The sequence below is a fragment of the Populus trichocarpa genome, chromosome 4 (genome assembly GCF_000002775.5).
Source record: "Populus trichocarpa isolate Nisqually-1 chromosome 4, P.trichocarpa_v4.1, whole genome shotgun sequence".
Taxonomy (NCBI): Eukaryota; Viridiplantae; Streptophyta; class Magnoliopsida; order Malpighiales; family Salicaceae; genus Populus; species Populus trichocarpa.
This window is the reverse complement of record NC_037288.2, coordinates 23,522,336-23,666,514: the sequence shown is the minus strand read 5'-3', so window position 1 is coordinate 23,666,514 and position 144,179 is coordinate 23,522,336. Positions and strand designations below refer to the sequence as shown.

Genomic DNA, 144,179 nt, shown 5'->3' with positions numbered 1-144,179 from the left:
CTAGAAAGAGTTGCAGGTCATGAATTTTATTGTTTTCTAGATGGCTATTCAGGTTATAACCAAATTGAAATTGCATTTGAAGATCAAAAGAAAACTACTTTCACATGTCCATTTGGTACATTTGCATACCGTAGGATGCCGTTTGGATTATGTAATGCACCAGCCACATTTCAAAGATGCATGCTCAGCATATTCAGTGATATGGTTGAACGTTTTCTTGAGATTTTTATGGATGATTTTTCTGTTTTTGGTGATTCATTTGATGATTGTTTAACTAACTTGGAAAAGGTTTTGAACAGGTGTGAAGAGAAGAATCTTGTGCTGAATTGGGAAAAATGTCATTTTATGGTAACAAATGACATTGTACTTGGTGACATTGCTTCATCAATAGGAATTGAGGTTGACAAATCTAAAATCGAGTTAATTGCCAACTTGCCAACACCAAAATCTGTTAAAAATGTTAGATCATTCTTAGGACATGCTGGTTTTTATAGAAGGTTCATCAAAGATTTTAGTGTAATATCTAAGTCATTGTGTAACCTTTTAACAAAAGATAATGTTTTTGAATGGACTGAACATTGTGAAGAAGCCTTTGTTAAACTTAAAAACTTGCTTACTTCTGCTCCTGTCATTCAACCTCCTGATTGGTCATTACCTTTTGAAATAATGTGTGATGCTAGTGATTATGCCGTGGGTGCTGTTTTAGGACAAAGAAAAGATAAGAAACCCTATGTGATTTACTATGCAAGTAAAACTTTAAATAGTGCTCAAATGAATTACACTACCACTGAAAAGGAATTACTTGCAGTAGAATTTGCATGTGAAAAATTCAGATCTTATCTTGTTGGCTCACCTGTTATTGTTTTTAGCGATCATGCAGCGTTGAAATATCTTCTTTCTAAGAAGGATTCTAAGGCTAGATTGGTACGGTGGATTTTGTTACTTCAAGAATTCGATATCCCAATCAAGGATAAGAAAGGCATCGAAAATATTATCGCGGATCATTTGTCAAGATTGAGAACTGATTCGAGATCTGACATCACACCAATCAATGACTACTTTCCTGATGAATCTTTACTTTCTGTCTCTACGATGCCTTGGTTTGCTAATATTGTTAATTTTCTTGTTTCAGGATATTTGCCAGCTCATTGGAGTACCCAAGATAAAAGAAAGTTCTTGAACGAAGTGAAGAACTTTTATTGGGATGACCCTTACTTATTCAAATATTGTCCTGATCAAATATTTCAAAGATGCATTCCCGATAATGAGGTAAGTAGTGTCATTAAATTTTGTCATTCTGAGGCATGTGGGGTCATTTCTCATCAAGAAAGACAACTGCAAAAATCTTACAATGTGGATTTTATTGGCCCACCATGTTCAAAGACACGCATGCATTCTGCAAAACTTGTGAAAATTGTCAAAAGCTAGGATCTATTTCAAAACGTCACATGATGCCTTTAAATACTATTCTTGTCATTGAAATCTTTGACTGTTGGGGTATAGATTTTATGGGTCCATTTCCTCCATCATTTGGTTTTGTGTACATATTAGTTGCAATAGACTATGTTTCAAAATGGATAGAGGCAATTCCAAGTTGTAACAATGATCATAAAACAATGATCAAGTTTTTGAAAGAAAATATTTTGAGTCAATTTGGAATCCCTCGGGTCATGATAAGTGATGGTGGAACACATTTCTGTAACAAGCCATTTGAGTCTTTAATGAAGAAATATGGAATCACACATAAAGTTGCCACCCCTTATCACCCTCAGATAAATGAACAAGTAGAACTTGCTAATAGGGAGATCAAACAAATCTTGGAAAAAACAGTGAACCCTAATCGGAAGGACTGGTCTTTAAGACTTAATGATGCACTTTGGGCTTATCGCACTGCTTTGAAAACATCATTAGGTATGTCACCTTATAGGTTGGTTTATGGAAAACCTTGTCATTTGCCTGTGGAACTTGAACACAAAGCTTATTGGGCTATTAAAGCTTTCAATTCAAACCTGGATGATGCTAGCCATCTGCATAAGTTGCAAATAAATGAGCTTGAGGAAATAAGAAATGATGCATATGAAAATTCAAAAATTCATAAAGCAAGAATCAAAGAGTTTCATGATAAGAGAATCTTGAGAAAAACATTTGATGTTGGTCAAAAAGTTTTGCTTTATAATTCTCGACTCTATTTAATTCCTGGAAAGCTAAGATCAAGATGGAGCGGTCCATTTATTGTGAAACATGTGTATCCTTGTGGGGCCTTTGATATTGAGAATCCAAAGAATGAAAATGTTTTTAAGGTAAATGGACATCGTTTGAAAGCTTACTTTGATAATTTTCCTAGTGAAAATGAATCCATTGGTTTGAATGATCCTGTATATAAAGGTTGATTATTTTGTTTTTCTCACATTGTTTTTGTATTTCTTTTTGGTGTGACTCTTGTTTTGCTAGTCTTTCTCCAACCCCGGTCAAATTGCGGATAACAGTACTCCGTGACTCTTAAGTCGGTTCTTTCAGTTTCCCATGATAACTGATATCTATGTATATATTTGTTCAATTCCTTGTTCCTTCTCTTTTCTTTGCATCTCTTCTACACTTCTCTTTTGAAAAATGGACACCACTCTTGAAACATTAAAAAAGTATTTTCCCGCTTTGCCTCAAAATGCGATTATAAAAATTTACCATGCTAGGTGTGAAAGATTGAGGTTGTTAATGAACCATGGAATTCCTGAAGATATTCGCTGTCTAATTGAAGCAAAGGTCCGATTATCAGGTGAGTCTTCCAATACGTTTATTTCATACATGCCTGGGACAGGTAAAAGCACTTTTGCAAAGAAACATCGTGCAAAACAACTGAAAGTCTGTCACCGATGTGCCAGATGGACTTGTAATGCAAAATGTCGTTCTTTAGGAATGATATCTATAAACCGTGAAGATAAAATACAATTCATTAAGGATTGTCTGAGTAAGGAGTCTTTAGATAATCTTCTATTAACTCTTGAGACGCATCCTAGTGGAGATGTGCATCGTGTAATTCATGATTTATGGCCTCATTTTCATAAAGAACATGATCGACTTAGTCTTGGGAATTTGACTAAAAAAGACTTGTTTGTCAGTTTTTAAGAAAACTGGATGGGAAGCCTATCCCCGACCCATAGAGGGCGTTTAAGTCGTTCTTGGACGTAAAACCAAGGGAAGATGTGAGCCACAATCACAACTGTTTGTACATACACATGTTTTAAAAAACAAAAAAAAACAAAAGAGAGAGAGAGAGAGAGAGAGAGAGAGAGACTCCAGCTAGCCTATATATAGGTGGTATGATTGCATTTTTAATTTCTCATCTATAAAATCTTCTCTTCCTTCCCATCATTTCTACTCAACCCATTCATTCAACAAATATAGAAGTGTGTAGACATGGCAGGTTCCTATGTTTCTAAAATAAAAAATATTTGTGTTTTTGGTGGATCCAGTCCTGGGAAAGAAAAAGAGTTTTTAGAATCAACATATCATCTTGGTCGGGTAATAGCTGAGCGAAAGATTCATTTAGTGTATGGGGGAGGCAGCCTTGGGTTAATGAGGGGTGTTTCAATTGCTGCATTTTTAGGAGGCAGTCAAGTTTTGGGGGTCATCCCCACAGCTTTAGCCGAAGGGGACATCATTGGAAAAACAATCGAAGAGGAACTACAGGTCTCCACAATGTCTGAACGACTGTCTGTAATGTTTAACTATGCTGATGCCTTTATCGCTTTACCAGGTGGTCTGGGCACTTTAGAAGAGATATTTCATATTTCCTCTTGGGCTCAGCTGAACATTCACCAGAAACCTATAGGTTTGCTAAATGTTAATGGTTTTTATAATACTTTACTGTCTTTTCTTGATCATGCTGTGGAGCAACAATTTCTAACATTTTCAGCGTGACAAATCCTCATCTCTGCTGCTACTGCTGAACAATTGATTGATGAACTTCAATCTTTCATCCCTGTAGTTGATTCCTCTATGAGTCGACTCAATTGGTCAATCACGGAACGTCGTAAAAAGCTTAGATTGGATTTGAGCCTTAGTTTGTGAAAACTTGTGTCTTTTGGTTTTATTAATCACATAATATTTGTGTTTTGTTCTTTCTTATATTTGTTTAAGTGTGTTTCAGGTTTGTCAATAGTCGCTGTTTCAGGTGATGTCTTCTATACTCTATCTTTCTGCCTTAGAACATTGAGGACAATGTCTCGTTTTGGTTGGGGGGAGAGGGTAATAGTTGATATTAAAAAAAAAATTAACTAACTGTGTTTTCTATTATTACAACCATTTGCAAACCTGTTGTTACTAGGATGGCAGAGTAAAGGATGAACTTTAGTGACTCTTGAGACGCATCTTAGTAAACATTCTTAACAAGGTCTATCATAATACTTCTTGAAATATTTAGGTTCACAAACTCTCGCATTGCTATCACTTGATTCTGCTGATATACTCATTTAACAAGTATTCCTAAACCTTCATTTTCACACACACACTTTAACATATGATTGTGGGTTGCATATTGGATTATTACATTATTCATGTTCTTTTGTTAAAGGTAACAACTAAGGGAAATGGATAGTATATAATTTGCAAAAAAAAACAAAAAAAAAAAAACAAAAACAAATTGAATAAATAAAAAAGTAGATAAGTTTGGTTTTGTAGCCTCCTTGACTTAAGCAATTAAGCCCGAAGGGGTGTTTTAACACCTAGTACCCTAAAGTCAACTAACTTGGGAGCTATTGGCCCAGTGCTTGTTACATGGGTTACAGAGAAATTTTTAAGGGAATCAAACATTGCACTATCTACGTATCAGTATCTGCAACCCGAGTTACTAAGCTCGTAGGGGTGTCTCAACACCTGATGCCCTAAGACCAACTGGTCTGGGAGTTATTAGCTAAAAGCTCGTTACATGGGTTCAAGATACATTGTGTTATAAATTCTTGCTTTTTTTATAAAAAAAAAAGAGAGATAATAATCCCAACCCAAGGAAGTTAACCTTAAACATTGGAACAAAATTTTGTTTTCTTCCATGAAAAGCTCCATAGCTATGTTTTGATATATTGAGCACAAAAAGAAGGTTTATTAATATCTTGTTTAAGAAGCATGAAGCAGATATATAAATTTAATGAGAGTTTATTTATTTGGATAGATTAATGGAAGTTAAATGATGAATACCTTGCTTTGTAGAACTTGCAAATTGTTTTTATATTTTAACGCTTTGATTACTAGGGACTAGTAATAAGCTGGTTGAGGGGTGTGATTAGTACTTAAAAGTGCATTCTCATTAAGGCTTTATATCATCATATTGCACTAAAGTATCGTTAAATTCCCTAACTAAAGCATGTTTTGTAATAACAAGTCTAATAATATAATATATCTTTAATTTATGGTAAATGCTTGTTTTGAATGCAGGTATATCTCACAATTCAAAGGATTGATTGATGTGATTAACTATTGAAAGTGAAGAGACAAAAGAGGACTAGGCTAAGAGAAGAGATGCTGGTTCAATTCCAAACTGGAACACCATTTGGTTATTTGATCATAACTGGAGTTGTAAACTCGGATTTAGGTCCACTTTATATGGATGGAAAGATAAGACATAGACCTAAAACTTGCATGGGATTTCAAGACTCAATTCTGCCGTTTGCAAGTTCAAATCTTAGCAACAATGGAGAAGTAGGAACCTGTCCTGCAGCTCAAACACTGTTCGGTTTTCAGCTCATATCTTGAGTTCTAGAAGTCCAAATGATCTCTGGTTTTTTTTGTTAGAAAGCTGAGACAATTGCCCACAGCTTTCATGGAACAAAGGGCTCAAATTATGATGTTAGCAATGACGTTTTGGCCAACCAACAATATCAAAAATCTGCCAACAATATCAAGAACCAGCAGCCAACAATGTCAAAAACCAGCCACCAAATCAATAGTTGCTTGCCAATCAATAGTTCTGAATCTTAGCCTATAAAAGGAGGCATTTGCCATGTATTTAGTCATATTATTTTTCAGATCAAAATCATGTTCTTGCTTTCTCTCTTTATATCTTTGTAATGTTCAAGTTTTCTTTCATGCTATATTAATCTTTTGTTTATGCTTTTTCATTTCCTTTCCTATACTTAGTTAACTTATATCATGTTTATGTTCTTGTATTGTTTATTTATGTTTTTCTTCTTCATTATGTTTAGCTAAGTTAATTATGTCAAGGTGAAAAGGTTTCACTAATGGTGTTAGAATAGGTATAATATTAACTCAACATGGACTTTAATGTTTATATCCAAGAAAAATTGTTATTAGCATGTCTTATCTTTTTATCTTACTAATTCTTAATACCTTGCTTGTTAAATGGTTAATCTAGATTTGTGTTGTATAACACTTGGTACATCAAATGCTTGATCCTTCATAGTTTTCGGCCGACATCGTTGTTATGATAGGAACTTGATTTGTTGTTAACATAAGCTAGCAACATGAATGCCTGATGATATTTATAAGTATGGTGTTATTTAGATAAGATGATTAATATGATCATGTTAATAATTTATAATGAGCTAATAACGATAAATCATCCGATTGGAACCTCCGTTGTGTGTGGTTTCCAATTGAGTAATAAAAAGAGTTTATATTATATTTATTTGAAATACCATTAGTGAATCCTCTAACTTTGACATCTGTTTTATCATTGTTTAATCCTTACACCAATATCACATCCCAAAACTCTCTTCAACTCCTTTTCTGTTATTATTCTCTTCAAATCTTTCTCTTTATTTGTAATTTATATAATTGACCTCTCTGTGGTTCGACCCTGGTCTTGCCGAGTTATTTATTACTTCGACACTCCTGCACTTGAGATAAGACATCAACTCTTTGATTGTGTCACACTCAAAAGCAGATACCGATGGAAATCCTACTGATGACCCGCCGGTAGAATATCAGGATTATCTGAATACAAATGAGACATATTCAAGAATGACCCAAAAGAACATATAACCTATTTAATACACTTATCTAAGGGTGTATTTCATAACCCTATATGTTTTTAAACTAACTAGTCAATTTTCCAAAAAATCCAAAATTTAACGGTTTTCCCGAAATCTAATCCATAATAAACGAAAATAATAAAATTAGTAATAATTCACTAAATAACCCTCAATTATTCATCAAACCAATATGCAAAAGGTAATATTACAGTTAGGGACCAATATGAATTTATCATATTTTTAAGGGTCAAATTGTAACTTTGTCCAATTGAAGGACCAAACTAAAAATATCATAAATCCATGACTATACTGAAATTATGACCATAATTAATCCTCAATTCTGTCCAAAATATCTCATTATGCTCCAGGGACCATTCTGGAATTTTTTCAATTTTTTAGTGTCAAATTGTAATTTTTGTCAAATTGAAGGACCAAACTAAAAATATCATAAATCCTTGACTATACTGAAATTATTACCATAATTAATCCTCAATTCTGTCCAGAATATCTCATTATACTCCAGGGACCATTCTAGAATTTTTCCAAATTTTTAGGGTCAAATGGTAATTTTTGTCAAATTGGAGGACCAAATTGAAAGTGTTAAAAATTCATAACTATACTGGAATTCTGTCCATAATTCATCTTTTATTCTGTCCAGAATCTCGGAATATACTCCAGGGACCAATCTATAATTTTCCAAAGTTTGGGGACTAAACTGTAATTTTCCAAAATTGAGGGACCAAACCGAAATTTTGTGATCTTCAACCTCCAACCCAAAATTTCAACAGAAAACCCACTGTTATTTCCTGATTTCTAACACAAATTCACCATTCAAACAAAATCATAACTCAAAATCATCATTTTTATCTACAATCTTCCATAATCAACTAAATAATCAATTATCCATAATAATCAACCCATAACATTCAATTTAATTCATCAATAAACCCAAAAACATAAATTTTCAAAACCCTAACATTCATCAAAACTGAAATTAAAGTTCAATTAACATACATTTATACATTTAACAACCTAAATCTTACCTTTAAACTTATTTCTTCAATTCCTTTCTATTTCCCTTCTAATTTCCCTCTTTTCTCTTCTTCTTCTTCCCCTTTTCTTCTCCCTTCACTCCTGCCGGTTCTCTCTCAAAATATTCAGATCTCTTTTTTTTTCTTTCTATTTATATTTATCAACTATTGTTCAATTACCACACTACCCCTCATTTAATTATACTTACTCTTTAAGCCTCCAAGGGCTTTGTTGTCATTTCCTATCTTTTTAATACAAAACATCACATAAAGAATATCATTGGCCGATGAATGAACAAATAGGCCGGAATCTGATTTGCAACAACTAAAACCAATAGTGAGTAAGAATGTGGTGAATCGATGAAACCATGCTATTGGGGCTTGCTTCAAGCCATAGATTGCCTTTTTGAGACAACAAACATGATGTGGGTAAGTGTTATATATATTGAAGAGAGAACAAAAGTTTCTTATTGTAGTTGCAGAAGAACACATATTTTATTGAATTCAATATGATTATTTATACAATAAGGAAAAACAGAATTGCAAGATATTCTCCAAACATATCTGATTTTCTGTTACATAGAATAAAAGATAGCCATTAAAATAGCAACAAACTCTGATACTGTAAACAAACTCAATTCTACTGAGATTTTATTTTGCTTCTAGAGTCATTATTGATCAACAATTCTCCTCATTGACTCTGAAGCTGCAAACTCCTAACTTCTGTCTCAAATACTCAAACTTGAGCTTGGGAAGTGCTTTTGTTAAGATGTTTGCATGTTGTTCCTCCGTTTTGCAGTAAAGCAGCTTCAGTTCCCCTTCTTGTTGAACTTCTCTTAGAAAGAAAATTTTAATCTTGAAATGTTTTGTTCTACCATGAAATACTGGATTATTTGAGATTGATATTGCAGCTTGGTTGTCCACAAACAGTTGTGTGCTTTCATTTTGCTTCAGATTCAAATCTTTTAGTAGTTTCCTAATCCAAACTGCTTGGTTTGTGGAGGCAGTAACAACAACGTATTCAACTTCTGCTGTAGATTGAGCAACAATTTCTTGTTTCTTTGAGCTCCATGAAAAAACACCTGAACTGAAGCTAAAGTAATAACCAGAGGTGCTTCTCATGTCATTAATGTTTCCTGCCCAGTCACTGTTAGAGTAGCCATGAAGATTGAATTTTTCAACTTGACTGAATTTGATCCCATAATTAGCTATGCCTTTTATGTACCTGAGGATTCTCTTTGCTGCTTCAAAATGAATTTCACTTGCACAATGCATATATCTAGATAATAGACTTACAACATGTATGATGTCTGGTTTTGTTATTGTCAAATACATTAGGCAACCTATTAGGCTTTTGTATAGCTTTTCATCCACTTTTCCAGCTCCATCTTCTTTGTAGAACTTCTCCTTTTGATTAATTGGTGTTGTAGTAGGCTTGATTTTTCCATGTTAAACTTCTTGAGAATTTCCTTTGCATATTTGTGCTAACACAAGAATATTTCATTTTGTTTTTGAAATATTTGCATGCCAAGAAAGAATGTCATCCCTCCAAGGTCTATCATTTAAAAAACATACTTCATCTCTTCTTTGAACTTGTCAATTTGCTCTCTACAGCTTTCTATTATTAGTAAATCATCAACATAAAGAGATACAACAAGTATCTGTCCTTCAGCTCCTTTAATGTAAAGAATAGATTCACTTAGACTTCTTATAAAGCCTAAGTTCTGCAAGTAAGCATCAATCCTGCTGTACCAACTTCTTGGAGCCTACTTTAAGCCATATAAGGCTTTTTTTAGTTGATATACCTGATTCTCTTGTCCTGCAATAGAAATACCTTCAGGTCATTCAACAAAGATTTCTTCCTCTAAGTAACCATTCAAAAAAGTTGACTTGACATCCATTTGATGTAAAGTCCAGCCTTTTTGTGCAGCAAGTGCCAACAACATTCTTATTATATCTATCCTTGCAACTGGAGCGAATGTTTCAGAAAATTCCACCCCAAACATCTGAGCATATCCCTTGACAACCAGCCTTGCCTTGCATTTATTTCACAGAATCATTAGAATTCAATTTGATTATAAAAATCCATTTGACTTCTATGGCTTTTTTTTTGTTGAGCTCTGTCCACCAATTCCCACGTTTGACTCTTTTCAATCATCTTTAGCTCCTCCATTGCATCTAACCATTTTTGCTCAGTTGCAGCTTCTTCATAATTTGCAGGTTCTATTGCAGCAACATTGCATCTTTGATAGATGTAAGCAAGAGTTCTAGTTCCTTTCACAAGTTCATCATCTATTTCATTCTTCTGATTTTGATCTTCAATCTGCTTTTCATCCTTCCAATCCCAGCTGTTAGATTTTAAAAACTGAACATCCCTGCTGATGATTACTTTGTTTCTTTGAGGTATGTAGATTATGTAGGCTTTTGCAACAGCACTGTAGCCTACAAAAATCCCAGCTTCAGCCTTCTTGTCCAGTTTGTCTCTTTTATTTTGAGGAATATAAGAGAAACATAAACAACCAAATATCTTCAGATTAATTAGCTTTGGTTTGTAGCCAAACTAGGCTTCAAATGGAGTCCTTGTCTGCAAGGCTTTTGTTGACAATCTATTCAACAAGAATACTAATGTATTAGTTGCCTCATCCCAGAATTTCTTGGATAGTCCTTTATCATGAAGCAAACATCTAGTCATCTTCATCACTGTCCTGTTTTTTCTTTCCACAACATCGTTTTGTTGTGGAGAATATGGTGCTGTTAGCTGGTGTTCAATGCCTGCATCTTCACAAAATCTGTTTAATTTTTCAGAAGTGTATTCAGTTCCATTATCGGATCTGATTACCTGAATTTTGTAGTTGCTTTGAGTTTCAATCCAAGCTTTGAATTTTCCAAATATATTAGCAACTTCCGCTTTGAATTTCATAAAGTAAATCCAACACATTCAAGAATAATCATCAATGAAGGAAACATAGTACTTATTGCCATTTAGAGATGATGGGTTCATTGGTCCTCCAACATCTATGTGAATTAATTGCAACTTCTGTGTAGATCTCCAGGCTTTGCTTTGTTGAAATGGAAGTCTTGACAGCTTTCCATATTGACAGGCAGCACATATAGGAAAATCTTTTCCTAATTTAGGCAAGCCTTTCACCATGTTGTTCTTTTCCATGAAAAATAATGCTTCATAACAATAATGCCCCATTCTCTTGTGCCAAAGCATTGAATTATTGACTTCTTTATGTTCAACAACCAGCTCTTCTTTAAAATCTAGTACAAAACTTTTGCCTTTCATTTGAATATTGAAGAATTTTATGCCCTCAACATCTTCAATTACACAACTTTTATCTTCAAACAACACTTTATAACCTATGTCTAGCAGTTGAGAAACACTTAACAAGTTTTGATTAATTTCATGAACATATAATACATTTGAAATTAATTTAAAACGTGAGTGTGTTTCAATAGCTACTGTTCCTTTGCCTTCAACTTTCAGGTGAGTTCCATTTCCAATCTTAACTTTGGAAATAACATTTCTATCAAGCTCTGTGAAGAGCTTTCCATCATAAGTCATATGATTTGTATAATTGTTGTTGATGAGCTAGTTTTCTGTGAATTTATTTGTGGCTAAACATGATACCACAAATATATGCTCCTCCTGATGTTGATCATCGACAACCTTGGCTTCAGTTTGTTGTTGTTGAGTCTTGCATATCTTTTCCATGTGCCCTAACTGACCACACTTAAAACAACGTGCATCAGGTCTCTACCAACATTTATTCTGAGGATGATTGTTTTTTTTTCCAGTGAGGGCAGGGTGGAAAGCTTTGAGTATTGCTGGTCTTATTGTTTCTGGTGTTGAATGCAGAGCCTCCAAACTTGTTGTTTTGTTTTTTTCTATTATTACCATCATTGTTATTTTGGGATTTGACAAAGAATGCATCCTCTACAGTTCTTTCTTGCCTCATCAGCCTCCTTTGCTCTTGTGCTTGTAGTGCATTCAACAACTCTGCCAAGGTAATGCTTGACAGATCCTTAGAATTTTCTAAAGATGAGATTGTCGTCTCAAACTTCTCTGGAATTGTTACTAGAATTTTTTGAACAATTCTAGAATCAGAAAAATCAGTGCTAAGGAGTTTTATATTGTTAATAATACTAAGATAGAATATTCCTTGATTGTTTTTGATTCTTTCATCTTTTGTAACTCAAATTCTCGGATTAAGTTGAGCACCTACATCCCTTTAATTCTTTCTTTTCCTTTGTATTCTCCTTTCAGAAAATCCCAAATTTCCTTTGCTGTTTTCAGAGTCATTATTATGTAAAAAATAGTGGGCGAGACTGCTGCAAATAGAGTTGCTTTTGCTTTCGATGTTCTCTGCTTCTTCTCTATGTGATTTTTTATTTATGTGACAGTTGGATTGTCTGATAGAGTTGGCACTTCATATACTTGTTCAACTGCTTCCCATAGATCATTAGCATCAAGATGGGCTTCCATTCTAATAGCCCATACTTGATAATTGATCCCATCAAATACTGGAGGTGCCACTGCAATAAATGGCATTTTTGAGTTCATATTGGTTATGTTGTGTTTAGATGAAAAGTATTTGAAGGTTGTGTTTAGGCTCTCTCAATCTCAAAAGTGTTTGAAGGTTGTGTTTAGGATCTCTCAATCTCATAAGTCCCTCAAGAAAATAAGCTCTGATACCAATTTGTTATATATATTGAAGAGAAAACAAAACTTTCTTATTGTAGCTGCAGCAGAACACATACTTTATTGAATTCAATACGATTATTTATACAATAAGGAAAAACAAAATTGCAAGATATTCTCCAAGCATATCTAATTTTTTGTTACATAGAATAAAAGATAGCCATTAAAATAGTAACAGTAAACAAACTCTAATACTATAAACAAACTCAGATTCTCCTAAGATTTTATTTTACTTCTAGAGTCATTCTTGGTCAATAGTAAAAGGCATCAATATATCCTGGTGGTTGCTCTATATAAACCTTTTCTCGTAGTATACCATGTAAGAAAGCATTTTTAACATCTAGTTGATGTATAATCCAGCCACGAGAAACTGAGATAGAGAGGACGAGTCTGACTGTGGATGTGCGAACTATTAGGCTGAATGTATCATTAAAATGAACACCATCACTTATCATGACCCGAGGGATTCCAAATCGACTCAAAATATTTTCTTTCAAAAACTTGATCACTGTTTTATGATCATTGTTACGACTTGGAATTGCCTCTATCCATTTTGAAACATAGTCTACTGCGACTAATATGTACACAAAACCAAATGATGGAGGAAATGGACCCATAAAATCTATACCCCAACAGTCAAAGATTTCAATGACAAGAATAGTATTTAAAGGCATCATGTGACGTCTTGAAATATATCCTAGCTTTTGACAATTTTCACAAGTTTTGCAGAATGCATGCGTGTCTTTGAACATGGTGGGCCAATAAAATCCACATTGTAAGATTTTTGCAGTTGTCTTTCTTGATGAGAAATGACCCCCACATGCCTCAGAATGACAAAATTTAATGACACTACTTACCTCATTGTCGGGAATGCATCTTCGAAATATTTGATCAGGACAATATTTGAACAAGTAAGGGTCATCCCAATAAAAGTTCTTCACTTCGTTCAAGAACTTTCTTTTGTCTTGGGTACTCCAATGAGCTGGCAAATGTCCTGAAACAAGAAAATTAACTATATTAGCAAACCAAGGCATCGTAGAGACAGAAAGTAAAGATTCATCAGGAAAGTAGTCATTGATTGGTGTGATGTCAGAATTTGAATCAGTTGTCAATCTTGACAAATGATCCGCGACAACATTTTCGGTGCCTTTCTTATCCTTGATTGTGATATCGAATTCTTGAAGTAACAAAATCCACCGCACCAATCTAGCCTTAGAATCCTTCTTAGAAAGAAGATATTTCAACGCTGCATGATCGCTAAACACAATAACAGGTGAGCCAACAAGATAAGATCTGAATTTTTCACATGCAAATACTACTGCAAGTAATTCCTTTTTAGTGGTGGTGTAATTCATTTGAGCACTATTTAAAGTTTTACTTGCATAGTAAATGACATAGGGTTTCTTATCTTTTCTTTGTCCTAAAACAGCACCCACGGCATAATCACTAGCATCACACATTATTTCAAAAGGTAATGACCAATCAGGAGGTTGAATGACAGGAGCAGAAGTAAGCAAGTTTTTAAGTTTAACAAAGGCTTCTTCACAATGTTCAGTCCATTCAAAAACATTATCCTTTGTTAGAAGGTTACACAATGGCTTAGATATTACACTAAAATCTTTGATGAACCTTCTATAAAAACCAGCATGTCCTAAGAATGATCTAACGTTTTTAACAGATTTTGGTGTTGGCAAGTTAGCAATTAACTCAATTTTAGATTTGTCAACCTCAATTCCTATTGATGAAACAATGTGACCAAGTACAATGCCGTTTGTTACCATAAAATGACATTTTTCCCAATTTAGCACAAGATTCTTCTCTTCACACCTGTTCAAAACCTTTTCCAAGTTAGTTAAACAATCATCGAATGAATCACCAAAAACAGAAAAATCATCCATAAAAATCTCAAGAAAACGTTCAACCATATCACTGAATATGCTAAGCATGCATCTTTGAAACGTGGCTGGTGCATTACATAATCCAAAAGGCATCCTTCGGTATGCAAATGTACCAAATGGACATGTGAAAGTAGTTTTCTCTTGATCTTCAAATGCAATTTCAATTTGGTTGTAACCCGAATAACCATCTAGAAAACAATAAAATTCATGACCTGCAACTCTTTCTAGAATTTGATCCATGAAAGGTAAAGGAAAATGATCTTTTCTAGTCATTGAATTAAGTTTTCTATAGTCAATGCACATGCGCCAACCAGTAATAGTCCTAGTTGGAATTAACTCATTCTTCTCATTTGTTATCACAGTAACTCCAGACTTTTTAGGTACAACTTGGGTAGGACTTACCCATTTGCTGTCAGAAATAGGATAAATGATTCCATTATCTAGAAGCTTAATGACTTCATTTCTCACTACTTCTTTCATATTAGGATTAAGCCTTCGTTGCATTTCTCTAGAGGGTTTAGCATTTTCCTCTAAATAAATCTTGTGTGTGCAAATCAAAGGACTAATTCCTTTTATGTCAGCTATGGTCCATCCTAATGCATTTTTGTGCATTTTCAGAGTTTGTAATAGCTTACCTTCTTGATGAACATTAAGTTTGGAAGAAATTATTACCGGAAAAGTTTCATTTTCTCCCAAAAATGAGTATTTGAGATTAAATGGTAATGGTTTCAAATCGGGTTTTGGTGGTTGAACACTTGAAGGTATGGACTCAATTGATCGTGGTGGCAATTCCTCAATTTTTGGTCTCCAACTATTTGCCTTTGATTCTTCCTGATAATAAACCATTTGCAAATCATCAGATTCATTAAACTCAGTTTCACTGGAAGTATTTACAAATTGATCACAAATTAATTTTTCAATAAAATCTACTTCCTGTAAATCATTATCATCTCCAGGTTGCTTGCAAATGTTAAAAACATTCATCTCCAATGTCATGTTTCCAAAAGATAACTTCATCACTCCATTCCTACAATTAATCAATGCATTAGAAGTTGCAAGAAATGGACGTCCTAAAATAACAAGAATTGAATTGCATGCTTCAACAGGTTGTGTATCCAAGACAATAAAATCCACAGGAAAGATGAATTTATCAACTTGTACTAACACATCTTCAACAATTCCTCTAGGCACTTTTACAGATCTATCAGCAAGTAAAAGAGTTACAGAAGTAGGTTTTAACTCACCTAGATTGAGACTTTGAAAAACCGAATATGGAAGTAAATTCACACTAGCTCCAAGATCAAGTAAAGCTCTATCAATTTTATGTTCTCCAATAAAGCAAGAAATTGTAGGACAACCAGGGTCTTTATATTTCAAAGCATTATCATTCTGAAGAATGACACTTACTTGTTCGGCTAAAAAGGCTTTCTTTTTCACATTCAGTTTTCTCTTCACAGTGCACAGATCTTTCAAAAATTTAGCATAAGACGGTACTTGTTTAATAGCATCTAACAAAGGTATATTGATCCTTACCTGTTTGAAAGTTTCAAAGATTTCAGAATTGTGATTGACTTTCCTTTATTTGGTCATGGCATGAGGAAATGGAAGTGCTGGTGGGGAATCAGTCTCCTCCTTGCAGTGTTCAGGTTCAACCCTTTCCTTACCCTCAGAGACTAACTCATCTTCTTTCTCACAAGGTTCAAGAACGGGTTTTTCAATAACCTTACCACTGCGGAGAGTTGTGACTGATTTGACTTGATCCATATGTTGGCTTCCGGAACCACTTGCACTTGAATTGTATTGCCCTTTGGGATTTTGCTGGGGTTGAGATGAAAACTTACCTTTCTCCTGAAAACTAAGAGCAGATGTGAACTTTTCAAGAGTATCTTTTAGATCTGCCATGGTTTGAGCATTTTGAGAGTTGATTGTCTCTTGCTTTTCAATGAATGCATGCAGTGTTTCCTCAAGATTTCTTCTAGGAGGGGGAATATAAGGAGGTGCATATCCATGAGAATTTTGAAAATTATGTTGTGCTTGAAATGGTGGCTGTGAAGTTTGTGCATTATTGTTACTACTCTTCCAACTGAAATTTGGGTGATTTCTCCAACCAGGGTTGTACGTTTGCGAGTATGGGTTATGACTTGGCCTTTGGAAACTATTTAAAGCATTGGCTTGTTCATGGAGACATTCCTTAAAAGAAGGCAAAGTTGGACAATCATTGGTTGAGTGTTCATTAGTTTCACAAATTTGACACACAATTTCTTGAACAGATTTTATTTGACCACTCTTTTTTAATTCTAGTGCCTCAACTTTTCTAGCTAAATATGCGAATTTGGCTTGGAGGTCATGATCTTCCCTAAGTTTGTACATGCCTCCATTAGATGTATGAGGTTGAGTTTTACCTGGTGTCTCACACGTACCTGTGGTGTCCCAATTTTGAGCATTTTCAGCTAGCAAGTCTAGGTACTCCATTGCTTCATCAGGGTCTTTATCTTCAAAAGTTCCATTGCACATCAATTCCACCATTTGTCTATCTTTAGGTGTTAACCCTTCATAAAATTGTGAGACCAATCTCCATGTTTCAAAACCATGATGAGGACAGGTATTAAGCAAGTCTTTATATCTATCCCAACACTTGTAAAATGTTTCTCCTGGTTTTTGAGTGAAAGTGGTGATTTGTCTTTTGAAAGAGTTTGTTCTGTGAGATGGAAAAAACTTCTTTAAAAATTGTTGTTGCATTTCATCCCAAGCACGAATGGATCCTGACCTAATATTTTGTAGCCATGTTTTAGCTTTATCTTTTAATGAAAAAGGAAAAAGCTTTAATCTGATGGTGTTCATGCTACAATTTAAGTCATTATAGGTGTTACAAACTTCTTCAAATTCTCTTAAATGCAAATGTGGATTTTCTAATTCTAAGCCATGAAAAGTGGGTAAAAGTTGAATAATACCTGGCTTAAAATTAAAATGAGAAGCATCAGGAGGAAAAACTATACATGATGGTGCACTTGTTCTTGTTGGATTCATGTGATCTCTAAGTGTTCTCACATGATTATTCTCATTATTCTCATTATGAATTGACTGGTTATCTTCTTCGGCCATGTTTTCTAAAGAAAATGAGGATTTCCTAGAAAGTCTACCACTTAATGTACGTGTCCAAACTCTCATGCAAGTGCAAAAGAAAAGAAAAGAAAAAGAAAAAGAACAAAATTAGAAAAACAAATAAAAGTAAAGACAAAAGAAAATAAAAGAAATATAAAATTGATACAATACTTACCTCCCCGGCAACGGCGCCAAAAACTTGACACGACCAAAAGATTGATGTCTTCTCCCAAGTGTAGGAGTGTCGAAGTAATAAATAACCCGGCAAGACCGGGGTCGAACCACAGAGAGGTTAATTGTATAAATTATAAATAACAATGCAACAACAACAACAACAATAACAACAACAATAATAATAATAATAGTAATAATAATAATAATACTCAGTACATGGCGTTGTTATACCTGAGAATGATCTAAAAGATCGGGTCACAGGTTTCCAGCCTATATACTGATTTTATAAAAAGATCAAAGAGATATATTATATAATATAAACAGATTTTTGATGCGAATGAACAAGGCAAGACCAACAATGTCAGGATCCTTGATCAAACACAGAGCATACTTAACGTACATAACATATAACAAGAATGTAAATAATAATAATAATAATAATAGTAATAGTAATAATAGCAATAATATTAATAGTAGTAGTAGTAGTAGTATTAGTAGTAATAATAATAATAAAAAGAAGAAGAGGAAGAAGTAGTAGTAGTATTAGTAGTAATAATAATAATAAAAAGAAGAAGAGGAAGAAATTAATGAGAACTTTGAGATGGAAGATTAATGTAAGGATTAAACAATGATAAAAACAAATGTCAAGGTTAGAGGATTCACTAATGGTATTTCAAATAAATATAATATAAACTCTTTTTATTACTCAACTAGAAACCACACACAAAGGAGGTTCTAATCGGATGATTTATCATTAATGGCTCATTATAAAGTATTAACATGATCATATTAATTATCTTGTCTAAGTAACACCATACTTATAAATATCATCAGGCATTCATGTTGCTAGCTTATGTTAACAACAAATCAAGTTCCCATCATAACAACGATGTCGGCCGAAAACTATGAAGGATCAAGCATTCGATGTACCAAGTGTTATACAACATAAATCTAGATTAACCATTTAACAAGCAAGGTATTAAGAATTAGTAAGTTAAAAAGATAAGACATGCTAATAACAATTTATCTTGGATATAAACATTAAAGTCCATGTTGAGTTTATATTATACCTATTCTAACACCATTAGTAAAACCTTTTCACCTTGACATAATTAACTTAGCTAAACATAATGAAGAAGAAAAACATAAATAAACAAGATAAGAACATGATTATGATATAAGTTAACTAAGTATATGAAAGGAAATGAAAAAGCATAAACAAGAGATTAATATAACATGAAAGAAAACTTGAACATTACAAAGATATAAAGAGAGAAAACAAGAACATGATTTTGATCTGAAAAATAATATGACTAAATACATGGCAAATGCCTCCTTTTATAGGCTAAGATTCAGAACTATTGATTGGTAGGCTACCATTGATTTGGTGGCTGGTTTTTGACATTGTTGGCTGCTGGTTCTTGATATTGTGGGCAGATTTTTGATATTGTTGGCTGCTGGTTCTTAATATTGTGGGCAGATTTTTGATATTGTTGGCTGGCCAAAACGTCATTGTTAACATCATAATTTGAGCCATTTGTTCCATGAAAGATGTGGGCAATTGTCTCAGCTTTCCAACAAAAAAAACCAGAGCTCATTTGGACTTCTAGAACTCAAGATATGAGCTGAAAACCGAACAGTGTTTGAGCTGCAGGACAGGTTCCGACTTCTCCGTTGTTGCTAATATTTGAACTTGAAAACGACAGAATTGAGTCTTGGACCCTTCATGAAAGTTTTAGGTCTATGTCTTATCTTTCCATCCATATAAAGTGGACCTAAATCCGAGTTCTACAACTCCAGTTATGATCAAATAACCGAATAGTATTCCAGTTTGGAATTGAACCAGCATCTCTTCTCTTAGCCTAGTCCTCTTTTTGTCTCTTCACTTTCAATTGTTAATCACAACAATCAATCCTTTGAATTGTGAGATATACCTGCATTCAAAACAAGCATTTACCATAAATTAAAGATATATTATATTATTAGACTTGTTATTATAAAACATGCTTTAGTTAGGGAATTTAACGATACTTTAGTGCAATACGATGGTATAAAGCCTTAATGAGAATGCACTTTTAAGTACTAATCATCTGTATTTTTTTTTATTATAAAAAAATATATCAATCTCGCATTTAGAATGCCCGGTTTTCAACGCAAAGATGACAAATATATATATATATATATATATATATATATATATATATATATATATATATATATAATGTTTTCATGCATACGGCCAATACCCTAACATGTTTTGAACGTTTTTTTTATATATAAAAAATAAATATTTGAAGTTTTGAAAATGTGTTTTCGCATGGATTTCTTAAACACAATAAAAAATTATTTCTCTTGCATTTCTGGATTTTACAACATGTTTGTAAAACTCCAAAGGGTATTGGCCAATATTCCAAAAAATACAAAAATCTTATTTTTTGGGGGGAAGTCATCTATTATTGGGAATAACTTGTTATTATTCGCTGTTAATGTTTGGATAAAGAAACCCCAAGTGATTAATATCCAAAATATTTTTCTAGGAATAATAAGTCACCACACATCCTTGAAAGAAGCCTTGATTATAATCGAGGACATTTCAATTTTTTTACTCCACGGTTTACGAGCCGTGAGAGTATGAAACACTAAGGCAAAAATATGCTTTTAAAGCGTCATGAATTTCCTTAGATTTTTGTCCCTCCTCCTTGCGATTTACGAGTCGCAAACTCTTGAAATACTAAGGGAAAAATAAGCTTTTAAAGCACATGGAATCCCCTTGGATTTCTATCTTAATAAATTTAGTTTAAATCAAACCTAGGAAAACTGATGTGATTAGAAAACACCAACACCATAGCAATTATAAAGCAAACCAAATACCAAGCAGCTTACCTTAGGTAGGGCGTACTAGGGGTGCTAATACCTTCCCTTTACGCAACCAGTCCCTTGCCTTAGAATCTCTGAAAGACCAGTAAGGGTTCCCAGTGACCAAAATACTAGGTGGCGACTCCTTTACACAAACAACAACAAAGACCCCAAAATCAATTGAGGGTTCGCCGCGACGCCGCGCTCTGCTGCGAGCGTGCGACAGGATGGCGACTCTACTAGGGACTTAGGACTAGGCTTGGTAATTTGTTTGTTTATGCTATGTGTTATTGGTTTTTGTTTTCTTACATGAATGATACTTTGTTTAAAAGCTTTAGCATGCATCTTTACATTCTGTCATACATGGTATAATCATGCATAACTTTATTATTATTATCTTTTTAAGGGCACACACATTTAACTTTAAGTTAAGTGGGGAACTAGCAGCTTGCCTTATGACTTGAGTCAAGGTTTAAGTTTGTGTAAACCCCAACTCTTTGCTGAGTGTTTAGACTGATAGTAATTGGTACATGTGCCATCTCACTATCTGCTGAACCCCCATATTGCCTTTACGAGGGCGATCACTAGGACAACAAGAGACCTTTTTTTAGAGACCAAGTAGTAAACCTACCCTATGTCTCACGTAAAGGAACTAGAACCTATCCTTAGGTTGTATGCTCCATAATATCTTTTGCATCAAAACAAGTCTAACCCCAAAGCATCTTGAATTGCAGGACTTGTGAACGAAATGGCCACCATCACTAAATCTTCCATCATAGAGTATGGGAAAAATTCTGAACTGTCACAATTGACTGAAGGAGACTGCCTTAGAAGCGATGCTAAGAAGATGTCACCAATCAAGAACCTGAATTGCATTATGAATGAGGTGAACAAATTAACGACTCATTTTCAGAATGTGGATAAAGATGCATTTTTTAGGAAATATGGATGTTTGGTGGAAATCGCAAGGGTAGAAGTTTTAAGCCCAGCTGTGCGAGCCTTAGTTCATTTTTAGGATCCAGACTACCAGTGTTTTTCTTTTGGAAGCATAGACCTATGTCCCACTATGGAGGAATATGGGATGTTGATTGAGTTTCCAAACAATCTGTATCGGATATATTTGCCTTTGAGATCTGACAAGATCATCCCCGAACTGTCAAAACTGCTCAGAATCTCCAACTTGGAAAAGTTTTTGGAAAAGAATGCTACCAGTCTGAAATGGAGGATGCTAGAAATTGAACTGGAAAAGAAGTCAGGATTAGAAAAAGAGAGATTGATTGCCTTGGGCATATTTGGCCTTATGTTGTTCCAAAGTCAGACGGGTGCAGTGAGTTTGGAGGTCGCTGCTGCTTATGTAAAGTATGAGAATACACAAATCAATCCAGTGGCTGCTATTTTAGCTGAAACCATCTTGACACTTAATCATTGTAGGAGGACCGGAAAAGGAGCAATGAGATGCTACACGTAGTTGTTGTATATCTGGATGGTTAGCCATATCGAAACAAAAAAGCATGTCTTCAATAATTTTTGGTGGTTCACCCAAAGACCCCTGAAGTTAGTAGAAGAAGAAGAATGGGGAGATCTAGACAACCAAGGTTGGGTTGACAAATTAGAAGGTTTGCCTAATAGTGATTTTAAGTGGAGAGCCCCATGGGTAACGACAGTGGAAGTCCTAATGAGTTGTGGACAAAGACGTTGGGTGCCATTGGTAGGGATTACAGGTTATGTGAGTTATGCTCCTGCCCTAGTGGTAAGGCAACTTGGGGGCATGTAAGGCGGCGCGTGTGGGCTACCTCTTGATCCGATGAAGCTGATTTTTGCACCAGTGAGTTCGTATGGATGAAACCTACGCTGTGGAATGATCAAAATGTGTTTGACAACTTTGAAAATTTAGGTATATTCCAAAACTCTTCTGTTTTTTGACGAACGGGGCTCTGATACCAATTGTTGGTGGGAGAAACCACTAGTGGTGGCTTTGAAACACTCATAGGGGATAAAACACACTGTTTTATTTCAACAACAAGAAGCTTACAATAACTAAACAAAAGCTCAATACACGCCCTCTCTTTCTCTCTAGTGTTTCTCTCTAATCTCTCCACACATGATAACATAAACTTAGCTGCCTATTTATACACAAATTGAAAGTAAGAAAAAATTAAACTTAAAGTGTGAAGGCGGCTGGCGGCATACAGCTGGTGGCTGGCGGCTACAAATGGTGGTTGGGCGGTGACAGCTGGTGGCTGTAAATGATGGTTGCCTTCCTTGACCTTCTAGATTGAGTTTACTTCAACAAAGACGACACTCCTCATTTTCTAATTAGGACAGTACACAAGAAAGGTAAACCCAAGAAACCAGAGATTTAACTGCACTCCTCATTAACAGTATCATAAAAGGCAAAAAAGGTCGTGAAAAAAATGAAAATAGTTGAAAACAGTTGGAGTATGCTACAAAGTGCAAACAACACGAGAGAAATGCAACTCATACTCTGAAGTAAGAAGTATCACTGAAACATTTGCCAAGCCAAGCTCATACCAAGGATTCTGAGCTCACTCATAGTGGCTCTACCTTTGAAACTGGGAAGTCCCCACTGTAATCAAAGGCATCCTTGCTATAAATGTATGGACGTTTATATATATAGTACTTCCCTAGCTTGCATCGTCATAGTTGTTTGCTAGACATTTAAATTGACAGAAATAAATTTTTGTCAGTCAAGAGATTAGAGCCAAAGAAAATTCAACAAAATGTTTAGTACTTCCCTTGCAAGCTCATGTTCTCGGCCTTCACTATCTTTTCATGATCATCAACAAGATTGCTCTTTGCCTTTTGCAACCAATCTATCTTAGTCATCTCAGTCTGCAGCTCCGTTGTCCATTGGTGGTCTTGATGAATCTGGCTTGAACATTTTGCCACTATAGCCCACGTGTAGCCAACGCGCCTCGAGGAAGAAGACGACTGGAGTCCACGCGCGCCATATTCGAGCCGAGCCGAGCCGCCTAAGCCGCCTCTAAAGCCGCGCTGAAGAATATTCCCAAGAATATTCCCAGTTCAACCCCAGCGAACCGCCCGACGTCTAGAATCGGTTTCCTGACCGTTTCAGCCCATTTCTGACCCATTTTCAACAAAGTAAGACCGGTTCCCTATTGTTTTTAGCATTCTGGATCCATCTACGATGTCCGTTTTGCCAAATTCAACTCCCAGAAAGTGATATAGTCATTCAAAGAGCAAAATGGCTACAGAAAATGCACAAACACTTATCCCGAAGTTGACCAAAGACAACTATGATAGTTGGTGTATCAGATTGAAGGCATTTCTTGGTTCACAAGAGTGTATAGAGATTGTGCAATATGGTTATGATGAACCAGAGTCCAAAGAAGTAGAAGATACTCTACAAGAGGCAGAAAAGCAAGTCCTCAAAGCCAATAGAAAGAAAGACAATAAAGCAAAGACCATCATCTATCAAGGTCTTGATGAAGCAATATTTGAGATCATTGCTTCCACAGAAATATCAAAAGCAATATGGGAGGCTCTCCAACAAAAATACAAAGGTGCTGACAGAATCAAGAAGATTCGTCTCCAATCTTTGCGAGGTGAATTTGAATTATTGCAAATGAAGGCCTCAGAATCTATTTCTGACTATCACACAAGAATTATGGTGATAGTTAATCAGATGAGAAGAAATGGAGAACCCCTCACAGATGCTCGAATTACTGAGAAAATTTTGAGATCCCTAGATCCAAAATTTGATTTTGTTGTTGTCGCTATTGAAGAGTCCAAATAAGTGGACAAGTTAATGGTGGATGAGCTTATGAGTTCTTTGCAAGCTCATGAGCAAAAGATTGTGAAAAGAAATGGAGATAAGGTAATTGAGCATGCCTTACAAGCAAAGTTATCTCTCAAAGACAGATATGAGCAAGGGGAGACTTCAACAAGTGGATATACCACTCAAGGAAGAAGTCAACAAACACGAGGAGGATTTCAACGATTTCAAGGAAGAGGATCTTGGAATACAGGATTCAAAGGAAGAGGTGGTAGAAACACCACTAGAGGAGGTCGAGGACAACAAGCATTCACTCCTAGAGGAAGAGGAGGCGGTTACAATAACCATGACAAGAGGAATATCCAGTGTTATAATTGCAATCAATTTGGGCACTATAGCACTGAATGTCAAAGGAAAGCTCCATTAGAGGTACGTGAACAAGCCAACTATGCAGAGGAGGATGCCAACAGCAGAGGAGCAGCTGTATTATTTGTCCAATAAGGACTTGGCGAGAATCAAGACAATATTTGGTATCTAGATACTAGAGCCAGCAATCACATGTGTGGCCAACGAGATCTATTTGATGATCTATATGAGACCATACAAGGTCTAGTCACATTTAAAGATACCTCAAAAGTTCCATGCAAAGGTAAAGGCAACATCCCAATCAAGTTGAAGAATGGCGATCATAGCTACATCGCAGATGTTTACTATGTCCCAGCCATAAAGTAGAACTTGGTGAGTATAGGTCAACTTATGGAGAAAGGTTATAGTCTTTACATGAAGAATTGTCATCTGACAATTATAGACTACAATGGGACAATTGCCTATGTGAAGATGTCAAAGAATAGGATGTTTCCTTTAAACATCCAATATGATGCAACAAAGTGTTTGACTGCCATCACCAACAGTGAAGAGTGGCTTTGGCACCTAAGGCTTGGACATCTGAATTTCACAAGTCTGAAGATGCTAGCAAGCAAGAAGATGGTCAAAGGTATGCCCCACATTGATTATCCAAATGAAGTCTATGAAAGTTGTGTCCTCAGCAAACATCACAGATCCAGTTTTGCCAAAGAAGTCAACTGGAAAGCAAACAAGCCACTGGAGTTAGTGCACACAGATGTGTGTGGTCCCATAAAGCCTATGTCGACTGGACAAAATAGGTACTTCCTTACTTTCATTGATGACTTTAGCATAAAGACATAGATATACTTTCTGAAGAGGAAGTCAGAAGTGTTCAATTGTTTTAAAGATTTTAAAGCAATTGTTGAGAAGCAAAGTGGCTATAAGATCAGAACCGTGAGATCTGATCAAGGTGGAAAATATACAGCAAATGACTTTGAAGCCTTTTGTACACAACAAGACATCAGACATCAGACAACACCAACTTATACACCACAGCTGAATGGTATAGCTGAGAGAAAGAATCAAACGATTCTTGACATGGCAAGAAGTCTACTCAAAGCAAAGAAGTTGCCCAAACAATACTGGGCTGAAGCTGTATCATGTGTAGTGTATCTACTGAATCGCTGCCCAACCAGAAGTTTGCAAGCTGTCACTCCAGAAGAAGCATGGAGTGGTCACAAACCAAGTGTTACTCATCTTCGAGTCTTTGGTTGTGTGGCATATGCAAAGATCCTAGATGTAAGAAGGACCAAACTCGATGATAAAAGTGAGAAATGCATCTTTGTCGGATATGGTGATAGAAGGATGGGATACAAGCTGTATAATCCCATCACAAAGAAGGTAATTATGAGTAGAGATGTTATCTTTGAAGAAGATAAATATTGGCAATGGAATGATGATCAAAAAGCAGTCAAATGGATCAACACTGATTTGATCCTTGAAGACGAAGTGGAAGTACCAACAGTACTTGCAGAAGGTCCAATATTACCAGCAGAGCCACAAAGTCCGGTACACAGATTCTCTGTATTCAACAGGAGAAACACACTAGAATCATCATCAACATCACCATCAACATCCTCATCAGAAGTACCAAGAAGGATGAGAAATCTAGAAGAGTTGTACGATGCCACTCAAGTCATGGAAGATACAACTCTATTTTGTTTCTTTGCAGATAATGACCCACTTAGCTTCAACGAAGCTGTGACAGAAGAGAAGTGGATAGAAGCAATGGAGGAAGAAATGCATGCCATTGAGAAGAATGATACCTGGAAGCTGACTAATCTACCAGAAAACAAGAAAGCAATAGGTGAAGTGCAAAGATACAAAGCAAGATTAGTGGCAAAAGGCTACAAACAAAGAGAAGGCAATGACTATGGAGAGGTATTTGCTCCAGTAGCCCGACTAGAGACAATTAGACTGATAATCTCACTAGCTGTACAACATAGATGGAAGATTATCAACTAAGTGTGAAGTCAGCATTTCTGAATGGCTTCATAGAAGAAGAGATCTATGTTGAACAACCACTTGGATACATCAAACCTGAAAATGACGACAAAGTATACAAGTTGAAGAAAGCCCTCTACGGTTTGAAGCAAGCTCCACGTGCTTGGAATACCAGAATTGACAGGTATTTTCAAGAAAATGGATTTGAAAATGTCCATATGAACACGCAATATATGTGAAGAAAGAAGCAGATGGCAACATATTATTTGCGTGCCTATATGTTGATGATTTGCTATTCACCAGAAACAACCCTACCATGTTTGAAGCCTTCAAGAAAAGCATGGTACAGGAGTTTGAGATGACAGACATTGGTCTGATGGCACATTTTCTTGGCTTAGAAGTGGTGCAGAAAGAAGAAGGGATTTTTGTATCCCAAAGCAGTTATGCCAAAGACATTCTTGAAAGGTTCAAGATGGAAAGCTGCAATCCGGTATCAACTCCAGTTGAGAATGGAGTAGAATTGAGGAAGAGTAAAGTTGGAAATGTTGATCCAACTTACTTTAAAAGCTTAGTAGGAAGCTTAAGGTAGTTGACATGTACCAGACCGGATATACCCTACGGAGTTGGTCTTATCAGCAAATACATGGAGACACCAGACCAGTCTCACTTGAATGCAGCTAAGAGAATTCTTCGCTACATCAAATTAACAATAAATGAAGGTATGTTTTATACCTCAAGTACAAACTTCAATCTTATTGGCTACTCGGATAGTGATTGGGGTAGAGATTTGGATGAAAGGAAAAGCACAACGAGATTTGTCTTTTTCATGGGAAATACATCTTTCACATGGTCATCCAAGAAGCAATCGATAGTAACGTTATCAAGCTGTGAAGCTGAGTATGTTGCTGCCAACTCAGTTGTATGCCATTTAATATGGTTAAGAAATATGCTGAAGCATTTGGGATTTCCTCAAGAAAATCCTACAGAGATTTATATTGATAATCGATCAGCGATTGCATTAGCAAAGAACTCGGTGTATCATGAAAGAAATAAACACATTGATACACGTCATCACTTTATCCAAGAACATGTGAAGAACAAAGAAGTTGAACTGATATCATGCAAGACAAATGATCAAATTGCAGATATCTTTACAAAGCCATTGAAGGGAGAAATATTTATCAGATTGAAGTTCATGCTTGGCATGACATCCCTCAATTGAGTTTAAAGGGGGAATTTGTTGAAGTAAAATCAATCTAGAAGGTCAAGGAAGGCAACCACCACTTGCAGCCACCAGCTGTCACCCCTAACCACCACTTGCAGCCGCCAGCCACCAGCTGTATGCCGCCAGCCGCCTTCACACTTAAAATTTGATTTTTTCTTACTTTCAATTTGTGTATAAATAGGCAGCTAAGTTTATGTTATTATGTGTGGTGAGATTAGAGAGAAACACTAGAAAGAAAGAGAGGGCGTGTATTGAGCTTTTGTTTAGTTATTGTAAGTTTGTTGTTGTTGAAATAAAACAGTGTGTTTTATCCCCTCTGAGTGTTTCAAAGCCACCACTAGTGGTTTCTTCCACCAACAGTCTTCCCCAGGGATCAAGATTAGGTCAGACAATGTCAAGCCGAAGAGAATGATTTGTTGTAAGCATTCATGGAGAGGAGGGGACCCATCCATGTGTTTGCAATTAGAAGGAATGATTCGTTTGGAAGAAATTCTGATATCTTCATGAATCATTTGCTTGTTAATATATAACAATGGCAGCAGCAAGTCAAGTAATAAGCAAATCTGATGATTGGTCAAGCAAATCAGCGCGGGACCGAAGCAAGCATTCTTTCCACGAGTGAGTTCGAATATTTTGTTGAATTTTCTTTGGCTCTATTCTCTTGACTGACCAAAATTTATTTCTGTCAATTTAAATGACTAGCAAACAACTATTTCTTTCCCTTCTTTTACGGTTTCTCTTTTCTTAATTAAGAAGAAAATTATTTGAGATTAGTGAACTTTAATTAATACCCGTATGAGAATCAGAGCTCCTGCGCTATCACCTTGCTAAATCGTATAAAAAAATAATCAAAATCTTAAATCAAATACGATAAAAAAAAAAACATTAAATCCAAATTAAACTGGAAATATAAAACAATAACAAAACTAAATCAAAGAGCATTTCTTTCTACTTGTCTAGTTATTAGAGTTAGTAAAATCATCTACACATCTCATTAACAATTGATGATAACTTTTTGTATTGATCGCTTCAAAAATGACTTTAGCAGACAATCATGACCATTTGGTGGGAAATACTATTCACTCTGCAAGTACCACTCTACAGTACTATATGCAAGAAACCATTTGGTGGGTTCTTCTATTGACTGTAAACTTGAAAATGACTAAAGATGGGGTCAATTGTCTTTGTATTTAGTATGTGATTCATACGAACACAATTGTCCCATTCATGTCCTTCCACGATATAAATCTTGAGATAAGTAAACGATGGGGACATGTAAAGATGTTCCCACTATGTTTTATCATTTTAAGAGCTATTAAAGGGTTTTGGAGTTATGCAACATTCATAACAAAGGGCTTTGAAATTTTGTTGAGAAATGTGTCCCCAAGTTCTCACGTTTTTGCTGGTTGCTGGATGGTCCCCTTTCATTATTAATTCAATGAAGGTGTTTGGTGAGAATTCTATTGTATTGTGTATTTTTTTCTTTAAACTCGTGATCATGATATGAGAAATCGAAAAAATTGTGCAACTCAACTTGAAGACAAATCCTCTTGACATGGTATAATAGAGCGTGTGGAGATGATTCAACTTGAGACAATTTTTTTTTTTTTTGTGAGTTTTGACGTGGTATAATTTGGAAAAATAGAAGACCAAGTTTTCAACAGTTTGAATTGAAGACCTTCATGTGTGAGATTTAACTGCTGATACTAAATGGGATTTCAGTTTTTCGACTTTACCAACTGAAAACAAAGAGCTTCCTGTAGGGTTACTTGAGAAATGGGTTCAAGAATTCTTGTGTTCTTGGTTGTTGCTCTAATTCAAGTTTGTACCACCACACCAGCAGTGACTAACAATGATGATTGTAAGTTCTTTACAGTTAGTTTTTTCTTGTTTTTGGTAAATTACTTGGAACATGCATGTTGTTTTAGCACTCTTTTGATCCAAATTAGTATCAACTGTCTAATGACCTCTTGTCTAACATATACTAAGATGAACTGTAGATTTAGGACTCCAGATTCCACTTGCTTTTGCAATTCCAAGAGTCAGGGAATCATTTCTGGCTTATGATTTACTTGGTTTTGATTCTGTAATTCTGGTTGTAAAGTAGAAGCTGGAGCTGGGAGATACTTTGTCAAACTCAGAAGTGTATCCAGCCTTCATTGGATGCCTTTTCCTGTTCTTATATGATGATTGTTGGAACTGGTGATGCTAGCTAGGCCCCAGAATTGTCCATTAGGCTCGTTCAATCTGGGGAATAAGACTAGTTATTGTAAATTTGTTATTAGCTTTCTATATATAGACCCTCAATATATGTATATTCTTTTGATTCCTGATGCAGTTAATGCACTGAAAGCTCTCAAGGATGTCTGGGATAACGTACCACCAACATGGGTGGGGGCTGACCCTTGTGGTAGCAGGTGGGATGGCATTGTGTGCACCAATTCGCGTGTGACTTCCATGTAAGTCATTGGCTTTATTTCATCTTGTACAGCTTATAGAGGCTTGCAGATCATTCCTTCCTCTACTTTTTTAGATTAACCTGACTATTCTCATCTGCAGAACATTGGCAAGCATGGGATTGAAAGGAACACTGTCTGGAGACATCTCACTCTTGTCAGAATTGCAGATTCTGTATGTCTTCACTCTGTGCACTATTACCTTTTTTTCTTTATGCTATGAAAAGGATCGAAGCATCCAATTTACAACTAATGTTCTTGGATTATTGTTCTAAAGGTTGATGCTATGCGTTAAGTACTGATTAGGCTCATGCCTCCCTCGCGTATAGAGCTTCTTTTTGTATTCGAGAAGCGCATCGCTTAGAATAGCTGTTGCCAAGGGATTGATTTCAGATATAGCGATTAAATGACAGAAAAAAGGGATTGATTTCCTTGGAAAGGATTGCTATGATACATTTCTAATCATTGCATCTTTATACAGGGATTTATCCTACAACACAGAATTGACTGGCTCTCTTCCTCTAGCAATTGGGGATTTGAAGAAGCTAACAAACTTGTAAGGGGATACTCTATTGCGCTATAATGTTATCTGATGCTCAATTTCTTTCCTGGTTTCAGTCCTGATTTTCCCTTCCATTCTAGAATACTGGTTCGCTGTCGTTTCTCTGGTCCTATCCCCGATGCAATAGGATCTTTGTCACAGCTAACCGATCTGTAAGTATTTTTCAACTTGTAATACTTTCCATGCTTTACCGCAACATCAGTGAATCAACTACTGTTCATGATTCATAAACAACCATTTTCCAGTCTATGCCTATTGTAATATTCTTTCATCATTTGAAGTTCAGTTTATGCCCGTGGCATCATTTCTAAAGCTCTTCACTGGTATTACCTGCAGATCTCTCAATTCGAATCGCTTCAGTGGATCAATTCCCCCGTCACTTGGCAATCTAGATAAACTTTTTTGGCTGGATCTTGCTGATAACATGCTTACTGGGACCATCCCAGTTTCTACAGGCACTACTCCTGGCCTTGACCTACTAGTTCATACAAAACACTTGTATGTCAATTCTCCTTGTTCTATCCATCTCATTGCTTCTTTCTACCTATAAATTAACGATTCTGTTTTCTATGTGTTAATGTTCCTCTTAAACCTATTTACAGTCATCTTGGATTTAATCAGCTCTCAGGCCAAATCCCGCCTAAACTTTTTAGCTCAGGGATGAATCTCATACATGTGTAAGTTCCATTCAGTTCAAATGCTGGATGATGCTAAATAACTACTTTATAGATTGGATATGAGATCATTATTCGTTTCTCGAATTTTTAAGATTGCTTCACTTTTGTTTGAATCTTTTGGAATTGCATAATTCATAATCACAGATATCTGCCCGTTTAAGCATTTCTTTGATTGATTCTTTTGGTTTCTTTGTCTTTCTTTCGGCAGACTTCTTGAGAGCAACAATCTGACAGGCAGCATTCCTTCCACCCTTGGCCTTGTGAAGTCTTTGGAGGTTGTGTAAGTATCGATATTGGAGACTCAAGTCATTTTGTACTGAGATTCTTGATGCTTAATGTTGTAATTGAACATGCAATGTTGGTTACAGGCGTCTTGATAATAATTCGCTCACTGGACCTGTTCCAACAAACATCAATAATCTTACCAGTGTCAGTGAGATGTAAGTATGGAGGGGAGAGACCTTCCATTACAACTGGTTTTGTTGAAGTCATTACTATCTCTTCTGGGAGTTTTTTCTATGTTAAGTGTGTTGCTTGGTGACCAATTTTCAGGTTTTTATCCAACAATGGCTTAACTGGGCCACTTCCCAACCTTACTGGCATGGATCATCTCACCTACTTGTAAGATTTTACATGGTTTAGACGTACATATAATCAATTGTTGAGATGAATTCTAGCTCTACTTTTTTCTGTGTGTATTTTGAGGAAAATGTTGTTTGCAGGGACATGAGCAATAATACTTTCGGCGCTACAGATTTTCCTCCATGGTTTTCAACCTTGCAGTCTTTGACAACACTGTATGGTTCTCTGCCTCCTTTCCTAGTCTAAATCTGCTCTCCCTAAACTATGACATATACATTCCTAAGCTCATTCAAAGCACAAACTCTTTCCATCATCTTGCTTTGAATGAGCTTTTATATTAACTTGACAGATTACAGCCATCTGCGTGTTGAATGCTATCGGCATATCAATCATTTGTTTTCTTTTCTCTTAAACTCAAGAAAGTTTCTCTATAAATTATCACTTCTTATTTTCTAATCACCTATCTCCACATGCACCTTTAAGCAGCATAATGTTAATTCGGGCTGTATATTCGTTCTGCCGTTCTGTAACATGTGGCTTTCTGTACTATCTTCTTACTGAATTTTTATTTATATTTTGGTACAAATTCCAGTTGAACTCATAAAAACTTGGGAGTCTTGTTGCGGATTCCGGCACCCCCATACGCGGACCGGGGGTGTACTGATAGTTGCTCATCGGAGGGTAATGCGCACTGACACAATATTTAACGTGGTTCGGCAAATCGCCTACATCCACGGGAGAGAGTCTATATTATTAGAGATTAGAGAAAGGATACAAAAATACATGTAGAGGAGGAGGATTACATCCACTCAACTCAACTCATCAACTCTCTTGCTGCACTTGCAGCTGCTGCAATGGCAGCAAGGCTGCTGCCATTGCAGCTCTCTTTCTCTTCACTCTCTTACACACACTCACGTTCTCTCTCACTTGCAACCATCTCATTTTGCTCTCAACAAATATGCCTCCTTTATAGGCATTTCATGGTGAGCTCCTCCAGCACACAAATGTCAACATGGAGGGGACAATAAAGCCACAAAATAAGGCACAAATGGTGGCACTAAATATTCCACTTGCTTAGTGGTGGGTGGGGCATTTGCCACAATAATGGCAATTTCCTAACAATCACCCCCTTTGCCATTTATGTGGGCAATTGTCCTTTTTGCTTCTTCAGCACAAGCTTGCAATCTGCAGTTCTTCCAAGTTTCCATTTTGAGAGCGTCTTCAACACAACATTCCCCTTCGAGCGTATCAACCATGCTCGGTCCAGAATGATTTTTCAAGCCTTACACCAAGGCTTCCAACACCCCCTCAAACAAATATTTCCAAGTGCGACTGATGTAACCATATTATTCGATAGTTTCACTCACATTTAACTAGTGTTTTGCCTATTGTTTTATGTATAAAATGCCTTGATATTCTTTGTTTTATGTTTTGAAGGCACCTTTAGATGAAAGATGCAAAAAGGAGTAAATTGGAGATAATTGGCAGATTTGATGTTCAGTCGATGTTTTGTGCAGAGCGTGAGTTCTAAAAATCGAAACGAAGTGATTCCAGTGGCATTAGAAAGATAACATCCATACCTTTCTGGAAATCTAAGTGAAGAAAAATAAAATGACAAAGAGTATGGAAATCACATCCTTCAAAGTCAAAACTCGCATTCTGCCAGTGTTGACCTTTGTCCATTCAAAATTCAATATCTGAAGATGTTGATATCCAATTGATGCAAACTCAATTGTTTTGGATTCCTGACTCAAAGTTGTATAAACGCTCCAAATTTCAGCCAAAAACGATGTCATATGAGGGTGATATGATTTTTCAAAGATGACAGCTAAATTCTGCCAGCAATCAGGTTTCGTGAAGAAACAAATCCAAATTACATCCCGAAGCATCAAAACCGACATCCAAGTTTTAATTTCAGCAATTTAGCTCCTCAAGAACATCAATCCAGAAGGTCAAGGAAGGCAGCCACCAACCTCAAGCCACCAACCTCAAACCACCAACCAGCTGCCAGCCACCAGCCACCAGCCGCCAGCCGCCAGCCGCCTTCACACTACCACCATCTCTTGATGTTCACACTTGAACTTTGATTTTTCTTACTTGCAATTTGTGTATAAATAGGCAGCTAAGTTCATGATATTAAGGGAGCCAAGAGAGAGGGAGAGGGAGTGCAGTAGAATCAAAGAAAGAAGGGTGGCAGCCATAAGAGAAGAAACACAAACTCTCCCCTCTACAAATCAGAAATCATGTATTCTTTCATCTTTAGGAGTAGTTTTTCAATAGATATGCAAGGCTAAGCTCGTTTTCTTGGTTGTAAGGACGCAAACACCTTCAGATTTCAAGAACTGTGAGATTTATTCTTCTATTTATTTTTGGTTTGTATTATGAATGAGTATGTTTGTTTTCCTATGCATATTTCATATGATTGTTTATCTTAATTGCTAAGAGCGGACTCTAAGTTATTATTGTGAACAATCTATTGCTAAGTTTGATATCAAAACCGGAGTTGTGATATATAAACTTGTGAAGCAACTAAGCTTGATAATTGTAGCGGAACTACGTTATTAAACTTAGGGAGAACATTCGATCAAAGCAACACAAGCTGACAACTTGGTTGTTAAGATTAATGAATTTATCTAGATCTTAAGGCTGCCATTGGATTAAATCATTAGTGCGGACACTGTGATTATTTGTTGGTTAGGGTTAGTTATACGGCGGATCCGTTAATTAACCAATGTTAAGAAAAGATAAAAATTCAGAATATAAGCTGAAGTTTCGTTTCAAGGATCGGTTCTGATTTCTGTAGGTGGATGTGTGCTTGCAACCAAGGTTTGTTTTCTTGATATATTTCAGTTTTAATTGATTTTGTTTGTTAGTTTAATTTCTACCATAGTTTAAGATCATTGCAAATCAAACCCCCCCAATTACATAACGTATAGCATAAAAATCTGAACTAAACCTTCCTCGTGGGATCGACCCCTTGCTTGCTCTATACTATCTTGTGTGTTTTAAGCTAGGGTAATTAATTTGTGCGACCGCGACATCGCAACAGCGACAGTCATTGAGTATTTCAATGTGATCACAAGCTCACCACTCTTCCAAGAGTCTACTCATCCAGGAGTTGCGCCTGCCCTCTGTTCCACCCTAGGAACCACGCCTTACTTCTCCGTGAGTCTCTCGCTCTTAGTCGTAAGAGTCCAGGTAGCTCTCTACCTTTAACCATGGGGGCAGCCCATTAAAGGTTGATCCATATCTGTCTTCATACTCTGAGTATTACAATGCCATTACCGAGCTCACCACCTTGACAAGAGTCAACTCGTTCTCGGAACCTGCGCATGCCCTTCTGCTTCTTCATAGCAGCCGCGTCTTAATGCTCCACAAGTCACACACTTATTGTCCAAGGCAAATGTCTTCTAGCTCATTGATCTTTAGCATGGGGGCAATATCCATGAAAGTCAATCCTGCATTTGTCTCCATACTCATCATAACCACTTCATTGGCTATCCATACACCTGTCCACTTGTATCTAGCCATCACATCGGCTTTGGGGCGTTCTGACCTGGGCTCATATCATGGCCCACACACCTTTTCCTCAGGTGTCTCCGCTCGTCGTCATGCGGCGGTCTGAATTGGGGCTCCTCTAATGGCCCTCACACATTCTCTAAGGTATCTTCGCCCGTTGTCATGGGGCGGTCGCATCCTCCTTCAGCTGAGATGCTTTAAAGTGGCTCCAAAATTCTCTACCACCATGTGCACTATGGGAGAGATTACTGCCACTGACTACATAGAAAGAGAAAGTTGCGGTATACTTCTCGCAATCCTCCACCTCAATTTCTATGTTTGGAGCTTCTGTGCCTTTCTGCTTGACAGCTCCACCTACACCAATTCTCTTTGGTGTCTTCGCCTTTCATCATAGGCGGTTGCCTTGTATCACAGGCATTTGCACCCCCTCAATTAGGTGCCTCTGCAACAGCTCTCTTTCCATCCTTGCATGCATTGGAAAGGTCTTCGCCTGTTGTCTTTATCAAGAGCATAAGAGACTTCCTGTTATACAAACTTTAACAGTCTCTGCTCTGAGCTTCATCTGGAAACACTTCTTCTCCTTGCACCTGTTGTCTCATTACAGTACCTCGTTGGATCCTATGTGTACTCCTGCACAATCTCCGTGTGCTCTCGTGCAATTTCTGTTCTCCAGATTTTCCCCTATTCCTTGCTTATGTTTGACAGCAGCTCATCCTGTCATAACACCTGTCCAAGTCAAAATAGGGTGCCAATCTTTATCCCCTTGCTGCATTCCTCTTCCATTATCAGGGTCTTCATCAATTCTCCCATCGAGAAATCACAGTCACCGAATCTAACTTCTTTGGAGAAATCACCACTTCATCAGATCCTTGATCATACGGAACCCAACTGTTCCCTTGTGCCGTCGTCCTGCTAGTCTTCAACCGTTTCATTACAAACTGCTATATATACGAAAATAGTACCGTATGGATAATCCTTCCACTAAGCAAGTTCCCAGGAAAGATTGGAGGGGTCACACTGGTCCCGCTTAAAACTCAATCTCCTAGACAGAACTTCTTAGGCCATATCTATCCATCGTACTGTCTTTCCGTATATACAACCATTTGCTAGCTTTGTTGCGGCTTTCCTTTACAAGTGATCTGGAATATACTGGTTTAATACATCATTTCTCAACATCTGGCGAGACTACCAGTGCTTAGATTCGTCAAGATTGGTCTTCATCAGTTTCCACTCTACACCTCAAATTGTCCACATAATCGGGTGTCCAGAGTGTCCCAATTTTGCCTTCCTTCAAGGCAACTGAAAAATTCTCCCCACTTAGCAGTTCAGCACATGTAATTGGGTAAACATGTGCACCTTCTTCTTCTTCATCTCCGTCGACCACCATGATGACCTTCAGATGCCTCCTGATCGGGCAATCTCTTTTGTTAATTCACCACCGCCATTTTTGGTCTCAAATCTCAATGATCGGACCGTACCATTGCATCCGGAATGATCAAATTAGCTGGAAACAAGTCTGAAATCGTCCAAATCGCATTTCAGACGGCTACGATTTGATCAAAACAATTCTGGCCTGATGAACGGCCCAGATTCAATCTCAGATCCGGTTTCACATAGACTCTGCTGCACAGAATCTTATCCCTCGGCTCGCGGCTCGGCTACAAAACGGCTCGGCTCAACTCGGCTCGGCTCCGCTCGGCTCGAGGATGGTGACGTGGCATGTGGGTCCCACTTTGCTGACGTGTCTGCTGACTGGACGCTGGCATGTCATGCTGACTGTGCATACTGACATCTTCATTACATCATGCTGATGTCATTATGGGCCATGCTGCTGTACATGATGATGTCACAGTTACATCATGCTAATGTCATCCCTGGCATGTCTACTATTCACGCTGACGTCACTTTTACGTCATGCTGATGTCATTCATATCCGGGTCAGTCACATGGGTCGAGTCAACTGGTATTCGGGTCGGGTCAACTCATCCGGGCGAAGAAGACGCGTGGGCGCGTCTGCGCGCGTGGGCAGACGCCTTGCCGGAGAGTGATGGAGAGTGCGGCCATGTCCGACGTCCGATTTTGACGCCGTTTTCACCAGTGGCTTCGTCTCGGCCTCCTCTACACAGTGGTATGGTCAAAACACAATTTTGACAACTTTCATTTCTGAGCAAAAATCAAACACCCCTTTAAACCATCAGCTCTGATACCAATTGTTGCGGATTCCGGCACCCCCATACGCGGACCGGGGGTGTACTGATAGTTGCTCATCGGAGGGTAATGCGCACTGACACAATATTTAACGTGGTTCGGCAAATCGCCTACATCCACGGGAGAGAGTCTATATTATTAGAGATTAGAGAAAGGATACAAAAATACATGTAGAGGAGGAGGATTACATCCACTCAACTCAACTCATCAACTCTCTTGCTGCACTTGCAGCTGCTGCAATGGCAGCAAGGCTGCTGCCATTGCAGCTCTCTTTCTCTTCACTCTCTTACACACACTCACGTTCTCTCTCACTTGCAACCATCTCATTTTGCTCTCAACAAATATGCCTCCTTTATAGGCATTTCATGGTGAGCTCCTCCAGCACACAAATGTCAACATGGAGGGGACAATAAAGCCACAAAATAAGGCACAAATGGTGGCACTAAATATTCCACTTGCTTAGTGGTGGGTGGGGCATTTGCCACAATAATGGCAATTTCCTAACAAGTCTAACCTCCAATCTGAGGAAGTAATATCTGCTTGAGTAATCTATATCTGCTTGAGTAATATCTAACTTGTAGATGAATGAATCAGTACATTAAGCTTATCACAGCTTTATACTCTTTCATAACTCCTCTATTTGTATTTAGCTTTGCCCATCCCAAGCTTTATTATCTCTTTGTAGTTTTCATAAAATGTGCTATTTGATTTGTTTGTGTAAACAATACTATTAGCATCCACTTCATGAAACCTCGTATTTCATATATATGCATTTGTTCGTGAAGGCACAAGACATGATTTTTCTCATGCTTTTGCTGACATAATGCAGCCTTCTTACCTTTCTCATCATCCATTCTCTTCATATTGATGTGTGTGCTGGCCTTTACAATGCTGGAAAATCTTGGCAAGTTTCTCTAGCTTCAGTTATAGGGCTTGCCATATTATATCTCCTTGTTTCTTTGTGCATGCATGCATGCAAATATCACAATGATCAAGTGCATGAGTGCCTAGTTGCTGTTTGAACTTTGAAAACGTAAAAAGAGATTAAGACCCCAGTCTTAGTATGATATCATTACCTTCTCATTGCAGGGTGATGGAGACAACACAACTTCAAGGACAGATTCCTTCTGACTTCTTTAGCCTTTCCAATTTGCAGACTCTGTAAGAGTCAGCTTCAAGCTGTTCAACGAAAATTAGCTTATTCCTTTCTTGGATTCATACAAAATGGGTTTAGATAGATATTTCCATGTTATGACATGGCTAGTTGATAGCTGATTTGACTTCTGGTGACAGGGATGCAAGAAATAACAAGTTCAATGGCACATTGGATATTAGAACAAGCTCTATAAACCAACTGTCATTGATTGATTTGCGAGAAAATCAAATTTCTGCCTTCACAGAAAGACCCGGAGTAGAAAAAGTGGGCGTAATGTAAGCCAGATTCCTTGTTTGTATCCATTACACTGCTAGACAAGACCATTTCAGTACTCTTGAGAAAGTCGAATTGCCAGGATATATGCTTGTTTCTAGCTTTATCTTGTTTACCTGTTAAAATTTTGCAGACTTGTAGACAACCCAGTTTGTCAGGAAACAGGAGTGACAGAAAGTTACTGCAGTGTTTCCCAAAACGAATCTTCCTATTCAACGCCTCTAAATAACTGTGTAGCTTCTTCGTGCTTTGCTTATCAGATTTCCAGTCCGAACTGTAAATGTGCATTTCCATACACAGGACTTCTACAGTTCAGAGCTCCTTCATTCTCAACCTGGGAAACGACACTTATTACACTGTTTTAGAACAGTCTCTGATGGACTCATTCAAGTTTCATCAACTTCCTGTGGATTCAGTAAATCTAAGTCATCCAAGAAAAGATTCATCAACATACCTTGTTATGAATCTGCAAGTGTTTCCATTTGGCCAAGATCGTTTCAATTGGACAGGAATTTCAAGAATTGGTTTTGCGCTGAGCAACCAGATTTTCAAGCCTCCATCGCAATTCGGACCTTTCGTGTTTCATGGTGATACGTATCTAAATTTCGCAGGTAGTCTCATAACTGATACAGAACTACAAGAAAAACTTATCCTGCTGTTTCTCCTTTCTTATTGTAACATCTCTCTCCTCCGTCTTTCTACTCATCCAGAAGAAGTTACAGGATCAAACAAATCATCAAACACTGGTGTTATCATTGGAGCTGTGGCGGGTGGCTCTGTCCTCCTGCTGCTATTGCTCGGCGCTGGGCTCTATGCTCATCGCCAAAAGAAGAGAGCAGAAAAGGCAACTGAACAAAACAATCCTTTTGGTATGAAAAGGTTTTGATTATTTACTTGGTATTTACAGTTATGGAATATCTTGGATATGTTTTGTTTCTTTTTCAGCACAGTGGGAATCAAACAAGAGTATCGGAGGTGTTCCTCAATTAAAAGGAGCCAGAAACTTCTCTTTTGAAGAGCTCAGGAAATACAGCAATAACTTCTCAGAGACCAATGACATTGGTTCTGGGGGTTATGGAAACGTAAGTCTGATTCTCTCTGAAAGCCTAGCCACATCTTATGTATCTGCGCATGGATATTTGCATTTGAACTATTCATGTTCCTGATGCACGTAAAGATTTAAATCAAGAAAACCCTTAATCTCAAGCTCTTCGGAACTGGTGCACAACACTTGATTCTTGTCAATCATGATTCTTATATTACAACTTCACTACGTCTGGTCTGGTTTCCTAAAATCTTTACATGGTAAACTATGCCAATTTTGTCCTAAATCCACCCGACAAAAACCTGTGAAAAAGAGGCCTGTTAGTATTCAATTTTACTGGGCTCATTTCTCACACTAGCATGGAAAATGTTTGCTTAATCATAGTATATTTTCAAATTTACAAGAAGAATCCCTCGCATTGATGTTTTTTTGTTCTTTTTTGGTTTCTGAAAAACATGGAATTTAAATATGATAACATCCTTACAGGTTTATAGAGGAGTTCTTCCTACTGGAGAACTAATTGCCATCAAACGAGCTCAACAAGGATCGATGCAGGGTGGGCTAGAATTCAAGACTGAGATTGAACTTTTATCCAGAGTCCACCACAAAAATGTTGTAAGCCTTATAGGCTTTTGCTTCGACAGAGGTGAACAAATGCTCGTATATGAGTTTGTTCCAAATGGCAGTCTCATGGAAAGCCTATCAGGTACTTTCATCGGCACCTATGAGCTATCAATGCTTCGATTTGATACTTGGAATTTGCTACCATACAATCTTTTTTTCATGAAAATTTAGTGTATGCCATCTAACAAAACTCTATTGCTTTAATTCTTGTGCGTAATGAAGCTAAAATATAAGTGTAGATAAAACTACACTAACCCCTCACACTCTCCTATTTGTTCTTTCCAATCCAAGCAGGGAAGACAGGAATCAGGCTTGATTGGGTGAGGAGACTAAAAGTGGCCCTAGGTGCAGCAAGAGGTTTGGCCTATCTGCATGAACTTGCCAACCCTCCCATTATCCACAGGGACATAAAATTAAGCAACATACTATTAGATGAGCGTTTAAATACAAAAGTTGCCGATTTTGGTCTCTCCAAGCCTATGGGAGACAGCGAAACGGGTCATCTGACTCATGTTACAACTCAAGTGAAGGGGACGATGGTCAGTGCCTCCATACCTCCACTCCATCTGCGTCATACCATTATTTCGTACTGTTCTTATGGTATATGGAATTAAAATGAAAAAAATCATCATCTTGGCTCTGTGTCTACATGCAAACAGGCCGCTTCGTTATATGTTATATTACGAGAATACATAAACTACGATTGATTTTACAAAATGAAATGCAGTTTTGGCACGACCGGACTGGATGATAGAACTGATTGTATTAATTATTGCATTTTTTTCCCAGGGTTATATGGATCCAGAATATTACATGACCCAGCAGCTGACAGAGAAGAGTGATGTTTACAGCTTTGGAGTTGTCATGCTGGAACTATTAACCGGAAGAAGGCCGATAGAAAAGGGGAAGTACGTGGTGAGAGAGGTAAAGACGGCATTGGATAGAGCAAAATATTTGTACAACCTCGGCGAACTTCTTGACTCAAGCATTGGTTTAGACACAACATTGAAAGGTCTAGATAAGTTTGTGGACGTTGCATTGAAATGTGTAGAAGAGAACGAAAGTGACAGGCCAACAATGGGTGAAGTGGTGAAAGAGATTGAGAATATCTTGCATCTTGCTGGTCTGAACCCTAATGCGGATTCTGCATCCACTTCGGCAAGTTACGACGATGCAAGCAAGGGAGGCGCTAAACATCCATACATTTTTAGAACGGAAGTGGCTTGGATTTGATCAATGATCGATTATGATATACGAGACCATTGGCTTGTGCTAGCCGCTATTCAGATCTTTTTTTTCAATGCCATGTATTTTTTAGAAGGAAAAAGAAATTTAAATCATGAATTCAAAATCATATACTTATTTAACGATTATTATTTTTTAAATATTAATATTCTAATCAAAGATTAAAAAAGTTTTGGGTTAAGTTTTAAATTGAAATAGAAAAGGGACTGACCTGTAAAACCCAATGGATCTAATTAAAATTTTAGTAATTTGATTAACCTAGCTAAACTCAGTTTAATTAATATAATTTTTTTTAATAAAATTTTTTTTTTTTAATAAAAATAATTTTATCCAGATTAATCTAATGATTTGATATATAATGGGAAGACTTGAACTCCTCAATCTCAATTGTTATTAATAATAAAGATGGTAGAAGAATTACGAAGACTCTCTCTGTCTCATAACATTGATAATGACATGGGCTATCAAATATTAGAGGATAAAATGAACTACTGTAGTGGTCAATAATGTTCTTGTTGACGGTTAATTTCCACTTTTTTTTTTAATTTTTTATTGACAATGTTCTTCATTCTTTTTTTCTTTTTATGTTATAGTTATCATGGAGTGTAAGTATGTTGATGGAGAGCTCTTCTATCAATTTACATGGATATATATATATATATATATATATATATATATATATATATATATATATATATATAAAAGATAATAAATATAGGAATACAAAACTTTTAAAAGATCAGAGAATTTTAATTCATAATTTTATAATTGAATATTTTTTATAAGTAGTATGTTGTAAGTTTATAATTCTTTAAATAAATTCAAAAACTAACATAAACTTGAAAACCTAAAGAAAAAAAACAATAAAGATCCAATTATTAAATATAAGATTTTATTTTTTAAACTAAATAAGAAATAAAAATAACTAATAAAGCAAATAAATTTTACTAAAAATTTGTAAATATATTAGACTAGTGAGCAAATATATTTAGTTTATCATCACAAATACATCCTAAAAAAAAACATCCAACAAAAACCTAGAAGTTTATACATGTTTAAAACTATAAGCAAGCAAAAACATAACTCATGACAAGCGTGTGTTCAACATAAATATAATAAAACGAATTCTAGTATGCATACTTAGCATATAATCTAACCTGCAATTGATATTAATTTAAAATTCTAGCATGCATACTAAAGGGTACTTATTTATTGAAGTAGTTTAAGGTAATGAAATTTTTGTTATTATTAAAGATGAATCATTTGTCCTTAAGATTTTACTGCTTCTCACCTGTGCAATTAGGATATTTGTAATATATCTTTCAAGACTCTAACAATACCACTTTAGTTTAGATGTACTTTTAAACAATGTTTTTGAAAAAAAAAATATGAAACTCAAATGTGTTTTAATAATTAAGATGAATCTAATCTCTAAATTTGAGAGAAAAATCAAAGATTAAAATGAGAATAAAACACTAAAATATGAGGCAAGTAAGAGTACTGTAAGAATCTGAAAAATTCAAGTTGAAAACTCTTTCTTCGCTTCGTTTTTAATAGTGAGTTTTGGAAGGGAAAAGGAAGAAGAATTAATTCCTACCATTATCAACCTCTGATTAATCATTATAAATCAGGAATTAAATATAGAAAAATAAAAAATTATTTAAGTAAAAAACCAAGAAATTTTTTAGATGAATTTTTCATTCATGTTAATTAAATAAATTTCCAGCTAGCACTTCACTGATTGTTTGCATCACATGAGAAACCGCAGTACTGCCGTCAAGGATCAATACATTTCTCGCATGCTGTGCTAGTTGTTTCTCAGGCCAGGTGCTGCAATTCCAAGAGAGAATGGATTCTTGCAAGGATTGATGGAGGGGAGTGGTCGGAGGGGACCCGTGTGTTTGCAATTAGAGGGACAGATTCGTTTGGAAGAAATTCTGATATCTTTATGGGTCAAGCTGGTGACTGACGGAAGCATTCTTTCCACGAGTGAGTTCAAATATTTTTTGGAGTTTTCTTTGCCTCTTATCTCTTGACTGACCAGAATTTATTTATGTGAATTTAAATGACTAGCAAACGACTTTCAGACTTAACAGTTTTAGTGTGATAGAAATTTCTTTTGGTGTTTACATATGTTACTAACAGAGTCTTAGACATAAACAGTCATTTGGAAAAACTCATGTTGGTAATTTATGGACTGTTGTTAAGTCCGTCAACAATAAATATACCAATGGATTTACAAATTGATACAGCACGCCAAAAACAAATTTATCCGCTTTATTCTGTCAGTATATCCATCGGTAAATATAACATATCACCGACAGAATACCTTCTGTAATTTCATCGGTGCGTTAATAGTAGCAGTGATATATGCAGTAATTCTTTTTCACCTCTCTGGAATATATCGACAATCTAGTTCTGTCAGTAACCCCATCAGTAATAGTGGCATTTGTAGTAATTTTTTTTCAACCCTCTAGAATATACTGACAGAGTTGTGTTGTTGGTAACCCCGTCAGTAATATTTTAAAAATATTTTCTTAAAACAAATATTGAAAAAAAGTAGAAAAATAATTAAAATAAAATCAATTAGTATAAAAATAAAATATTTATTACAAATTTAAACATTTGTACATTCAAATACAATAAATCTAAAATAGAGGCGACGCTGGAGGAGAAGGTTGATGGTCGCAGGAACCGTAGGGCCAATTAGGGGTTGCATATGAACCACTCATATATGATCTCATCTCCATTACCAATAAACAGAGTTCTTTATAATCAGTAGCGAGTCGTTCATATTTATCATTAAGATCGGTTGTTCGATCCTGTACCCGTTGGTCTAATATCACTGTGAAATCAAGAGTCTGAATGCTCAGAATCGATTGCATCCAACTGTCAAAGCACTATGGGTTGTCTGCAAGTTTAGCTATAGTGTTAGAGAGTCCGTACACACAATTTCTATCGGGTCCACGATGATCTTGCCTTCAACCACAAATCCAGATCGATATCTAGATGGGTCAAAGGATCGTCCCCGTATCTCTCCTTCAACTGTTGTTATATGTATCATGGAAAGAAAAAATAAATTCATCAAATTCAAGGAAATAATAACTTACACATGGGTTTCAACAAAAAACTCCATTGGGCTTGGCTCGAGTCTAAGAATCATAGCCTACAATAAAAAATGTTTTCAGTTAAGCATATTTATAAAAAAACAACCAATAAAAAATGGATGTTAAAAAAAAATCCTACCATCCACTTCGCATGTGAAACGAATGGAATTGAGCCACCGGTGTGCGTGACAACAAAACCATGAACATGCCGGTTCTGGTTATCCATATCGGACTATGACCGTCGAGTGAAATGCGCGGACATCATGTGCTGAATGTATACCACCCATACAGCCTCTAAGACATATGGCGATTTGAAATCCTTCCAAACCGCCATATTATTCCAACTTAGAAGCTCTCTTTCTTTTGCATATTTTTTGGATTTCTTTTGCGCCTCGTACAAAAAATCACGCAATCTATATGGTACAAATTACTTATCTGTTAGCAAATGAAAAATAAAATTTTAATATTTGAGAAAAAAATTTATCCTGAATTCGATTTTATCTAATTGTAGCGTGATTCTTTGAAACCCTCCTCGCAAAATTATCATCAACTCTCTCCCATTCAAAATTTCCTCTGAAGTAAAAATTTATAAAAGGAAAATTTCAAGAATTTCAATATATGGTTCAAATTAACATTAAAAAATATTTAAACTAATACTAACTTTGAACCTTGAAAACCATACATCAACCTGCGGTTTCTATTCAGGATGTTTGGAAACTTGTCTTCATTGAAATAATTGAATTTCCATCGACGATTTAAAGGCCAATATTATTGTTCTAGCAACCTCAATATTTGTAAACTTGAAATTGCATTCGTTAAATGATATTATTTTTTAAAAAAATTATTAAACATGTCGTTATGAAAGCAAAACAAATTTATATTGAAAGGTCGTCCTTTCTCTAGCCTCGTACTTGCGGGTAAATGGATCCTGCTATGAAGAGACCCCCCTTGATGTTGTGCATCACACTCGAGGAGCCCTCATCATGAGTCGATGTGTGTGCCTCAAGTGCCTGTTCTTGGTCGGCTCCTAATGACTCATGGTCGTCACCATCACTTCTAGAAGAACTACCAGCGATTGTTCTAGCAACCTCAATATTTGTAAACTTGAAATTGCATTCGTTAAATGATATTATTTTTAAAAAAAATTATTAAACATGTCGTTATGAAAGCAAAACAAATTTATATTGAAAGGTCGTCCTTTCTCTAGCCTCGTACTTGCGGGTAAATGGATCCTGCTATGAAGAGACCCCCCTTGATGTTGTGCATCACACTCGAGGAGCCCTCATCATGAGTCGATGTGTGTGCCTCAAGTGCCTGTTCTTGGTCGGCTCCTAATGACTCATGATCGTCACCATCACTTCTAGAGGAACTACCAGCGATTGTGTCCTCTCAACATGTAATAGACTTTCCCCTAGACATCTACACAAATTAATGGATAAATTTTTTTAAAAGATTCCTATTTTTTAAAATTTTTTGGAAACATCTACCCTATATGGGAGACTACCTAAATTTTTTAAACTTGGAAATACATAATATATATGCTACAAATCAGTTGATTTTATTCAATTTCTTCTAACAATTTAGCATAATTCAATTTCATAGAAAATTTTCATTTTCTACGTGATAATATTTTAAATCATAAATTTACAAAAAATTATTTTAAATTTTAAAAAATTCAAAATAATAATTAAAATTAATCCTACACATTTAATTGAAAATGAAAAACAAAATTGAAAAAACAACAACTAAAATTCAAAAAAATAATGCAAAATATATTACAATAACACCTAAAATTAAACACAATTATTTCTAAGTGATAATATTTTTAATCCTAAATTTATAAAAATTTATTCTAAATGGAATAAATACAAAATAGTATTTAAAATAATTTCTACACATTTAATTGAAATTGAACAACAAATTTAAAAAAATAACTAAATTTCAATAAAATAATGCAAAAATTATTTCAATAACAACTAATAGTCATGTCATTTATTAATTAATAAAATTATTAAGAAAACAAAATTGAACAAAAATAATGCTCTATTTCAGCTCTTAATTAAGAACAACAAATTTGAAAAAACATAATGAAAAGAAGCACCAAAAAGAAAGAAAAAGGAATGAAAAATTATTACCTTAATGACGTGCTTTATGTAAGCTCTTAATTAAAAAAAAACAATAAAAAAATACATTGTTAATAAACCAAAAAAAAAAGAAACAAAAGAAGAAAAATGAAGAAATACAACATACTTAGGATGTGAAGAAAAGAGAATGCTTGATCTAAGGTGAGAAGGAGAGAGAGAAGAGAAAGAGAGAAGAAGATGAAGCCCTAATCTATCATGATTCAGGTCTTTTATTTTAGTTTTTACCGACATGAAATTAAATATTAATATTTTTAGAAAGCCCTAATCGATAATATAAAGTCAAATGGAAATTCTCAACTTGTGCGAAAAGTTTTAGAAAGCCCCTCCATATATTATCGATGACTTTTCATTCCGTCGGTGATTCTATTAGGAAAAAAAGTGAACAGTAAAAACATCATTAATTATTTTCGCATTGAGAAGTGAATTAGTTTCCATGGTCCCTGGAATATATCGACAGACACATTCTGTCAGTATACCCATATGTAATGAATACCGTGAATTGTGTCAGGTTGTAGGGGCACAATTCCCATAGTCTCTGAAATATATCGTTGAACACATTTTTTCAGTATACCTGCATGTAATGAACATCATTAACAATGTCAGGGTGAAGGTGAACAATTCCCATGGTCTCTGGAATATACCATCGAACACATTTCGTCGATATACCTGTATGTAATGAACACCGTGAATAGTGTCATGGTGAAGGGGCATAGTTCTCATGGTCTCTGAAATATACCGACAAACACATTCTGTCGCTAAACCTGTATGTAATAAACACCATGAACAGTGCTAGGGTGAAGGGGAACAATTCCTATGGTTTCTAGAATATATCAACAAATACATTCTGTCGATATACCTATATGAAATGTATAGTATGTCAGTATTTTTATCAGTGTAAAACGGTGTCTGATGCTAAATTGCATATGTATTCCTTATTTATCCATCCTACAAATACTTAAATTCATAGCTGCACATACAACACAATAACACTAGTTCACATCACAATAAGAAAATAAATATTTTCTTGTCTTTCAATAATAAATTAACATCATTGTTATTACATTGAAGTGAATCTCGTCCATAAATATTACATTATAGCTTATGACATTACACATTTGTGTTGCGCAAATTCATCAGAGTTCTCTTCTACTTCATCAATTAACAAGTTCCTACTCGAAGGCACATCCCTACCATTGTCATACTTTGAAATACAATTGATTTTTGTTCTCAATTAAGGCTCGAAATAGTACGAGATAAATGTTGAGATCTCTTCAACAATATAGGCCTCACATATCGAAGCCTCAACATATGCCTTGTTTTTTGCTTTTCTCTTAAGGTTGAACAAGTACCTGCATGAAATTAAATGAATGTTTTGAAATAAGCAAAGGAAGATAATAAATTTTTAATTATGATGCATGTGTTAACCCTAACCTCTCAAATGGATACATCCATCTATATTGTACTGGGCGTCCAACTTTTGCCTCAAACAGTAAATGTATGGGTAGATGCTTTATTAAGTCGAAAAATGTTAGAGGGAATATCATCTTAAGTTTGCATATTATTTGGACGATATTCATTTTAAATCTCTTTATGTTTTGTGTCTGCAACTTGTTGGAGCATATATCTCTAAAGAAGTGACTAATCTCCACGAGTGCATCCCATATCCCTTTCAACAATAAATCCCGGTAAGTTAATGAAATGGGTGTTTGCATAAATACATGACAATTATGGCTCTTCATTCCATACAATCTGCAATCCTTCAAATTCACCAACCTTGATATGTTTGAGGCATGTCCATCAGGAAAACGCAGACTTTTAAGCCATTGATAAAACAAGAAACTATGCATTCTTGTCTAAGGTGAAGCTGACTTTGGGCTTTGCGACCCGTGACCCAACATAAACTAACTCCATATTTTTACGGTGACAAAACAAAGCTATATCCATTATAGCCTTGATGTTGTCCTTTGTCTTTCTCTTCACCTCCATAATCGTGTTAAAAATGTTCTCAAACACGTTCTATTCCATGTGCATGACATTAAGGTTATGGCAGAGGAGATTGGTCTTTCAATAAGGAAGCTCCCAGAAAATACTTCGCTTTACCCAATTGTGGGTCAAACAAAAACCAAGAAACTTCTGCTTACCGGATTGAAAACCAAACACAATGTCACCGTACTCTGATACCACATTATACAATTTTTCACTTGAAAGAAGTGGTTGTGCAACATCCCTTTCAACCATACCAACTAAGAAGTCCTTTATGTTCTTTTTGAACTTGCAATCTGTTGGCAAGAACCGACGGTGATAGTAAAAAAAGCACTTTAAGGCCGTTTATTAGTGTGAATGCCTTGTTATTTTCCATATAGTATGGGCATGCTAGTTTTTCATGCGTGCTCTAACTGGAAACTATTCCATAAACTAGAAAATCATTGATAGTCCACATCAAAGTTGCCTTCAACATAAAATTTTGTTTCCTTCATACATTATAAGTCAAAGCCCCGGATGACCACAACTACTTCAACTCATCAATCAACGGTTGAAGACAAACATCTATATTCCGACCTGGACTATTAGGACCAGGTATGATCGTAGATAAAAACATGAACTCCGGCCTTATACACATCCCTAATGGCAAGTTGTAAACTATGAGTATCACCGGTCAACAAGAATAAGGAGCAGGAAATGACCCGAATGGATTGAATTTGTCTATACATAACCCAAGATGCACGTTCCTTATCTCCACTAAAAAATAAGGATGCATATTGTTAAAGTGTTTCCAGGCTTCACCATCGAAAGGGTGCACCATCACTCCATCCACCGCATCATGTGATTGGTGCCATGTCATGTGCTCAGCAGTCTTTGGTGACATGAATAACCTCTGTAATCTAGGTGTGATTGGAAAATATCTAATTCTTTTATGTGTGACAAGAGTCCTTCCCCTGCCAGTCATGAGTTTACAACGAGAATGCCCACATGTCCTACACTCGGCCACCTCTGCATTTTCAAGGTAGTACAACTTGCAAAAGTTTGAATACATGTCAATTTTCTGGTATCCTAGACCAAGGAGTTTCATCATGGACATAACAACATAGAAATTCTCTTTCAGCCTGTTCCCTTCAAGTAAAATGCTTCTCGGCTATTCAAAAATTCTATCATAACCGGCATCACTCAACCTATGATCTCATTTGATGTTGAACACCTGTGCAACGACCAATAATTTACAGTGATTTATGTAGCCATCCCATAATGGTTCGTCAAAATCTTTTAAAACATAAAAAACCTACTCGTATCTGCATTAAGTTCTTCATTTACGATTAGACATTGACTAGCATGATCGTGATTCATTCCCATTGCATCTATAACCATATTCCTATAAAGATTACTATTGTCATCTACAACTCCATGCACGTTGCTAGAAGTAGAAGTTGACCCAATCATCCTTTCTACCATGGTATCGTGTGGAACATATGGTTCTCCGTATGCATACCAATACAAGTATTTCTCCATGAATCCTTTTTGTTAAAGATGCATTGTTACAACATATGAATCGAGAAAAAAATTATTTTTATACCTTTTCCATGAACATTTAATACCCATTTCACTAATATTTCTCAGATTAGATAGTGTATAATTAATAAAACCCTGAATCTCATTACAATAATCCATCATCTGCAACCCTTAGGGTGAATAATGATGACAACATGCAAAGTAATTATTTAAAATAATGATGACAACATGTATTAATTAACTACGTTAGCTAAAAAAATTCATAAGGAAGAAGGAAAAATTGGAGAGAGGGAGAGGAGGGTCGATTGTCAGGTCATAAATTAAATATTATCAATGTCATTACAGATAGAATTATTTCGTCAGTAATTTTATTGGTAAAAATGTCATGTCATCATATGATTTGTTTTTTTGAATCCCACTGCAATACCCTCAATTATTTTCTTGAAATATGCCAAGAAAATCTTTCTGTCAGCGTCTACCAATGGATATAGGGATGGAAAATTCTGCCGGTAAAAATCATCACAATTTATCTATAGAATTTTTCTATAAGTATTTTTATTTGTATTTGTTAATTTTAAATAACTACGATGATGTAAGCAAGGGAACTGCTAAATATCGAGCATTTATATCAAGGATGCATTTGATTACAGTGGGGGCTTCCGAGTTTCAAAGGTACAGCCACTATGAGTTAGCTCAAAATACTTGGTATGAGCTTAGCTTGGAAAATGTTTCAATGATACTTCTTAGTTGAGAGTACGAGTTGCCATTTATCTTGTGTTGTTTGCACTTTGTAGCATATGATGCATCAGAACTGTAATTCTTTTCTTTGTGAATACTTGTGAATTTACAAATTTGATTCTTTCAAAAGAAAAAAAAATGTTCTCCAAACCTTTAAACTATATAATTCCTTGTTCTAAAAAAAAAATCCTTCAAAAAAGCACATCCCATCCAATTCCAACAGGCTCAAAAGCATCTTTTCAAAAGAAACATAGTGGGAGGAAGATGGAATGTGACTTTCGGATTTTTGAGATGTTGTGTGACAAAATTTGGAAACTTTTTAATAAAAATCAATTGTATATATATACACTAAAATCTAATTATTTCAAGAAGTTCAATGTGTATGTACGGCTCCGATTTAACTGAATCAAAAAACATCTTTTGAGTGTAATTTGAAGGCCTTATTATAGAATTAGGCATATAAATCCTTCTAGTCAAATTTGAGTCCAATTCTACATTTAGATAAAAAATTACAAGCTTTTTTGTTCGACTACTTATTCTATGTAATTATATCTCTTTTTAGGCTTAGCTTTATCCTACATCATTTTTTTTTATATTCCATTCATATGAGCATTTGAATCATTAAATGTGCCAAATGCATTTCTTTTCCTTTTTTTTTTAGATTAACGTAGGTGTCCGTGTTAGTTTGCATGCATCTCGATAAATCTCACGGGCCCTGAAGTTAACGATCATGTAAGTCTTAAGTGGCCCTAAGGTTTGTGGGACTCGAACTGGTGATCTCTGGGGAGCAAACTCAGAGCCTGACACTACTAAAAAATGGAGTAATTAGCAACGGACTATTCCGTTGCAAATAATACTAAAATCCGTTGCTAAAACAATTTAGCAACGGAATCAGCAACGGCAAAAATCGGATGCAGATTTGTCATTGCTGATTTTTTAGTAACGGATTTATCCATTGCTGATTTGGCAGCAACAGATAATCCGTTGCTCATTTTAGCAACGGATAAATCCGTTGCTAGTTTTGTGAATCAGCAACGGATTCTCCGTTGCTGATTCATGCATCAGTTGCAATCACCAACGGAGAATCCGTTGGTGATTGCATTTGTTTTTATTAAATTAATTTTTATTTATTTATTAAAATGACTTTTAATTTATTTATTTAATTATTTATGGATATTTTAAAAGTTGTAGAATATATATAACCACCATAAATTAATTAATATTAAAAATAATTATATCATTAATTAAAAAAAAATATTCATATTAAAAAATTTTAGTTAAATTTGCATTAATACAATTAAGTTCAAATACAATAAAAAAAAACAACAAAAGATACAATCATGGTGCTGGTTGCGAAGACGAACCATGATATTGTGGATCAACACAAGATTGATCAGGATATAAAGGTCGAGGTATAGGTCGAAAAATTGGTTGAGATGCGGGACCCATAGGTGTCATTATCTGAGGAGCCATAGGTGGCGGTATTGATGGAGTCAAAGGTGGTGGCATACCTTGATCAATATTTGATGTCCCACCATGGTATCCAAGATTGTTCACAAGATATTCTTTCATGGAATCCATCTGCCGTTTCATTTCAAGAATAAAATCATCTTTTTTCTTTATCTCCTCTTCTTTATCCTTTATCTCCTTTTGCAATGCTCGATACGATGAACTGGGATATGATGACTCCACCGAGTAGGAATGTGATGAAGAGCTTGTACTAACTTTTGATTTTGGCATATGAGGTGCACCATATACCCTACCCTTTGTAACTCCTCCTGAAGCCACACACCAAGCTGCTCCATCAAATGAAGGATGATTTTCCCGATCAGTTCCATACTTTGAAATCATCTCCATTTTATAATTTTCCTACAAATAAAATACATGCAACAATAAATTAATTTGAATGTTGAATAATACTTAAGTTATATTAAGAAATAATCAAATAAAAATACATACAACCACTTTTTTAGACTTGTTGTCGACGAAGCTACCAGATTGCTTAGTACTTTGATGCAAAGCTGAAAAGACATCATCCCATAGAGGTTCTTTTCCACCAGCTTCCTCTTGCTTTCAAGATTAATAAATATTATAAAAGATAAATATATAAATTTTAATTTATTATCTTAAGCATAAAAAAAAAAATCCTTACCATGTTAGCTCGATATGATGCAAATGACACTGTTCCTCCAGAATGAGTGCTTATTTTGCCATCTGTTTTGGTTAATTGATTCCTCCTAGCAGATTCAGATCTCCTTTGAAATTCAGGGGTGGACCAAACATCTTTGATCATTTGATTCCAGTTATCATTGTTTATCCAGGCAGGACCTTTATCAAGACAATCTATAATATTTGTAGTGTTTTCTTTTGACATGGCTTTCTTGCAAGCTCGTGTCAATTGTTGATTCAAAGCTATCCTAGCCTTATCTTCCCAAATATTACAAACAATCGACTCATCTTCCTCAGGAAAGGAATATTTTTTCTACCAAATAATATATATACCAAGTAAAAAGAGTGCACAAAATTTCAAATTATATAAATAATTAATCATATTGTGTTATCTTGTTCAGAATTTGCAAGATGATGTAATAACTAAAGAAATTAAATGATATTAAAGAGTAAACAAGAAATAAGAACAAATTATAACACAAATCAGTTATAGCTATTCAGTTGATAATTTTCATAATTCTACATTAAAGTGATCAAAATTGAAAAGAATATTATGGCAATTAGTGTTGGTTTTTACCTTAAACTCTTTAAAGAGTTCATCCCTGCACATTGGATCAACTTTTTCCCAAGAGTGCCATGCTCCCTTAAAATTGGACCTCAAAATATCTCTGATTGCACGGCCACACGATGCGTTATTGAACCTGAAAATATATAATAACAAACTTATATTAAACAAATAATTACACAATAATAAGTAATTTTTTTCATACTTTAAAATATAACCTTAATAAGTTAGTTATTAAAAGTTTGAACTTACTCTGTTGTTCCATACAAACAAAGCTCTTTTTTTCTTGTTATTGGATCTATTGGCGTGTCAAAACCTTTCCTTTTAACACTTTGATCATAATTGTATGGAGAAGATGTTGAACCGTGATATGATGGAACACCATCTTGATCCTCATCACATACATCTCTCTCATCACATACACCTCTCTCATTACTACCGTCTCCCTCATCTTCATTTCTAATGTTTACATCATCATCATTACCATCAACTCTCCCATAACTCCCATATAAATTATGTCCTCCATAAACAAGTTGGTTATCTCGAGAGAAACCTCCTTGAGTTTGAAGCAAATCTTGAAAACGAAAGCCCTCACAATATTGATATGCATCAACCCTCCCATAATCATGTTGAGGAGGATGTGTACTCCCCAAAGTAGGTATATAATACTCATTTGCGTTCTGATACACAGGTTGATGAAATGTGGATCCTTTGTTATTATGCCTTGATGTAGTTTGAAATGACTTGGATGAAGTGGACCTGTCACTCCTTGATGTGGACCTGTCACTCCTAGAATCTAATATGGATCCTCGTCGAGGCATGCTAAAAACCAGAAAAAAATAACTAACATTTAATATGAATATATACAACATAACAATAAATTAGCTCATAGTTAAACTATCAGGAATAAAAAATTCACAGATATTTTCCCAAGACTGCCATAACTAGAATGAAAACAAACTGTTAAATCTCATTTTTTCCCCAATTCATTACAAAAAATTTCTAGTTTATGATGTTCAAAATCAGTATGGATTGTCCACTTAATAGTCATCACTCCGAAAAATATTATACTTCAAATAAAATAATTACTGTAACAAAACCAAATATATAAATAACATCAAGACAATTTCATTAAGCATTCCTTGCAATGACAAAACTCAGCCATGAAGTTTAAATTGTCAAAAGCCAATTAACACAAACAATAATAAAAATAAAAATCTAAATAATTAATTAAGCAGAAATCAAAATTTATGAGTATGCTTACCTTAATGTTTGGTCCTATAAATCAAAACATTGAGTTGGAAGAACCCTTTCTTTCACGCTTCAGCATCTATAAGCAAGAAAACGAATCACAAAATAAAATATAACATCAGAATCACAATTTAAAGATTGATACTTGAAAGGTTATAAATGGTTTCAAAGGTGAATGAAAATGATTTATGTAATGTGATGCATAACACACACTTGAATAAAATAATAAAAAAAACATTGAAAGCCTAAATATTGTCAAATAATATGAAATCATTCATACATATAATAAAGATAATTCATTACATATACTACAAAATATAATTAACTTGTGCTACTCATTATTATCATCATTCCTAACCATCACCACCATAACATTCATCCTCATCATCATCATCTTCTTCTTCTTCACCATCACCATCACCATCACCATCTTCTTCTTCTTCATCATCTTCATCATCTTTGTTTCCCCAATTCATGTCAAGTTGAATCAATTCATGTTGCTTGATTTCTTCATAATAAGATGATTCAACAAGTATATTTGGATCATCAAGTGTTTGAGTAGGAAGGACACGACATGGTTGAGAAATCTCATCTGATTGATCAACATCAAATGATCTCACATTGTTGGCATCTTCAATAAATTCACCCATGTCAACATTATAATGACTTCTAGCGGTTGTCTTAATAATCGTCCACCATTCAGATGATTTATTACCAGGTGGATATGTATAGTAGACTTGTTGACATTGTTGTGCTAACACAAAATCTTCATTTCCGTGTAGTCGAGATGTATGCTTGATTTCAACCAAACCATTCGAAGGATGCACTCTAATCCCTCGTTTTGTATCATACCAATTACATTTAAACATAAATAACTTGCACTTACTCCCCAAGTATTTTAGCCGAACAACTTCTTTAAGCATTCCATAATAATCACATTCATTATCATCATAGCAACTTCCTTTCACACAAACTCCACTATTCATTGTCTTTTTAAAACGGCAATAACGTTGAGTATGAAATTTAAAATCATTCACATAATACCCATTATAACATTTCACTGAAGTTGAAGGGCCAATAGCAAGTCCAAAGAGTTGATTTTCAATTCCGTTAGATTGGTATTCCACCTAGCATAATAGTTAACTCCATAAGAAATAATGATTTAAAAGAGATTAATAATATTTTTAAAGTAGCTAATTGACATAAAATATAAATTAATTTTATTAAAATACTTACATTATTTTTTAACCAATTTGGAAAGATCGCTTCGCATAATTTTTCAATTTCACCATCACTCGCATGTGGTTGTTGTGACTTTAGCTCTTGTCGACATTGCCTAAAATTTTAAAATGTTAAAGTTAATAATAAATTATTATAAATTTAGTACAAAATAATATTTCATACTTACTCTAAATAAGGCTTCAGTTCTTGACAATTGAATATCACATAGTTATGCGCAATTTGCATTTCAGCATGTGACAACTGCCTTCTATAAAATCTTTTGGATAATTTTTTCCCTGTATAGGAAAAAATAGAGAGACATCCATCTACACTTCTAAGGCCACCATAATCATTCCGTGGAACTCGATTCCAATTTTTTTGCAAGTCATCACCAAAATAATGAGATGCAAAATTGGTAATTTCATCAATCAAGTATGCTTCACATATGGAACCCTCAACTTTAGCTTTATTGGTCACTTTCTTCTTCAAATAAAACATATACCTATATCATTTCTGTCAATTAGTTTATTTTAAAAAAATAAAAAGTGAATAAAATTAACATAGTATGAAAACATATCGTTCAAATGGATACATCCATCGATATTGAACTGGTCCACCAACTTTTGCCTCGTAAGGTAGATGTATCGTCAAGTGTTCCATGGAGTCAAAGAAGGATGGAGGAAAAATCCTTTCAAGTTTGCAAATTATTTCAATTATATTCATCTGTATTAACTCCATGTGCTGGGCATTTAAATTTGTTGAACAAATATCTCGAAAAAATACAGACAGTTCAGTTAATGCCTCCCACAGTGGCCTAGGTAAGTAAGGTCAGAAAGCGGTTGGAAGAAGTCTTTGAATGAAGACATGACAATCATGGATCTTCATCCCCGAAACCTTACATTGTGCCTCTTTCACACATCGTGAAATGCTTGAAGCATAACCATTAGGAAATGATAATTCCTTCATCCATGACAAAACTTCTTGTTGTTGCTTCTTGTGTAGACAATAAGTGCCTTTAGGTTTGTAAAGCCGACCACTCATATCTTGTTGCAAATGTAAATTTGGCTTCTGACAATACAATTGAATATCCAACCTAGCCTTTAAATTGTCCTTGCTTCTATTCGGACAATCCATTACTGTATAAAAAATATTGTCAAAGATATTTTTCTCAATATGCATGACATCAAGATTATGACGAATCAAATTTGTATACCAATATGGAAGCTCCCAGAAAATGCTCTTCTTCACCCAATTGTGCTTAACACCAAAGCCAGGAATTTTATCATTATATGATGAACCTCCATTATGTCCCTCAGTATACTTGGACACTTCGTTTAACATTTCCAAACCAAATGGATGAGGTAAAGGAGGAAGCCTTTCAATTACTCCTTTCAAAAACTTATCAGATTGAAATCTATATGGGTGGTTCATGGGTAGGAATTGTCGATGACAATCAAAAAATGTAGTTTTCTCCCTATTTTTTAATCTAAAAGCCTTGTTATGCTCCATACAATAAGGACAAGACAAATTTCCATGAGTACTCCACCCCGATAACATGCCATATGCTGGAAAGTCACTAATGGTCCACATCAAAGCTGCCCTTAATTGAAAATTTTCCTTTCTGTATACATCATATGTTTCAACACCAAAAAACCACAAATTCTTTAACTCATCAATCAAAGGTCTTAGAAAAACATCAAGCTTTTTACCCGGATTCTTTGGCCTAGGAATCATCATTGTCAAAAACATGAATGGTCTAGTCATGCACTTCCACGGAGGCAAATTATAAACAGTCACAATTACTGGCCAACAAGAGTATGTATTTGAAGACATGTCAAATGGACAAAACCCATCAGTGCACAACCCTAACCGAATATTTCTCGGATCTGATGCAAAGCTTAAGTGGACACGATTAAACTCCTTCCATGCCTCCCCATCAGATGGGTGCACCATAACCCCATTATCAGACTTATGAAAATGATGCCATGTCATATCTTTAGCATGATATGGAGACATGAATAGTCTCTGAAGCCTTGGTGTTAGAGGAAAGTATCGGAGTTGCTTCTCCGCCTTATTGGAACCTTTACTAGTTGGATTTCTAGGTTTGTATCGTGAACTTCCACAAAAATCACAATTTATTTTCATTGCATCTGCCCCATAGTACAACATACAGTAATTAGGACACACATCATATTTCTCATAACCAAGTCCAAGTGGCCGCATAAATTTCTTGGCATCATAAAAATTTGAAACCAAATTTTCATCATTAGGCATGCAACTTTTTGTAAAGTCAATAAAATTGTTGAAGGCATTCTGAGTCAAATTTAAAGTTGACTTCATATTAAGCAATTGTACACAAGCAGATAATTTGGATTGCTTGGTACACCCATCCCACAACGGCTCCTCCGCAGCTTTCAAAAGCTTAAAAAATTTAGTTGCCTCCGGATTTGGAATTTCCCCTGCTACCATAGGACTAGACACATTATCATTATAGAATGCATCACCAACCCCCATTGCATCCATAACCAGATTCCTATATGGATTCTCTAGACAAACATCATTCACATCATGACTCATTATAATCGATGAAGGTCCAGCCAATATTGGTTCTGCGACATAAGGCTCCCCATGTACAGTCCAATTTTCATAACAAGGTAAAAAACCTTTTGTCAATAGATGTTTACAAACATCATCTTCCTTTAAAAACTTTTGATTTTTGCACCTCACACAAGGACATCTAATTTTTCCCCCAGATATATTTTTATCAATTGAAAATGCAAAATTGATAAATCTTCTAACACCAGTAATGTATTCAGGACGAAGGCGACCATCCATAAAACGACGATACATCCACGATCGATCATCCATGTTAATCTAATTAACATGACAACACCAATAAGCATTTTTTGAAATAAGCATACTTCTTTAACTACTAGTACTTAAACAATCCTTTAAAATAAAATATGTACCACATGAATAAACTTTAATTATTTGTCCAGCTCAAACATATATGAAGCTAAAAAATGGATAACTGTTTTTCTTCTACTTTTTCTTATTGAGTTTTTAATTATATGGGCTGTTTAGTGTGACAATATGAGTGTGTGAGGAATTCCCACACACTCATATTGTCATTTATATTTTCTAACTAGTAACAAAAATATACTTTTTAGATTATGTTCGGTTAGTATTTTATACAGAATGAATGGATAAAGAAAAAAAATATATTTAGTTGAACAAATATTAAATAAATTTATCTTTATAATAGTTTTGGAGTTCATTTTTTTTATTCGTCCTTCTAACTTTTGTTACCACCTGAAATAGTTTTTTTTATTTTATTTGGATCCTTTTATTTTTATTGGATCCATCAAACTTTTTATTTTTATTCGGATCTTTTTTTGCTCAACTAAGAAATGGTAAATGAAATCAGAAACATGCGAGGTAATACAAGATTAAAGAATTTTTTTTATTTTTTTAAAAAGATGAAAATGCAATATAAAAAAAAACATAATTTATTATGGGTTATAATAGTTACTCACATTTGTATCTTTGTCTCTTATCATATACATTGTATCTATCTTTTGTGTCGTAGTAAAATAATAATTAGATAATAATTATAATACTGGTGGATGAAAATATAAATACATTTGTTTTATAAATTCTTTAAGCACAATCCAAATTAGTTAATTTCATGTACTAGTAGATTTGTTGCCTTCTTTCTTCTCTTAATATGTATGGAGCATAATATTATTGTTAATTAATTGACATGAGCAGACCGTAAGAGAAATGTTGTCTTCTCAATCTCAACGTCACAATATGTTTCAAGACTTGACAAATAGCACGACATTTAAATTTGCAATTAATTGATATATTATTCAGCCACCTCTAGGTTTCATTTTGGTCTCATAATTTCCATCCAAAATAAACTCAATATCATATTTAATAAAAGAAAATCATTCAATTAGTTTTCTTATACAAACTATCAATATTGTTCCAATAAAAGGCAGAGTTCCAACTACTTGAAAAGATTACAATAGGCATGCCCAATAAAAAAAATTATGCACGATATAATTAAGCAACCATGTAAAAATGGAGCAAAATAGACTTACCTAAGCCCAAATAATCAATGGCACAAGGTGGAGGTTTTCTTATTACAACCCAATCAGATTCAGCCAACTCTATTGGATTATATTATGATCCAATAAGCCATTCATATTGCTGGAAAAATAAAAAACATAAACAATATGTTACACCCATCAAGTTATAACAATTGCTAGTCTTTAAAACAAATCCAAGTTAAATTGATTCCAAGGATGCGCCTGAGAGGGTGGAAAGACATGAAGGGAAATAAAATGCACAGAGGGATCGGATGCTTGCTTTGTGTAAAAAGCTTGAAATGATCCAGAAGACAAGGTCTTTCAGATATGTGCTAGCTAATTGGAATCTGTTGGAATTTAGCATGAGAAAAAAGCAGACATCTCCTTTTCAAATGGGAAATCATTACTTGCAATAAAACTTCACTAGTTAGTAACTCCTGAATGGGGAACTTTTTTTTTTTTCCTTTTTCTTCAGTTTACCCTTTTGATTTTATGTGGAGTACTCAAGTTCAGTTTTACTTTTTATTTGAAGCAGTCCTATACTAGGTCTGATGTGGATGTCTGATATCCATTTGACCAATTAATTTCGCACAGGAGTGTTCATTGATGATTCTACCATTTGGGGTTGCTAATTATAGAGTCTGACCCTGTTATCAATCTGGTTGTTGTTCACATTTTTGTTAGCTAATTTTGTTCTTTTATATTTCTATATTGTTAGACTTGAGTGGTTACAGGTCTGATGCCCAAACAACTTCTGTATGCTTTAGTCTGTCAACAGAAGAAATGGCCGAGACATTCTTTTGGTTACAGGTCTGACGAGACAGATTTTTAACATAGAAAAGAATGTGTACATCAGACTAGGAGTGACACTGAAATGTCTGGCAAAGGGGGGCTTAGTTTTGGTCATCCAATGGATAAAATTGGGAAACTCCCAGTTAAATTTCTTTCCTTTTCCACCAGCAAACAAGATGAAGGTGAGAATATCATATATGAGAAATGAGAATTACTCAATCTTGAGGAAATTATGATGGTGAATATAATTGAAACACTGAATATTCACCCACAGCTAGTGTCATTTGATGGCTCAACAAATAAAGCAAAAGATATTGGTGCTATTAATTGTTGCATGTGCATCAATAAATCAAGAATCTTGTTTGGTCTTATTTCTTCCATCACAAGCATTCAAACTCCTACTTTTTCTTTCAGAAGCAAGAATAATATGTAACCTAGATGCTTGGCAAACTGCTTCACCTCAGGAAAAAGCGTTGTTTTAGGTCTCTTTTATCTTGGAATTATTCAATCCAATTCTTATTTATTACTACATGAAATGGAAGGAAAAACAATTGACGTTTGTGCTTTAATTTACAGCAATACTTTCATTTATGATGATGTCATATGAGGCCCGTGTAACATAAGAGATTTACTTTCCAGTTGATATACAACTTAATTTGAAAATAAATATCTTTACAGTGGAGAATAAATAAATAAATCAATGTAGCATTATGACAGTCCAAAACATCTCCTCATTCCTCCACCATCCATTCACAGCGCAACAGCTTGCTGTCAACCAATAATTTTATTTTCTTTCCCCGTAATTATAAATCCAATTTTACCTCAAAGCTACAAAACACCCCGACTTTACAGACAAATTAAGGAATCCTTAAACAGTCACCACACCCTCCACTAGCAAAAATAAAGTTTCCCCATAAGATTCCGCCCTTAAATATGTCCTTATCACCTCTTACCGCATTCTTTTTACTCTTGTAATGTTCCCCCCCCACAGCTTATTGTAAAAGCATTAATTATTCTTCTTAAGAGAAAAAACACCAAAAACATGAACTTCAGGAAGCAATATGTAAAAGCAGAAATAAAAAAGACAGTACTATGCCCAGAAAAGTTAATTGAATATAATCCCAGCATCATGTTCACATAAACCTCCAAAACTAGGATCTACAAGGACAATAAATTTAAATATGAATAATCTTATCCCAATGAAAAGCAGAGTTCCAATTAATTGAAAAGATTACAATAGGCATGCCCAGCAGACAAATTAAGCATAATCTAATTAAGCAACCATCAAAAAATGGAGCAAAATTGACTTACCAAAGCCCCAATAATCAATGCCCCAAGGTGGAGATTTCCTTGTTGCAACCCAATCAGACTTAGCCAACTCTATTGATTTATATTGTGATCCAATAAGCCATTCATATTGCTGGAAAAATAAAAAACATAAACAGTATGTTAAACCCATCCAGCTTTATCAATTGCTAGTCTTTAAAACAAATCTAAGTTAATCTATGAAAAACAGAAAGAATATCCAAGTTAAAGTACTGTTTAGTTTTCATATTTTCATGGCAATTGTCTTCTCATAACAATTTTTTTCTGAATTGAATAAGGAAAGAAAAAAAAACAGTCCCATGCCTTCACAGGCATAAACGTGACATTCCAGCAGATCGACTAGCTAGCTCCTTGGGATATGATGTGTTCAGCATGCTAATAAGGGGAACTGACTACTCCCATGCCTTCTGTTTGCATATATGTGATGGGTCATCGCAATTTCATGTTTACTCCAAGAAAGGCTGGGTGTCTTTCTGCCCAGATAAAGATGCGTTGATTGTCACAGTTGGAGATCAAACACAGGTATTACAAAAATTGCTTAAAAAAAGCAGAATAATCACCCTAGGCTTTTTGTTCAGTACTACATCAATTTGTTTAACCTAAAAAGATTCATAATATATGATATCAAAAGCATCTATGCCCTCTTTACAATTGTGATAGTAATGATAAGGTATGTGTGGAAATTAAACTCAACATCATGAACATAAACATAAACAACCTCTAATCAAAAATTAATTCTTGTACCTTAACTTATCATTATGTTCCCTTTATATCCAGTGACAGCTATTTTGATGTGGTAAGTGCGTATAAGTTGTGCAACTAAAACTAATAATATCTACACGAATCAGCAACCACCACATCCTAGTAAGTTGGATTGGCTGTGACTAAAAGGCAGCACTAAAACTCTGCAAGCATGCTCAATCAAATCACAGCAAGAAAAAAAGAAAAAAAGAAACACTTGGACTGCTACAGAAGAAGAAAATGCATCACAGGTTAACCAGTTGCTAGACTCTCTAGATTTTAACAGCATCCATACGCTGCTGTAACACTTCAAAATTATAGAAGTAGAGCATTACAATGTAAAAAGTTGAAGCAACAGGGTAACAAGTTACAACAGGGTATAATATTCAGAGCCAATTTCAGTGGGGCAAAGAAGGAGTTATTTAGCCAAAAAGCCTTGCTTTGTTTAAAGACAATTACATGCCTGAGGAGATGAGAAAATGTGGAGATATAACATTGGATCTTACAAAACAGTAGTTTGAAGAGAAAAATGCATCCCACTTACACGATGATATGAAGGTATCTCATGGGGGAAAACAATTATCTACTGGCAAAAAGAAACCAAAGGGAAGCAAAAATGATTATAGCTCAACTGTTGGGACATCAAAAAATTTATGAACCGTAACCCTAAAAATTAAATTGGGGGTTTTGATAAATTTTCAATTACACATGCATAATTAGGTTATAGATCATGGTAAAAACATTTCATAAACCCCTATATTATCGAATTAATAGCCTAAAACCATTATTCAAAGTATTGAAAAAAAAAAGTTACCTGTGTTCTTGAGTTACAGGTGACCGAGATCGTTCTACAGGAAAGAAAGAAACCTGGATTGGGAAAGTTAGGTGAAAAATTTTTAGTGCAGGTTTAATTGCAACAAACAAAAACAAAAACCCTTAATTATTTACCTGAACTATTGAAGAAAACCGTGAAACACCCAACCCGTTTACAAGGAGATACCTTAAATCAACATGTTCGATGGTGATAATGATGGGTCTAGTTCGATTTTGTTCAGATGAAGGAGAAGAAGATGAAGAAAAGAAATTAGGGATGCTGAAGAAGCGAAGAAGATGAAATGTTTGGGATAAAGAAAAATCAAATCGATGAAGAGAGGGTGATTTTTCTACAGTTCTGGTTCGATTTTGTTAGGGACGAAGGAGACTGGAAGAGTGGAAGATCATTAATTTTGATCTGTTGGTTTTGTTCATTTCGTCTCGATCTGTTTGCATTTCGGTGTGGGGGGAGAGCACTGGTGTAGATTTACCAAAGCCAGCGAAAAATAAACGGTTGAGATTTAATCCTTGTAAATGTAATCAACGGTGTTCGTAATTTTGGTTTTATATTAAAATTTAAATAATTATTTTTTTAATTAGCAACAGAAAATCCGTTGCTAAATTCAACGTAAATTTTGCAACGGATTATCCGTTGCTAAAGTCCGTTGCTGATATTAAAAAAATAATATATGTGTAATCCGTTGCAAATCCGTTACTGAATTTAGCAACGGAATTATCCGTTGCTAAATTCAGATGCTAATACCCTATTTTTTTAGTAGTGTGACCAGTTGAGCTACACCCCTCAAGGTTTGCCAAATGCATTTCTTTCTACTAGTCTAATTAGTAGACTTAGTAAAATCATCCACACATCTCATTAACAATTGATAACTCCTTGTATTGATTGCTTAAAAAATGACTTTAGCAGACAATCATGACCACTTGCTGTATGTACTGTAGGAAATGTGGAAATGCTCTCTGTATTCTGAAGTGTATGTGGATGCAATCAGAGTGGATGCTTATTATTAGAATCAACATTTACTACATGCAAGAAACCACTTGGTGGGTTCTTTCTATCACTCTCACAACTCATTCTTATCACGTACAGTATCTCGTAAATTGTTTCTCTACTTGTATTTTTAGGAGTCTTAGAGTTTCATGACTGTAAACTTGAAAATGACTAGAGATGGGAGGTCAATTGTCTTTGTATGTAGTACGTGATTCATACGAACAAAAGTGTCCCATTCATGTCCTTTCACGATATAAATCTTGAGATAAGTAAACGATGGGGATATGTAAAGATCGTCCTTCCATGTTTTATCATATTAAGAGTTGTACTTCTAGATATCAATTCTGCTAACAAAGAGCTTTGCAATTTTGTTGAGAAATGTGTCCCAAAGTTCTCACGTTTTTGCTGGTTGCTTCCTTTCAGATTTATACAGAGACCTATGGTGATGATTGTAAGTTCAATAAATTAATATTCCCCATTTACTGCAAAGAGTTTTCGAGCCATGTCTCATGTAGGATGTAGCTTTTTATGCTAATCAGAATCAAGTGCTTAAGGGTCTTCTTAACTTTATAGATGAACTGCAGAATGAATATTCTGAATTGCCTGCCCTTGGGCCAAAAATCACGCATTAAAGTTCGAGGCTAGATTAGATTTAGTAGAGATCTTTGCTAGCTTTAATGGATCCTCCATACTCCATGTAACTAGACAACTCTGATGGTGATTGAATCATGGAATTTTTTTTATTGTTCTGCCCCATTCCTGATGCAGTTACAGTAATGAGTATTCTCAAGGATGCCTGGCAAAACACACCACGTAATTGGGTGGGTGCAGATCCCTGTGGAGGCAAATGGGAAGGCATTTCATGTTACAATTCACGTGTGACTTCGATGTAAGTTATAGGCAGTTGTTCAGCTTCAAATGTTAATTAAGCCTCGCACCTTCTTCCCTCTCCAAGTTTCGAGATTAGCTGACTATTTTCAACTGCAGAACGTTGGCAGCTGTGGGATTGACGGGTGAGCTGTCTGGAGACATCTCCTCCTTATCAGAATTGGAGGTTCTGTAAGTCTTGAGTTTTCACTTCACATAATAAATGATCCCAACTTACAAGTATTTATAGCCTCAAATTAAGATTTAGTGCTACGATACTCTTTTGCTTTCCAGATGTCTAGACTGGGCTGCTCTAGCGTCCGGATCTCAAGGCATGAGGCACATATTGAGAAAAGGCCTCATTCCCAGAGCTCCTTTCATCCTTTTTCTTGATATATGAACATAGTGATTGTTTTCCATTCCAAGGATTCCTTGCTCATTAACAGTGTCTGGTTATAGGGATCTATCGTACAACACGGGTTTGAGCGGTACACTTCCGGCATCAATTGTGAATTTGAAGAAGCTAAAAAACTTGTAAGGGAATAATATGATGTTAGTATTAACTGACACCAGTCCTCTAATTAACTGACAGAATTTTCTTTTCTTCCATTCTAGAAAGTTGGTTGGTTGTAGTTTCTATGGCCCTATCCCTGAGTTGATAGGGTCTCTTCAGCTGCTGGAGTCTCTGTAAGTGTTTTACTGTTTTCTTGTGGACTAAACCTTTCCTGTGCGAGCCTACATATTTCCACTCTGAAACTGCTATTTCCCGCAGAGACCTGAATTCTAATAGATTCACTGGACCAATTCCACATTCAATTGGAAACCTTTCGAAACTCTTTCTGCTGGATCTATCTAATAATATGCTCGATGGAGCCATCCCTGTCTCCAGTGGAACTACATCTGGTCTTGATATGCTAGTTAATGCAAACCACTTGTATGTCAAATCTCTTTGTGCTGATTAGTGTGCTCTCTTGCTTCGGCGTTATTGACATCTGTTTATGCTGGTCTGAAAATTATTCAGTCATCTAGGAGGGAATCAGCTCTCAGGCACAATCCCGAAAGAGCTTTTCAGATCAAACATGACTCTCATTCATGTGTAAGTTTGTATATGCTTTGGATGTTGAAGTCAAACTACTTCACCAATGGAATAGGGGAGAAAATAGGAAGTGGGATTTTAATTTAATTTAAAAGAAAACAATATTCCTTTTAATTTAATATGCTTCTTTAAAAGGTTTACAATTCTATATACATCATATACATTACTTTTGTGCAGGCTTTTGCATGACAATAATCTCACGGGAAGCATTCCTTCTACCCTTGGACTTGTGCAGACTTTGGAGGCTGTGTAAGCATCTACATGGCAAACTGAAGTGATTAATCTACACTGATCTAGTTTGTATTGAATGCCTTATCTTTGTTGCAGACGTTTTGAAGGGAATTCATTAACTGGACCTGTCCCTCCAAACCTCAACAATCTTACCACTGTGAAGACGTTGTAAGTATACAGAAAACGACATTGCCAGTAAAGATATCACAATGGTTTGGCTAGTTTGTTAAGTCTTTTGTGCGAATTCTCACTCTGTTAAGAGTGTTTTTGCTGATAAATTTCAGGATTTTGTCCAACAATAAATTTACTGGGCCTGTTCCTAATCTCACTGGCATGGCTTATCTCAGCTACTTGTAAGATTTCCAGTCTATTAACGTTAGGTCTCTCAGTATGAAATACAATTCAACTTTTCTCCAAATGCCTACTTTGACCAAAATCTTTTCTGCAGGGACCTGAGCAATAATATTTTTGACGCTTCAGATTTTCCGTCGTCATTCTCAAACTTACGGGCTTTGACAACACTGTATGTCTCCCTTCCTCCCTCCTTTTCTCTCTGTCATCACACACACTCGACCAACTCAATGAAGCCTTAAATCACAAACCCTTTCCACCATCCCACTTTGTAATTAGTCCTTAATATTTTGCTCAGGCATCATGACTTTACATGCTAGATTATAATTGTCTCCATGTTTAGTAAGTGTTATATGAAGCAGTCATTGGTTTTTTGACAGGGACATTTTTGTCCACGGAACCTCTTATTGACTATGCATTCCTGTGTATAAAAGTTTACAATTTATGATTTTTCACGCTGTCAACATAGTGAAGCCTTCTTCCCTTCCTGTGAATAACAGAATGATGGAAAACACTGGACTTGAAGGTCCGATTCCTCCTACCCTCTTCGATCTTCCTAGTTTACAGACTTTGTGAGTATCCTTCCACTTGTTTCTTTAGTACCATAGCAATCAACTTCATGGATATTGATAGATTCTTTCATCTCATGGAAACTGATGGATATCTAAATTCACAAATGGTTACAGGATTCTAAGGAACAACCAGCTCAATGGCACATTGGATATTGCAAGAAGCTCTAGCAGCCAGCGGGAAGCCATTGATATGCGAAACAATCTCATTTCATCCTATTCAGAAACACCAGAACAGAGGAATAACGTGGATGTAATGTAAGAGGCATTCTTCTTCTTCTTATTGTGGGATGAATTATAACAGTCCCTCTCAGATATTGTAAAATTACACAGATCATTCAAAAGTCTGAAGATCTGACTGAAACCTTGTCATGTTAGTAGTGTGAAAAGTTAAATCCTGAGGAGATGTGCTATGCTACTTGCCTGCGTAAGAGTGTTTTATGTGTTAAATTTTGCAGACTTGTGGGTAACCCAGTTTGTGAGCGTACAGAAGCAACAGAACATTACTGCACAGTTCATCAAGCCATTTCTTCGTTTCTCCTCCCCTGCACTTCAGATCAGATTTCCAGTCCCAACAGCAAATTCTCTTATCCGTACACAGGAGTACTCTTCTTCAGACCTCCATTTTTAGAGTCAAGAAACGCAACTTATTATCAACGTCCGGTAGAAGAGTCTCTGATGCGTTCCTTTAAGAACTCTAGCCTTCCTGTGGATTCAGTTTATGTAAATTGTCCAACAAATGATTCGTTGGGGAATCTTGAATCGAACGTATCTGTGTTTCCTTCGGGCCAAAATCACTTTAACACAACTACGATTTCTAAAATTGGATTTGTGCTAAACCGTCAGACTATTGAAAATCCAGATATCTTTGGACCTTCACAATTTAAGGGTGCTGCATACCCATACTTCGATGGTAATTTCACATTTCATGCACAAGTGAGAGAAATTTGTCTACATTGATCTTTCTTTCTTCTGATGACCCATCCCTCTCCCTCCCTCCCGCTTTTTCAAGCAGGAAACCCCACGGAATCAAACAAGTTATCAATCATTGGAAGTATCATTGGGGCTGCGGCTGGAGGAGCCTCTTTCCTGCTAATATTGCTTCTTGCAGGGGTATATGCTTATCGTCAGAAAAAAAGCAGAGAAAGAGCAAGTAAACATAAGAATCATTTTGGTACTTTAAGGTTCTAGTTTTAGACCGATATTTTCCCGTTCATCATCGAAAATTGCGGGTTTATTTCTTTTTCTTTATTTTGCCAAATTGCAGCATACTTGGATTTAAAGAACAGTGACAGAGTTCCTCAGTTGAAGGGAGCCAGATGCTTCTCTTTCGATGAGATTACGAAGAGCACCAATAATTTCTCGGAAGCCAATCATATTGGATCAGGGGGTTACGGAATGGCAAGTCTCTCCCTCTTTTCCTGTCCTGCCATGGTGGTTTCATTTGCATAAACAATGATTGTGGGTGTTGCTGGCTGCAATTTGCCTTCAAACTATCTAACTTCTGAGCTGCCATGGTGTTTTTTCAGCAACACAATACTTGAGTCTTTCAACATTTTTGTGTACAGGTTTATAGAGGGATGCTTCGTACTGGACAACTGATTGCCATCAAACGATGTCGACAAGGATCGGTGCAAGGTGGGCTTGAATTCAACGCAGAGATAGAAGTTTTATCGAGAGTTCATCATAAAAATGTTGTAAACCTTGTTGGGTTTTGCTTTGAGAGAGGTGAACAGATGCTAATTTATGAGTTTGTTCGCAATGGTAGTCTCAGGGACAGCCTATCAGGTATTACACTGGCACCTATAAATGATTCAACAAGATGCTTCATGAATCGCATGGAACCTTTCAATCTTACAAGCATTGAGTTTTCCATGACAACTCTCGCATCCAATGGAGACAACCCTTTGGTGCCTTTGTTCCGAAAATGAGCACACGCATTCTATAGTTGCATTAAATCTACACAATCATATATCCTCTTCTCATGTAAGCAGGTTTGAGCGGGATCTGGCTGGATTGGAGGAGGAGACTTAAAGTGGCTCTTGATGCAGCAAGAGGTCTTGCCTACTTGCACGAGCTTGTCAACCCTCGTATTATCCACAGGGACGTAAAATCAGCTAACATATTACTGGATGAATGCTTAAATGCTAAAGTTGGTGATTTTGGTCTTTCCAAGCCTATGGACAATAGTGAGCTTATTCTTGCTAGCACTCAAGTTAAAGGGACAATGGTCAGTACCTCCAAAACTTCAAGAATTTAAGACTTTCTAGTTTCATTAAATGCAGGGCGGCTGCTGGTGTATGATTAAAGCCAATTAATATATATCAAAGGTTACAATTGACAAGATTACTATATTTTCTGCTTAGGGTTATATAGATCCAGAATATCAGGAGACCCTGCTCTTGACTGAGAAGAGTGATGTCTATGGCTTTGGAGTTGTGTTGCTGGAACTAGTAAGTGGAAGAAAGCCTTTAGAGCGAGGGAAATACCTTGTAGCGGAGGTAAGTAGGTCATTGGATAGAAAAAAAGATCTATATAGCCTTCATGAACTTCTTGACCCAAGCATTGGTTTAGACACGAAGCCGAAAGGTCTAGATAAGATAGTGGATCTGGCAATGAAATGTGTACAAGAGAAAGGAAGTGACAGGCCAACAATGGGTGAAGTGGTGAAAGAGATTGAGAATATCTTGCATCTTGCTGGTTTAAACCCCAATGCTGAAGCAGAATCCACTTCAGCTAGTTTTGAGGAAGCAAGCCAGGACGAGTTTCCACCATCCTTGAAGGAAGAAGAGCTTTCATTATCTTGAGTCTAGAACCATGATGAGCATTGTTTAGCTGGGAAAGCTGAGAAGTTGCTTCAGTACTGGGTGTTACAATATTTTCTTGCAATGTTTGCCGCGTGTGGTGCATCAGATTTTTAAGAGTCAACTACTTGTGAATATATATTTAGCAAAACCTTTGTGTTTTGGGTGAAAGAAATCCTGTGTGCTCTTACATTAATTATGTTAGAAATTAAACTTATGCCAGTTGAACTTATTGATCTATTTCTCTTGATTCGACCTCTCACTTGAATCAAAGGAGAGTAAAATGATGAGCATTTTCTGTGTCCTGTATCCAATCTTTTAAGTTGTGAATATTATAATTATTATTATCATGACGCTGAATAACAGAGTTTATTACAAAGTCGAAACCCTTAAAAACCATGAATATCATAGCTATGGGGAAACATCTAAAATATTTCATTTAGACAACCTTATTTATACTAATAATAGGTATAAACTGAATAAAAAAAATAAAATTTGTAAACTAAATACTTCCTAAACTGCATGCATGTGCATTGCATTGATTTGATGGTGTTAAAAATTGTTGCTCAGGTCATTGGTTTCTCCAACAGGGCAGAGAAATACCACTCGTTTTTGTCAATCCCTCGATCAAGCTTCATGCCAGCGTTCCACCTTAGGTTCCTGAATCCAACACGATCCAACATTGGAACGTATGTTTGATTCAGCTGTGATCCCAGGCAGAAGAAGCGATCAAGCCAGAAGAGTCCCCCTGGCCTCAACACTCTGTACATATCATAGAGTGTGAATTCCAACATCGCATCTGGAATCCAGTTGCTCAGAACATGCATCGAATGAACTATGTCTAGAGTGTTGTCAAAGAATGGAAGCCTCTGAGAAACACTGACGTCGAATGAGATCACTAAGCTTTGGACCATTCTTTGTCGTCATCTAAAAGACCTAATGCCTTGCAAACAAGCTGAAATGTTGGATAAACAATGCCGCCAACGTTTTTAAAATAATCAAGCCCTGTAGGCCCTTTCACATGGTTTAGAAGTATTCTTAAGAAATAAAGTTCCCCAGCAGCAGGATGCACATATGTTATACGTCCAAGGCTAAACCTCCTTGATATGACAACCCACTCTTTCAGCCTGCCATCCCATACATATTTGCTTGGAAATTGTGATTAGTCAAGCTCTCGTGCATGAGCATATTTTTCGTTGCAGTCAAACCATTAAGTAAGCATTGTTTTATTGATACCTGACCTTCTAAGAACAGAACAAAGAGAGTTGTTGCTTGAGAAGATAACATTTTGCTGAGAAGGCAAATATATGACCTTGAAGCCTTTCAATTGTAGGGGTTCTTGAATAAATTGGAAATTGGAAAAGACATCAAACATCTTCATAGGAGCAGATAAATCGACAATTACGATATGCATGTATTTCATCATTAGTTTCATTCTGAAGCACCATTCTACATCTATCAAGCTCCTTGCGCATATTTGAATAGATATTTGATCAACAGTGATTGACAGCATATCTCAACATTTATATGTGCATTGTACTGCATTAAAAGTTTTCTATTATACAGAACAACATAGTCATTGAAAAGCCCAATTCCATCTTTAAATACAAAATTATCATGGTATTCATGTTTTCTGCAATAAACAAAGTTGTTCTCGCAAAAAATAGTCGAGTTTTTTAATTTATTTTGAAATGATTTTGCATATTTACCATCTGACATGCATTATGCATTTGGTTTTGCAGTACCGCATGGACCATGTATCATAAACTTAGAAACAATATCATGACACAAAGGATCAACATTTTTATCAGGTATTTCAGCTGAAATAATTGAGTCAACACTATCAACAGATCGACATTTAAATTCGGAGGCAAGCCAAACCAAAATGTAAGTATGTGGAAGGCCTCTTTTTTTAAATTCAATTGCGCATACATCTGTTGAGATGTACAAAAACAAAAACAAATAAAAATAGTAAAAGAAAGACACGATAAGAATGAAATAAAAATGGACAGAATCATTTCACTAGCTATTTTCTTGCCAAAAGGGATGCTGAACTTGATGAATTTCAACATATCAAGCAGCTTTGTTCTTAAAACACGTGTGATTATATTAGGGTTGTCTTCATGCTTATAAACTCTCACTTTTCTAAGCTCTCTTTGGATTTCAAGCCAGTTTGTGTTGCATGTAAATGTAATGAATAGATCTAGATTTTCATATGTTCTACAAATAGCCATGACATCTTGGTAGTTGTTTATCATGTATCGTGGGCTGCCAGTTAAAGAAGAGGGGACAATAATTTTTCCGGTTGTCGACCCTTGAACATCCCCTCTAAGAACAGCTTCATTAATGCCTTGATAGAGCTCAGTTCGAAGATCATTCTGGTTTGCTCTAATGTAATCAAGCCTGTCTTCTTTAACATTTGCAAACGCATCGACTAAAAACTGTTGGTAAAGACAACCGTCTTTTGTAATAGTGTCTTTGCCGTATTTTCTTTCATGAATAAGATAAGCATAGAAGCTCTCATCAGAACTTCTTGACTTTTTGGTGTTTAAGAAACTTGGTCATCTTGGTTGGCATAACTAATGTTAGTCCGATAACCATCTTGACCAAAGGAAAAATTAAAGAAGAGGATATTGCAATGACATAAATTTTTGATTTAATCTTGAGTTCCTCTGCAAAGTCCCTGCTAAGATTCATCTCATTTTGTTCTTGTTATTTAGCTTTGTTCTTATAAATTAACTATTGTACTCTATCCATCTATTGGGTTGAGATGGTTCTTTAATATAGTATCAGAGCCTTAATGACCAAACGGTCACGAGTTCGAATCTCACCATCCCCATTTATTTGATAAAAATTAAGCACAAGGTAAAGTGGGCCTGTGCAAGTTTCAAGCCCAAAGGGCTTTCACTTGAGGGGGTGTGTTAGAGAATAATATAAATCATATCTTGGGACCTCATCTAACAGCTTAAGCTATTGGGTTGAGATGGTTCTTTGACACTCGGTTTGTTGGTTAATATTTTTTTTTATCGAATTCAAAAGTACTTTCTGAATTCTTAATAAAGCTACATAAAAAGTTGATATATATATATATATATATATATATATATATATATATAAACAAAAGGTATTTAATATTTTTCTTTATGCTGACATATTTGTCGCACCCAGATATCGCATTATTATCTTGATAGAAAAAGAGCAGATATCTGGCATCTTGTTCTTTTATGAAAAAATATCTTATTTAAGGAGTCGTCACCTAGTACTATGATCACTAGGAACCCTAACTGGTCAACAGAGATTTTATGGTACGGGACTGATTGTGACTAGGGAAGGTATTAGCACCCCTAGCGCACTCTACCTCAGGTAAGCTACATTGCTAGTTTTGTCTTAAATTGCTAAAAATTTTGTTGATTTGTGTTATGACGGTTCACCACTAATATTCCTGACTCTAGCGTCAGTGAATATTTAATTACAGATATTTTCAAATCTGGCGTTGGTAAATATTCCACTATGAAATAATTCAAAGTTTGGCGTTGGTAAAAATTCTAATACGAATAATCTCAGCTCTGGCGTTGGTAAATATTCCACTACGAATAATCTCAACTTTGACGTTGGTAAGTATTCGTAGGTAAAAAAAATAATAAAAAAATAAAAATCATTTTCTTTATTCTGGCATTAGTGAATAAAATAAATAAAAACACATTTTATTTTCTTATTTATAATGCATGCACAATTTCTATTTTTATTTATTTTTATTTTTTATTTATATTTATATTTATATTTTTTTTATTTTTTTTTAGATTGGGTCCAACTCAGCCCATGTGAGCTGAACTTGACCCAGCTGACTCGGTCGAGACCAGTGACCCGGCTGGATGGCATGCGTACGTTACGCATGCCTGCCCAATGAATTATAATTCGCTGCTACTGTAGCAGTGAATTAAAATGCAAAAGAAGCGGGGCTTACCTCAACGCAGGAACGGAGATGATAACTGAAGCGTGGTGGTCGGCTGTTCTCCTCTCCTCTGCTTTACTATGTCTCTGATTCTCGTTTTCCTTTACTTTTTGCTGTTTTTTTTTTTGTGTTCCTCTGTCTTTAACTCCTTCCATTTACTGGCTTCCTCTGTCCATGCCCGTCTCTCTCTAGCTCTCGCCTGTTCTGTCCGTTCGGTCCTCTTCCTTCCCCCTCTGTTCTCCCTCTTCTGTTGCTCTGTCCAGTCTTCTCCGTTCAGGATGAAGACGGTTGTGGTAAAAGCACGAGGTGCTGCTGGTTGAATGGACCAAAACTTTGCCCTGGTTCTGTTTCTCCTCCCCTTTCGTTTCTGTTCTGCCTCCTCTCTCTCAGTCTTCCCCCCTCTCGCGAGGTTGCCTTTACCCGGCTTTTTATAGAGTCAGAGATCGATCGGCGCTGGTAACGGCCGGCAGTAATGGCCGTGGGGTGCTGCATTCAATGGAGAAACGTCTCTGCCTTTAATGCCGGAGCCGTTACCGAGGAAGAAGACGACGAGCAGTCGCTTGCCAAAACGACTCCGTTTTCCAATTCCAAAGGCTGCTTTAAATGTGGTCCTTGGAATTCTTGTAATTGTGCAATCAAGCCCCTGGTTAAAATGTAATTGGATACTTGCATTTCGGTGCCTTTTACAAGCTAGTCCTTGGACTTCAATATGTTGCAATTGTAACCCCAATTAACCCCAAACTTTGATATTTCTTCAATTAAGCCCTTGATTTCATTAATTAAATTAATCTTAAGCTTCATTAAGCCTCAAAACTTATCAATTCTCCAATTAAGCCCTTGATTTGATTAATTAAATTAGTCAAGAGTTTAATCAATCTCTAAACTTCCAATCATGTTGCCTTAACCCACATTTTAATTCATTCTTCATTTATTTAACTTTTTATTTGTTTTTCATCAACAATTTTTTAATTTTTTTTTAGGAAATATTGTAAAAATCAATAAATAAATAAATAACACAAAAAAATTAAATAAAAGGGTTAAAAATTAAGTTATAACAAGGTTCTTGGATCCTTTAACTAATGCATAATTTTACTACCAGAAAATCTACAAACACAAACAAAATCACATATATATTTTTTCTATCCGTATTTTGAGGTGATATGTATTTATATCTAACCTTATCTCTTTGGTCTCTAAACATATTTGCAACCAGCTACCCCCATCATTCTAGGATATATTCCTCTGACTAAAATCAGGTAAAAATTCTGATTGGTCAAGCAAATCAGCGCGGGACTGATGCAAGCATTCTTTCCACGAGTGAGTTCAAATATTTTGTTGAATTTTCTTCGGCTCTAATCTCTTGACTGACAAAAATTTATTTCTGTCAATTTAAATGACTAGCAAACAACTATGACGATGCAAGCAAGGGATGCCTTTGATTACAGAGGGGACTTCCCAGTTTCAAAGGTAGAGCCACTATATATGATCGAGTGAGCTCAGAATCCTTGGTATGAGCTTGGCTTGGCAAATGTTTCAGTGATACTTCTTACCTGAGAGTACGAGTTGCCATTTTTCTTGTGTTGTTTGCACTTTGTAGCATACTGTTTTCCTTTTATGATACTGTTAATGAGGAGTGCAGTTAAATCTCTGGTTTCTTGGGTTTACCTTTCTTGTGTACTGTCCTAATTACAAAATGAGGAGTGCCGTCTTCCCCACGGATCAAGATTAGGCCAGGCGCTGTCAAGTCTAAGAGAATGATTTGTTGTAAGCATTCATGGAGAGGAGGGGACCCATGTGTTTGCAATTACAAGGAATGATTCGTTTGGAAGAAATTCTGATATCTTCATGAATCATTTTCAACTGTTGTCAGATAGACGAGTTTTTGTCTCTGTAGCAACCAGCTGCTTGTTAATAACAATGGCAGCAGCAAGTCATAAAGTAATAATCAAATTGGCATTTTTAATACTTCTTTCCCAATATTATTGTTGCATTAGGGTTGAGGTTGACAAATCATATTGCACAGATAAAGATTAAGATTTTCAAACCCCAAGGTTGCAGACTTTAAATTGTAGAGAAATAGATAAAAGCTCTAATATTTTGCTCTAATTTAAAATAAACCTCATTCATCTTTGATACATTTATGATTCTTTAGAACTTCTTTTCCAGCCCGAGCTTATCTGTCTAGTCCATAAACATATTAATTTGCAACACGTTCTCCGTCGATCTGGGATATATTCCTCTAACAAATCAGGTTACAGTGCTGATTGGTCAAGCAAATCAGCACGGGACTGATGCAAGCATTCTTTCCACGAGTGAATTCGAATATTTTGTGGAGTTTTTTTTGTCTCGTATCTCTTGACTGACCAAAATTAGAATCTTAAATCAAATAGGAAAAAAAAAAAAACAATATAAAATCTAAATTAAACTGGAAATATGAAAAAATAACAAAACCGAATCAAAGAATATATTTTGAGCCTAATTTGAACGACTACTTATATAACTAGGCCCGCAAATCCTTCTCGGTACGTAAATTCGAGTCGAATCCAACATTTAAATAAAAAATTATGAGCTTTTCTGTCCTACTAGTTGTTCAGTGTGATTGTATCTTGTATCTCTTCTTGGATTTAACTCTGTCCTCTTAATCCATAAATAGTTTTAAAGTTTAGCAATTGAATCATTAAAAGAGCCAAACTCCAACTGTCAAATGCATTTCTTTCTACTTGTCTAATTAGTAGACTTAGAAAAATCATCTACACATCTCATTAACAATTGATAAGTTTTTGTATTGATCGCTTCAATAATGACTTTAGCAGACAATCATGACCATTTGGTGGGTTCTTCTATCACTCTCACAACTCATTCTTATCACCTACGGTATCTAGTAGAATGAAACTCATAAATTGTAATGTTTTGTATTAAAAGATAGGAAATGGCAACAAGGCCCTTGAATGCTTAGATGTAGGAATAAATTAAATGAGGGGTATAATAGTAATTGTATAAAGAGATGATATATATAAATAGGAAGTAAAAAAAAAAAAAAAGGAAAGAGGGATCTGAATTTTGAGAGAGAACCGGCAGGAGAGAAAGGGAGAAAGAAGAAGAAGAAGAGAAAAGAGGGAAATTATAAGGGAAATAGAAAGGAATTGAAGAGAATAAGTTTAAAGGTAAGATTTAGGTTGTTAAGTGTATAAATGTGTATTATTGAACTTTAATTTCAGTTTTGATGAATGTTAGGGTTTTGAAAATTTGTGTTTTGGGTTTAATTGATGAATTAAATTGAATGTTATAAGGTTGATTGTTATGGGTAATTGATTAATGAGTTGATTATGGAAGATTGTGATGATTTTGAGTTATGAATTGTGTAAATGGTGAATGTTGAGTTAGAAATTTGGCAAGAACAGTAGGTTTCTGTTAAAAATTCTGGGTTGGAGGTTGAAGATGACAAAATTTCGGTTTGGTCCCTCAATTTTGGAAAATTACAGTTTAGTCCCCAAACTTTGGAAAATTTGCAGATTGGTCCCTGGAGCATATTCCGAGATTCTGAACAGAATAACATATGAATTATGGACAGAATTACTGTATAGATAAGAGAATTTAACACTTTCAATTTAGTCCTCCAATTTGGCAAAAATTACAATTTGACCCTAAAAATTTGGTAAAATTCCCGAATGGTCTTTGGAGTATAATGAGATGATCTGGACAGAAATGAGGACTAATTATGGTCAGAATTTCAGTATATTCATGGATTTATGATAAATTTCAGTTTGGTCCTCCAATTAGACAAAAGTTGCAATTTGACCCTTAAAAATAGGATAAATTACAGATTAGTCCCTAGCTGTAATACTAGCTTTTGCAGATTGGTTTGATGAATAATTAAGGGTTATTTAGTAAATTATTATCAATTTTATTAGTTGTTTTTATTATGGATTAGATTTCGGGAAAACCGTTAAATGTTGGGTTTTTAGGAAAAATAACTAGTTAGTTCAAAAACATATAGGGTTATGGAATATACCCTTAGATAAGTGTATTAAATAGGTTATATATTCCTTTGAGTTATTCTTGAATATGCCTTCTTTGTATTCAGATAATCCTGATATTCTACCGGCAGGACGTCAGTAGGATTTTCTTCAGTATTTGCTCTTGGCTTCTGTTTGCTTTTGAGTCAGGTGAGTGGATAATTTTCCATATGCATGAGAAATATTATAAATATTTGATTTGTTAATATGAATTGGATCATGCTTCTTGATAATATATATGCTGATTATTATCCTTATTTTGATAAAGCATGATCAATTATTGAATCTGAATTCTTGATATGAACCAGTATATATTTTGAATTGAATTCTGAATTGATAGCTCCTCATTTGATTGATGTCATGAGTTGAGCCTTGAGATATGAATACGTCTGTTTGATTATGATTATGAACCTATGGTATGTCAGTCAGAATACCCATGCTAACAGGGTAGTGTTAGTCTTTGTGCACATCGTATCTGAACCCTAGTTGGTCGGGGGAGTCACCAACCTGTGTGGACTGATCATCCCACAGTACGGAGCCTCATGCTCATTGCATTTTGATTTTCTGACGAGTTTTACCATATGACATTCTTGTTATGGCCAATTTGAGAACACTTCCATAAGAACCTAAAGCCATACTTGTATATATATTTCTCATTGTTGTATTACCTCGTGTGTGTATATTGAACGTTATCTACTCACTGAGTTGTTGAACTCACCATCTCATTATTTATCCTTTTCAGGCTTATAGCTTGATAGCAGGTCACTTTTGTTGGACTTTCCGAACCTGCTCTTTTGGTTGTAATTTGTACATTTTCCTTTATGTCTAGTTAGTGCTCCAAAACTCCGAATTTATATTAACTCTTGTATTAAGACAATTCAATTATATTATGAAGTTGATTTTGTTATTAATGCTGCGTTGAACTCTGATTGAGTTAGGATAAGTTTGTGTGTAAGTTTGGGTTCGCATAGGTATGGAACCTTGGAGGGGAACCTTGCCTATGTGCCGGTCATGGATCCGGGATTCGGGTCGTGAAAAACTTGGTATCAGAGCTTTAGGTTAAAGAAACAATAATATAATTAAGTTTCGTAATAAGTGGAGCATTAGGATCCGTGTTGTCTTGTTTGTTGTCTTTGAAATTCCGAATTCTCATTAAGCATGTCTTCTTCCCTGTGATAGATATGCTTTCCTATAATTCTGTGGTAATTATCATGCTATTGTTCTAGCATGACTTGAGTGCTCTCATTTTTATTTTAGGAAATGCCGAGGAATAGACGAATAGCTGATACTGTTAGAGTAGAGGATGATCAGGATAATGTCCCTATTGGGCGGTTGAGAACTGCAAGGCAGAGAAGGAGGCGCGGTGCACCCGTGCCTCAACATGTTGAGGAGGTACCTCCACCAGTGGAGGAAGAGCCTCAGGAGATAGAAGAGGAAGATATTGTTGATGAAACAGGTGTGGGGGTAGCTGACCCTGAACCTGTTACAGAGTTTCAGCAACTTAGCCAGGTTGTGCGGACCTGGATAGAGTTTTCTATGGAGAGAGATAGAAGGAGGGATAGAGATGTACCCTCGACATCCCACACTGTTCAGGGAGTTAATGTGCCGTTGAATGACTTCATGAAGTTGGCACCTCCTATTTTTACTGGGATGGATAGTTCAGAGGATCCTCAGAGGTTCCTAGATGATATTTGGCGACGGTGTGAAGCTTTGGGATGTACAGACCACCGAGCTGTGAGTTTGGCATCGTTCAAGTTGGAAGGAGATGTGGCAATCTCTTGGTTTGAGTCTAGGAAAAGAGCAAGACCAGTAGAGGCTCAGTGGACATGGAAGGAGTTTAGCTCCATGTTCTTAGACAGGTTTCTCCCTCAGAGCGTCAGGGATGCTCGACTTTATGAGTTTGAGAGGCTATCTCAGGGGAGCATGACAGTGGATGAGTATGATCTGAAGTTTACTCAGCTGTCTAGGTATGCAGAACATCTTCTACCCACTGAGGAGTGGAGGGTAAAGAGGTTTATTAGAGGACTCAAATCCTCTATGTATAAGGTGATGGTGTCACGGGTGTTTCCATCATACTCTTTAGCTGTTGATAGCGCCAGATTGATAGAGGCGCGAGAATTGGAGGATATGACTGCAGGCCAGTCTAAGAGGCCTAGAGAAGAGGGTCAGTCTTTTAGGCAACAGGGATTAAGTGCAGGTCCGTCTGGGGGACGAAGTGGCCGTCAGGGCTCATGGGTTCAGAGGAGGTTTAGACAGAGACCGTCAGTTAGTGGCTCAGGCGGTCAGAGTGGCAGTAGTGGTACTCAGAGTTTAGTTCAGACTGCACCTCGTAGTTCATTTATTACACCTAGTGATAGTTCTTCATGTCAGCACTGTGGAGGAAGTCATACTAGTGCAGAGTGCAACAGAAGGACCGGGGCTTGTTTTAGTTGTGGCCAGATAGGTCATAAGATCAGAGAGTGCCCGAGGAGACAGTTGTCAGCTTCGGGGTTATCTGCTTCAGTCCAGCATCCTATTCAGGCACCATCGACGAGCCAGTCTGTGGCTCATGGGGGTAGAGGTTTTGGTGGCCGTGGTCAGAGAGGCCGGAGTGCAGGTGATAGAGGTCAGATACAGCAGGGTCATGGGCATGCTAGAGTTTTTGCCTTGACTCAGCAGGATGCTCAGGCATCCAACACAGTTGTTTCAGGTATTCTTCCTGTTTGCTCTTTTGAAGCAAAAGTGTTGTTTGATACGGGTGCAACCCATTCATTTGTTTCCCCATATTTTGCCATGAGGTTAGACAAACAACCAACTTTGTTAAAATCTCCAATTTCAGTCTCCACTCCCTTAGATGAATTAATATTAGTGAAGTATGTGTATCTGGATTGTGAAATAGAGATTGGAGATAAGATCTTTATGGGAGACTTAAATGTCTTAGATATGGTTGATTTTGATGTGATTTTGGGAATGGATTGGTTGGCAAAGCATAGGGCTTCGGTAAATTGTTGGGGTAAGAAAATAATATTTGATCTAGATGAAGAAGTTGGGTTGGTATTTCAAGGAGATAAGATTGGGTCTCCATCAATTATGTTGTCGGCTATCTCGAGGAAAATGGCCAGAAAAGAGGTACAGTGCTACCTAGCATATATAGTGGATGTAGAGAAAGAAGTTTCCCAGTTAGACCAAGTCCCTATAGTTAGGGAGTTTATCGATGTCTTTCCCGATGACTTACCTGGATTGCCTCCATATAGGGAGATTGAGTTTTGTATTGATTTGGTTCCGGGTACCGAACCAATATCAATGGCACTATATAGAATGGCGCCAGCAGAATTGAGGGAGCTAAAGGAGCAACTGTAGGATTTGTTGGATAAAAAGTTCATCCGACCAAGTGTGTCTCCTTGGGGAGCCCAAGTGTTGTTTGTGAAGAAGAAAGATGGGTCATTGAGGTTGTGTATAGATTATAGGCAACTGAATCGAGTGACTGTTCGAAATAGATACCCAGTCCCTCGCATTGATGATTTGTTTGACCAGTTGCAGGGAGCTCAATTCTTTTCTAAGATCGATCTTCGATCTGGGTATCATCAGTTGAGGATTAGGGAGACAGACATTTTGAAGACAGCTTTTAGAACTCGGTATGGTCATTATGAGTTCTTAGTGATGTCTTTTGGGTTGACGAATGCACCAGCAGCTTTTATGGATTTGATGAATAGAGTGTTTGGCCAGTTTATTGATCGATTTGTAATAGTTTTTATTGATGATATTTTGGTGTATTCGAGGTCTAGAGAGGAGCATGAGCAGCACTTGAGAATGGTGCTTCAAACTCTGCGAGAACATCAGTTGTATGGCAAGTTCTCAAAGAGTGAGTTTTGGTTGGAGAGTGTAGCATTTCTTGGGCATGTAGTGTCAAGGAAAGGGATTGAGGTTGATCCTCAAAAGATTGAAGCAGTTAAGCAGTGGCTTAGACCTACTTCGGCGATAGAGATTAGAAGTTTCTTAGGTTTGGCCGGCTATTATCGGAGGTTTGTGGAGAACTTTTCTCGGATTTCTGCACCATTGACTAAGTTAACGCAGAAAAATGTTAAGTTTCAGTGGTCTGAAGCTTGTGAGAAAAGTTTCTTAGAGTTGAAAGAGAGATTGACTACAGCGCCTGTTCTAGCAGTACCATCAGGTTCTGGTGGTTACACAGTGTATTGTGATGCTTCGAGAGTGGGGTTAAGATGTGTTATAATGCAGCATGGCAAGGTTATTGCCTATGCTTCACGGCAGCTGAAGAAGCATGAACAGAACTATCCTACACATGATTTAGAGATGGCGGCTGTAATTTTTGCCTTGAAGATTTGGAGGCACTACTTGTATGGTGAAACTTGTGAGATCTTCACAGATCACAAGAGTTTGAAATACATCTTTCAGCAGAGGGATCTAAACCTGAGGCAGAGGAGATGGATGGAACTGCTGAAGGATTATGATTGTACCATACATTACCACCCGGGTAAGGCAAATGTAGTTGCCGATGCTTTGAGTAGAAAATCATCAGGGAGCTTAGCTCATATTCAGGAGGTACGAAGACCTCTGATTAGGGAGCTGCATGAGTTGGTGGATGAAGGAGTCAGATTTGATCTTAGTGAAGCTCGAACAATGATTGCTTATTTTCAGGTTAAGTCAGATTTGTTTGATAAGATAAAAGCAGCTCAGAAGAAAGATGATTCACTACTCAGGATTAGAAATGAGGTTGAGCAGGGTAAGGCTGCAGGTTTTGTGATAGGTGATGATGATGTGCTGAGATATAGGGATAGGCTTTGTGTACCTGATGTAGATGATCTGAGGAGAGAATTGATGGTAGAGGCACATCAGACAGTTTACACAATGCATCCAGGTTCCACCAAGATGTATAAAGACCTTAAGGTGTGTTATTGGTGGAATAGGATGAAGGCTGATGTAGCAGACTTTGTTTCTAGGTGTTTGACCTGTCAGAGGGTAAAGGGTGAACACCAGAAACCTCCTGGATTGTTGCAACCATTGTTGATTCCAGAATGGAAGTGGGAAAGGATCACAATGGACTTTGTGACAGGATTGCCTAGGAGTCAGGAGGGTTATGATTCAATATGGGTGATTGTTGACAGGTTGACAAAATCAGCCCATTTTCTGCCAGTTAGGATTACTTATGGATATGCAAAGTTGGCAGAATTATTTATTAGTGAGATTGTATGGTTGCATGGAGTGCCAATCTCGATAGTGTCTAATAGAGGTCCACAGTTTACATCGCGGTTTTGGGTGAAATTCCAAGAAGCTATGGGTACTAAAGTGCAGTTGAGTACAGCTTTTCACCCTCAGACAGATGGTCAATCTGAGAGGACTATTCAGATCTTGGAGGATATGCTAAGGGCTTGTGTTATGGATTTTGGAGTTGGTTGGAGTAAGTTCCTACCATTAGTGGAATTTGCTTACAACAACAGTTATCAGGCTAGCATAGAAATGGCACCTTATGAGGCTTTGTATGGTCGGAAGTGTAGATCACCGGTTTGTTGGTTTGAGGTTGGTGAGAAGAGGCTAATGGGACCAGAGTTGATTCAGATTACCTCAGAGAAGATAGAGGTAATTAGAAATAAGCTTCAAACAGCTCAGAGCAGACAAAAGAGTTACGCAGATAAAAGAAGGCGTGACTTAGAGTTTTCAGTGGGTGATTGTGTGTTCTTAAAAGTATCACCGACAAAAGGAGTATTCAGGTTTGGGAAGAAAGGCAAGTTGAGTCCTCTATTCATTGGACCGTATGAGATTCTGGAGAGAGTTGGGGCAGTTGCTTATAGGTTAGCATTACCACCAAACTTGTCCGCTATTCATCCGGTATTTCATGTTTCCATGCTAAGGAAGTATATGTCAGATCCATCGCATGTATTAGAGGTTTATCCCATTGAATTGAGGGATGATATGGTTTATAAGGTGCAACCAGAAGCTATAGTTGACCGACAAGTGAGGAAGCTTAGGTCAAAGGATATAGCTTCAGTAAAAGTGAAATGGAAAGGTCATTCACGTGAGGAAGCGACATGGGAGCTCGAGGATAAGATGCGTGAGGAGTATCCTCATCTTTTCGATAATCTCGGTAAGTATTCAATCTTTTCTATTAAGTTTCGAGGATGAAACTTTTATAAGGTGGGGAGATTGTAATGTTTTGTATTAAAAGATAGGAAATGGCAACAAGGCCCTTGAATGCTTAGATGTAGGAATAAATTAAATGAGGGGTATAATAGTAATTGTATAAAGAGATGATATATATAAATAGGAAGTAAAAAAAAAAAAAGGAAAGAGGGATCTGAATTTTGAGAGAGAACCGGCAGGAGAGAAAGGGAGAAAGAAGAAGAAGAAGAGAAAAGAGGGAAATTATAAGGGAAATAGAAAGGAATTGAAGAGAATAAGTTTAAAGGTAAGATTTAGGTTGTTAAGTGTATAAATGTGTATTATTGAACTTTAATTTCAGTTTTGATGAATGTTAGGGTTTTGAAAATTTGTGTTTTGGGTTTAATTGATGAATTAAATTGAATGTTATAAGGTTGATTGTTATGGGTAATTGATTAATGAGTTGATTATGGAAGATTGTGATGATTTTGAGTTATGAATTGTGTAAATGGTGAATGTTGAGTTAGAAATTTGGCAAGAACAGTAGGTTTCTGTTAAAAATTCTGGGTTGGAGGTTGAAGATGACAAAATTTCGGTTTGGTCCCTCAATTTTGGAAAATTACAGTTTAGTCCCCAAACTTTGGAAAATTTGCAGATTGGTCCCTGGAGCATATTCCGAGATTCTGAACAGAATAACATATGAATTATGGACAGAATTACTGTATAGATAAGAGAATTTAACACTTTCAATTTAGTCCTCCAATTTGGCAAAAATTACAATTTGACCCTAAAAATTTGGTAAAATTCCCGAATGGTCTTTGGAGTATAATGAGATGATCTGGACAGAAATGAGGACTAATTATGGTCAGAATTTCAGTATATTCATGGATTTATGATAAATTTCAGTTTGGTCCTCCAATTAGACAAAAGTTGCAATTTGACCCTTAAAAATAGGATAAATTACAGATTAGTCCCTAGCTGTAATACTAGCTTTTGCAGATTGGTTTGATGAATAATTAAGGGTTATTTAGTAAATTATTATCAATTTTATTAGTTGTTTTTATTATGGATTAGATTTCGGGAAAACCGTTAAATGTTGGGTTTTTAGGAAAAATAACTAGTTAGTTCAAAAACATATAGGGTTATGGAATATACCCTTAGATAAGTGTATTAAATAGGTTATATATTCCTTTGAGTTATTCTTGAATATGCCTTCTTTGTATTCAGATAATCCTGATATTCTACCGGCAGGACGTCAGTAGGATTTTCTTCAGTATTTGCTCTTGGCTTCTGTTTGCTTTTGAGTCAGGTGAGTGGATAATTTTCCATATGCATGAGAAATATTATAAATATTTGATTTGTTAATATGAATTGGATCATGCTTCTTGATAATATATATGCTGATTATTATCCTTATTTTGATAAAGCATGATCAATTATTGAATCTGAATTCTTGATATGAACCAGTATATATTTTGAATTGAATTCTGAATTGATAGCTCCTCATTTGATTGATGTCATGAGTTGAGCCTTGAGATATGAATACGTCTGTTTGATTATGATTATGAACCTATGGTATGTCAGTCAGAATACCCATGCTAACAGGGTAGTGTTAGTCTTTGTGCACATCGTATCTGAACCCTAGTTGGTCGGGGGAGTCACCAACCTGTGTGGACTGATCATCCCACAGTACGGAGCCTCATGCTCATTGCATTTTGATTTTCTGACGAGTTTTACCATATGACATTCTTGTTATGGCCAATTTGAGAACACTTCCATAAGAACCTAAAGCCATACTTGTATATATATTTCTCATTGTTGTATTACCTCGTGTGTGTATATTGAACGTTATCTACTCACTGAGTTGTTGAACTCACCATCTCATTATTTATCCTTTTCAGGCTTATAGCTTGATAGCAGGTCACTTTTGTTGGACTTTCCGAACCTGCTCTTTTGGTTGTAATTTGTACATTTTCCTTTATGTCTAGTTAGTGCTCCAAAACTCCGAATTTATATTAACTCTTGTATTAAGACAATTCAATTATATTATGAAGTTGATTTTGTTATTAATGCTGCGTTGAACTCTGATTGAGTTAGGATAAGTTTGTGTGTAAGTTTGGGTTCGCATAGGTATGGAACCTTGGAGGGGAACCTTGCCTATGTGCCGGTCATGGATCCGGGATTCGGGTCGTGAAAAACTTTTTTCTCTACTTGTATTTTTAGGAGTCTTAGAGTTTCATATTGACTGTAAACTTGAAAATGACTAGAGATGAGAGGTCAATTGTCTTTGTATTTAGTATGTGATTCATACGAACAAAAATGTCCCATTCATGTCCTTTCACGATATAAATCTTGAGATAAGTAAACGATGGGGATATGTAAAGATCTTTCTTCCACGTTTTATCATATTAAGAGTTGTTCTTCTAGATATCATTTCTGATATTAAAGGGTTTTGGAGTTATGCAACACTCATAACAAAGAGCTTCGCAATTCTTTTGAGAAATGTGTCCCAAAGTTCTCACGTTTTTGCTGGTTGCTTCCTTTCAGATTTATACAGAGACCTATGGTGATGATTGTAAGTTCAATAAATTAATATTTACTGCAAAGAGTTTTTGAGCCATGTCTCATGTAGGATGTAGCTTTTTATGCTAATCAGAATCAAGTGCTTAAGGGTCTTCTTAACTTTATAGATGAACTGCAGAATGAATATTCTGAATTGCCTGCACTTGGGCCAAAAATCACTCATTAAAGTTCGAGGCTAGATTAGATTTAGTAGAGATCTTTGCTAGCTTTAATGGATCCTCCATACTCCATGTAACTAGACAACTCTGATGGTGATTGAATCATGGAATTTTTTTATTGTTCTGCCCCATTCCTGATGCAGTTACAGTAATGAGTATTCTCAAGGATGCCTGGCAAAACACACCACGTAATTGGGTGGGTGCAGATCCCTGTGGAGGCAAATGGGAAGGCATTTCATGTTACAATTCACGTGTGACTTCGATGTAAGTTATAGGCAGTTGTTCAGCTTCAAATGTTAATTAAGCCTCGCACCTTCTTCCTTCTCCAAGTTTCGAGATTAGCTGACTATTTTCAACTGCAGAACGTTGGCAGCTGTGGGATTGACGGGTGAGCTGTCTGGAGACATCTCCTCCTTATCAGAATTGGAGGTTCTGTAAGTCTTGAGTTTTCACTTCACATATTAAATGATCCCAACTTACAAGTAGTCATAGCCTCAAATTAAGATGTAGTGCTACGATACTCTTTGGCTTTCTAGATGTCTAGACTGGGCTGCTCTAGCATCCGGATCTCAAGGCATGAGGCACCTATTGAGAAAAGGCCTCATTCCCAGAGCTCCTTTCATCCTTTTTCTTGATATATGAACATAGTGATTGTTTTCCATTCCAAGGATTCCTTGCTCATTAACAGTGTCTGGTTATAGGGATCTATCGTACAACACGGGTTTGAGCGGTACACTTCCGGCATCAATTGTGAATTTGAAGAAGCTAAAAAACTTGTAAGGGAATAATATGATGTTAGTATTAACTGACACCAGTCCTCTAATTAACTGACAGAATTTTCTTTTCTTCCATTCTAGAAAGTTGGTTGGTTGTAGTTTCAATGGCCCTATCCCTGAGTTGATAGGGTCTCTTCAGCTGCTGGAGTCTCTGTAAGTGTTTTATTGTTTTCTTGTGGACTAAACATGTGCTCTATTGGCAACATTTCTGAGACTCTCTATTGCTATTTCCCGCAGAGACCTGAATTCTAATAGATTCACTGGACAAATTCCACATTCAATTGGAAACCTTTCGAAACTCTTTTTGCTGGATCTATCTTATAATCAGCTCGATGGAGCCATCCCTGTCTCCAGTGGAACTACATCGGGTCTTAATATGCTAGTTAATACAAAACACTTGTATGTCAAATTTCCTTGTATTTGTCCAGCTGATTTGTGCTCTCTTGCTTCGGCTTTATTGACATCTGTTTATGCTGGTCTGAAAATTATTCAGTCATCTAGGAAGGAATCGGCTCTCAGGCACAATCCCGAAAGAACTTTTCAGATCAGACATGACTCTCATTCATGTGTAAGTTTGTAAATGCTTTGGATGTTGAAGTCAAACTACTTCACCAATGGAATAGGGGAGAAAATAGGAAGTGGAATTTTAATTTAATTTAAAAGAAAACAATATTTCTTTAAAAGGTTTACAATTTTAATAAATCCATATCTGATCAATTAGAACCACCTATATACATCATATACATTACTTCTGTGCAGGCTTTTGCATGACAATAATCTCACGGAAAGCATTCCTTCTACCCTTGGACTTGTGCAGACTTTGGAGGCTGTGTAAGCATCTACATGGCAAACTGAAGTGATTAATCTACACTGATCTAGTTTGTATTGAATGCCTTGTCTTTGTTGCAGACGTTTTGAAGGGAATTCATTAACTGGACCTGTCCCTCCAAACCTCAACAATCTTACCACTGTGAAGACGTTGTAAGTATACAGAAAACGACATTGCCAGTAAAGATATCACAATGGTTTGGCTTGTTTGTTAAGTCTTTTGTGCGAATTCTCACTCTGTTAAGAATGTTTTTGCTGATAAATTTCAGGATTTTGTCCAACAATAAATTTACTGGGCCTGTTCCTAATCTCACTGGCATGGCTTATCTCAGCTACTTGTAAGATTTCCATTCTGTTAGGTATCTCAGTATGAAATACAATTCGACTTTTCTCCAAATGCCTACTTTGACCAAAATCTTTTCTGCAGGGACCTGAGCAATAATATTTTTGACGCTTCAGATTTTCCGTCGTCATTCTCAAACTTACGGGCTTTGACAACACTGTATGTCTCCCTTCCTCCCTCCTTTTCTCTCTGTCATCACACACACTCGACCAACTCAATGAAGCCTTAACTAGACTGTTTTCTTTCAAGAATCACAAACCCTTTGCAATTAGCCCTTAAAATTTTGCTCAGGCATCATCTTTACATGCTAGATTATAATTGTCTCCATGTTTAGTAAGTGTTATATGAAGCAGTCATTGGTTTTTTGACAGAGACATTTTTGTCCAGGGAACCTCTTATTGACTATGCATTCCTGTGTATAAAAGTTTACAATTTATGATTTTTCACGCTGTCAACATAGTGAAGCCTTCTTCCCTTCCTGTGAATAACAGAATGATGGAAAACACTGGACTTGAAGGTCCGATTCCTCCTACCCTCTTCGATCTTCCTAGTTTACAGACTTTGTGAGTATCCTTCCACTTGTTTCTTTAGTACCATAGCAATCAACTTCATGGATATTGATAGATTCTTTCATCTCATGGAAACTGATGGATATCTAAATTCACAAATGGTTACAGGATTCTAAGGAACAACCAGCTCAATGGCACATTGGATATTGCAAGAAGCTCTAGCAGCCAGCGGGAAGCCATTGATATGCGAAACAATCTCATTTCATCCTATTCAGAAACACCAGAACTGTCACAACCCGAATCCCGGATCCATGACCGGCACATAGGCAAGGTTCCCCTCCAAGGTTCCATACCTATGCGAACCCAAACTTACACACAAACTTATCCTAACTCAATCAGAGTTCAACGCAGCATTAATAACAAAATCAACTTCATAATATAATTGAATTGTCTTAATACAAGAGTTAATATAAATTCGGAGTTTTGGAGCACTAACTAGACATAAAGGAAAATGTACAAATTACAACCAAAAGAGCAGGTTCGGAAAGTCCAACAAAAGTGACCTGCTATCAAGCTATAAGCCTGAAAAGGATAAATAATGAGATGGTGAGTTCAACAACTCAGTGAGTAGATAACGTTCAATATACACACACGAGGTAATACAGCAATGAGAAATATATATACAAGTATGGCTCTAGGTTCTTATAGAAAGGTTTCTCAAATAGGCCATAACAAGAATATCATATGGTAAAACTAGTCAGAAAATCAAAATGCAATGAGCATGAGGCTCCGTACTGTGGGATGATCAGTCCACACAGGTTGGTGACTCCCCCGACCAACTAGGGTTCAGATACGATGTGCACAAAGACTAACACTACCCTGTTAGCATGGGTATTCTGACTGACATACCATAGGTTCATAATCATAATCAAACAGACATATTAATATCTCAAGGCTCAACTCATGACATCAATCAAATGAGGAGCTATCAATTCAGAATTCAATTCAAAATATATACTGGTTCATATCAAGAATTCAGATTCAACAATTGATCATGCTTTATCAAAACAAGGATAATAATCAACATATATATTATCAAGAAGCATGACTCAATTCATATTAACAAATCAAATATTTATACTATTTCTCATGCATATGAAAAATTATCCACTCACCTGACTCAAAAGCAACAAAACTCAAAGCTGATATCGAAGAAAATCCTACTGACGTCCCGCCGGTAGAATATCAGGATTATCTGAATATAAAGGAGACATATTCAAGAACGACTTGAAAGAATATTTAACTTATTTAATACACTTAACTAAGGGTGTATTCCATAACCCTATATGTTTTTGAACTAACTAGTTATCTTTCCTAAAAACCCAACATTTAACGGTTTTCCCGAAATCTAATCCATAATAAAACAACTAATAAAATTGGCAATAATTCACTAAATAACCCTTAATTATTCATCAAACCAATCTGCAAAAGCTAGTATTACAGCTAGGGACTAATCTGTAATTTATCCTATTTTTAAGGGTCAAATTGCAATTTTTGTCTAATTGGAGGACCAAACTGAAATTTATCATAAATCCATGAATATACTGAAATTCTGACCATAATTAGTCCTCATTTCTGTCCAGATCATCTCATTATACTCCAAGGACCATTCTGGAATTTTACCAAATTTTTAGGGTTAAATTGTAATTTTGTCAAATTGAAGGACTAAATTGAAAGTGTTAAATTCTCTTATCTATACAGTAATTCTGTCCATAATTCATATGTTATTCTGTTCAGAATCTCGGAATATGCTCCAGGGACCAATCTGCAAATTTTCCAAAGTTTGGGGACTAAACTGTAATTTTCCAAAATTGAGGGACCAAATTGAATTTTCGTCATCTTCAACCTCCAACCCAGAATTTTTAACAGAAACCTACTGTTCTTGCCAAATTTCTAACTCAACATTCACCATTTACACAATTCATAACTCAAAATCATCACAATCTTCCATAATCAACTCATTAATCAATTACCCATAACAATCAACCTTATAACATTCAATTTAATTCATCAATTAAACCCAAAACACAAATTTTCAAAACCCTAACATTTATCAAAACCAAAATTAAAAGCTCAATAATACAAATTTACACATTTAACAACCTAAATCTTACCTTTTTACTTATTTCCTCCAACTCCTTTCTATTTCCTTTCTAATTTCCCTCTTTTCTCTTCTTCTTCTTCTTTCTCCCTTTCTCTCCTGCCGGTTCTCTCTCAAAATTCAGATCTCTCTTTTGTTTTTTTTTTTTTTTCTCTCTATTTATATATATCAACTATTGTTCAATTACCACACTACCCCTCATTTAATTTATTCCTACATCTAAGCATTCAAGGGCCTTGTTGCCATTTCCTATCTTTTAATACAAAACATTACAATCTCCCCACCTTATAAAAGTTTCGTCCTCGAAACTTAATAGAAAAGATTGAATACTTACCGAGATTATCGAAAAGATGAGGATACTCCTCACGCATCTTATCCTCGAGCTCCCATGTCGCTTCCTCACGTGAATGACCTTTCCATTTCACTTTTACTGAAGCTATATCCTTTGACCTAAGCTTCCTCACTTGTCGGTCGACTATAGCTTCTGGTTGCACCTCATAAACCATATCATCTCTCAATTCAATGGGATAGACCTCTAATACATGCGATGGATCTGACATATACTTCCTTAGCATGGAAACATGAAATACCGGATGAATAGCGGACAAGTTTGGTGGTAATGCTAACCTATAAGCAACTGCCCCAACTCTCTCCAGAATCTCATACGGTCCAATGAATCGAGGACTCAACTTGCCTTTCTTCCCAAACCTGAATACTCCTTTGGTCGGTGATACTTTTAAGAACACACAATCACCCACTGAAAACTCTAAGTCACGCCTTCTTTTATCTGCGTAACTCTTTTGTCTGCTCTGAGCTGTTTGAAGCTTATTTCTAATTACCTCTATCTTCTCTGAGGTAATCTGAATCAACTCTGGTCCCATTAGCCTCTTCTCACCAACCTCAAACCAACAAACCGGTGATCTACACTTCCGACCATACAAAGCCTCATAAGGTGCCATCTCTATGCTAGCCTGATAACTGTTGTTGTAAGCAAATTCCACTAATGGTAGAAACTTACTCCAACCAACTCCAAAATCCATGACACAAGCCCTTAGCATATCCTCCAAGATCTGAATAGTCCTCTCAGATTGACCATCTGTCTGAGGGTGAAAAGCTGTACTCAACTGCACTTTAGTACCCATAGCTTCTTGGAATTTCACCCAAAACCGCGATGTAAACTGTGGACCTCTATCAGACACTATCGAGATTGGCACTCCATGCAACCGTACAATCTCACTAATAAATAATTCTGCCAACTTTGCATATCCATAAGTAATCCTAACTGGCAGAAAATGGGCTGATTTTGTCAACCTGTCAACAATCACCCATATTGAATCATAACCCTCCTGACTCCTAGGCAATCCTGTCACAAAGTCCATTGTGATCCTTTCCCACTTCCATTCTGGAATCAACAATGGTTGCAACAATCCAGGAGGTTTCTGGTGTTCACCCTTTACCCTCTGACAGGTCAAACACCTAGAAACAAAGTCTGCTACATCAGCCTTCATCCTATTCCACCAATAACACACCTTAAGGTCTTTATACATCTTGGTGGAACCTGGATGCACTGTGTAAACTGTCTGATGTGCCTCTACCATCAATTCTCTCCTCAGATCATCTACATCAGGTACACAAAGCCTATCCCTATATCTCAGCACATCATCATCACCTATCACAAAACCTGCAGCCTTACCCTGCTCAACCTCATTTCTAATCCTGAGTAGTGAATCATCTTCCTTCTGAGCTGCTTTTATTTTATCAAACAAATCTGACTTAACCTGAAAATGAGCAATCATTGCTCCAGCTTCACTAAGATCAAATCTGACTCCTTCATCCACCAACTCATGCAGCTCCCTAATCAGAGGTCTTCGTACCTCCTGAATATGAGCTAAGCTCCCTGATGATTTTCTACTCAAAGCATCGGCAACTACATTTGCCTTACCCGGGTGGTAATGTATGGTACAATCATAATCCTTCAGCAGTTCCATCCATCTCCTCTGCCTCAGGTTTAGATCCCTTTGCTGAAAGATGTATTTCAAACTCTTGTGATCTGTGAAGATCTCACAAGTTTCACCATACAAGTAGTGCCTCCAAATCTTCAAGGCAAAAATTACAGCCGCCATCTCTAAATCATGTGTAGGATAGTTCTGTTCATGCTTCTTCAGCTGCCGTGAAGCATAGGCAATAACCTTGCCATGCTGCATTAGAACACATCCTAACCCCACTCTCGAAGCATCACAATACACTGTGTAACCACCAGAACCTGATGGTACTGCTAGAACAGGCGCTGTAGTCAATCTCTCTTTCAACTCTAAGAAACTTTTCTCACAAGCTTCAGACCACTGAAACTTAACATTTTTCTGCGTTAACTTAGTCAATGGTGCAGAAATCCGAGAAAAGTTCTCCACAAACCTCCGATAATAGCCGGCCAAACCTAAGAAACTTCTAATCTCTGTCGCCGAAATAGGTCTAAGCCACTGCTTAACTGCTTCAATCTTTTGAGGATCAACCTCAATCCCATTCCTTGACACTACATGCCCAAGAAATGCTACACTCTCCAACCAAAACTCACTCTTTGAGAACTTGCCATACAACTGATGTTCTCGCAGAGTTTGAAGCACCATTCTCAAGTGCTGCTCATGCTCCTCTTTAGACCTCGAATACACCAAAATATCATCAATAAAAACTATCACAAATTGATCAATAAACTGGCCAAACACTCTATTCATCAAATCCATAAAAGCTGCTGGTGCATTCGTCAACCCAAAAGACATCACTAAGAACTCATAATGACCATACCGAGTTCTAAAAGCTGTCTTCAAAATGTCTGACTCCCTAATCCTCAACTGATGATACCCAGATCGAAGATCGATCTTAGAAAAGAATTGAGCTCCCTGCAACTGGTCAAACAAATCATCAATGCGAGGGAGTGGGTATCTATTTCGAACAGTCACCCGATTCAGTTGCCTATAATCTATACACAACCTCAATGACCCATCTTTCTTCTTCACAAACAACATTGGGGCTCCCCAAGGGGACACACTTGGTCGGATGAACTTTTTATCTAACAAATCCTGCAGTTGCTCCTTTAGCTCCCTCAATTCTGCTGGCGCCATTCTATATGGTGCCATTGATATTGGTTCGGTACCCGGAACCAAATCAATGCAAAACTCAATCTCCCTATATGGAGGCAATCCAGGTAAGTCATCGGGAAAGACATCGATAAACTCCCTAACTATAGGGACTTGGTCTAACTGGGAAACTTCTTTCTCTACATCCACTATATATGCTAGGTAGCACTGTACCCCTTTTCTGGCCATTTTCCTCGAGATAGCCGACAACATAATTGATGGAGACCCAATCTTATCTCCTTGAAATACCAACCCAACTTCTTCATCTAGATCAAATATTATTTTCTTACCCCAACAATTTACCGAAGCCCTATGTTTTGCCAACCAATCCATTCCCAAAATCACATCAAAATCAACCATATCTAAGACATTTAAGTCTCCTATAAAAATCTTATCTCCAATCTCTATTTCACAATCCAGGTACACATACTTCACTAATATTAATTCATCTAAGGGAGTGGAGACTGAAATTGGGGATTTTAACAAGGTTGGCTGTTTATCTAACCTCATGGCAAAATATGGGGACATAAATGAATGGGTTGCACCCGTATCAAACAACACTTTTGCTTCAAAAGAGCAAACAGGAAGAATACCTGAAACAACTGTGTTGGATGCCTGAGCATCCTGCTGAGTCAAGGCAAAAACTCTAGCATGCCCCTGACCCTGCTGTATTTGACCTCTATCACCTGCACCCCGGCCTCTCTGACCACGACCACCAAAACCTCTACCCCCATGAGCCACAGACTGGCTCGTCGATGGTGCCTGAATAGGATGCTGGACTGAAGCAGATAACCCCGAAGCTGACAACTGTCTCCTCGGGCACTCTCTGATCTTATGACCTATCTGGCCACAACTAAAACAAGCCCCAGTCCTTCTGTAGCACTCTGCACTAGTATGACTTCCTCCACAATGCTGACATGAAGAACTATCACTAGGTGAAACAAATGAACTACGAGGTGCAGTCTGAACTAAACTCTGAGTACCACTACTGCCACTCTGACCGCCTGAGCCACTAACTGACGGTCTCTGTCTAAACCTCCTCTGAACCCATGAGCCCTGACGGCCACTTCGTCCCCTAGACGGACCTGCACTTAATCCCTGTTGCCTAAAAGACTGACCCTCTTCTCTAGGCCTCTTAGACTGGCCTGCAGTCATATCCTCCAATTCTCGCGCCTCTATCAATCTGGCGCTATCAACAGCTAAAGAGTATGATGGAAACACCTGTGACACCATCACCTTATACATAGAGGATTTGAGTCCTCTAATAAACCTCTTCACCCTCCACTCCTCAGTGGGTAGAAGATGTTCTGCATACCTAGACAGCTGAGTGAACTTCAGATCATACTCATCCACTGTCATGCTCCCCTGAGATAGCCTCTCAAACTCATAAAGTCGAGCATCCCTGACGCTCTGAGGGAGAAACCTGTCTAAGAACATGGAGCTAAACTCCTTCCATGTCCACTGAGCCTCTACTGGTCTTGCTCTTTTCCTAGACTCAAACCAAGAGATTGCCACATCTCCTTCCAACCTGAACGATGCCAAACTCACAGCTCGGTGGTCTGTACATCCCAAAGCTTCACACCGTCGCCAAATATCATCTAGGAACCTCTGAGGATCCTCTGAACTATCCATCCCAGTAAAAATAGGAGGTGCCAACTTCATGAAGTCATTCAACGGCACATTAACTCCCTGAACAGTGTGGGATGTCGAGGGTACATCTCTATCCCTCCTTCTATCTCTCTCCATAGAAAACTCTATCCAGGTCCGCACAACCTGGCTAAGTTGCTGAAACTCTGTAACAGGTTCAGGGTCAGCTACCCCCACACCTGTTTCATCAACAATATCTTCCTCTTCTATCTCCTGAGGCTCTTCCTCCACTGGTGGAGGTACCTCCTCAACATGTTGAGGCACGGGTGCACCGCGCCTCCTTCTCTGCCTTGCAGTTCTCAACCGCCCAATAGGGACATTATCCTGATCATCCTCTACTCTAACAGTATCAGCTATTCGTCTATTCCTCGGCATTTCCTAAAATAAAAATGAGAGCACTCAAGTCATGCTAGAACAATAGCATGATAATTACCACAGAATTATAGGAAAGCATATCTATCACAAGGAAGAAGACATGCTTAATGAGAATTCAGAATTTCAAAGACAACAAACAAGACAACACGGATCCTAATGCTCCACTTATTACGAATTTAATTATATTATTGTTTCTTTAACCTAAAGCTCTGATACCAAGTTTGTCACAACCCGAATCCCGGATCCATGACCGGCACATAGGCAAGGTTCCCCTCCAAGGTTCCATACCTATGCGAACCCAAACTTACACACAAACTTATCCTAACTCAATCAGAGTTCAACGCAGCATTAATAACAAAATCAACTTCATAATATAATTGAATTGTCTTAATACAAGAGTTAATATAAATTCGGAGTTTTGGAGCACTAACTAGACATAAAGGAAAATGTACAAATTACAACCAAAAGAGCAGGTTCGGAAAGTCCAACAAAAGTGACCTGCTATCAAGCTATAAGCCTGAAAAGGATAAATAATGAGATGGTGAGTTCAACAACTCAGTGAGTAGATAACGTTCAATATACACACACGAGGTAATACAGCAATGAGAAATATATATACAAGTATGGCTCTAGGTTCTTATAGAAAGGTTTCTCAAATAGGCCATAACAAGAATATCATATGGTAAAACTAGTCAGAAAATCAAAATGCAATGAGCATGAGGCTCCGTACTGTGGGATGATCAGTCCACACAGGTTGGTGACTCCCCCGACCAACTAGGGTTCAGATACGATGTGCACAAAGACTAACACTACCCTGTTAGCATGGGTATTCTGACTGACATACCATAGGTTCATAATCATAATCAAACAGACATATTAATATCTCAAGGCTCAACTCATGACATCAATCAAATGAGGAGCTATCAATTCAGAATTCAATTCAAAATATATACTGGTTCATATCAAGAATTCAGATTCAACAATTGATCATGCTTTATCAAAACAAGGATAATAATCAACATATATATTATCAAGAAGCATGACTCAATTCATATTAACAAATCAAATATTTATACTATTTCTCATGCATATGAAAAATTATCCACTCACCTGACTCAAAAGCAACAAAACTCAAAGCTGATATCGAAGAAAATCCTACTGACGTCCCGCCGGTAGAATATCAGGATTATCTGAATATAAAGGAGACATATTCAAGAACGACTTGAAAGAATATTTAACTTATTTAATACACTTAACTAAGGGTGTATTCCATAACCCTATATGTTTTTGAACTAACTAGTTATCTTTCCTAAAAACCCAACATTTAACGGTTTTCCCGAAATCTAATCCATAATAAAACAACTAATAAAATTGGCAATAATTCACTAAATAACCCTTAATTATTCATCAAACCAATCTGCAAAAGCTAGTATTACAGCTAGGGACTAATCTGTAATTTATCCTATTTTTAAGGGTCAAATTGCAATTTTTGTCTAATTGGAGGACCAAACTGAAATTTATCATAAATCCATGAATATACTGAAATTCTGACCATAATTAGTCCTCATTTCTGTCCAGATCATCTCATTATACTCCAAGGACCATTCTGGAATTTTACCAAATTTTTAGGGTTAAATTGTAATTTTGTCAAATTGAAGGACTAAATTGAAAGTGTTAAATTCTCTTATCTATACAGTAATTCTGTCCATAATTCATATGTTATTCTGTTCAGAATCTCGGAATATGCTCCAGGGACCAATCTGCAAATTTTCCAAAGTTTGGGGACTAAACTGTAATTTTCCAAAATTGAGGGACCAAATTGAATTTTCGTCATCTTCAACCTCCAACCCAGAATTTTTAACAGAAACCTACTGTTCTTGCCAAATTTCTAACTCAACATTCACCATTTACACAATTCATAACTCAAAATCATCACAATCTTCCATAATCAACTCATTAATCAATTACCCATAACAATCAACCTTATAACATTCAATTTAATTCATCAATTAAACCCAAAACACAAATTTTCAAAACCCTAACATTTATCAAAACCAAAATTAAAAGCTCAATAATACAAATTTACACATTTAACAACCTAAATCTTACCTTTTTACTTATTTCCTCCAACTCCTTTCTATTTCCTTTCTAATTTCCCTCTTTTCTCTTCTTCTTCTTCTTTCTCCCTTTCTCTCCTGCCGGTTCTCTCTCAAAATTCAGATCTCTCTTTTGTTTTTTTTTTTTTTTTCTCTCTATTTATATATATCAACTATTGTTCAATTACCACACTACCCCTCATTTAATTTATTCCTACATCTAAGCATTCAAGGGCCTTGTTGCCATTTCCTATCTTTTAATACAAAACATTACAAGAACAGAGGAATAACGTGGATGTAATGTAAGAGGCATTCTTCTTCTTCTTATTGTGGGATGAATTATAACAGTCCCTCTCAGATATTGTAAAATTACACAGATCATTCAAAAGTCTTAAGATCTGACTGAAACCTTGTCATGTTAGTAGTGTGACAAGTTAAATCCTGAGGAGATGTGCTATGCTACTTGCCTGCGTAAGAGTGTTTTATGTGTTAAATTTTGCAGACTTGTGGGTAACCCAGTTTGTGAGCGTACAGAAGCAACAGAACATTACTGCACAGTTCATCAAGCCAATTCTTCGTTTCTCCTCCCCTGCATTTCAGATCAGATTTCCAGTCCCAACAGCAAATTCTCTTATCCGTACACAGGAGTACTATTCTTCAGACCTCCATTTTTAGAGTCAAGAAACGCGACTTCTTATCTATGTCTGGTAGAAGTGTCTCTGATGCATTCCTTTAAGAACTCTAGGCTTCCTGTGGATTCAGTTTATGTAAATTGTCCAACAAATGATTCGTTGAGGTATCTTGAATGGAACGTATCTGTGTTTCCTTCGGGCCAAAATCACTTTAACACAACTACGATTTCTGAAATTGGATCTGTGCTAAACCTTCAGACTATTGAAAATCCAGATATCTTTGGACCTTCACATTTTAAGGGTGCTGCATACCCATACTTCGATGGTAATTTCACATTTCATGCACAAGTGAGAGATTTTTGTTTACATTGATCTTTCTTTCTTCTGATGACCCATCCCTCTCCCTCCCTCCCTCTTTTTCATGCAGGAAAACCCACGGTATCAAACAAGTTATGGAGCACTGGAAGTATCATTGGGGCTGCGGCTGGAGGAGCCTCTTTCCTGCTACTATTGCTTCTTGCAGGGGTATACGCTTATCGTCTGAAAAAAAGAAGAGAAAGAGCAAGTGAACAGAAGAATCCTTTTGGTACTTTAAAGTTCTAGTTTTTAGACCTGATATTTTCCCGTTCATCATCGAAAATTGCGGGTTTATTTCTTTTTCTCGGAAGCCAATCATATTGGATCAGGGGGTTACGGAATGGCAAGTCTCTCCCTCTTTTCCTGTCCTGCCATGGTGGTTTCATTTGCATAAACAATGATTGTGGGTGTTGCTGGCTGCAATTTGCCTTCAAACTATCTAACTTCTGAGCTGCCATGGTGTTTTTTCAGCAACACAATACTTGAGTCTTTCAACATTGTTGTGTACAGGTTTATAGAGGGATGCTTCGTACTGGACAACTGATTGCCATCAAACGATGTCGACAAGGATCGGTGCAAGGTGGGCTTGAATTCAACGCAGAGATAGAAGTTTTATCGAGAGTTCATCATAAAAATATTGTAAACCTTGTTGGGTTTTGCTTTGAGAGAGGTGAACAGATGCTAATTTATGAGTTTGTTCGCAATGGTAGTCTCAGGGACAGCCTATCAGGTATTACACTGGCACCTATAAATGATTCAACAAGATGCTTCATGAATCGCATGGAACCTTTCAATCTTACAAGCATTGAGTTTTTCATGACAACTCTCGCATCCAATGGAGACAACCCTTTGGTGCCTTTGTTCCGAAAATAAGCACACGCATTCTATAGTTGTAGTAAGTCTACACAATCATATATCCTCTTCTCATGTAAGCAGGTTTGAGCGGGATCTGGCTGGATTGGAGGAGGAGACTTAATGTGGCTCTTGGTGCAGCAAGAGGTCTTGCCTACTTGCACGAGCTTGTCAACCCTCGTATTATCCACAGGGACGTAAAATCAGCTAACATATTACTGGATGAAAGCTTAAATGCTAAAGTTGCTGATTTTGGTCTTTCCAAGCCCATGGACAATAGTGAGCTTATTCTTGCTACCACTCAAGTTAAAGGGACAAGGGTCAGTACCTCCAAAACATCATTAATTTAAGACTATCTAGTTTCATTAAATGCAGGTCGCCGGCTGGTCTATGATTAAAGCCATTATATATCAAGGGTTACAATTGACAAGATTACTATATTTTCTGCTTAGGGTTATATAGATCCAGAATATCAGAAGACCCTGCTCTTGACTGAGAAGAGTGATGTCTATGGCTTTGGAGTTGTGTTGCTGGAACTAGTAAGTGGAAGAAAGCCTTTAGAGCGAGGGAAATACCTTGTAGCGGAGGTAAGTAGCTCATTGGATAGAAAAAAAGATCTATATAGCCTTCATGAACTTCTTGACCCAAGCATTGGTTTAGACACGAAGCCGAAAGGTCTAGATAAGATAGTGGATCTGGCAATGAAATGTGTACAAGAGAAAGGAAGTGACAGGCCAACAATGGGTGAAGTGGTGAAAGAGATTGAGAATATCTTGCATCTTGCTGGTTTAAACCCCAATGCTGAAGCAGAATCCACTTCAGCTAGTTTTGAGGAAGCAAGCCAGGACGAGTTTCCACCATCCTTGAAGGAAGAAGAGCTTTCATTATCTTGAGTCTAGAACCATGATGAGCATTGTTTAGCTGGGAAAGATGAGAAGTTGTTTCAGTACTGGGTGTTGGAATATTTTCTTGCGATGTTTGCCGCGTGTGGTGCATCAGATTTGTAAGAGTCAACTATTTGTGAATATATAGTTAGCAAAACCTTTGTATGTTGGGTGAAAGAAATCCTGGGTGAATATATAGTTACATTAATTATGTTAGAAATTAAACTTATGCCAGTTGAACTTATTGATCTATTTCTCTTCATTCGACATCTCACTTGAATCAAAGGAGAGTAAAATGATGAGCATTTTCTGTGTCCTGTATCCAATCTTTTAAGTTGTGAATATTATAATTATTATTATCATGACGCTTAATAACGGAGTTTATTACATGATTATCATAGCTATGGGGAAACATCTAAAATATTTCATTTAGACAACCTTATTTATACTAATCATAGGTATAAACTGAATAAAAAAATAAAATTTGTAAACTAAATACTTCCTAAACTGCATGCATGTGCATTGCATTGCATTGATTTGATGGTGTTAAAAATTGTTGCTCAGGTCATTGGTTTCTCCAACAGGGCAGAGAAATACCACTCGTTTTTGTCAATCCCTCGATCAAGCTTCATGCCAGCGTTCCACCTTAGGTTCCTGAATCCAACACGATCCAACATTGGAACGTATGTTTGATTCAGCTGTGATCCCAGGCAGAAGAAGCGATCAAGCCAGAAGAGTCCCCCTGGCCTCAACACTCTGTATATATCATAGAGTGTGAATTCCAACATCGCATCTGGAATCCAGTTGCTCAGAACATGCATCGAATGAACTATGTCTAGAGTGTTGTCAAAGAATGGAAGCCTCTGAGAAACACTGACGTCGAATGAGATCACTAAGCTTTGGACCATTCTTTGTCGTCATCTAAAAGACCCAATGCCTTGCAAACAAGCTGAAATGTTGGACAAACAATGTGATGTTTTGAATAAATGAGTAGGAAAATACAATAAAGTCCTTGGAGGCTTAAAAGTTGGAGTATAAATAAATAAGGGTATTGTAGTAATTAGATAAACATAAGAAATATAAATAGAAAGAAAAAGAAGAAGAAGAGATCTGAATATTTTGAGTGAAAAACCGTGAGAGAGAAGGGAGAAGAGAGAAAGAAGAAGAAGAGAAAAGAGGGAAATTAGAAAGGAAATAGAAAGGAGTTGGAGGAAATAAGTAAAAAGGTAAGATTTAGGTTGTTAAATGTATAAATTTGTATTATTGAGCTTTTAATTTTGGTTTTGATAGATGTTAGGGTTTTGAAAATTTGTGTTTTGGGTTTAATTGATGAATTAAATTGAATGTTATAAGGTTGATTGTTATGGGTAATTGATTAATGAGTTGATTATGGAAGATTGTGATGATTTTGAGTTATGATTTGTGTAAATGGTGAATGTTGAGTTAGAAATTTGGCAAGAACAGTAGGTTTCTGTTAAAAATTCTGGGTTGGAGGTTGAAGATGACAAAATTTCGGTTTGGTCCCTTAATTTTGGAAAATTACAGTTTAGTCCCCAAAGTTTGGAAAATTTACAGATTGGTCCCTGGAGCCTATTCCGAGAATCTGAACAGAATAACATATGAATTATGGACAGAATTATTGTATAGATAAGAGAATTTAACACTTTCAATTTAGTCCTCCAATTAGACAAAAATTACAATTTGGCCCTAAAAATATGATAAATTACAGATTAGTCCCTAGCTGTAATATTAGCTTTTTCAGATTGGTTTGATGAATAATTGAGGGTTATTTAGTGAATTATTATCAAGTTTTATTATTTGCTTTATTATGGATTAGATTTCGGGAAAACCGTTAGATTTTGGGTTTTTAGAAAAATAACTAGTTTAGTCTAAAAACATTTAGGGTTATAAAATATACCCTTAGATAAATGTATTAAATAGGTTATATATTCCTTTGAGTTATTCTTGAATATGTCTCCTTTATATTCAGATAAACCTGATATTCTACCGGTGGGACGTCAGTAGGATTTCCTTCGATATCAGCTTTGAGTTTTGTTGCTTTCGAGTCAGGTGAGTGGATAATTTTTCATATGCATGAGAAATAGTATAAATATTTGATTTGTTAATATGAATTGGATCATGCTTCTTGATAATATATATGTTGATTATTATCCTTGTTATGATAAGCATGATTAATTGTTGAATCCGAATTATTGATATGAACCAGTATATATATTCTGAATTGACTTCTGAACTGATAGCTCCTCATTTGATTGATGTCATGAGTTGAGCCTTGAGATATGAATATGTCTGTTTGATTATGATTATGAACCTATGGTATGTCAGTCAGAATACCCATGCTAACAGGGTAGTGTTAGTCTTTGTGCACATCGTATCTGAACCCTAGTTGGTCGGGGGAGTCACCAACCTGTGTGGACTGATCATCCCACAGTACGGAGCCTCATGCTCATTGCATTTTGATTTTCTGACGAGTTTTACCATATGATCTTCTTGTTATGGCCAATTTGAGAACACTTCCATAAGAACCTAAAGCCATACTTGTATATATATTTCTCATTGTTATATTACCTCGTGTGTGTATATTGAACGTTATCTACTCACTGAGTTGTTGAACTCACCATCTCATTATTTATCCTTTTCAGGCTTATAGCTTGATAGCAGGTCATTTTGTTGGACCTTCAGAACCTGCTCTTTTGGTAGTAATTTGTACCTTCCTTTATGTCTAGTTAGTACTCCAAAACTATGAATTATATCAACTCTTGTATTAAGACAATTCAATTATATTATGAAGTTGATTTTGTTATTAATGCTGCGTTGAACTCTGATTGAGTTAGGATAAGTTTGTGTGTAAGTTTGGGTTCGCATAGGTATGGAACCTTGGAGAGGAACCTTGCCTATGTGCCGGTCATGGATCCGGGATTCGGGTCGTGACAAACTTGGTATCAGAGCTTTAGGTTAAAGAAACAATAATATAATTAAGTTTCGTAATAAGTGGAGCATTAGGATCCGTGTTGTCTTGTTTGTTGTCTTTGAAATTCTGAATTCTCATTAAGCATGTCTTCTTCCTTGTGATAGATATGCTTTCCTATAATTCTGTGGTAATTATCATGCTATTGTTCTAGCATGACTTGAGTGCTCTCATTTTTATTTTAGGAAATGCCGAGGAATAGACGAATAGTTGATACTGTTAGAGTAGAGGATGATCAGGATAATGTCCCTATTGGGCGGTTGAGAACTGCAAGGCAGAGAAGGAGGCGCGGTGCACCCGTGCCTCAACATGTTGAGGAGGTACCTCCACCAGTGGAGGAAGAGCCTCAGGAGATAGAAGAGGAAGATATTGTTGATGAAACAGGTGTGGGGGTAGCTGACCCTGAACCTGTTACAGAGTTTCAGCAACTTAGCCAGGTTGTGCGAACCTGGATAGAGTTTTCTATGGAGAGAGATAGAAGGAGGGATAGAGATGTACCTTCGACATCCCACACTGTTCAGGGAGTTAATGTGCCGTTGAATGACTTTATGAAGTTGGCACCTCCTATTTTTACTGGGATGGACAGTTCAGAGGATCCTCAGAGGTTCCTAGATGATATTTGGCGACGGTGTGAAGCTTTGGGATGTACAGACCACCGAGCTGTGAGTTTGGCATCGTTCAAGTTGGAAGGAGATGTGGCAATCTCTTGGTTTGAGTCTAGGAAAAGAGCAAGACCAGTAGAGGCTCAGTGGACATGGAAGGAGTTTAGCTCCATGTTCTTAGACAGGTTTCTCCCTCAGAGCGTCAGAGATGCTCGACTTTATGAGTTTGAGAGGCTATCTTAGGGGAGCATGACAGTGGATGAGTATGATTTAAAGTTCACTCAGCTGTCTAGGTATGCAGAACATCTTCTACCCACTGAGGAGTTGAGGGTGAAGAGGTTTATTAGAGGACTCAAATCCTCTATGTATAAGGTGATGGTGTCACAGGTGTTTCCATCATACTCTTTAGCTGTTGATAGCGCCAGATTGATAGAGGCGCGAGAATTGGAGGATATGACTGCAGGCCAGTCTAAGAGGCCTAGAGAAGAGGGTCAGTCTTTTAGGCAACAGGGATTAAGTGCAGGTCCGTCTAGGGGACGAAGTGGCCGTCAGGGCTCATGGGTTCAGAGGAGGTTTAGACAGAGACCGTCAGTTAGTGGCTCAGGCGGTCAGAGTGGCAGTAGTGATACTCAGAGTTTAGTTCAGACTGCACCTCGTAGTTCATTTATTACACCTAGTGATAGTTCTTCATGTCAGCACTGTGGAGGAAGTCATACTAGTGCAGAGTGCTACAGAAGGACCGGGGCTTGTTTTAGTTGTGGCCAGATAGGTCATAAGATCAGAGAGTGCCCGAGGAGACAGTTGTCAGCTTCGGGGTTATCTGCTTCAGTCCAGCATCCTATTCAGGCACCATCGACGAGCCAGTCTGTGGCTCATGGGGGTAGAGGTTTTGGTGGCCGTGGTTAGAGAGGCCGGGGTGCAGGTGATAGAGGTCAAATACAGCAGGGTCAGGGGCATGCTAGAGTTTTTGCCTTGACTCAGCAGGATGCTCAGGCATCCAACACAGTTGTTTCAAGTATTCTTCCTGTTTGCTCTTTTGAAGCAAAAGTGTTGTTTGATACGGGTGCAACCCATTCATTTATGTCCCCATATTTTGCCATGAGGTTAGATAAACAACCAACCTTGTTAAAATCCCCAATTTCAGTCTCCACTCCCTTAGATGAATTAATATTAGTGAAGTATATGTATCTGGATTGTGAAATAGAGATTGGAGATAAGATCTTTATGGGAGACTTAAATGTCTTAGATATGGTTGATTTTGATGTGATTTTGGGAATGGATTGGTTGGCAAAGCATAGGGCTTCGGTAAATTGTTGGGGTAAGAAAATAATATTTGATCTAGATGAAGAAGTTGGGTTGGTATTTCAAGGAGATAAGATTGGGTCTCCATCAATTATGTTGTCGGATATCTCGAGGAAAATGGCCAGAAAAGGGGTACAGTGCTACCTTGCATATATAGTGGATATAGAGAAAGAAGTTCCTCAATTAGACCAAGTCCCTATAGTTAGGGAGTTTATTGATGTCTTTCCCGATGACTTACCTGGATTGCCTCCATATAGGGATATTGAGTTTTGTATTGATTTGGTTCCGGGTACTGAACCAATATCAATGGCACCATATAGAATGGCGCCAACAGAATTGAGGGAGCTAAAGGAGCAACTGCAGGATTTGTTAGATAAAAAGTTCATCCGACCGAGTGTGTCCCCTTGGGAAGCCCCAGTGTTGTTTGTGAATAAGAAAGATGGGTCATTGAGGTTATGTATAGATTATAGGCAACTGAATCGGGTGACTGTTCGAAATAGATACCCACTCCCTCGCATTGATGATTTGTTTAACCAGTTGCAGGGAGCTCAATTCTTTTCTAAGATCGATCTTCGATCTGGGTATCATCAGTTGAGGATTAGGGAGGCAGACATTTTAAAGACAGGTTTTAGAACTCGGTATGGTCATTATGAGTTCTTAGTGATGTCTTTTGGGTTGACGAATGCACCAGCAGCTTTTATGGATTTAATGAATAGAGTGTTTGGCCAGTTTATTGATCGATTTGTGATAGTTTTTATTGATGATATTTTGGTGTATTCGAGGTCTAGAGAGGAGCATGAGCAGCACTTGAGAATGGTGCTTCAAACTTTGCGAGATCATCAGTTGTATGGCAAGTTCTCAAAGAGTGAGTTTTGGTTGGAGAGTGTAGCATTTCTTGGGCATGTAGTGTCAAGAAATGGGATTGAGGTTGATCCTCAAAAGATTGAAGTAGTTAAGCAGTGGCTTGGGCCTACTTCAGCGACAGAGATTAGAAGTTTCTTAGGTTTGGCCAGCTATTATCGGAGGTTTGTGGAGAACTTTTCTCGGATTTCTGCACCATTGACTAAGTTAACGCAGAAAAATATTAAGTTTCAGTGGTCTGAAGCTTGTGAGAAAAGTTTCTTAGAGTTGAAAGAGAGATTGACTACAGCGCCTATTCTGGCAGTACCATCAGGTTCTGGTGGTTACACAGTGTATTGTGATGCTTCGAGAGTGGGGTTAGGATGTGTTCTAATGCAGCATGGCAAGGTTATTGCCTATGCTTCACGGCAGCTGAAGAAGCATGAACAGAACTATCCTACACATGATTTAGAGATGGCGGCTGTAATTTTTGCCTTGAAGATTTGGAGGCACTACTTATATGGTGAAACTTGTGAGATCTTCATAGATCACAAGAGTTTGAAATATATCTTTCAGCAGAGAGATCTAAACATGAGGCAGAGGAGATGGATGGAACTGTTGAAGGATTATGATTGTACCATACAGTACCACCCGGGTAAGGCAAATGTAGTTGCCGATGCTTTGAGTAGAAAATCATTAGGGAGCTTAGCTCATATTCAGGAGGTACGAAGACCTCTGATTAGGGAGCTGCATGAGTTGGTGGATGAAGGAGTCAGATTTGATCTTAGTGAAGCTGGAGCAATGATTGCTCATTTTCAGGTTAAGTCAGATTTGTTTGATAAGATAAAAACAGCTCAGAAGGAAGATGATTCACTACTCAGGATTAGAAATGAGGTTGAGCAGGGTAAGGCTGCAGGTTTTGTGATAGGTGATGATGATGTGCTGAGATATAGGGATAGGCTTTGTGTACCTGATGTAGATGATCTGAGGAGAGAATTGATGGTAGAGGCACATCAGACAGTTTACACAATGCATCCAGGTTCCACCAAGATGTATAAAGACCTTAAGGTGTGTTATTGGTGGAATAGGATGAAGGCTGATGTAGCAGATTTTGTTTCTAAGTGTTTGACCTGTCAGAGGGTAAAGGGTGAACACCAGAAACCTCCTAGATTGTTGCAACCATTGTTGATTCCAGAATGGAAGTGGGAAAGGATCACAATGGACTTTGTGACAGGATTGCCTAGGAGTCAGGAGGGTTATGATTCAATATGGGTGATTGTTGACAGGTTGACAAAATCAGCCCATTTTCTGCCAGTTAGGATTACTTATGGATATGCAAAGTTGGCAGAATTATTTATTAGTGAGATTGTACGGTTGCATGGAGTGCCAATCTCGATAGTGTCTGATAGAGGTCCACAGTTTACATCGCGGTTTTGGGTGAAATTCCAAGAAGCTATGGGTACTAAAGTGCAGTTGAGTACAACTTTTCACCCTCAGACAGATGGTCAATCTGAGAGGACTATTCAGATCTTGGAGGATATGCTAAGGGCTTGTGTCATGGATTTTGGAGTTGGTTGGAGTAAGTTCCTACCATTAGTGGAATTTGCTTACAACAACAGTTATCAGGCTAACATAGAGATGGCACCTTATAAGGCTTTGTATGGTCGGAAGTGTAGATCACCGGTTTGTTGGTTTGAGGTTGGTGAGAAGAGGCTAATGGGACCAGAGTTGATTCAGATTACCTCAGAGAAGATAGAGGTAATTAGAAATAAGCTTCAAACAGCTCAGAGCAGACAAAAGAGTTACGCAGATAAAAGAAGGCGTGACTTAGAGTTTTCAGTGGGTGACTATGTGTTCTTAAAAGTATCACCGACAAAAGGAGTATTCAGGTTTGGGAAGAAAGGCAAGTTGAGTCCTCGGTTCATTGGACCGTATGAGATTCTGGAGAGAGTTGGGGCAGTTGCTTATAGGTTAGCATTACCACCAAACTTGTATGCTATTCATCCGGTATTTCATGTTTCAATGCTAAGGAAGTATATGTCAGATCCATCGCATGTATTAGAGGTTTATCCCATTGAATTGAGGGATGATATAGTTTATGAGGTGCAACCAGAAGCTATAGTCGACCTACAAGTGAGGAAGCTTAGGTCAAAGGATATAGCTTCAGTAAAAGTGAAATGGAAAGGTCATTCACGTGAGGAAGCGACATGGGAGCTCGAGGATAAGATGCGTGAGGAGTATCCTCATCTTTTTGATAATCTCGGTAAGTATTCAATCTTTTCTCTTAAGTTTCGAGGACGAAACTTTTATAAGGTGGAGAGACTGTGATGTTTTGAATAAATGAGTAGAAAAATACAATAAAGTCCTTGGAGGCTTAAAAGTTGGAATATAAATAAATAAGGGTATTGTAGTAATTAGATAAACATAAGAAATATAAATAGAAAGAAAAAGAAGAAGAAGAGATCTGAATATTTTGAGTGAAAAACCGTGAGAGAGAAGGGAGAAGGGAGAAAGAAGAAGAAGAAGAGAAAAGAGGGAAATTAGAAAGGAAATAGAAAGGAGTTGGAGGAAATAAGTAAAAAGGTAAGATTTAGGTTGTTAAATGTATAAATTTGTATTATTGAGCTTTTAATTTTGGTTTTGATAGATGTTAGGGTTTTGAAAATTTGTGTTTTGGGTTTAATTGATGAATTAAATTGAATGTTATAAGGTTGATTGTTATGGGTAATTGATTAATGAGTTGATTATGGAAGATTGTGATGATTTTGAGTTATGATTTGTGTAAATGGTGAATGTTGAGTTAGAAATTTGGCAAGAACAGTAGGTTTCTGTTAAAAATTCTGGGTTGGAGGTTGAAGATGACAAAATTTCGGTTTGGTCCCTTAATTTTGGAAAATTACAGTTTAGTCCCCAAAGTTTGGAAAATTTACAGATTGGTCCCTGGAGCCTATTCCGAGAATCTGAACAGAATAACATATGAATTATGGACAGAATTATTGTATAGATAAGAGAATTTAACACTTTCAATTTAGTCCTCCAATTAGACAAAAATTACAATTTGGCCCTAAAAATATGATAAATTACAGATTAGTCCCTAGCTGTAATATTAGATTTTTCAGATTGGTTTGATGAATAATTGAGGGTTATTTAGTGAATTATTAACAAGTTTTATTATTTGCTTTATTATGGATTAGATTTCGGGAAAACCGTTAGATTTTGGGTTTTTAGAAAAATAACTAGTTTAGTCTAAAAACATTTAGGGTTATGAAATATACCCTTAGATAAGTGTATTAAATAGGTTATATATTCCTTTGAGTTATTCTTGAATATGTCTCCTTTATATTCAGATAATCCTGATATTCTACCGGCGGGACGTTAATAGGATTTCCTTCGATATCAGCTTTGAGTTTTGTTGCTTTCGAGTCAGGTGAGTGGATAATTTTTCATATGCATGAGAAATAGTATAAATATTTGATTTGTTAATATGAATTGGATCATGCTTCTTGATAATATATATGTTGATTATTATCTTTGTTATGATAAGCATGATCAATTGTTGAATCCGAATTATTGATGTGAACCAGTATATATATTCTGAATTGACTTCTGAACTGATAGCTCCTCATTTGATTGATGTCATGAGTTGAGCCTTGAGATATGAATATGTTTGTTTGATTATGATTATGAACCTATGATATGTCAGTCAGAATACCCATGCTAACAGGGTAGTGTTAGTCTTTGTGCACATCGTATCTAAACCCTAGTTGGTCGGGGGAGTCACCAACCTGTGTGGACTGATCATCCCACAGTACGGAGCCTCATGCTCATTGCATTTTGATTTTCTGACGAGTTTTACCATATGATCTTCTTGTTATGGCCAATTTGAGAACACTTCCATAAGAACCTAAAGCCATACTTGTATATATATTTCTCATTGTTATATTACCTCGTGTGTGTATATTGAACGTTATCTACTCACTGAGTTGTTGAACTCACCATCTCATTATTTATCCTTTTCAGGCTTATAGCTTGATAGCAGGTCATTTTGTTGGACCTTCAGAACCTGCTCTTTTGGTAGTAATTTGTACCTTCCTTTATGTCTAGTTAGTGCTCCAAAACTATGAATTATATCAACTCTTGTATTAAGACAATTCAATTATATTATGAAGTTGATTTTGTTATTAATGCTGCGTTGAACTCTGATTGAGTTAGGATAAGTTTGTGTGTAAGTTTGGGTTCGCATAGGTATGGAACCTTGGAGGGGAACCTTGCCTATGTGCCGGTCATGGATCCGGGATTCGGGTCGTGACAAACAATGCCGCCAACTTTTTTAAAATCATCAAGCCCTGTAGGCCCTTTCACATGGTTTAGAAGTATTCTTAAAAAATAAAGTTCCCCAGCAGCAGGATGCACATATGTTATACGTCCAAGGCTAAACCTCCTTGATATGACAACCCACTCTTTCAGCCCGCCATCCCATACATGTTTGCTTGGAAATTGTGATTAGTAAAGCTCTCGTGCATGAGCATAATTTTTGTTGCAGTCAAACCATTAAGTAAGCATTGTTTTATTGATACTTGACCTTCTAAGAACAGAACAAAGAGAGTTGGTGCTTGAGAAGATAACATTTTGCTGAGAAGGCAAATATATGACTTTGAAGCCTTTCAATTGTAGGGGTTCTTGAATAAATTGGAAATTGGAAAAGACATCAAACATATTCATAGGAGCAGATAAATCGACAATTACGATATGCATGTATTTCATCATTAGTTTCATTCTGTCAAGCTCCTTGCTGGCATATTTGAATAGATATTTGATCAACAGTGATTGACAGCATATCTCAACATTTATATGTGCATTGTACTGCATTAAAAGTTTTCTATTATACAGAACAACATAGTCATTGAAAAGCCCAATTCCATCTTTAAATACAAAATTATCATGATATTCATGTTTTCTGTAATAAACAAAGTTGTTCTCGCAAAAAATAGTCGAATTTTTTTAATTTATTTTGAAATGATTTTGCATATTTACCATCTGACATGCATTATGCATTTGGTTTTGCATTATGCATTATGATTTTGCATATATATATATATATATATATATATATATATATATATATATAAAAACATAAGGTATTTAATATTTTTCTTTATGCTCACATATTTGTTGCACCCGGATATCGCGGCGACCTTAAAATTTTATTATCTTGATAGAAAAAAAATAGATATCTGTATCTTGTTTTTTTATGAAAAAATATCTTGTTTAAGGAGTCGCCACCTAGTACTATGGGTCACTAGAAACCCTAACTGGTCAACAGAGATTCTATGGTACTAGACTGATTGTGTAACGTTTTGAATTAATGAATTGGAAAATACAATAAAGCCTTTGAAGGCTTAAAGTGTGGGTATAAATGAAGGCTTAAAGTGTGGGTATAAATGAATGAGGGGTAGTGTGGTAATTAGATAAACATAATAAATATAAATAGAAGAAAAAAAAACAAAAGAGGGATCTGAAAATTTGAGAGAGAATCGGCAGGAGAGAGAAGGGAGAAAGAAGAAGAAGAAGAGAAAAGAGGGAAATTAGAAGGGAAATAGAAAGGAGTTGAAGAAATAAGTTTAAAGGTAAGATTATGTATAAATATGTGTTAATTAAGCTTTTATTTCAGTTTTGATGAATGTTAGGGTTTTGAAAATTTGTGTTTTGGGTTAATTGATGAATTAAATTGAATGTTATGGGGTTAATTGTTGTGGGTATTTGATTATTTGGTTGATTTTGAGAGATTGAATTGAAAGATGATGATTTTGAGTTATGATTTTTGTTTGAATGGTGAATTTGTGTTAGAAATTTGGAGAGAACAGTGGGTTTTCTGTTGAAATTCTGGGTTGGAGGTTGAAGATGAAGAAAATTCAATTTGGTCCCTCAATTTGTGGAAATTACAGTTTAGTCCCCAAATTTTGAAAAATTTACAGATTAGTCCCTAGAGCCTATTCCGAGATTCTGAACAGAATAATATATGAATTAAGGGCAGAATTCCAGTATAGTTATGAAATTTTAACACTTTCAATTTAGTCCTCCAATTTGACAAAATTACAATTTGACCCTAAAAATTTGGTAAAATTCCAGAATGGTCCTTGGAGTATAATGAGATGATCTGGAAGAAATGAGGACTAATTATGATCAGAAATTCAGTATAGTGATGGATTTATGACAATTTCAGTTTGGTCCTTCAAGTTGACAAAAGTTGCAATTTGACGCTTAAAAATATGATAAATTACAAATTAGTCTCTAGCTGTAATATTAGCTTTTTCAGATTGGTTTGATGAATAATTAAGGGTTATTTAGTGAATTATTATCAATTTTATTAGTTGTTTTATTATGGATTAGATTTCGGGAAAACCGTTAAATTTTGGGTTTTTGAGAAAATTGACTAGTTAGTTCAAAAACATATAGGGTTATGGAATACACCCTTAGATAAGTGTATTAAATAGGTTATATGTTCTTTTGAGTCATTCTTGAATATGTCTCGTTTGTATTCAGATAATCCTGATATTCTACCGGCGGGACGTCAGTAGGATTTCCTTCGATATCAGCTTTGAGTTTTGTTGCTTTCGAGTCAAGTGAGTGGATAATTTTCCATATGCATGAGAAATATTATAAATATTTGATTTGTTAATATGAATTGGATCATGTTTCTTGATAATATATATGTTGATTATTATCCTTGTTATGATAAAACATGATCAATTGTTGAATCTGAATTCTTGATATGAACCAGTATATATTTTGAATTGACTTCTGAATTGATAGCTCCTCATTTGATTGATGTCATGAGTTGAGCCTTAAGATATGAATATGTCTGTTTGATTATGATTATGATTATGAACTTATGGTATGTCAGTCAGAATACTTATGCTAACAAGGTAGTGTTAGTCTTTGTGCACATCGTATCTGAACCCTAGTTGGTCGGGGGAGTCACCAACCTGTGTGGACTGATCATCCCACAGTACGGAGCCTCATGCTCATTGCATGTTGATTTTCTGACGAGTTTTACCATATGACATTCTTGTTATGGCCAATTTGAGAAACATTTCCATAAGAACCTAAAGTCATACTTCATGCTCATTGCATTTTGATTTTCTGACGAGTTTTACCATATGACATTCTTGTTATGGCCAATTTGAGAAACATTTCCATAAGAACCTAAAGTCATACTTGTATATATATTTCTCATTGTTTTATTACCTCGTGTGTGTATATTGAACGTTATCTACTCACTGAGTTGTTGAACTCACCCTCTCATTATTATTCTTTTCAGGCTTATAGCTTGATAGCATGTTACTTTTGTTGAACCTTCCGAACCTGCTTTTTGGTTGTAATTTGTACCTTCCTTTTATGTCAAGTTAGTGCTCCAAAACTATGAATTATATTAACTCTTGTATTAAGACAATTCAATTATATTATGAAGTTGATTTTGTTATTAATGCTGTGTTGAACTCTGATTAAGTTAGGATAAGTTTGTGTGTAAGTTTGGGTTCGCATAGGTATGGAACTTTGGAGGGGAACCTTGCCTATGTGTCGGTCATGGATCCGGGATTCGGGTCGTGACAGATTGTGACTAGAGAAGGTATTAGCACCCCTAGCGCACTCTACCTAAGGTAAGCTGCATTGCTAGTCTTGTTTTAAATTGCTAAATTTTTTGTTGATTTGTGTTATGACGGTTCACCAGTAATATTCATGATTCTAGCATTAGTGAATATTTAATTACAGATATTTTCAATTCAGGTGTTGGTAAATATTTCATTATGAAATAATTCAAAGTTTGGCTTTGGTAAAAATTCTAATACGAATAATTTCAACTCTAGCGTTGGTAAATATTCTACTATGAATAATCTCAACTTTTGTGTTGTTAAGTATAATTCGTAGCTAAAAAAAATAATAATTTTTTTTTTTTATTCTGGCATTAGTGAATAAAAACACATTTTATTTTCTTATTTCTAATGTATGCACAATTTCTATTTCTATTTTTTTTTTATTTTTTATTTTTATTTATCTTTTTTATTTATATTTTTATATTTTTTGGGCTGGTTCAGCTCAGCCCATGTGAGCTGAACTTGACCCAGCTGACTCGACCGGGTCACTTGTGAGCTGAACTTGATCCAGCTGACTCGGCCGGGTCACTGGACTTGCTACAGTAGCAAGTGAATTATAATTCGCTGCTACTGTAGCAGTGAATTGTAATTCCTACTGTAGCAGTGAATTAAAATGCAAAAGAAGCGGGGCTTACCTCAACGCAGGAACGGAGATGATAACTGAAGCGTGGTGGTCGGCCGTTCTCCTCTCCTCTGCTTTACTATGTCTCTGATTCTCGTTTTCCTTTACTTTTTGCTGTTTTTTTTTTGTGTTCCTCTGTCTTTAATTCCTTCCCTTTACTGGCTTCCTCTGTCCATGTCCGTCTCTCTCTAGCTCTCGCCTGTTCTGTCCGTTCGGTCCTCTTCCTTCCCCCTCTGTTCTCCCTCTTCTTTTGCTCTGTCCAGTCTTCTCCGTTCAGGAAGAAGACGGTTGTGGTAAAAGCACGAGGTGCTGCTGGTTGAATGGACCAAAACTTTGCCCTGGTTCTGTTTCTCCTCCCCTTTCGTTTCTGTTCTGCCTCCTCTCTCTCAGTCTTCCCCCCTCTCGCGAGGTTGCCTTTACCCGGCTTTTTATAGAGTCAGAGATCGATCGGCGCTGGTAACGGCCGGCAGTAATGGCCGTGGGGTGCTGCATTCAATGGAGAAACGTCTCTGCCTTTAATGCCGGAGCCGTTACCGAGGAAGAAGACGACGAACAGTCGCTTGCCAAAACGACTTCGTTTTCCAATTCCAAAGGCTGCTTTAAATGTGGTCCTTGGAATTCTTGTAATGTTGCAATCAAGCCCCTGGTTAAAATGTAATTGGATACTTGCATTTCGGTGCCTTTTACAAGCTAGTCCTTGGACTTTAATATGTTGCACTTTTGACCCCAATTAACCCCAAACTTTGATATTTCTTCAATTAAGCCTTTGATTTCATTAATTAAATTAATCCTAAGCTCCATTAAGCCTCAAAACTTATCAATTCTCCAATTAAGCCCTTGATTTGATTAATTTAATTAATTCTCAACTTAATTAAGTCTCTCAATTCTTCAATTAAGCCCTTGATTTATTAATTAAAGTAGTCAAGAGTTTAATTAATCTCTCTAAACTTCCAATCATGTTGCCTTAACCTACATTTTAATTCACTCTTCATTTATTTAACTTTTTATTTGTTTTTCATCAATAATTTTTTTATATTTTTAGGAAATATTGTAAAAATCAATAAATAAATAAATAACACAAAAAAAATTAAATAAAAAAGTAAAAAATTGGATTATGACAAGGTTCATGGATCCTTTAACTAATGCATAATTTTACTACCAGAAAATCTACGAAAACAAACAAAATCACATATATATTTTTTCTATCCGTATTGTGAGGTGATATGTATTTATATCTAACCTTATCTATTTGTTCTATAAACATATTTGCAACCAGTTACTCCCATCATTCTAGGATATATATATTCCTCTGACTAACAAATCAGGTAAAAATTCTGATTGGTCAAGCAAATCAGCGCGGGACTGATGCAAGCATTCTTTCCACGAGTGAGTTCAAATATTTTGTTGAAATATTTTCTTTGGCTCTAATCTCTTGACTGACAAAAATTTATTTCTGTCAATTTCAATGACTAGCAAACAACTATGACGATGCAAGCAAGGGAAGTACTAAACGTCCATACATTTATACCAAGGATGCCATTGATTACAGTGGGGACTTCCCAGTTTCAAAGGTAGAGCCACTATGAGTGAGCTCAGAGTCCTTGGTATGAGCTTGGCTTGGCAAATGTTTCAGTGATACTTCTTACTTGAGAGTACGAGTTGCATTTCTCTTGTATTGTTTTCACTTTTGTAGCACACTCCAACTGTGCCGAACTCGAAAAATCAAAATCATTAAACGAGCCAAACTCCAACTGTCAAATGCATTTCTTTCCACTTGTCTAATTCTTAGACTTATTAAAATCATCTACACATCTCGTTAACAATCGATAACTCCTTGTATTGATTGCTTCAAAAATGACTTTAGCAGACAACCATGACCCCTGTTACTTCTAGGAAATGTCGAAATACTCTCTGTATTCTGTAAGTGTATGCAGATGCAATCAGAGTGGATGCTTATTATTAGAATCAACGTTTACTATATGCAAGAAACTGTTAGTTAGTGGAGACAAACAATGTCCCACCATATGCAAGTGGGAATACCTAATCTCCCACTTGGCACATGGTGGAGGACACAAACGGTGGGCATAAATCATGGCATGATTTATGCCCTTCACTCCTAGCTTAATATATATGTATGCTCAGTGAAGAGCTGGAGTGTTGGTGTGTGAAGAACGCAGAGAAGAGTGAAAACACAGAGAGAAAAACGTGAGAGAGAGAGCTTGAGTTGAGTAGAGAAGATTTTCTCCTCCTCCTTGTTTTGTTGTTTGTATTGTTTCTAAGATTGATTAATACAAACCAGTAGCTCCGTGGAGTAGGCAAGTTGCCGAACCACGTAAATTTGTGTGTGTTTGAGTTCTGGAATTACCCAACAACTGGTATCAGAGCTTGTTCTTGAAAAAGAGGGTGTTTGATCCAAACTCAAAACTCAAAGTTCTCCAAACGTGTTTTTGAACATACCATCGTGTAGAGGAAGAAGATACAAATTCACTGCTGAAAACCCGGCGAAGAACCGACGTCCTGCATGCCCGCACGCGCCAACACGCGCCTACGACAGCACTGCCCACGCTCGACCACTCGCGCCACGCTCTCCACGCGTCGTCTTCACCCGATTGTCTGCAACTGAACCGGGTTGACCCGCCACGCCAGCAGCCAGTCATCAGCCACGCCAACAATTCTGCACAGTCATCCGCCACGTCATCAGACCAGCCAGCATACACGTCATCACCTGCCACGTCAGCAAAAGAGTGCGTGCATTTGCCACGTCATCTAAGGTGGGCCCCGGATTGATTACGTGGATGACACGTCATCACATTGGGTTTTGATTCAGTGTTTCTCAGACACTATTTTGGCCTGACACGTGGCTTCATCAGCACCGTCCGTTGACCTGAAACTTTGACTGTTAAGATCTGAGCCATCTGAAGTCCGATTGGGGTGATCTTAGTGTCGTTTCCAATAGTTTTGGCCGTTCCGGACACATCTGTAAGGTCAGATTTGACAGATTCAAATCCGAGACATATTAAAATGGCAGATGAAATAAAAGCTGCGGGAATTGAAAAATTTGATGGAACAGATTTTGGATATTGGAAAATGCAAATTGAAGACTATTTATATGGAAAGAAACTTCATCTTCCTCTGTTGGGGAGCAAACCAGAAAATATGCCAGAAGAAGATTGGCAAATTCTTGATAGACAGGTTTTGGGCATTATCCGGCTATCCTTGTCGAGAAGAGTTGCTCACAATGTTACAAAAGAAAGATCCACTGCAAGACTAATGGAAGCTTTGTCTGGGATGTATGAGAAGCCCTCAGCAAATAACAAAGTGCACCTGATGAAGAAGTTGTTCAACTTGAAGATGACAGAAAGCACCTCTGTGACACAACATCTCAACAACTTCAATACCATCACAAATCAATTGTCATCTGTTGAGATTAAGTTTGATGATGAGATCCGTGCACTCATTTTGCTAGCTTCACTTCCAAGCAGTTGGGAAGGTATGAGGACAGTCGTGAGCAATTCAGCTGGAAAATCCAAACTGAAATATGATGACATCCGAGACTTGATTTTAGCTGAAGAAGTGCGAAGGAAAGACTCAGGTGAAAGTTCAAGTTCAGGATCAGCTCTCAACATTAACACTCGAGGGAGGAGACAGGATAGAGGCTTATCCAGAGGCAGATCCAAATCAAGATACAGAAGTAAAAGCAAGTTCGGACCCAGAAAACAGGTTGAATGTTGGAATTGTGGCAAACCTGGTCATTTCATGAGGAGTTGCACAAAACCGAAAAGACCTGAAGCAGATTCTGCAAACGCCACTACAGACGAGGTACAAGATGCTTTGATTCTTGCTGTGCATAGTCCTGTTGATGATTGGGTTCTTGATTCTGGTGCTTCATTTCACTGTACACCACACCATGAAATGATGCAAAACTATATTGCTGGAGATCACGGTGTAGTCTATCTGGCCGATGGACAACCATTGGATATTGTGGGTATAGGAGATGTACAAATCAAGACAATGAATGGATCTATATGGAACTTGCAAAATGTAAGGCATGTTCCTGATCTAAAGAAGAAGCTGATCTCGGTCGGACAACTTGATGATAGTGGTCATTCAATCCTTTTTTCTGGAGGTATGTGGAAGGTTTCAAAGGGAGCAACGGTTTTGGCTCGTGGAAAGAAAACCGGCACCCTGTATATGACCACAAGATTTGCAGACATTATTGCCTCTACTGAAGCAGAAAATCAAGCACATCTATGGCACTGTAGACTCGGCCATATGAGTCAAAAGGGGATGAAGGTACTTCAATCGAAGGGAAAGCTGCCAGAGCTTAAAAATGTTGATCTAGACATTTGTGAAAGCTGTGTTCTTGGAAAACAGAAGAAGCTCAGTTTCTTAAAGGTTGGCAGGACCTTAAGACCAAGAAAGCTAGAACTGGTACACACAGATTTATGGGGACCGTCTCCAGTAGCATCTCTTGGAGGTTCTCGGTATTACGTGACTTTCATTGATGATTTCAGCAGAAAGGTATGGGTCTACTTTCTGAAAAATAAATCTGATGTGTTTGAAACATTCAAGAAGTGGAAGGCTATGGTTGAGACTGAATCAGGTCTGAAGTTGAAATGCTTGAGATCCGATAACGGGGGAGAATACATTGATGGAGGTTTCAAAGAGTATTGTGTTGTTAATGGTATCAGAATGGAAAAGACCGTTCCAGGCACACCGCAACAGAATGGCACTGCTGAACGGATGAACAGGACCATCAATGAACGAGCTAGAAGCATGAGGTTGCATTCTGGGTTACCTCAGACATTTTGGGCCGATGCAGTTCATACTGCAGTTTACTTGATCAACCATGGACCATTAGTTCCTTTGGAGTTCAGATTGCCCGAGGAAGTATGGAAAGGAAAAGAGGTACAACTCTCTCATTTAAAGGTCTTTGGGTGTGTTTCCTATGTGCATATAGATTCTGATGCTCGCAACAAGCTAGATGCCAAATCCAAGAAATGTTTCTTCATTGGCTATGGAGATGAAGAATTTGGATTTCGGTTTTGGGATGATCAGAACAGAAAGATTATCAGAAGCAGGAACGTGATCTTCAATGAGAAAGTTTTGTATAAAGACAGATCAAGTGCAGAAACAGATATGACTGATTCAGATACAAGTCCACAAAAATCTGAATTCATCAGATTAGAAGAGCTTCCCGATGTTACCGAGCAGAACAAAACTCGAGAGTCTTTACAAGAAGATTCAAGCACATCTGTACCCACCACTACACAAGAAGATGCAGAGCCAAGTGAACCAATTGTTTATGTTCGCAGGTCTTCAAGGACTGTAAAGCCCCCACAACGGTTCACACTTCTACTGAATTATATTTTGCTGACAGATGGTGGTGAGCCGCTAAGTTATGAAGAATCCTTACAAGATGGAAACTCAAGCAAGTGGGAGTTAGCCATGAAGGATGAGATGAGTTCGTTGCTGAAGAACAAGACTTGGGAGCTAACCACACTGCCTGAAGGAAAGAAGGCTTTGCAAAACAAGTGGGTTTATAGAGTAAAAACTGAGCATGACGGAAGCAAACGGTTCAAGGCAAGACTTGTTGTAAAAGGGTTTCAACAAAAGAAAGGGATTGACTACTCTGAGATATTCTCTCCAGTTGTGAAGCTCACAACAATCAGAGTTGTTCTGGGGATAGTAGCAGCAGAGAATTTACATCTTGAACAATTAGATGTAAAAACAACATTTCTTCATGGTGAATTGGAGGAAAACATTTACATGCAACAGCCAGAGGGGTTTGAAATACAAGGAAAGGAGAAACAAGTCTGCAAGCTAAAGAAAAGCTTATACGGCTTGAAGCAAGCTCCAAGACAGTGGTACAAGAAGTTTGACAACTTCATGTGTAATTCGGGATACACAAGATGCCAGGCTGATCATTGTTGCTATGTCAAACATTTTGACAACTCCTACATCATTCTACTATTATATGTGGATGATATGTTGATTGCAGGATCCAGCATTGAGGAGATTGACAAGCTGAAACAACAACTGTCAAAACAGTTTGAAATGAAGGATCTGGGAGCTGCTAAACAAATACTTGGCATGAGAATCATCAGAGATAAAGACAAAGGCATACTAAAGCTCTCACAAACAGAGTATGTCAAGAAGGTTCTCAGCAGGTTTAGTATGGATAATGCTAAACCAGTAAGTACACCTCTGGGGAATCATTTCAAGCTCAGCAAAGACCAGTCACCACAAACTGAGCTAGAATGTGCATACATGGATAAGATTCCATACGCCTCAGCTATCGGCTCTTTGATGTATGCTATGGTCTGTACCAGACCAGACATTGCCCATGCAGTGGGAGTTGTAAGCCGATATATGAGCAATCCTGGAAAGCAGCATTGGGAGGCGGTGAAATGGATCATGAGGTACTTAAAAGGTTCATCGGAGACATGTCTTACCTTCACAGCTGGTGGTTTGAAACTTGAAGGTTTTGTAGACGCTGATCTAGCAGGAGATGTTGATAGCCGAAAGAGCACTACAGGATATGTATATACTCTAGGAGGTACTGCTGTTTCCTGGAGTTCTACTTTGCAAAAGATCGTCGCTCTTTCAACAACAGAAGCTGAATATGTTGCAGTCTCAGAATCTGCAAAAGAGATCGTATGGCTGCAGAGTTTTCTGAAAGAATTGGGCAAGATGAATGGAAAAGGTACTTTGTATAGCGACAGTCAGAGTGCAATCTTCCTTGCCAAGAATCCAGCATTTCACTCCAGGACTAAGCATATTCAGATCAAATATCACTTCATCCGACAATTGCTAGACGATGAACAACTGATGCTAGAAAAGGTCTGTGGAAGCAAGAATCCAGCTGACATGTTCACCAAAGGAGTTACACTTGATAAACTGAAGTTGTGTAAAACTTCAGTTGGTCTTCAAGGATAAATGATGATTTCATTGTTTGTCTCCAAGTGGAAGATTGTTAGTTAGTGGAGACAAACAATGTCCCACCATATGCAAGTGGGAATACCTAATCTCCCACTTGGCACATGGTGGAGGACACAAACGGTGGGCATAAATCATGGCATGATTTATGCCCTTCACTCCTAGCTTAATATATATGTATGCTCAGTGAAGAGCTGGAGTGTTGGTGTGTGAAGAACGCAGAGAAGAGTGAAAACACAGAGAGAAAAACGTGAGAGAGAGAGCTTGAGTTGAGTAGAGAAGATTTTCTCCTCCTCCTTGTTTTGTTGTTTGTATTGTTTCTAAGCTTGATTAATACAAACCAGTAGCTCCGTGGAGTAGGCAAGTTGCCGAACCACGTAAATTTATGTGTGTTTGAGTTCTGGAATTACCCAACAGAAACCACTTGGTGGGTTCTTCTATCACTCTCACAACTCATTCTTATCACGTCCAGTATCCGAAATATTCTGAATTGCCTGCACTTGGGCCAAAAATCACTCATTACAGTTCGCGGATCTTTGTTAGCTTTAATGGGAATCTTTTATTGTTCTGCCCCATTCCTGATGCAGTTACAGTAAACTGTATTGAATCCACAATGAACTGTGAGAGGCTGAACAAGAAAACCTTAGTCGGAATAACAAGCATTTTAGAATGATATATATTATAGCTATTAACTCTGGTCGGAAGAGTAATCTAGAAAACCTAAGATATATATAGAGCTTGATATGGGTTGAGTTTTAAGTTGAATCAGAAAAACCCAGTTGACTTGATCGATTTGGTTGATCCAGTTAAACTCGGTAGAATCAATATATACTGAGAAATGTATTTTTAAGAATGAAGTGATACTATTTTAAAAAGAACAATTGATTCGGTAACCGACCGGAGCTGAAAACTATAATATGTAATGGAAAGGGATGAGAGCTTGAACCCTTTAATTTCAATTATTATTATTAATATTAAAGATAGTAGAAGAATTACAACGATTCTCTCTCATAACATTAGAGGACAAAATGAACTGTTGTGGTTAAGAACGCTGTTGACTGTTTCAACTATTTTCATTTTTTTCACGACCTTTTTGCCTTTTATGATACTGTTAATGAGGAGTGCAGTTAAAATCTCTGGTTTCTTGGGTTTACCTTTCTTGTGTACTGTCCTAATTACAAAATGAGGAGTGCCGTCTTCCCCACGGATCAAGATTAGGTCAGGCGCTGTCAAGTCTAAGAGAATGATTTGTTGTAAGCATTCATGGAGAGGAGGGGACCCATGTGTTTGCAATTACAAGGAATGATTCGTTTGGAAGAAATTCTGATATCTTCATGATTCATTTTCTATTCTTGTCAGATAGACAAGTTTTTGTCTCTGTAGCAACCAACTGCTTGTTAATAACAATGGCAGCAGCAAGTCATAAAGTAATAATCAAATTGGCATTTTTAATACTTTTTTCCCAATATTATTGTTGCATTACGGTTGAGGTTGATAAAATCTTTGACAAATCATATAGCATAGATAAAAATTAAGGTTTTCAAACTCTAAGGTTGCAGACTTCAAATTGTAGAGAAATAGATATAAGCTTGTAATAATAATCTAACCAAAAAAAAAATAACACAACAATTCGTTCAGTAGACCTGATTTGAGAAGATTCATATAGTCCTATGAGGAACAGCTGGGACTGTAGAATCTTTCGGTAAAATTTGAGTGCAATTCAATGCTATAATTTAGAATAAACCCCATTCATATTTATGATTCTTCACGAACTTCTTTTGCAGTCTGGCCTTATCTGTATAGTCCATAAACATATTTGCAACACGTTCTCCGTCGATCTTGGATATACTCCTCTCACAAATCAGGTTAAAGTGCTGATTGGTCAAGCAAATCAGCAAGGGACTGATGCAAGCATTCTTTCCCTGGTGGAGTTTTGTTCGTCTCTTATCTCTTGACCGACCAAAATTTATTTCTGTCAATTTAAATGACTAGCGAACAGCTATTTCTTTCCCTTCTTTTACGGTTTCTATTTTCTTAATTAAGAAGAAAATTATTTGAGATTAGTGAACTTTAATTAATTAATATACGTATGAGAATCAGAGCTCCTGCCCTATTTAATTAATATCAAAATTATTGTTGCTTGCATTAGATGGTTAGTTTTTAGAAGAAACTCGACTTTTGACAGGAAGAAAGGAAGAAGAAAGAAAGATATAATTTCGCTGAAAAGGGTCTCAAACAATTAGAGTCTTTAATTATTCGAGTTTTATTACTTAATATTATTTTTTTCTAATATATTTGTTTCTTCGAGAAGCTTACAACTCCTTAAATAGATTAATAATAGACTTTTACAAAGTTAAAAAATCAGAATCTTAAATCAAATAGGATAAAAAAAAAAAAACAACATAAAATCCAAGTTAAACTAGAAATATGAAAAAATAACAAAACAGAATCGAAGAGCATCTTAAGTATCACTGAAGAAACCACTAGAAATATGGTTTCAATAATGACTTTAGCAGACAATCATGACCCCTGTTACTTCTAGGAAATGTGGAAATACTATTCACTCTGCAAGTATCACTCTACACTACATGCAAGAAACCATTTGGTGGGTTCTTCTATTGACTGTAAACTTGAAAATGACTAGAGATGAGAGGTCAATTGTCTTTGTATTTAGTATGTGATTCATACGAACATAATTGTCCCATTCATGTCCTTTCACGATAAATCTTGAGATAAGTAAACGATGGGGATATGTAAAGATCTTCCTTCCATGTTTTATCATATTAAGAGTTGTACTTCTAGATATCATTTCTTCTGCTATTAAGGGTTTTGGAGTTAGCAACATTCATAACAAAGAGCTTTGCAATTTTGTTGAGAAATGTGTCCTAAAGTTCTCACGTTTTTGCTGGTTGCTTCCTTTCAGATTTATACAGAGACCTATGGTGATGATTGTAAGTTCAATAAATTAACATTCCCCATTTACTGCAAAGATTTTTTGAGCCATGTCTCATGTAGGATGTAGCTTTTTATGCTAATCAGAATCAAGTGCTTAAGGGTCTTCTTAACTTTATAGATGAACTGCAGAATGAATATTCTGAATTGCCTGCACTTGGGCCAAAAATCACTCATTAAAGTTCGAGGCTAGATTAGATTTAGTAGAGATCTTTGCTAGCTTTAATGGATCCTCCATACTCCATGTAACTAGACAACTCTGATGGTGAATGAATCATGGAATTTTTTTATTGTTCTGCCCCATTCCTGATGCAGTTACAGTAATGAGTATTCTCAAGGATGCCTGGGAAAACACACCACGTAATTGGGTGGGTGGAGATCCCTGTGGAGGCAAATGGGAAGGCATTTCATGTTACAATTCACGTGTGACTTCAATGTAAGTTATAGGCAGTTGTTCAGCTTCAAATGTTAATTAAGCCTCGCACCTTCTTCCCTCTCCAAGTTTCGAGATTAGCTGACTATTTTCAACTGCAGAACGTTGGCAGCTGTGGGATTGACGGGTGAGCTGTCTGGAGACATCTCCTACTTGTCAGAATTGGAGGTTCTGTAAGTCTTGAGTTTCACTTCACATAATAAATGATGTAGTGCTACGATACTCTTTGGCTTTCCAGATGTCTAGACTGGGCTGCTCTAGCATCCGGATCTCAAGGCATGAGGCACCTATTGAGAAAAGGCCTCATTCCCAGAGCTCCTTTCATCCTTTTTCTTGATATATGAACATAGTGATTGTTTTCCATTCCAAGGATTCCTTGCTCATTAACAGTGTCTGGTTATAGGGATCTATCGTACAACACGGGGTTGAACGGTACCCTTCCACCATCAATTGTGAATTTGAAGAAGCTAAAAAACTTGTAAGGGAATAATATGATGTTAGTGTCAACTGAAACCAATCCTCCAATTAACTGACAGAATTTTCTTTTTTTCCATTCTAGAAAGTTGGCTGGTTGTAGTTTCTATGGCCCTATCCCTGAGTTGATAGGGTCTCTTCAGCTGCTGGAGTCTCTGTAAGTGTTTTACTGTTTTCTTGAGGACTAAACATGTGCTCTATTGGCAACCTTTACTGTTTTCTGAAACTCTCTAATCTCTATTGCTATTTCCCGCAGAGACCTGAATTCTAATAGATTCACTGGATCAATTCCACATTCAATTGGAAACCTTTCGAAACTCATTGTGCTGGATCTATTCAATAATCTGCTTGATGGAGCCATCCTTGTCTCCAGTGGAACTACATCTGGTCTTGATATGCTAGTTAATGCAAAACACTTGTATGTCAAATCTCTTTGTGCTGATTAGTGTGCTCTCTTGCTTCGGCTTTAATGATATCTGTTTATGCTGGTCTGAAAATTATTCAGTCATCTAGGAAGGAATCGGTTCTCAGGCACAATCCCGAAAGAGCTTTTCAGATCAGACATGACTCTCATTCATGTGTAAGTTTGTATATGCTTTGGATGTTGAAGTCAAACTACTTCACCAATGGAATAGGGGAGAAAATAGGAAGTGGGATTTTAATTTAATTTAAAAGAAAACAATATTCCTTTTAATTTAATATGCTTCTTTAAAAGGTTTACAATTCTATATACATCATATACATTACTTTTGTGCAGGCTTTTGCATGACAATAATCTCACGGGAAGCATTCCTTCTACCCTTGGACTGGTGCACACTTTGGAGGCTGTGTAAGCATCTACATGGCAAACTGAAGTGATTAATCTACACTGATCTTGTTTGTATTGAATGCCTTATCTTTGTTGCAGACGTTTTGAAGGGAATTCGTTAACTGGACCTGTCCCTTCAAACCTCAACAATCTTACCAATGTGACGACGTTGTAAGTATACAGAAAACGACATTGCCAGTAAAGATATCACAATGGTTTGGCTTGTTTGTTAAGTCTTTTGTGCGGATTTTCACTCGGTTAAGAGTGCTTTTTGCTGATAAATTTCAGGATGTTGTCCAACAATAAATTTACTGGGCCTGTTCCTAATCTCACTGGCATGGCTTATCTCAGCTACTTGTAAGATTTCCAGTCTGTTAGGTATCTCAGTATGAAATACAATTCGACGTTTCTCCAAATGCCTACTATGACCAAAATCTTTTCTCCAGGGACCTGAGCAATAATAGTTTTGACGCTTCAGATTTTCCGTTGTCATTCTCAAACTTACGGGCTTTGACAACACTGTATGTCTCCCTTCCTCCCTCCTTTTCTCTCTGTCATCACACACACTCGACCAACTCAATGAAGCCTTAACTAGACTGTTTTCTTTCAAGAATCACAAACCCTTTCCACCATCCCACTTTGCAATTTACCCTTAAAATTTTGCTCAGGCATCATGACTTTACATGCTAGATTATAATTGTCTCCATGTATATTGTAAGTGTTAATGAAGCAGTAACTGTTTTTTTGACTGAGACATTTTTGTCCATGGAACCTCTTATTGACTATGCATTCCTGTGTATAAAAGTTCACAATTTATGATTTTTCACGCTGTCAACATAGTGAAGCCTTCTTTCCTTCCTGTGAATAACAGAATGATGGAAAACACTGGACTTGAAGGTCGGATTCCTCCTACCCTCTTCGATCTTCCTAGTTTACAGACTTTGTGAGCATCCTTCCCCTTGTTTCTTCAGTACCACAGCAGTCAACTTCATGGATATTGATAGATTCTTTCATCTCATGGAAACTGATGGATATCTAAATTCACAAATGGTTACAGGATTCTAAGGAACAACCAGCTCAGTGGCACATTGGATATTGCAACAAGCTCTAGCAGCCAACTGAAAGTCATTGATATGCGAAACAATCTCATTTCTTCATTCTATTCAGAAACACCAGAACGAAGGAATAACGTGGATGTAATGTAAGAGGCATTCTCCTCCTCCTTTTTTTGGATGAATTACAATAGTCCCTCTCGGATATTACAGATAATCATCCCTTCAATATATATCAAACGTTAACGGCATTTTTCGTACAAAAGTTTTTATAATATCTTCAAACTTTTGAGATGTCTCTGTAATTCTTTTTTCCTTAATTTTGTCCACTTGACTGCTAAAATGTGACAACGATAGTAGTGGGAAAAGTTAAATCCTGAGGAGATGTGCTATACAACTTGCCTGCATAAGAGTGTTTGATGTGTTATATTTTGCAGACTTGTGGGTAACCCAGTTTGTGAGCATCCAGAAGCAACAGAAAATTACTGCACAGTTCCTCAAGCCAATTCTTCGTATACGAGGCTACCAGAGAAATGTGTTCCCCTCCACTGCATTTCAGACCAGATTTCCAGTCCCAATTGCAAATGCTCGTATCCATACAGGGGAGTACTAGTCTACAAACCTCCATTTTTAGAGTCAAGAAACTTAACTTATTATGTACATCTGGAAGAAGAGTCTCTGATGCGTTCCTTCAAGTTCCATCAACTTCCTGTGGATTCAGTTGAAGTAAATTTTCCAGCGAAGGATTCGTTTGGGTATCTTGAGTCAAATTTATCTATGTTTCCGTCGGGCCAAAATCATTTTAACACAGCTACGATTTCTGAAATTGGATTTGTGCTAACCCTTCAGACTTATGAGAATTCAGATATCTTTGGACCTACATATTTTAAGGGTTCTGCATATCCATACTTCGATGGTACTTACACATTTCATGCACAAGTGAGAGATTGGCTTGCATTGTTCTTTCTTTCTTCTGATGACACATCCTCCTCCCTCCCTCCCTCTTTGTCATGCAGGAAAACCCACGGTCTCAAAAGAGTTATCAAGCACTGGAAGGATCATTGGGGCTGCGGCTGGAGGAGCCTCTTTCCTGCTACTATTGCTTCTTGCAGGGGTATGTGCTTATCGTCAGAAGAAGAGGAGAGAAAGAGCAAGTGAACAGAAGAATCATTTTGGTACTTTAAGGTTCTAGTTTTTAGATCTGATATTTTCCCATTCATCATTGAAAATTGTGTTTATTTCTTTTTCTTCATTTTGCCAAATTGCAGCATACTTGGATTCAAGGAACAGTAACAGCGTTCCTCAGTTGAAGGGAGCCAGATGCTTCTCTTTCAATGAGATTATGAAGTGTACGAATAATTTCTCGGAAGCCAATCATATTGGATCAGGGGGTTACGGAATGGCAAGTCTCTCCCTCTTTTCCTGTCCTGCCATGGTGGTTTTTTCAGCGACACAATACTTGAGTCTTTCAACATTTTTGTGTACAGGTTTATAGAGGGATGCTTCCTACTGGACAACTGATTGCCATCAAACGATGTCGACAAGGATCGGTGCAAGGTGGGCTTGAATTCAACTCAGAGATAGAAGTTTTATCGAGAGTTCATCATAAAAATGTTGTAAACCTTGTTGGGTTTTGCTTTGAGAGAGGTGAACAGATGCTAATTTATGAGTTTGTTCGCAATGGTAGTCTCAGGGACAGCCTATCAGGTATTGTACATGGAACCTTTCAATCTTACAAGCATTGAGTTTTCCATGACAACCCTTTGGTGCCTTTCTTCCGAAAATAAGCACACGCATTCTATAGTTGTAGGAAGTCTACACAATTATATATCCTCTTGTCATGTAAGCAGGTTTGAGCGGGATCTGGCTGGATTGGAGGAGGAGACTTAAAGTGGCTCTTGGTGCAGCAAGAGGTCTTGCCTACTTGCACGAGCTTGTCAACCCTCGTATTATCCACAGGGACGTAAAATCAGCTAACATATTACTGGATGAATCCTTAAATGCTAAAGTTGCTGACTTTGGTCTTTCCAAGCCCATGGACAATAGTGAGCTTATTCTTGCTACCACTCAAGTTAAAGGGACAAGGGTCAGTACCTCCAAAACATCATTAATTTAAGACTATCTAGTTTCATTAAATGCAGGTCGCCGGCTGGTCTATGATTAAAGCCATTATATATCAAGGGTTACAATTGACAAGATTACTATATTTTCTGCTTAGGGCTATATAGATCCAGAATATCAGGAGACCCTGCTCTTGACTGAGAAGAGTGATGTCTATGGCTTTGGAGTTGTGTTGCTGGAACTAGTAAGTGGAAGAAAGCCTTTAGAGCGAGGGAAATACCTTGTAGCGGAGGTAAGTAGCTCATTGGATAGAAAAAAAGATCTATATAGCCTTCATGAACTTCTTGACCCAAGCATTGGTTTAGACACGAAGCCGAAAGGTCTAGATAAGATAGTGGATCTGGCAATGAAATGTGTACAAGAGAAAGGAAGTGACAGGCCAACAATGGGTGAAGTGGTGAAAGAGATTGAGAATATCTTGCATCTTGCTGGTTTAAACCCCAATACTGAATCAGAATCCACTTCAGCTAGTTTTGAGGAAGCAAGCCAGGACGAGTTTCCACCATCCTTGAAGGAAGAAGAGCTTTCATTATCTTGAGTCTAGAACCATGATGAGCATTGTTTAGCTGGGAAAGCTGAGAAGTTGCTTCAGTACTGGGTGTTACAATATTTTCTTGCAATGTTTGCCGCGTGTGGTGCATCAGATTTTTAAGAGTCAACTACTTGTGAATATATATTTAGCAAAACCTTTGTATTTTGGGTGAAAGAAATCCTGTGTGCTCTTATATTAATTATGTTAGAAATTAAACTTATGCCAGTTGAACTTATTGATCTATTTTTCTTGATTCGACCTCTCACTTTAATCGAAGGAGAGTAAACTGATGAGCATTTTCTGCTTCCTGTATCCAATCTTTTAAGTTGTGAATATTATTATTATCATCCAAAACTTTACGCAGTAGAGAGCAAAGGATAACGGAATTTAGTATAAGTTGTTGTTAGAGAATAATATAAATCATATTTTGGAACCTTACCTAACAACTTAAGCTATTGGGTTGAAATGGTTCTTTGACATGGTATCAGAGCAGTGAACATACTGGTCGTGCAACCCTTATGAGCATGGAACCTCCATTATCACTTGTACCACATAAGAATCTCCTACCTCGGCTGGAGAACAGACTGATCAGAATGACCCAGGTAATCAAGGTTATGCTTTTTGCTCTCAGACAAATCCTAATCATGATGGCTGGATCATTGACTCTAGGGCAACAAACCACATGACGTATGATCCCTGTGATTTCTCTGACACCACTCAACCAAAACGGCTATGCATTGCTAATGCTAATGGAGTAACATATCCAGTAATAGGGGCGGGAACTGTTGCACTTTCTTCTTCTTTCTCATTACCACATACCCTGCTAGTCACGTCACTGTCCAACAAGTTGTTGTCTGTAGGATAAGTCACTGAGGAATTACAATGTTGTGCAGTAATGTATCCTAGTTTTTGCTTGTTTCAGGATATTCTCACCAAGGAGATTATTGGTCGTGGTACTAAGAAGGAAGGGATGTATTACATGGACGACTTCAGCTGTGGTAGAACCAATAACATACACCTCGTTGACAATAAAGACCGGCAGATTTGGTTATGGCATAATCGGTTGGGACATCCCTCATTTTGGTATTTACGTTATTTATTTCCAGAACTATTCACGAAATTTCGCGAAGAAGATTTTCAGTGTGAAACTTGTATTAAAGCTAAGAGTCATCGTGTATCGTACCCAATACGTTTAAATCAGAGCCAATCCATTTGCGATTGTTCATACTAACATTTGGGGCCCTGCCCCAATTACTATCTCTTCCGGAGCTCGCTGGTTTGTCATATTTGTTGACGATTGTACATGAATGACTTGGCTATATGTGATGAAAAATAAACATGAGGTGTTTAACATATTTCGCTCCTTCCATAATATGATTCAAACATAATTTTCTGCAAAACTACAGATTCTGAGATCCGATAATGGTGGGGAATATGATAATAAACAATTCCACCGATACTTTCAGGAACATGGTCTGCATTATGAGACATCTTGTCCACAAACACCACAGTAGAATGGTGTTGCAGAACATAAAAATCGACATATCTTGGAAATCATGAGAGCTCTCATGACAGCTGCTAATGTGCCCAAACGGTTCTAGACTGATGCAGTGGTGACCGTCGTATACTTGCTAAACAGACTGCCATCAAGAGTTCTGGATTACAAGACCCCACTTCAAGTTCTAGGCCAAAATGTGATCTTACCGTCAGTTCTAATGCCTCCTCCCAGAACGTTTGGTTATGTCGTGTATGTTCATATACATAAAAATCAACGAACCAAACTCGGCCCCTGTGATGTCCGCTGTGTTTTTCTTGGATATACAGCTCACAAGAAAGGATACCGATGCTATGATCCAGCTACAAGATGACTTTATACCTCCATGGATGTTACCTTCCTTGAATATGAGCATTTCTTCACTTCCCCATCTTCCATCCCTTCTGGTCAGGAGGAGCTCATGAGTGCTGAGCAGAATTGGGAATATTGGCCAGGCTTTAACAACTGTATAGTGAAGAATGCAGGGGGAGATAATGAGATAATAAGAAAGATCTCAGATAACATTATCCAGCCACATACAGAGTATGTTGATGTTGACACACAGACCGAATTACTGAGGGATCAATAAGAAATATAAAATGGTGAGCATGTTGAAACAGAGACCAAAATACTAAAGGATCAAGGAGAAATGAAGAGTGCAGAAACTGGTGAGCAAATGGAAGAAACTGGAGAAGTCTCCAATAAACAGCCCTTCCATACCGTGACAATACCACAATCAGTTCAATCTCCTGAGAATATTCGTGAGGTACAAGTTCTAAACTCCTCTCAAAATATTTCTACTGGCTATAATCTGCCTTTCAGGCATAATCATGGACAACCTCCAAAACGATATTCACCTGATTATGGGACGAGCAAATCCAAGTACCCAATTGCCAACCATGTCTCAACTCAAAAGTTATTTGAACCCCTCAAGGCATTGACACATAAATTGTCTACAGAAGATGCCCCCAATACAGTGAATGAAGCTATGAATAATCCTAAATAGATCCAAGCGATAGAGGAAGAGATGGAAGCACTGCAGAAAAATAATACTTGGAAGCTCGTACCACTGCCCGAAGGAAAGAAAAATGTGGGATATAGATGAGTGTTCTTGGTTAAACACAAAGCAAATGGGTCCGTAGAAGGATATAGAGTAAGGCTAGTTGCTAAGGGATATACTCAGACATATGGGATAGATTATCAAGAAACCTTCTCACTTGTAGCAAAATTAAATACTGTGAGAGTACTGATCTCTCTTGCTGCAAACTTAGACTGGCCACTGCACCAATTTGATGTAAAAAATGCTTTCCTCCATAGAGATCTTGAGGAGGAGGTGTACATGGATATTCCACCTGGACTTGCTTCTCCGATACAAGGAAAGGTGGTTTGCAAGCTACAAAAGGTGTTATAAGGCTTAAAATAATCCCCGAGAGCATGGTTTGGACAATTTAGCTTTGCCATGTGGAGATATGGTTACAAGCGAAGTAATTTAGACCACACTCTCTTCTTGAAGTACCAACAAGGAAAGGTAACAGCTCTAATAATCTATGTTGATGACATGATAATTACAGGAAACCACGGAGAAGAAATCTCTAAATTACAGGAGTAGTTAGCAACAGAATTTAAGATGAAGAACTTCTTTTTTTTTTTGGGATTGAAGTAGCTCGATCGAAACAAGGCATATTTCTATCCCAAAGGAAATATGTGTTTGACTTGCTGTCTGAAACAGGAATGCTTGATTGCAAACCGGCCGATACACCAGTAGTTCAAAACCATGGTTTGGGAGAATTTCCTGATCAGGCTCCCACCAATAAAGAGAGATATCAACGCCTTGTGGGAAAACTAATATACTTATCTCATACACGACCAGATATTGCATATGTCGTGAGTTTGGTAAGTCAGTTTATGCATTACCCTAGCGAATATCATATGAGTGCTGTGATTCGCATTTTGCGATACTTGAAGTCTTCTCCAGGAAAGGACTGATGTTTAGGAAAAATCAACATCTACACATCTGGCTATTTCACATTTGTGGCCGGAAATCTAGTCACTTGAAGAAGCAAGAAACAAAAGGTAGTTGCTTTATCAAGTGCACAAGCTAAATTCAGAGGTATGACCAAAAGACTGTGTGAGCTACTTTGGTTAAAAAGATGAATGGAAGAAATCGGATGTTCATCTCAAGATACAATGAACATGTTTTGTGACAATAAAGCAGCCATAACAATTGCGCACAACCCAATTCAACATGATCATACCAAACATGTTGAGGTAGATCGACATTTCATTAAACAAAAGCTTGAAGACAACATAATTCAATTTCCATTTGTAAAATCAGAAGATCAACTAGCAGATATACTTACAAAGGTTGTCTCGGGCAAAATCTTCCACAACTCACTAGACAAGTTGGGCATTGCTGATATCTATGCACCAACTTGAGGGGGAGTGTTGACGTGAAGAATAATTATAGAAATCACAGAATAGGAATCATAGAATATTTTAGTTTCCTAATTAGCCTTACCACGATTACTGCCTAGAATAGTGCAATGAATCTTTTCCTAATTAGTCTCTATATAGGCTATATATATAAGAGCCTCCTCTGCTCTTTAATTTGTATTGAAATAAGATTAATATATATTCTTCCTCTGAACAACACACATAACTTTTTCAACAAAGCTAAATGACATAGAAGTATGGCATAAGAGGCTAGGATATTGTCATCATCAATGAATGCTCAGTATGAAGAAGAATGATGCTATAAAAGGTGTGCCTCTATTTACTGATCTGTTACTAAATTGTACAGCCTGTCAGTTTGGTAAGCAAAACAGGAAACCATTTCCAAAATCAATTTGGAGATCAACATAGAAACTCCAATTAATCCATACTAATGTGGTTGGCCCTCTAAGCCAAACATATGTTGGATTTTCTTTATGAAATACAAGTCTTGCTAGGAGTTTTTGGAAATTCAAGAAGAATGTGGAAAATCAAAGTAGATGTAGACTTCAAGCTATTATGACCCGACATAACTCTTCTGTCTACCCTGAGTTGTTTTGTAATGACCCGGCTTTTTCAAAGCCAAAACCGGTGGAAATTTTTTTAGTTCTCGATAATTCTCACAATGACACGCCATGAATTAGTAATTAGGTTCCCTTCCTTATCAGGCATCATATGGACATAGTTTTTGTAAATCAACATTCTCATAAGACGAAAGATCAATACACATGCGCGCAATATTATATTTTCATATTCATACACTTACATTACTTCATATTGACATACTCATGAGTTTCCATTCTTGTCCTAGTTTCGTTATCAACAGGAGTTTATACCTGAGTGCCGAATATCAATTTTACACAACCAGTTCTTTCTTTCATACGATCCTAATGTGATTTCACAACACAACATCCTCATAAAAGAGAATACCACATAATATATTTATAACATCGTATCTACATGTTCTCACATCCAAATCTGTGTTCCATTACAATTTTCATTACAAGTCCTTACAAAGATGTCGAATGGAAATGTTCAACATAATATCTAAGACATACTATTACAAAGCACCTTTCAAAATATGTGAACTCCTGGAACAAGATTTCCTACGCACCTTGATTATGTGATGTCCCTATTACAAAACAATATGGATACGAGAATTGTACTGCCACTCATCTTAAAAATCATTTACCCAATCGAGTGTTGGATTTCAAATGTCCTCTTGAAGTTTTGCAGGACAAAAAACAAGATGTGTCATACCTTAATGTGTTCGGTTGCACTTGTTACGTACACTTACCAGCTACTCAACGTGATAAACTTGATCCTAGAGCTGTTAAATGCATATTCCTAGGTTATTTGCAAACTAATAAGGGGTACAAGTGTTATGAGCCTAAATCCAAGAAGCTATATATCTCTAGAGATGTTCGATTTGTTGAAACTAGTCCTTATTTTGAAGGCACTAGTCAAGAAGATATACTCCCGGATTTTCCCCCCTACTTAGTGTTGATCCTCACATTGAGAATTCTACTGATTTGCTCAAACCAGCTACGAATCACACTACAAATTCATCATCTCCTGTAACTGTCTCTGATAACAACGTGGAGTCATCTGGTAATGTTCTTCCAGCAAGTATTATCAACTCCATTGAACATCAATTATCCAATGTTCAAGACAGAGCAGAACCTCTGTGATGTAATCTATAACGGACTCATCACCCTTCTGCTAAATTGCAAGATTATGCTTCCTATACAGTCAGGTACCCAATTAATACATTCCTGACTTATCAAAGATTATCACCGTTGCACGCAGCTTTCCTTACAGCGATCTCCAGTGTTCATGAACCCAAAAACTTTCAAGAAGCTCAATCTCAAGGTATCTGGCAAAAGGCTATGGCAGAAGAACTCACAACTCTCGAGGAAAATAAAACTTGGAGTATAGTTCCTCTTCCTCATGGAAAACATGCAGTTGAGAGTCACTGGATATTCAAAACAAAATTCAATTCTGATGGCTCGATTGATCGACACAATGCTCGTCTTGTTACTCAAGGATTTACTTAGAAATGCAGCATTGATTACAAAGAGACATTCGCCCCAGTTGCCAAAATGACCACTGTCAGAGTTTTTTTTATCTGTAGCTATCAATAATGGGTGGGCAATGTTGCAAATGGATGTTAAAAATGCATTCCTGCATGGAGATCTTGAAGAAGAAGTTTTTATGAAGCTTCCACCAGGACATCCTCAAGTTGGAGATTCCAAAATGGTTTGTCAACTACATAAATCTATTTATAGGTTGAAACAAAGTCCTCATGCTTGGGATGCCAAACTAAGTACTGCTCTTGAAGCTCTCGGTTTTACAAGGAGTTTGACTGATTCTTCACTCTATGTTCGACTCAATACAAATGACAATTTCATGGTGCTTCTATATGTGGATGATCTCATCATCACGGGTAATAATAGTGATTCTATTGCTTTGTTGAAAAAGAATCTCCAGCTCCAATTTCCAATCTGGGCATTTGAAGTATTTCCTTGGAATTGAAATGACAACTTCTAGCGAAGGGTTATTTCTAAATCAACAAAAATATATTGTAGACTTGCTTTAAGATGCTGGTTTGAAACACATTCTTTGATATTTGAAAGGATCTATTGGTCGTGACATCATTATGAATAATAACGGACATACAAACATTATGGGATACTCTGATTCTGATTGGGCTGGAAATGCAATTGATTGTAGATCAACTACTGGTTATTGTATGTTTGTTGGTGGTAACCTAGTTTCGTGGAAAAGTAAAAAACAACGTGTGGTGGCTCGTTCTAGCACCGAGGCTGAATATTGCTCTATGGCATCAGCTGCATGTGAGCTTGTATGGCTTAAATGCCTTCTAACCGATCTAAGCTGTCCGTGCAATATTCTCATGACACTTTGTTGTGATAATCAATAAGCCATGCACATTGCATTTGATCCTGTTTTTCATGAACGCACGAAGCACATTCAAGTTGACTATCACTACATTCAGCAACAAGTTCAGTCAAAACTTATTGCTATTTATTATATATGTACAAATGATCAATTGGCAGATGTGTTTACCAAAGTTATGTTGTCTACTCAATTTCACCAACTATTGAGCAAGCTTGGATCCATTAATCCTCTGGATCTAACTTGAGGGGGATTATTGCAAATATCTTGTGTCCTGTGCTTGTACACTCTCTTCAGTTCCTGAAATTATGGGGGCAGTTAGCAGTTAAGGATAATTCCGTGTATAATCATAAGTCAAAGACCTGACATGTATATCCTACTGCTGATAGGATATCTATCCTATAAGGATTGTAAGAATAGCTGGCTAAAAATTTCTCTCTCTATATATATATATTTGTGTGTGTGTGTGTGTGTGTAACTTTGCTTGTAATTAATAAGAACGGTGAAACTCTTTCACTCATAATTTCTTCATTTGTTCTTAAAACACGTGCGATATTATATCAGGCTTGTCTTCATGCTTATAAACTCACTTCTCTAAGCTCTCTTCTGATTCCAAGCCAGTTTGTGTTGCATGTAAATGTAATGAATAGATCTGGATTTCTATATGTTCTACAAATAGCCATGACATCTTGGTAGTTGTTAGTCATATATGGTGGACTGCCAGTTAAAGAAGAAAGGGCAATATTTTTTCCAGTTGTCAACCCTTGAACATCCTCTCTAAGAACAACTTTATTAGTGTCTTGATAGAGCTCAGTTCGAAGATCATTCTGGTTTGCTCTAATGCAATCAAGCCTGTCTTCTTCGACATTTGTAAATGTATCGACTAAAAACTAATGGTAAAGATGACGATCGTCTTTTATAATAGTGTCTTTACCATAATCTCTTTCATGAATAAGATAAACATATAAAGCTCTTATTGGAATTTTTTAGCGTTTTCGAGAAACTTAGTCATCTTGGTTGGCAAAGCTAATGTTAGTCTGATTACCATCTTCACCGAAGGGAAAAAAAAAAAGAATATTGTAAGGACATATTTTTTTGATGTAATTTTGAGATCCTTTGCAAAGACCCAGCCAAGATTTCGATGATGATATCTCGTTCTGAATGATAATAACCAATATCTCCAATAATCAAACCACTGATATCATTCAATGATGGATAATTATATTGTATTGAGTCATGGCTTCTTTGACCAAAAAATCGAAGCTTGTATATATCTAGGATTGTTACGCTTTATGAATCTTTGTGAAGCCTAATGAAATAATTAACCCAACTAAGCAGTTAGTTGAATCAAGCATACTGATAAGATCCTTGACCACGGATTCATCATGTTGATGATCATGAAAAGATAATGAAGGTTGAGAACATGAGCTTGCTCCTTGATATGAATGCGAGAGTTGATCAGAGCTGCATGAACCAAGGTCACATTTGTGGCTGACTGTGTTTGGTATTGTGGTAGCTGTTATGGTTGTGGTTTGAAAAAAGTTGTTTTATAAAAAGTACTTTTAGTTGAGGTTGGTTTGGAAAAATTTATGTTTGGTTAAAACTGTAGTTGAAATTGAGGTTGAACAAAAAGTAGTTTAATATGTTTAGTTAAATAATGCTTTTCAAACTGAGGTTACAAAATAATTAAAAAAGACATATATTAATATTGGTGGTTTTTCATTGAAATATTATCGATTTAACTACTGCTATTACATCATAAAATAAACAATACTTTATATAAATTATATTTTATTGTTGCATTAAACTATGTGCAATTTCATCACGTATGAAATCTATCCAATAAGAACTACAATTTCCATAGTTTCCTAAGCGTGCATCAACATGAGGTAAAATATCATCAAGAACAAAATTAGGATTGCGATCAAATTCTGCAAATGCTATGTCATCATACGATCTTCTTCAAATGTAATTATATAGTGCCATTGAATCATGTTAAACATTAGTTTTTCAAATAAAACACAATATCTGTGAAATTTTTCTGGATTTCTTTTTATTTTACTGGGTCACACCCGATTCAATGCATTTAGGTTTGGGACGGACTCGGGTCAATGCATTTAGGTTTGGATCGGACCTAGTCCGACCCATATGGGCTGGGCTAAACCCAGCCAGCCCAGCCCGGTCACTGGCCCAAGCCAATGACCCGGCTGGGCAAAGTAACACGCGTGTACTAAATTCACACGTGTTGCTACACTGTTCAAGTGGATTAAAATTCACTTGAACAGTGTAATGTTGATAAAAGCAAAGCAGGAGGGAATGAAGATGAAAGTTGAGCACTTTTCTAGCTATTCCTCTATTCTGCTCCTTCTCCTCTCAGTGTCTGCTTGGTGCTGGAGTTGGATGACAAAGCTATCTACTCTTTCCCTGTTTTCCCCAACCCCTCATTCTCCTTCTTCTTATTCTTTTGCACTTCCATGTCTCCACTATTCACGTGAACAGTGGAGACATGGAAGTGCAGAAGAAGAAGAAGTTGTGCGCCTCTGGTTACTGGAAGAAGAAAGTTGCGTGCCTCTGGTTACTGTGCTATAACACAATTTGCAAAAAAAGCAGTTTGGAGCTGCTTCTTCTCCCCCTACGTTGCAAACGCAGTAAATAATGAGGGCCATGAACAGTAAATCCTGTTTTTTTTACCAAACAGCTTAAATCTGCGGTTCATTTTAAAACGCAGCCGCAGCTGCGTAAAAAAACGGACACTAACCGAGCAAATATAAGATTCGTTTTCTTGGTGTGCTGAGCTGTATGGTGATGCGATGAGCGCAAGTGTTGACGATGGCTAGTCATTTATGTATAAAATCTAGCTATTAAAAAAATTGGGAAAAGTCTAATCCGAGATTACATGAATAATAGGTGAAGAGAAAAGCTGAGGAAAGATTGAGAACTATATAATAAGATGATAAGCTAGGAATAAAAGAAACCAATGAACCTTTTACAAACACATAGAATTGCTAACAAAAAAAACAATGTTTTTAGAGAAAAAAAAAGGAAAAAAAATATAAAATAGAAGGAAAAAAAATATAAATCCAATAAAAATTGTATTAGTCATATCAAGGTGGACAGATATAGGAATAACACTTGTTTCTCATTGGTTCGAGGCTTACTCAAACAACGAAGCGAATCCAAAAGAAGCCTTGACTTCATGCTAGAGGTATTACGAAAGTCATCACTCTTCCACAAATCACTCATCCAACAACATCAGTTCCTCCACAAAATCCTCATCCACCGGAATCAAATCTTTATGTTTAATTTGAATGTTTGAATTATGGACAGCTTGCAGTTAGTTACAGAATAGCAAAACATCAGGCTTAATAAGCTCTTCAATCTTGTATTTATACATGCACAATGTAAATGAAAAATGTGTGTGAAGTTATCCCATTAATCTGCTTCTTATCTCCTCTTTATGGTATCAGAGCTCTCTTTTCTCCAACGAGTTCTCCTTTGATTTTTTTTTTCTTTCTCTTCTTCGCTTCTGCAATGGCCTCCTCAGCCTCTCCCCCTGTTGTTATTAATGCCACCCAGCAGATCACCACCCGACTCACACCAACCAATTATCCCTCTTGGCATGCACAGTTTGAATCCCTCCTTCTCGACTACAACCTATATGGTTATATTGATGGTACACTCACATGTCCCCTGTCCATAAATTTTGATGCAACACCTACTGCTGCCTCTACTCACTGGTTTCGACAGGACAAATTAATTTTGAATGCTATTCTTACTTCGGTGTCTGATTCTGTGATACCTTTCATAGCAGCTTCCAAAACATCCTCTCAAGCCTGGAACAAACTGACCAAGCTTTATGCCAGTCGTTCTAGAACACGAGTCATGCAACTCAAAAAGGATCTCACTCTCATTCAGCGTGGAACACGCACTATCACAGAATTTCTTTATTCTCTCAAGTCCATTGCCGATAAGCTTGCTCTCATTGATGCCCCTCTCTCTGCTGATGATATTACTCTCTATGTTCTCAATGGCTTAGGTCTTGAATATAGAGAAATGGTAGCCCTTATTCGTACACGCGAATCTGCTTTATCATTTGAAGAACTTCATGATCTTCTCATTGGTCATGAGTCGTATCTCAAATGCCTGGACATTGCTTCTCCTCCCCTGGTTGTTACAGCACATAATACTTAGCGCAGGAATCATAGTTTTTCACAAAAAAAACCATGGTCTTCTCTAAATACAGCCACACAAAAATATGATTCCAAATCTCAACCTCGCTATTTCAGGCAGTAGAAATACACTCCCAAATGCCAATACTGTGATCAACTTGGCCATGTTGCAAAATACTGTCCTAAGTTACACATCAAGAAGGCTACAGCTAACTACACCACTGCTTCTCAGAGTCCAGATCAGCGATGGCTCATTGACTCTGCTGCATCGCATAACATCACCTCTCAAGTATCCAATCTGCACTTACACTCTAAATATGAAGGCACAGATGAAGTGCTCATTGGAGATGGTTCAGGTTTGAAAATCACTCACTCAGGTTCTCTTACTCTTCCCTTTCCTAAACGCACTTTCCAAGTTCAAGACACTCTTTGTGTTCCCACCATTAATCAAAATTTGATTTCAGTCCATCATTTTACCAAACACAACAATGTTTCTTGAATTTCATCCTTCTTGTTTTTTTGTCAAGGATCAACAGACGA

At 36.8% G+C, this 144,179-nt stretch overlaps 3 protein-coding genes, 3 long non-coding RNA genes and 2 pseudogenes across 14 annotated transcripts; all 8 read left to right on the top strand.

Annotated features, from left to right (window-relative positions):
• Positions 1-17,201: 17,201 nt before the first annotated feature.
• On the top strand, positions 17,202-17,312 carry LOC112327374 (small nucleolar RNA R71; annotated as a pseudogene).
• A 12,298-nt stretch (positions 17,313-29,610) lies between these two features.
• LOC112327360 (leucine-rich repeat receptor protein kinase HPCA1-like) lies at positions 29,611-42,430 on the top strand (annotated as a pseudogene).
• A 23,547-nt stretch (positions 42,431-65,977) lies between these two features.
• On the top strand, positions 65,978-103,461 carry LOC18107486 (leucine-rich repeat receptor protein kinase HPCA1). 5 transcript variants are annotated; one of them, XM_052451974.1, is made up of 19 exons: positions 65,978-66,349; positions 66,667-66,787; positions 66,886-66,957; positions 67,225-67,299; positions 67,381-67,452; positions 67,538-67,699; positions 67,787-67,861; positions 68,039-68,110; positions 68,189-68,260; positions 68,377-68,445; positions 68,541-68,615; positions 68,944-69,015; positions 69,130-69,270; positions 69,471-69,925; positions 70,028-70,186; positions 70,280-70,413; positions 70,581-70,800; positions 71,007-71,242; positions 71,389-71,564. In XM_052451974.1, the coding sequence occupies exons 1-19, from the start codon at positions 66,277-66,279 to the stop codon at positions 71,416-71,418; spliced, it is 2,385 nt and encodes a 794-aa protein (XP_052307934.1). In that variant the 5' UTR covers positions 65,978-66,276; the 3' UTR covers positions 71,419-71,564. The 5 variants fall into 5 exon arrangements, with proteins under 5 accessions (XP_052307934.1, XP_024455804.2, XP_052307933.1 ...); XM_052451973.1 differs by lacking the exon at positions 71,389-71,564 and adding an exon at positions 102,778-103,461 and having other exon boundaries at positions 65,982-66,349; XM_024600034.2 differs by having other exon boundaries at positions 65,982-66,349; positions 71,379-72,130.
• LOC127905172 (uncharacterized) lies at positions 79,941-87,947 on the top strand. 2 transcript variants are annotated; one of them, XR_008058944.1, is made up of 2 exons: positions 79,941-80,455; positions 87,187-87,947. It is a non-coding gene; the product is annotated as an uncharacterized LOC127905172 (long non-coding RNA). The 2 variants fall into 2 exon arrangements; XR_008058945.1 differs by having other exon boundaries at positions 79,941-80,459.
• LOC18098390 (leucine-rich repeat receptor protein kinase HPCA1) lies at positions 88,295-132,835 on the top strand. 4 transcript variants are annotated; one of them, XM_052451971.1, is made up of 19 exons: positions 88,295-88,452; positions 88,762-88,882; positions 127,645-127,716; positions 127,947-128,021; positions 128,103-128,174; positions 128,274-128,435; positions 128,523-128,597; positions 128,775-128,846; positions 128,925-128,996; positions 129,114-129,182; positions 129,272-129,346; positions 129,697-129,768; positions 129,883-130,026; positions 130,315-130,793; positions 130,894-131,052; positions 131,146-131,279; positions 131,365-131,584; positions 131,728-131,963; positions 132,096-132,835. In XM_052451971.1, exons 1-19 carry the CDS (start codon positions 88,380-88,382, stop codon positions 132,534-132,536), a joined length of 2,823 nt encoding a protein of 940 aa, XP_052307931.1. In that variant the 5' UTR covers positions 88,295-88,379; the 3' UTR covers positions 132,537-132,835. The 4 variants fall into 4 exon arrangements, with proteins under 4 accessions (XP_052307931.1, XP_052307930.1, XP_052307932.1 ...); XM_052451970.1 differs by lacking the exon at positions 127,645-127,716 and adding an exon at positions 88,981-89,052; XM_052451972.1 differs by lacking the exon at positions 88,762-88,882 and adding an exon at positions 127,426-127,546 and having other exon boundaries at positions 88,302-88,452.
• Positions 105,311-116,098, top strand: LOC127905171 (uncharacterized). Its single transcript, XR_008058943.1, has 3 exons — positions 105,311-105,801; positions 112,370-112,667; positions 115,869-116,098. It is a non-coding gene; the product is annotated as an uncharacterized LOC127905171 (long non-coding RNA).
• On the top strand, positions 106,387-107,043 carry LOC112329155 (uncharacterized). Its single transcript, XM_024611846.2, has one exon. The coding sequence runs from the start codon at positions 106,387-106,389 to the stop codon at positions 107,041-107,043; it is 657 nt and encodes a 218-aa protein (XP_024467614.1).
• LOC127905173 (uncharacterized) lies at positions 117,140-118,978 on the top strand. The gene is made up of 2 exons (XR_008058946.1): positions 117,140-118,605; positions 118,693-118,978. It is a non-coding gene; the product is annotated as an uncharacterized LOC127905173 (long non-coding RNA).
• Positions 132,836-144,179: the final 11,344 nt, after the last annotated feature.

What these genes read in the sequence shown, in the direction of transcription:
- LOC112329155 (XM_024611846.2), top strand. Translation starts at nt 106,387, where the DNA reads ATGCCGAGGAATAGACGAATAGTTGATACTGTTAGAGTAGAGGATGAT.
- LOC18098390 (XM_052451971.1), top strand. Translation starts at nt 88,380, where the DNA reads ATGTGTCCCAAAGTTCTCACGTTTTTGCTGGTTGCTTCCTTTCAGATT. An exon ending in CTTCCTAGTTTACAGACTTT is followed by an intron (nt 129,769 to 129,882) that starts GTGAGCATCCTT and finishes AAATGGTTACAG; the next exon opens with GATTCTAAGGAACAACCAGC. An exon ending in CTCAAGTTAAAGGGACAAGG is followed by an intron (nt 131,964 to 132,095) that starts GTCAGTACCTCC and finishes TTTTCTGCTTAG; the next exon opens with GGCTATATAGATCCAGAATA.
- LOC18107486 (XM_052451973.1), top strand. Translation starts at nt 66,277, where the DNA reads ATGTGTCCCAAAGTTCTCACGTTTTTGCTGGTTGCTTCCTTTCAGATT. An exon ending in TTGAAGAAGCTAAAAAACTT is followed by an intron (nt 67,300 to 67,380) that starts GTAAGGGAATAA and finishes CTTCCATTCTAG; the next exon opens with AAAGTTGGTTGGTTGTAGTT. An exon ending in CTTCCTAGTTTACAGACTTT is followed by an intron (nt 69,016 to 69,129) that starts GTGAGTATCCTT and finishes AAATGGTTACAG; the next exon opens with GATTCTAAGGAACAACCAGC.